Source organism: Anomaloglossus baeobatrachus, chromosome 1 (assembly GCF_048569485.1).
Source record: "Anomaloglossus baeobatrachus isolate aAnoBae1 chromosome 1, aAnoBae1.hap1, whole genome shotgun sequence".
Classification (NCBI taxonomy): domain Eukaryota; kingdom Metazoa; phylum Chordata; class Amphibia; order Anura; family Aromobatidae; genus Anomaloglossus; species Anomaloglossus baeobatrachus.
Genome location: NC_134353.1, coordinates 148,860,435 through 149,004,613, shown reverse-complemented (window position 1 = coordinate 149,004,613; position 144,179 = coordinate 148,860,435).

The window sequence follows — 144,179 nt, the reverse complement described above, 5'->3', positions numbered from 1 at the left end:
TTTTTTTTCACAAGGGTATCAGGAAAAATTGCAACATGAAATGTATTGTGCATTTTCTCCTGAGTACACAGATACCTTATATGTGGTGGAAATCAAATGTTTGGGCGCACAACAGGGCTCAAAAGTCAAGGAGCGTCATTTGACTTTTCAAACGCAAAATTGTCTGGAATCGTTAGTGGATGCCATGTTCTGTTTGGAGACCCCCTGAGGTACCTAAACATTGGAGCACCCCCACAAGTGACCCCATTTTGTAAACTAGACCCCTTATGGAATTTATCTAGATGTTTATTGAACACTTTGAACCCCTGCAGGCTCCACAAAAGTTTAGAATGTTCAGCCTTGAAAATATATATTTTTTTACCACAAAATTGTTATTTCAACCAGGTAGCTTTTTTTTCTACAAGGGTATCAGGAACAAATGCACCATAAAATGTATTGTGAAATTTCTCCTGAGTACACAGATACCTCATATGTGGTGGAAAGTAATTGTTTGGGCACACGGCAGGGCTCAGAAGAGAAGGAGCTCCATTTCACAGCAAAATTGGTTGGAATTATTAGCGGACGCCATGTTGCATTTGGAGACCCCCTGAGATGCCTAAACAATGGAGCTCCCCCACAAGTGACCTCATTTTGGAATCTAGACCCCCCATGGAATAAATATAGATGGGTAATGAGCACTTTGAACCCTCACGTACTTCATACATTGAGCCATAAAAACAAAAAAGTACTTTTTTTGCAACAAAAATGTTATTTTAGGCTCAATTTTTTAATTTTTACAGGGCACTTTGTCCTGAGTATGCTGATAACTCATATGTGGCAGAAAACCACTGTTTGCGTGCACAGCAGAGCTCCAAAGGCAAGGAGCATCATTTGACTTTCTAAATGGAAAATTAGCTGGAATCGTTAGCTGCACCATGTTGCATTGGGAGATCCGCCTGATGTGCCGAAACAGTGGAGCTCCTCCACATGTGACCCCATTTTGGAAACTAGACCCCCCCATGCAAAAAAAAATTAGTTTGGCGAAATAAAAAATGTGGACGTCAGTAAAAAATAATAAAAAATGAGCGCCTACAACTGACACTAAGGCAAGTGCCACACGTGAGAGCGATGCACGAATCTCGCATCGCATCATCCAGCACAGCCGCACACTCTTATCTCGAAGAGAGCAACCATGCCGGATGATGCGATGCGAGACTCGTGCATCACTCTCATATGTGGCACTGGGCTGACCCTTACAATATTCAGTAAAAAATACTGTAGTTGACGATTACTACAGTATAATTTTATTGGCCCTAAACTAAGTTTATTTGTATTTCTTTCTTAGTTTACAGAAAAAAAATCAGGACGCACGCACGGATGTGCTGTGAAAGGGGGGGGGACTAGGTGAGATGTAAAAAAGGATAGATGGAGGATGGGAGAGGGCGCGATGGATGGAGGAGCGGCGGATGGAGGAGCAGTGGATGGAGGAGTGGCAGAGGATGGGAGAGTGCGTGGCGGATGGAGGAGCGGCAGAGGATGGGAGAGTGCGCGGGAAATGGAGGAGCGGCGAAGGATGGAAAAGGGTGCAACGGATGCAGGAGCGGCGGAGAGTGGAAGGGGAGTGGGAGGTGAGATTGGGTATAGCTACCTTACATGATGGATCTAGGCAGCAGGATCTAAGGAGATGGAGGAGGCAGCAGATGGAGGAGGTAGCAGATCCGAGAGGGGGAGAGGTGGGAGAGGGGGAAGCAAATGAAGATGATGGGAGAGTACGGGCAGCAGATCGGGGAGGGGCACAGCGGCTGATGGAGTGCGGCGGCAGATGCAGGAAGGCAGTGGCAAATGCAGGGGGGCAGTGGCAGATGCAGGGGGGTAGTGGCAGATGCAAGGGGGCAGTAGCAGATGCAGGGGTGCAGTGGCTGATGCAGGGGGGCAGTGGCAGATGCAAGGGGGCAGTGGCTGATGGGGAACGGCGCAGGAGCAGATGCAGGGGGAGCGGCGGCAGATGCAGGGGGGTCGACGGCAGATGCAGGGGGGGTTGACGGCAGATGCAGGGGGGGCACAGCAGATGCAGGGGGCCACGGCAGATGCAGGGGGGCAGCAGAAGGAGCAGAGCAGCGGCGATGCAGGGGCGGAGCAGAGCAGGGGCAGAGCAGAGCAGCGGCAAAGCAGATGGAGGGCAGCGGACGATCTGGGGCAGTGGCTGTGGCAGTGGATGATCGGGAACAGCTGTGGATCGGGGGCAGTGACTTACCAATAGTCACCTGCAGGGATCGTTCTCCTCAGCTTCCACAGATGGACAAGCTGAGGAGAGTGATCACCTACAGATCACCGGCCCCAGATCCACGGTGATTTGAGAGATCGGTCACAAGGCCGATCTCTTCAATCAGAGCTGGGGGAGGGTGCAGCAAAGGTCACCAAGCTCGAGCCAATGATCAGTGCTACAGCTGCACTGATCATTGCTGGATTTCAATGTTTCAGCCTCCGTAGGTCCAGGGAGGAGACACCACCCCTCCTGAGGTCAGGTACAGGTCCTCTCCTTCCCGAATCTATAGTTTTTGAGTACCGGATATATTCGTCATGGGTCTTTAAGTACCGGGGCACCATGACGGATGTATCCGTCAAAGCTCATGAAAGGGTTAAAGGGAACCTGTTAGGTCCACAGTGCACTAAGAACCACTAGTAATTCTGGCTGCATATCTAGAATGCCAATCGAAGGCTATGTGCCCTATGTCCCATAGGATAACAAGGGGAGTGTCTGTACATGCTGAAACCTGTGGATTTATCTGGAAAATTCAGAAAATCCGCAGATTTGCCGCAGATAAATCCGCAGGCTTAATCTCCCGTGGGCACATAGCCTAACAGTCCCAGCATATAGTAGCATACATAGCAAGTTATGTTGTCTCATTTAGCATCTTAGCACACCCCTGAGGGCATGCTAATTTGCTTTACAACAGCAAGCATCATGGCAGCACAATATAAAGCTGAGTATGCGTGGCTCTGCACCCGTCAGCTTTCAGCTTCTTTGACGCTGGATGTATGGGGCCCGACTTCAAATAGGCTTAATGCCCATGATCAGAAGTCATCCACACTTTCGGTCATGCATACTACTCAGAAGCCGGGTGTATGTGTCTCAGCTTCAGAGAAGAGTAGTGGGCATGACCGGAAGTGCTAACGACTTCCAATCATGGGCATTGAGCCTCTTTGAAGTCAGGGCCCATGACACTGGCTATTGTACAGTATAATAGTGTTGCGAGCAGGGGGACAGACCGTGGGAGGGGGCTGCTCGAGATGCTCGGATCCGGGGTCGTTGCGGTGGCTTGAGGGGAAGCCGGACCTGGGCCTGAGCACCCGTCTGTCACCTGCAAGTGAAAAAGTGGTATTATATATATAGGGGAGGTTTGTCAGTGACGCCATCTGTGGTATGCAGTGATTTTGGTGGCACCGCCGCTGCCGCTGGAGGTGGTGCCCGAGGCTGATGGAGTGGGGCAGCTGGATGTTATCCCCTCCATGGGTAGGGGAGGTGTTGTCTCAGGACCCCTGTCCGATACAGGTGGGATGCTGTGGCAGAGTGCAATCTGCAGAGTTGGACTGGATGGTGTTGGTGTACTCACAGTTCCTGAAATAACTTGACACAGAGTCCAGATGAACCACACTATACCTTTTTACAAACATAACGGCCAAAAACTAATATAGTGTAGACAACAAAACAACATAGTATAAGGCCAAAATCAATCAGTTTATTGAAAACATTTTTTTATTTAACATGGAGCATAAAAAACATACATAAAAATACAATGCCAACAGGTATTGGGAGGACAGAGGATATTGCACAATTTTGGGGTAGATCAAAAACTATATCCAAGGATTCATAAATATAAAGTGAAAAAGTACTTGTAAACATCCGAGGATAAATATAAATATTCAGCCTGTATTGCAACTTATAAGGTTATAAGGTGCAAAGTGCAAGTTCTAGCAGCAGACAACCAGCAGGGGGAGCCCAAACAATTAGTATATATGGAGATCCTGAGTGAATAAATAGTATAAATATGCAGAGCAAGTTTAAAAAGAATTAGGGCTACTGCAATGTGCAATAAAAATGAGGAAACTAATAACCCTGGGCAAGGCAGGCAAAAGGAGTTAAAGATCTACTGATAAATAAATAAAATCTTACAAGTAGCGCATATTGCCTCTATCTACACACCCAAGCCTCCAACGCACGTTCCGTGACAACTTCTTCAGGGAGCGTGTGTTGGAGGGGTAGGGGGATGGTATATAAGCACATCGGTGGCCAGTGAACGGCGGAACGCAAGTCAGCTGACACGCCGGGTGAGTCATAACGCGGCGCATGCGTCCTCCGCACCAGCCGTAGCAGGGGAAGACATGACAGCGGGCAGTGGCGGAAGAGCGTCGGCAGCCGTCATGGAGACGGCGTCCGAGCTCCAACCCCTGTAGCCGCCGTCATGACAACCCACGACCGTGCTTTGGAGCATGCTCACAGGCTCAAAACTGGGACTTAGTCACTGACATGTAGTAGCCCATATTATAACTATCAGACCGGAAAAAAGAATTATACATATGTTTTTATAAGAAGAGCACAATGAATTATGATGAATTAACATGTATATAGTGCAGAGATATGTTACAAATATATAGTAGTGATAATGGAACATATAAACAGTATATAGAGTGAAGCATACATGGAGTGAAAAATGCATATGCGTGTTAAAAAAATTGTAATATAGATCATATAAATATGAGAGCTTGAGCAAGCACCCATATAAATACAATTGTGCAATATAAGTGAAATAATAAAATATATATATATATATATATACGGTATATATATATATATAAAATATATATAAAAAATACATGAAATGGATTACACAATATAATAATTTATAATGAAAATGTGATAATACATGTAAATTTCATCAATAAAAGACTACAAAGAAAAAAGAATAAAGAATTAAATAATACATACTTAAGAAATATTAATAGAAAATAATGATTAATAAGTAAATAAAGAATAAAAAAGAAATAATAAAAAATAAAAATGAAAAATAAAAAAATTAAAGACGTAAACATAAATTCTTGATCCAGTCAGATATCAAGATATTCTCATCAATAGTCACCCGACAGTAATAAGATGTAAACAGGCCACAACTATGATAAAAGAAGGAAACAGTTAAAATCAAGAATACATACACAATTATATAAGACAACCAACCCTACCCCCCTAAAAAAGTCTGAAAACCTAAATTTATAATAATGACGCAAAACCAAAATTCTCATTAAGACCCCTAGGTGCGATTGTGTTTAGTCTATATATCCACCCACTCTTGACCTGCGATAAGGCTTTGAATAAATTACCACCCCTCTGACCAAGACACACTTGATCAATGGCGATGATGGAAAGTTTACTGGCATCACAATTATGCCAGAATTTGAAATGCCTGGCCAAGGTTTTCAACTGTTCATCAAATTTAGATTTTTTTGCTTTTTCAATATCACGCACGTGTCCCCTTACGCGAAGCTTAAGCTCCCTTGTGGTCATGCCAATATAGACCTTTTTACAGGGACATGTTGCGTGATATACAACACCTTTAGATGAGCAGGTTAGCTGATGTAAAATATTATAAATACGTGTTTGATTACCATTAAGGAATTCCCTACTTTTCTTTAAATTCAAACAGGACCTGCATGCATCACAAGGAAAAAATCCCTTAATTTCTCCAGATTGGCCTATACTCCTGGGCTGGTAATGGCTTCTCACCAGTAGGTCCCTAAGATTGGCACTTCGACGGGCAGTAATCTTAAGTTCAGATTGGAGAATATTCTTCAAAATCGGATCAGTGAATAGCACTCCCCAATGTGTTTTGATGATTTCATTCAGATGGGTCCATTGACTGTTAAATTTACTAATGAGCCTTACCTCACTATTAGAAGACACTATATTAGATGATGGTTTGTAGAGAAGTTCATTCCGGGACACTTGTGTTGCTCTTGAGGCCATTACGTATATTTCGATGGCTATATATCGTCTCTCCCTGAAACGGCTGTATAGATCCCTTGATTGTTTATAGAAGTTATCATTCGTAGAGCAAATTCTTCTTGCTCTTAAAAATTGTCCGATTGGAATGCCTCTGATGGTTCCCTTAGGATGTGATGATTGCGCGTGGAGAAATGCATTCGTAGATGTAGATTTCCTAAAGATGTCAGTTTCAAGAAGGCCATCCGAGGTGGTTTTAATATCAATATCCAGGAAGCTCAACCTAGGGCCATATTGAAAGGTAAGTTTAATATTGAGCTGATTATTGTTTAACCTCAACATCATATTCTCCAGTTGCTTCAGGGACCCCTCCCAAATGAACCATATATCATCAATATACCGTATCCAATGATGGATACGGTCAATCTGGTAAATGGGATTACTCAAGAAGATCTCCCTCTCCCAGGCTCCAAGGAACAGATTTGCATATGAGGCCACACAAGACGCCCCCATTGCAGTCCCCTGGAGCTGGAGATAGACCTGGTCCCTAAACAAAAAGCAATTATGCTTCAAGATTAAGTCCAATAATACCAAGAGCAATTTAATTAACCGTGGTTCGATGTTACTCTTTTTTTAGAAACCAGGATACAGCTTTTAACCCGTCCTCATGCTTAATAGAAGTATATAGACTTTCTACATCAGCCATTACCATCACTATGTTTCCTTGTAGCTGCAGATTGTCAAAATGACTTAGTGCCGAGGTAGTGTCCCTCACATATGACGGTAAAGTTTGAACCAATGGTTTTAAATAAAAATCCACTACCTGACATGCCACTTCGCAAAGGCCATCATTCCCCGACACTATCGGTCTCCCAGGCGGATCTATCTCATTTTTGTGAAGTTTGGGCAACAGATAGAGGGTGGGCAATGTAGGTTTTTTACAGATCATGGCTTCATAAAGCTTTTTTGTAATGATATTATCATTATAAGCCTTATCCAAAATGGCATGTAATTCCAGTTGAAACCTAGGAAGTGGGTTTTGGTTAAGTTTTTTATAACATTTACCATTCAATAGCTGTTTATATGCCTGTTTCTCATAAAGCTTATTACTCCAAATCACTAGATTGCCCCCCTTGTCCGCGGGTTTAAATACCATATCGGACCATGATTTCATCTCGTTTAAAGCAACCATCTCTTGTTCACTCAAATTGGACATTTTACTCCTCTTAAGTTTCTCAATATCCTGGGATACTAGTTTAACAAAAATGTCAACAGCTGGACAGGTATTAAGGTTGGGGAACGTGGAAGATTTACAATAAAGGTGTGTGTGATAATTACTCACATCCTCATCTTCATTGGCTAAACTCTCAAGAACTTTCAATGCTTCCAGCTCCTTTTTTGTCTCAAACGGAGAATTATCCAATTCCAAAGTTCCTTTTTCAAAGTGCCTTTTAAGTATCAGTTTTCGGGCAAACAAGTGTACATCCTTTATGGCTGTGAACTTATCTATATCACAAGTGGGGGAAAAGGTTAATCCCTTTTGTAAAATATTCTCCTGTAAGGGTGATAAAGAATGGTCAGACAGGTTAATTACTTTGGGATGATCATCCCTCTTTTTCTTGCCAAAATTGTATATCCTAGTCTGTATACTCCTTTTCACTTCCTGTCTGGTACGAAAGGAATGTGAATTTGTAGAATCACTCTCCTGAAATGAGGTACTGCTACCAGCCTCCAAAGACATAGAAGAAAAGGAATTGGCGCGAGACATTCTTGGATTCTGGGTAGATTTCCTGTATTGCCAGCGAAATATTCTCTTATTTTCATAATCCTTGAGATCCCTTTGATATTTCTTCAATTTCACGGAGCTAACATCCTGCTCCAATTTGTTTAAATTTTTATCCAGTTCCTTATTGAATTCCTCCAATTGTTCGCTGGTTAGATTTTTTTCAAGGTCCTTATACATGTTGAGTAGAGATGAGCGAACCGGTCGCGGTTCGGCTCGAGGTGGTTCGCCGAACGGAGGTCTCGTTCGAGTTCAGTTCGTCGAACGTTCGACGAACCGAACTCGAACGTATAGGCTATAATGGGAGGCAATCACAAACACATAAAAATGCATTATAAATGTACACAAACAGTTAATAAACATTGCCATAACACTTACCGGTCCTCGCGATCCCTTCTGCACTCTGTCTCCTGCCGCTATTCCATCCGATGATCGCTGAATCCTCCCGGTGACCTGCACTGCCAGCAGAGATGCAGGACCTATCGTGACGTCAAAATAGCCATGTGACCAGTCATGTGGCTATTATCTCATTGGCTACAGACTGGTCACATGACTATGACACGTCATGTAGGACCTGCGAGTGCATCTCTCCGGTACACGGTGCACATATGTGTATCGCCGTGTACCGGCGACATGCTCTAGCACACGGTCGACTCCCCGTTCCGTTAGGGACCGGCTGACACAGCCGGTCATTAACGGAGATCACCGTTGCCATAGCAACGCAGTTAGCGGTGACGTCACCGCTAACCGCGGCTCCGAGAGCACCGTTGCTATGGTAACGCGTCTGTCAGCGTTACCGCTAGCAGCCAGCAGTGATCACTCACGGAGTGAAGGCTGCACGCTGCTGCACGATTGTAGTGAGCATTGTAGTGAGGATGGAGGTTCCCCAGCCCCAAGTGATTAGCTGGTGAATCTCATCCTTCCTCACTACAATCGTCACTACTACTACACTAGAAAGAAAGAAGACAGAAGAGCAGGGTCGTGGAGGGCTGACAGGGGGTAATAAAGATGGAGTCTCTAATGTGTCTGTGTATTTATTTCTATTAAAGTATTTTTCCTCTGTGTGGTGTCTTTTTTTTAACCCTTTATTGGAGATTCTTAATGGCCGGGTCAAACGTGCCTGACATTAAGAATCTCTGGCTTAATACTGGCTAGTAAAACAAAGCCAGTATTAACTCATGATTACCCAACAAGCCACCCGGCTCCAGGGCTGTTGGAAGAGTTGGATACAGCGCCAGATGATGGCGCTTCTATGAGAGCGCCATTTTCTGGGACGGCTGCGGACTGAAATCCGCAGCAGAGGCGCCCACAAACCTCGGGCTAACCTGTGCTGCGTATTCCAATCCCCAGCTGCCTAGTTGTACCCGGCTGGACACAAAAATAGGGCGAAGCCCACGTCATTTGTTTTTTAATTATTTCATGAAATAAGTGAAATAATTAAAAAAAACGGGCTTCCCTATATTTTTGGTTCCCAGCCGGGTACAAATAGGCAACTGGGGGTTGGAGGCAGCCCGTGGCTGCCAGCTGTACCTGGCTAGCATACAAAAATATGGCGAAGCCCACGTCATTTTTTTGGTGGGCAAAAAACTTCTGCATACAGTCCTGGATGGAGTATGCTGAGCCTTGTAGTTCTGCAGCTGCTGTCTGCTCTTCTCCATACAGACAGACAGCAGCTGCAGAACTACAAGGCTCAGCATACTCCATCCAGGACTGTATGCAGAATTTTTTTGCCCCCTGAAAAAATTATGTGGGCTTCGCCATATTTTTGTATGCTAGCCAGGTACAGCAGGCAGGTACGGCTGCCCCCAACCCCCAGTTGCCTATTTGTACCCGTCTGGGAACCAAAAATAAAGGGAAGCCCTTTTTTTATTATTTCATGAATTTCATGAAATAATTAGAAAACAAATGACGTAGGCTTTGCCCCATTTTTGTGTCCAGCCAGGTACAACTAGGCAGCTGGGGATTGGAATCCGCACCACCGGTTGGCCTGAGCTTTCTGGGCCCCACTGCTGCGAATTGCAGTCTGCAGCCACCTCAGAAAATGGCATTTTCATAGAAGCGCCATCTTCTGGCGCTGTATCCAACTCTTCCAGCACCTGCCTGCTATACCTGGCTAGCATACAAAAATATGGCGAAGCTCACGTCCTTTTTTTGTAGTTTTTTGGCAAAAAAAATAAAAAATGCTTCCCTGGATTTTCCATTGCCAGTGAAGGTAACACCAAGCAGTGGGGGTTAGCAGCCAGTAGCTAGCAATACAAAAAATGCAGCGGGAGCCCATATATATTTTTTTTAATTATTTATTTAAATAACTAAAAATAAAATGGGCTTCCCTGTATTTTGATTGCTGGACATCACAGTGCTGTAAAAATAAATCTTTAAAAAAATGACGTAGCGCTCCGCGGTATTTTTGATTCTCAGCGCAGATAAAACAGACAGCTATGGGTTGCCACCCCCATCTGCCTGCCGTTACCTTGGTTGTCAATCAAAATACAGGGAAGCCCATTAATTTTTTCTATTTAAAAAATAGTTAAAAAAAAAAATTACGTTGGGTCCCCCCATTTTTGATAGCCAGCTAGGGTAAAGCAGACGGCTGTAGCCTGAAAACCACAGCTGGCAGCTTTACCGTGGTTGGGGATCCAATGTGGAGGTCCCCTCAGGCTCTTTTTTATAATTATTTTATAAATATTAATAATTACACAATAAAAGTAGGGTCCCCCCCAAATTGGATCACCAGCCAAGGTAAAGTGGACAGCTGTGGTCTGGTATTCTCAGGGTGGGAAGGTCCATAGTTATTGGGCCTTCACAGCCTAAAAATAGCAGGCCGCAGGCACCCCAGACGTGGCGCATCCACTAGATGCGCCAATCCTGGCGCTTCACCCCAGCTCATCCCGTGCCCTGGTGCAGTGGCAAACGGGGTAATAAATCGGGTTGATACTAGCTGTAAAGTCACCTGAGATCAAGCCCAGCAGTTTGTGATGTCATGGCGTCTATTAGATACCCAACATCATAAACTGTCAGTACTAACAAAAACAAAAAATCGACAAAAGAAATTTATTTGAAAAAACAGTCCCCAAAACATTTCCTCTTTCACCAATTTATTGTAAGAAAAAAAATAAAGGGGTCCCACGACGACTCTGGACCGTCTAGAATATGGGGGGGGAGACACTCAGGGAACGTATCCCCCATTTTCTAGGAGTGCGGACCCTTCATGTGAGGAGTGTGGGTGCAATGAATCTGCACTCACTCTCCCCGGGTCCACAGCAGCAGAGTCCATGTCATAATGGTTGCTACCAAAGCTGCAATGCCCTGCTCATGAGGTAAGGGCATGCCTAATCAGGAGAACTACTGTAGAGGAAGCTCTGCTCACTGGTATATAGGTGCTCAGAGGTAATAATAGATAAAATTAGTGAGTAACCTCGGCACTCTAAATCTCCCAGACTAAGTCAGTAAGTCCCAATGGATAGTAATGCAAAATCACTCTTTATTGGTCCGTATTAAGAACATTTTTTTTTCATAAGCATATATGTTTTTGTCCAAAACAAGTTACAAATGACGTTTCGGCCTGAGCCTTCGTCAGATTGGACTTATCTGCATGTAATCATGAAAAATGACAATAATCAGTATCACATAAGAGTGAGAGAACAATAACATAAACTCGAACAATGTAGAGGTACAATTGGGATGCAGCAAAAAAATTGCAACACAGCAAGAAATGAAACACATGATACAAATGTCATAATACAGTACAAGGACAATATAGTAATGACAAATATGGGGTCAGAGTAGGCTTAGACAGCTCTGGTACGAAAGAGATGTCAATCATAAAGTAACATGTGCAGTAGGTGTAGAGCTACAGTATGCATGGCAGAGCTAATGGGTAGACTGACCATAGAAAAAGAACGGAGAAAAAGTGGAGAAAAAGTGGAGAAAGAGTGGAGCATAAGAGGAGAAAAAGTGGAGAAAAGAGTGGAGAAAAAATGGAGAAAAAGTGGAGAAAAAGTGGAGAAAAAGTGGAGCATAAGAGGAGAAAAAGTGGAGAAAAAAGTGGAGAAAAAGTGGAGAAAAAGTGGAGCATAAGAGGAGAAAAAGTGGAGAAAAAAGTGGAGAAAAAGTGGAGAAAAAGTGGAGCATAAGAGGAGAAAAAGTGGAGAAAAAGTGGAGAAAAAGTGGAGAAAAAGTGGAGCATAAGAGGAGAAAAAGTGGAGAAAAAAGTGGAGAAAAAGTGGAGAAAAAGTGGAGAAAAAGTGGAGCATAAGAGGAGAAAAAGTGGAGAAAAAGTGGAGCATAAGAGGAGAAAAAGTGGAGAAAAAAGTGGAGAAAAAGTGGAGAAAAAGTGGAGCATAAGACGAGAAAAAGTGGAGAAAAAGTGGAGAAAAAGTGGAGAAAAAGTGGAGCATAAGAGGAGAAAAAGTGGAGAAAAAAGTGGAGAAAAAGTGGAGAAAAAGTGGAGAAAAAGTGGAGCATAAGAGGAGAAAAAGTGGAGAAAAAGTGGAGCATAAGAGGAGAAAAAGTGGAGAAAAAGTGGAGCATAAGAGGAGAAAAAGTGGAGAAAAAGTGGAGAAAAAGTGGAGCATAAGAGGAGAAAAAGTGGAGAAAAAAGTGGAGAAAAAGTGGAGAAAAAGTGGAGCATAAGAGGAGAAAAAGTGGAGAAAAAGTGGAGCATAAGAGGAGAAAAAGTGGAGAAAAAAGTGGAGAAAAAGTGGAGAAAAAGTGGAGCATGAGAGGAGAAAAAGTGGAGAAAAAGTGGAGCATAAGAGGAGAAAAAGTGGAGAAAAAGTGGAGCATAAGAGGAGAAAAAGTGGAGAAAAAGTGGAGCATAAGAGGAGAAAAAGTGGAGAAAAAGTGGAGAAAAAGTGGAGAAAAAGTGGAACATAAGAGGAGAAAAAGTGGAGATTAAGAGGAGAAAAAGTGGAGAAAAAGTGGAGCATAAGAGGAGAAAAAGTGGAGAAAAAGTGGAGAAAAAGTGGAGCATAAGAGGAGAAAAAGTGGAGAAAAAAGTGGAGAAAAAGTGGAGAAAAAGTGGAGAAAAAGTGGAGAAAAAGTGGAGATTAAGAGGAGAAAAAGTGGAGAAAAAGTGGAGCATAAGAGGAGAAAAAGTGGAGAAAAAAGTGGAGAAAAAGTGGAGCATAAGAGGATAAAAAGTGGAGAAAAAGTGGAGAAAAAAGTGGAGAAAAAAGTGGAGAAAAAGTGGAGCATAAGAGGAGAAAAAGTGGAGAAAAAAGTGGAGAAAAAGTGGAGAAAAAGTGGAGAAAAAGTGGAGCATAAGAGGAGAAAAAGTGGAGAAAAAAGTGGAGAAAAAGTGGAGAAAAAGTGGAGCATAAGAGGAGAAAAAGTGGAGAAAAAGTGGAGCATAAGAGGAGAAAAAGTGGAGAAAAAGTGGAGAAAAAGTGGAGAAAAAGTGGAGAAAAAAATGGAGAAAAAGTGGAGAAAAAGTGGAGAAAAAGTGGAGAATAAGAGGAGAAAAAGTGGAGAAAAAGTGGAGAATAAGAGGAGAAAAAGTGGAGAATAAGTGGAGAAAAAAATGGAGAAAAAGTGGAGAAAAAAATGGAGAAAAAGTGGAACACCCTTTGGTACTTTTCATGTGGCACTAAGGGGTGCTTAGCTTTGTATTTAGCCAAAAAAATGAAAAAAAAATGACGTAGGGTTCCCCCTAGTTTTGTAGCCAGCTAGGGTAAAGCAGACGGCTGCAGCCTGCAGACCACAGCTGGCAACCTCACCTTGGCTGGTAATCCAAAACTGAGGGCACCCCACGCTGTTATTTTAAATTAAATAAATAATTAAAAAAAAAACACGTAGGGGTCCCCCAAAATTGGATCACCAGCCAAGGTAAAGCAGACAGCTGGGGCCTGATATTCTCAGACTAGGGAGGTCCATGGTTATTGGAATCTCCCCAGCCTAAAAATAGCAGGCCGCAGCCGCCCCAGAAGTGGCGCATCCATTAGATGCGCCAATCCTGGTGCTTCGCCCCAGCTCATCCCGCGCCCTGGTGCGGTGGCAAACGGGGTAATATATGGGGTTAATACCAGATGTGTAATGTCACCTGGCATCAAGCCCTGGGGTTGGTGAGGTCAGGCGTCTATCAGATACCCGACATCACCAACCCAGTCAGTAATAAAAAAAAATAGACGACAAACACATTTTTATTTGAAAAAAACACTCCCCAAAACATTCCCTCTTTAACCAATTTATTAGAATGAAAAACAAATCCAGGTCTGGTGTAATCCAAGGGGTTGCCATGACGATCCACACTGTCCCAGTCAATGAAGAGCAGGATGTTCCCCATTGGCTGGGAGAGCAATGCAGTGACCTGAGCTAACATCAATGGGTCAGCCCAGGTCACTGCAGGGCATGACAAGTGCTGCTGTCAGCGAGGTACATTACCTGCGCTGATCTCCAGCACACTGACAGCCCCTGTCACTGAGGTCAATGACCGGCGCCTTCACATCAAGTATCGCGAGAGGTCCGTGACGTCTCGGGTGGGAAGCGAGAGGTGATGTGACAAGCGGCGGCCATGGAGGACAGTGACAGCGCTGAGGTCTGGATGGCGGGACTTCACCACCGCAGGTAAGCCGAGCGGGGGGGGGGGGAGGGGGGGTGCGTGTGTGAGAGTGTGTGTGTGTGTGTGTATATGTATGTATACATGCCGCGGGCAGGAGGGGGCGGAGCGAGCTGAGCGGGAAGTGTGGGCTTCCTGCACGTAACTAAGATAAACATCGGGTTACTAACCAAGCGCTTTGGTTGGATACCCGATGTTTATCTTGGTTACCAGCTTGTGGCAGGCTGCCAGCGATGGCTCCTGCACACTGCAGCTGTAAAAAGCCCTGCTTTTTGCTGCTAGAACCGTTCTCGAACGTTTCTAGAACTATCGAGCTTTTAGCAAAAAGCTCGAGTTCTAGTTCGATCTCGAACAGCCCAAAAATCACTCGAGCCTAGAACTGGAGAACCTCGAACCACGAACCGCGCTCAACTCTAATGTTGAGTAGTTGTTGATCAACCTCCTCAATCAATTTATTTTGCTTTTCATTGATAATCTCAATGAAGGTTAGTGAGCATTGAGTCGCCACCTCTTCCCATCGCTTGATGAGAGCTTCATCATCCAAATCGAAGGATGGATATATTTGCACGCTAAGACCTCTAGGGATAATCCTCTGTAAGAGGCAATTATCCAAAGAGGTTTTAGTCCACCATAAGCGGGTCTTTTTGAAAATTAGGTTGGAATAAGATTTTTTGGTTTCTAAAACGTCATTACGGACTTCTTTAAAAATACCTGAGGCACCATTATTAAATATAGTACTTGCTTTGGATTGCCAGATTTTCTCCCTGGCTTTCAAATCCACATTTGGACAAAAAGGATTTTTATATCTGTTGAAAAAACAGAAAAACTTAGTAACCACACTATACCTTTTTACAAACATAACGGCCAAAAACTAATATAGTGTAGACAACAAAACAACATAGTATAAGGCTAAAATCAATCAGTTTATTGAAAAAAATTTTTTATTTAACATGGAGCATAAAAAATATATATAATTATGTATGAATTCTTGATTTTAACTGTTTCCTTCTTTTATCATAGTTGTGGCCTGTTTACATCTTATTACTGTCGGGTGACTATTGATGAGAATATCTTGATATCTGACTGGATCAAGAATTTATGTTTACTTCTTTAATTTTTTTAATTTTCATTTTTATTTATTATTATTTATTTTTTATTCTTTATTTACTTATTAATCATTATTTTCTATTAATATTTCTTAAGTATTTATTATTTAATTCTTTATTATTTTTTCTTTGTAGTCTTTTATTGATGAAATTTACATGTATTATCACATTTTCATTATAAATTATTATATTGTGTAATCCATTTCATGTATTTTTTATATATATTTTATATATATATATCTTTTTTTTTATTCTTTCACTTATATCGCACAATTGTATTTATATGGGTGCTTGCTCAAGCTCTCATATTTATATGATCTATATTACAATTTTTTTAACACGCGTATGCATTTTTCACTCCATGTATGCTTCACTCTATATACTGTTTATATGTTCCATTATCACTACTATATATTTGTAACATATCTCTGCACTATATACATGTTAATTCATCATAATTCATTGTGCTCTTCTTATAAAAACATATGTATAATTCTTTTTTCCAGTCTGATAGTTATAATATGGGCTAGTACATGTCAGTGACTAAGTCCCAGTTTTGAGCCTGTGCGCATGCTCCAAAGCACAGTCGTGGGTTGTCATGACGGCGGCTACAGGGGTTGGAGCTCGGACGCCGTCTCCATGACGGCTGCCGACGCTCTTCCTCCACTGCCCGCTGTCATGTCTTTCCCTGCTACGGCTGGTGCGGAGGACGCATGCGCCGCGTTATGACTCACTGGCCACCGATGTGCTTATATACCATCCCCCTACCCCTCTAACACACGCTCCCTGAAGAAGTTGTCACGAAACGTGCGTTGGAGGCGTGGGTGTGTGGATAGAGGCAATATGCGCTACTTGTCAGCTTTTATTTATTTATCACTAGATCTTTAACTCCTTTTGCCTGCCTTGCCCAGGGTTATTAGTTTCCTCATTTTTATTGCACATTGCAGTAGCCCTAATTCTTTTTAAACTTGCTCTGCATATTTATACTATTTATTCACTCAGGATCTCCATATATACTAATTGTTTGGGCTCCCACTGCTGGTTGTCTGCTGCTAGAACTTGCACTTTGCACCTTATAAGTTGCAATACAGGCTGATTATTTATATTTATCCTCGGATGTTTACAAGTACTTTTTTACTTTATATTTATGAATCCTTGGATATAGTTTTTGATCTACCCCAAAATTGTGCAATATCCTCTGTCCTACCAATATCTGTTGGCATTGTATTTTTATGTATGTTTTTTATGCTCCATGTTAAATACATTTTTTTTTTCAATAAACTGATTGATTTTGGCCTTATACTATGTTGTTTTGTTAACTACAGAGTCCAGATGGTAAACCAAATCGCCAGCAGCTGGTAGCCTCTGGAGGGGGGGGGGTGTTCGGATACCACACCCCGTTATTGTAGAACAGGAGCCCTTCCACCTGCACTTTGTGTTTAAGTCTTTTACTGTAACCACTCCGTGTGAAACGGGGAAATCCACTCCCGGTTTTACTGTCTTTTGGGAGCTGTGGCCCTCGAGAACTGACCATGGGATCTTAGCAGGCAATTGCGGAGCCCTATCCCCTCGTTGGGCTTTCGTCTCACTCTATCTGGGCCTCCTGTGGGACGAGACTTGAAATCTTGTCCCCAGCTGGTCAATTTGTAAGGGGCTTAAAACTGCTTCTCGCCCTAGTGTCCAGGTACCCTGTCTGTCTCCGGACCGGATTTCCGGTGTCGGTGCCGGCGGGCTACGACCCTGCCCCGGTCCTTTTAAGGTTCCCTGCGACCGGATCTCCATCGCCTGTGGCCCTGTCTACCGACTGCCACCTAGTCAGTTGTCAAGTCGTCCGGTAGCCCAGGAGCTCCAACTCCTGACTACACTGTTCCCCATCTCTCACTCAACTGTCAACTCTCCACTTCAACCGTCACTCTCTGACTGAAACTGGCCCCTCCCATAACACCTCAGAACCCCTATGTGGGCATCGCCATCCGCTTGGACCTGCCCACTGGTGTGTCCCTATTGTCATGGGGGGTGACTAGGGTTTTGATGGCTGGTGTTTGTACCTGGATGGGGATTGTGATGGAGGACCAAAGAGAAGAGAGTCCTGCACCTGGAAGAGGGGTGCAGTCTTCTGTGACACCCTAATTTTGTCAGGGCGTCACAATAGCATGCCTGTAGGAGGGTGACATGTGATCTTCAACCCCCCTGAAGTCACTAGTTGTTCTATTGAAAATGTATATTTTATCTGTTGACTGTGTTGTGCCTTTCACTGTATTATATGTACGTTGCATGTGGGTTATGCAACAGTCCTGTCAGTCCTACCACCAGATGGCACTGGACTCTCTAAGTGCTAGTTCAAATAAAAGCCACAGTGGCAGGATTGCAAGGGTTAATGAAGGAAGTCCGGTCCACAGATTAGGGTAATATAGGAGGTAGGATTTCCTGTTATAATGGGAAGTGTAGAGATGAAGGGAGAGCAAGATATAGAGGGAAAGAGAGGTGTGGTGTAGTGAAAGACAGCAAGAAGCATTGGGTAGGAGGGAGACTGAAGTCGGTGACCTACAGAAGGTTGATATAGAGTGTTGTCCGGGAGATATATCAGCAGTGCCAGTAGGCAGACTGAAGTAGTGCAGGAGAAGATCAGTACCTTATTCTGACATTGCCAGTTCTGGGGTCTTCGGATGTTAAGGTCAGAGTGGCCTATCCTTAGGGGAGATGTTACTTGCCAAAAGACCCAGAGTGGAGGATCTGTATACTCTCGAGAGCCGGTAGGACTTTGCATATAGCCGGTATGGAAAAAGCCGTATTGCAATGTATAACTATGCCTGTAAAGAACGTGGGCCTCTCCATGGGAGAAGATTGTTGGAGTAAAGTTGAAGTGTTTACAGCAACACTGAGTGTCTTTTTGATTCCTCTGGCCAAAGATTTGCAGCCTGTGTACAGAACCTGCAGCTCTAAGGGAACCACACCACATCGACTCCACCACATGCCCCAACCCTGTTTCATGTAGAGTGTTGGGCGGGTGCACGACTACAACCCCAGGCCTCGTCCAATGCTGAACTGACCCTACACATCCACAGGAACGTGACGCCTGCTCGTGCATGGCACTGAACAAATAAAGGATTTGACTTATAAAGAATATATGATGTGTCGGTCTTTTCTTCATTTGGTTTGTGGATGCCTTCCATAGACCCGAGCACCATCTACTTTTGAGTGCCGCCTGGAACTTTTTTCTTATACAAGCATTCAGGGAGCGACGTATGACACAAAGAGAGTGAGTGAAGAGAAGCTGCTGGGGACTCGCCTTTCTGACTTGTCTCAAATGAAACTTGGTCCCTGACAGCTTTTAAAAGTTGTAGCATTTCAGAATCAAATATATTTGGCTGGAATTATTCTGTGAGTGCCTGATACACGCTCCCTGTGAATTGAGCAGCATGTATTTGCTGTCAGGCTCCCTTTAAGGATTCTAAAAAATGTTTTATTAATTATCATTTTAGTGGGTGTCCTAATTCTTTATGGTAACACACAGTAGTGTGCAAAAATTTTAGGTTGGTATGGAAAAAATGCAGCAAAGTAAGAATGCTTTCAATATTACAGATGTTAATATGTTATTTTTATTAATTAACATAATGCAAAATAAATGAACAAAAGACAAATGTAACTTACAGAGAGTAAAATAAGTATTTGATACACTGCCGATTTTGCAAGTTTTCCTACCTAAGAAGACTGGAGAGGTCTATAATTTTTATCGTACGTACACTTCAATTATGATGGACAGAATAAAAAAAAAATCCAGAAAATCACATTGTATGATTTCTAAATAATTAATTTACATTTTATTACGTGAAATAAGTATTTGATACAATAGAAAACAGAACTTAATATTTGGTACAGAAACCTTTGCTTACAGTTACTGAGGTCAGATGTTTCTTGTAGTTCTTGACCAAGTTTGTGCACACTGAATCAGGGATTTTGGCCCTCTCCTCCAAACAGATATTTCAGATTTCAGGGCTGTCGCTGGACAACATTACGTTTCAGCTGTCTCCACAGATTTTCTATTGGACTCAGATCTGAAGACTGGTTAGACTACTCAGGGACCTTGAATGCTTCTGATGGACCAACTCCTTTGTTTTCCTGGCTGTGTGTTTTGGGTCATTGTCATACTAGAAGACCCAGTCATGACCCATGTTCTTACTGAGGGAAGGGGTGGTTGACTAAAATCTCTGGATACATGACCCCATACATCCTCAGTTCAATACGGTGCAGTTGTCCTGTCCCTTTTATAGAAAAGCACCCCAAAGCTCTTAAGGTTGTGCTCATCCTTCTGTTTCCTCCAAACACGGCGAGTGGAGTTGATACCAAAAAGTTCTATTTTGGTCTCATCCAATCATCTGCCTCCTCTTGATCGTCCAGATGGTCATTAGTGAACTTCAAAGGGGCCTGGACATGTGCTGATGTGAGCACAGGGACCTTGTGTGCCCTGCAGGATTTTAATCCATGACGTCATAGTGTGTTACTAACTGTAATCTTTGAGACTGTGGTTCCAGCTGTCTTCAGGTCATTGACCAGGTCTTTCTGTGTAGTTCTAGGCTGATTCCTGATCTTTTTCAGAATCATCCTTAGGCTCTGTGTACACTAGAAAACGGAATTTTCTTAAGAAAATTCCTCACCATCTGAAAGATTACTGCACCTGCGGTAAAAAAACGCAGCAAACCGCACCCAAAAACCGCATGTGGTTTTACCGCGGTTTGCCGCAGTTTTGCCACAAATTTTTCACAGGTTGTTTCCTGTAGTTTTTTACCATTATCTATGGCAAAAACTGCAGGTACCTGCGGAAAATTCAGAAATTCTGCAGCAAAACCTGTAGAGGAAAAAACCATAGTGTGCGCACAGCATTTTTTTTTTACCATAGGTTTTGCTGGGGAATGACTGCAGAAAGGGTTTGAACATTTTCTGCAGCAATTCATGTAGCAAAACCACGGCAAAACCACTGCAAAAACCGCAGTGTGCGCACAAGGCCTTAACCCTCTAGGCAAGATATTGCATGGAGTCCCAGGCCAGGTCATATTGACAGTCATCTTGTGTTTCTTCCATTATCTAATAATTGCGCCAACAGTTGTTGCCTTCTCACCGAGCTGCTTGACTAATGTCAAGCCCATCTCAGCCTTGAGCAGGTCTACAATTTTGTTTTGGTGTCCTCAGACAGCTCTTTGGTCTTGGTCATGGGGTAGAAGTTGGAGTATGATTCATTGATTGAGTGTGTGGACAGGTGACTCTTATATAGGTAACAAGTTCAAACAGGTGCCATTAATCTAGGTAATGAGTGCAGAGTAGGATGACTTCTTAAAGAAAAATAAGAGGTCTGTGAGAGCCAGAATTCTTGCTGCTTGGTAGGTGACCAAATACTTATTTCATGCAATAAAATGCAAATTAGTCATATAAAAATCATACATACATGTGATTTTCTGGATATTTTTTTAGGGGATTCTGTTTGTCACAGTTGAAGTACATATAAACATATTAAATAAGCTGGTCAGCTTACTACTCAATAGGCTCTCAGTAGATTCTTATAGTACCCTAGGTAGACTAGTAAAATTAAAAAAAAAAGTTAAAAAAGTTTTTAAAAATTAAAAAAATATAGAAAAACCTAAAAGTTCAAATCACCCCCCCATTCGCTTCATTGAAAATTAAAAGGCTAAAAAAAGAAATACACACATTTGGTATCGCCGCATTCAGAAATGCCCGATCTATCAAAATATAAAATCAATTAACCTGATCGGTAAATGGAGTAGCAGCAAAATATTTCAAATGCCAAAATTACTTTTTTAGTCGCCACAATTTTTGTGCAAAATGCAATAACAAGCGATCAAAACATAGCATCTGCGCACAATTTGGTACCATTAAAAATGTATGCTTGAGACGCAAAAAATAAGCCATCACTGAACTATAGATCCCGAAAAATAAGAATGCTATGGTTTTCGGAAAATGGCGCAAAAGAATTGCCACTTTTTTTGGACAAAAGTCTGAATTTTTTTAACACATTAGATAACAGTAAACCTATACATGTTTAGTATCTACAAACTTGTATCAACCTGAGGCATCACCCCGACACATATAGTGAACATGGTGAAATAAAATACCCCAAAAAGCAATCAGGCAATCTTATTTTGCAATTTTTCCGCACTTGGAATTTCTTTGCCGTTTTCTAGTACACTATATGGTAAAGCTTATGGTTTTATTTAAAAGTACAACTCATCCTGCAAAATAATAATCCCTTATGTGGCAAGATTGATGGAAAAATGAAAATGTTACAGCTCTCGGAAGAAGGGGAGCAAAAAATAAAAACGGAAAATCGCCCAGGGGTGAAGGGGTTAAACATAACAAAATTTCCTGACATGTTGCAACAATTCTGACTGGGGATTTGGAATATGCACACTTGATTTATTAAAGGACAAAAGGCTCTTGAGCAGTATCAGACAAAAAGTTATTTTTTGTTGCGGAGTGTTGTAAGTGAATGTATAGGACATTCTAAAAATCATGTCCTGTGACATTAAATCGGAAACTATTTGGGCAGGGATATAATAATGTAAAATTCCCCAAGAATAACACTTCTATTAAGGGATCAAAGTACAATATATATGCAGATAATACCCTTTGGGACTTCTATCTCTGGGCTAATAACATTGATTATTGAATGCTAAAACTCTACTCAGGAAGAATGAAACTGATGATGCTGCTATAACAACTCATGGAAAATCCATTTATTGTATGAATTCTCTACCTAGTAGCCCAAAGTAGGGTGGATATTATTGTGCTGTCTTAAATCAATATAACCCTGTGATTTTGTCCAATGAGGATACAAGGGGCTGCTGATAAGTCCTTGGCTTTACACCGAAAAAAAAAAAGATACAAGATAGGATGATGAAACTTTACATTTATTCCCCATACTCTCTACTGATGTCAACACATTTCTTACATCTGTATTCAAATTTCTGTAAGCCTAGCAAAAAGAAGGATTTCAGTTGTGCCTCAAACCAGGCATCCGTAGCAGCCATGGAATCAGAAATGGTGTGAAATTTGTTACCCTTGTGGTGTTACTTCTGGTTTGGAAACAGATGATAGTCGGAGGGAGCTAGATCTGGTGACTAAGGTAGGAGGTCAACCATCTGGAAGCCCAGCTCTGTCAGTTTTGCCATGGCCCCTTGTGCAGTGTGAACGGAGGCGTTGTCTTGCAGGAACAAGATTCCTCTGGACAGTTTGCCACACCTTTTGGCCTTCAGAGCTGCCTTCAATTGGTCCAAAAATTCAATGTAATACCTTGCATTGATGGTGGAACCCTTTTGATGGTAGTCCACTAGCAGCACATTCTCCTTATCCCAGAACACAGACATCATCACCTTAGTGGCTGATTTTTGCAGCCTGAACTTCTTTGGATGAGGAGAACCACTGTGCCTCCACTCTTTTGACTGCTCCTTGTTTTCAGGGTCATACAAATAAATCCAGGTCTCATCCATAGTCACCAGTCCATCCAGGAAGTTCTTATCAGTCCGGAAACGCTAACAAATGGACCAGGAAGTTTTCACTCGCATGCTTCTCTAATCTGTTGTCAGACATTTGGGGGCCCACTTTGCAAATAGCTTCCTCCTGTCCAAATGTTCATGGATAATGACACAAACACGTTCACGGGAAATCCCCATGATGTCTGCTATTGCTTTAGCTGAAATTTATTGATTCTCCAGTATGAGGTTGTGCACTGCATCGATGATCTCCAGAACAGCAACCACTCTCGGTCGTCCAGGACGTTTCTCATCATTGGTGCTGAATTGGCCCATTTTAAATTGCCAGTTATTATCTGTGGAATATGAAGGGCATTGATCTCCAAATGTATGTGACATATCACCATGAATATCCTTCGAGGACTTTCCTTGCAGAAACAAGAATTTTATCACTCCTCTGCTCTCAGTTGCTGTGAATATCGCATTAGACTCCGCCATTTTGTTTTCCCGCGTGCGTAGAACACTGTTGCCATAAGCAAAAAACACAAAATTTTGAAAACATATTTAAGACACACAAGGTTTTCATGTGATGTACCATTCATAACCATAGAAACAAAAAAAGATGCCAAAGACTTATCACTCAGCAGCCCCTTGTATAAGTTGGGCAGAGTTTAATGCTGCTGTCATAATCCCCGAATGATGTATATATGTATATAGAGATTAATGTGCAATAATCTATCACAGTAAGAAATACATTTTGGGATCCTTATTCCTTTTGTTAATTACAGACCAATGTAACATAAGGTGTAATTAAAGAGGAACTAGACTAAAATCCTCTTTTTCGTGTTTTCAAAATATATTTATGCTATATGCCCACAGTGCATTTTATTCAGCACAAAGCTGCTGAAAAAATGTGCTCTCTTTTTTCTTTTTCATTTTTCATGCTTCTTTACATGTTTTATGTCTTGGGCTTTTTGCGTTTTTTTTGTAGTCATGCAACTGCAGGGATTCAGACGCAGTACCCCCGAGGTCGTTGCCGGATCTCTGGCTGATGTTCTATCGCCGCCGCTCCAGTTGGTCACTGGTCTCCGGTGATTTGCCAGCAATCCAGAGTTTCTTCAAGGCGCCGGAGGTCACAACTTAATACATTTTTACGTTCTGGGCTTGTACTGGTGTTGTCCTGGCTCTCATAGACTTGCAATGGGAGCTTGTGATGTAGCTTCTGATTTCCATCCAGTGAGAAATTACTGTTGCAAGATGGTGATGTAGGAGTGGCGTCTGTAAAAGGTGAAGCTATCGGAAGGTGATTATATGACAGGGAGCGGGGGCTAACAATTAAATCGCCACTCCAGTACTGAAAATAAAACAAACGCTGGAATGGTGTTTTAATATTTCGGTCTGTACTAGCCTTCAAGAGGTTAAGCTCTATTCTATAAAAACACATTAATAGGGAGCTCTACTTAATGTTTAATTAAAATCATCAGCGTATAACATCAATGAAAAGTTGTTCTATCCAATTAAACTGTTGCATAATATTATGTAAAGATACATCCAAGGTGATACTTGAAAGCTCAGCTGAATTAAAGAGTAGGAAAAGTGCATTTAATCAGCACTGAAGGCAAAGTCTTCAATAGACAAATACGGGAAATACTTTCAATTGAAATTTGAATCAAGTTTTATGAGGCTTAAAGTGGATTAATGATGCGGCTGAGGCAAAGTTCAGCTTGTAAAATAAACTATCTTGATAATTTGTCACAGAAAGTTATCTCACTTAAGTGGAATAAGATATCTTATGTCACATTGCACAAGTCATTAACAATAACACTATAACCTATGCCATAAACTTTGCTCCATTTGTGTCATTAACTTTCCTCTATTGTGGAGTTTTGTGACATGTTTTGGGTCAGAGTCTTACTTTGTCTTGTGGGACTCTGCAGAATAAATGTATTCCCTTTCCTTTGGGGAGGAGAGGGTTAATGCTAGGTCTACTTTTTTGTACCATGCCTAGGTCATATATACAGTATACCGTCAACATCTACCAGAGGATGCCGGTTATTTCTTATCATTTGGAAGCTTGGCCAGGAGGTGGAGGGAGCTGTGTAACTCTCTCTCTGTTGTGCTTTGGGCTGCAGCATAGGTGTTTGCTGCAGCATTTTCAGGTGTGGTTGTTTATTGTATGTTAGTTTCCCAGTAGTTTCTTTCCTTCCCTCCTTTTGTGTTGTTTTTTCCTCATGTACTTTAGTGGCTCTTTTGTGTGTGGTTTCCGTGTGTACAAGTAGGTTTTGTTGTTGTTACCCCTGTCTGTCCATATTCCTTGGTGGGGTGTTGACTCCTGTTCTTGCCCATTTACCCTGGGTGGTGCGTTGTGGAGGGGGGTCATAACATCAGAGACAAGGACAGGAGATAGGGCCTAGGGTGGTGACCATCGAGGATACCTCCAGGGTTAGGGTGAGCGCAGGAGCGCCAGCTTTAGGGCCAGTATAGGCTCCCGTGGGTTCAACCCAAGTCACTCCGTAACAATTTTTAAGCAAGTTCAGGATAGAATGGAGACAGGTCTGTTCTGCTGTAAACCCAAATTGTACAAAATTATTGTGGTGTTTAGTTAACACAAATGATCAAATATTACAGCAAAATCATAGCAGGGAGGTACAATTCTGGAAAATGCTAGATGGACATATGTTGGAAGTAGGCCACTTGCAGGGCATGATCAGAATTTTGGACCTGTGTAGCTTTTAATTTTATTCATGTACATAGGACAGTTCTTCTTGAATGCTGTAGAAAGTAATGTACACCATTGACTCTCTACTTCCTCTCCTAAGCCACAAACTGCTTTACGCCAATGGCACAGTGTACTAGACTGTTCCTGTGTTTTTATAGAATACTATCAATATAGGTAAGAAAAATTATACAACTTTATTGAGGTTACTAAGGGCTCAAAAAGATGGCATTATTGATGTGCAGCTTTTATAGAAACACTATGATTTTGTAATTGTACAGTACATGGTCAGAAGGAGGATCTATTATTGTTTGGGGGCCACTATTACAATCCAAAAAAGAGTGATGGTATTATTGTCAAGTGACTTTCCAGCATCTTCCAAGATGTCTCATGGCAACAAGAATTCTTCCTAGTGGTCAGTAATGTAAAAGAGATGTCATATTGTATTCTCTTATATCAGTGATGGCGAACCTATGGCACGCATGCCAGCAGGGCACGCAGAAGCCTCTCTGTCGGCACACGTGCTGTTGCCTCATCCTGATGCTTTGAACTGCTGGCGCGATCACGCTAGCAGTTCAAAGTTGTGTTGGAGGAGAGGAGAAATTTCTCCTCGCTCTGACACTCCTCTCCTAGACCCCAGGCCTGTTGCCTAGGAGACATCGGGAGCGTCAGTAAGCGGCGTCAGCGTAATGGCGTCTTGTGGCCGCTAAGGAACTTAGGGCCCAGCGGCGTGCATCAGTGGAGCAGGGGTTGGAAGGTGAGTGTTTGCGTTTGTTTTTTTTTTTATTTTTTTTTAAACTGTGTGCGGCTGTGCCAGGATTAGGGAACCATGCCAGGATGGGGGGACCATGCCAGGATGGAGGTGTGTCGCCTCAGGGCTATGGGGTACTCAGTCCCGGGTGTACGGTGCGCAGGGAAGAACACTCGTTGTCGTGGCCAATAGCCGGTTCCGTGACCCTGGGGGTCGGTCCAATAAAAAAGGGGGTGAAAAAAAAAAGGAAATAAAAATAAAGGAGTTCTCGACTACGCCACTTGAGGTGTGCGGCCAGGTTATTGAGGCCACCGCTGCAGGTGCAGTGCTTTCCCTCACCCTGGATGGGATCCCGACCTCTGTCTCCTTGATACCAACTCACAGGTAACAACAATACCCCATACACTGTACAAGAAATTCTGGTCAGATGATGAACTCACCCCGCCAGATCACGGCCTTACCACCTATGCCATCAATGGGTTACCAGTGACTCAAATCGGGTTCAAGGAGGTGACCATTAAGGTGGGCAGGGCGGAGCACCTCCCAAAGGGACACCCTGACCGAAACCTGAAACCAGGTGACATGGTCTCCTATTGTCGGCATTGTGGGGAGCGGGGCTGGTACGCCCTCGAGGTTAGAAAGCACGTCGTGGAGGGCGAAAGAGTAGTGCCAGCTCCTGCAACTGCCCCCGACTACCTCAGAGAGGAATGGTAGTGGAATCTGGCTACCTCGTTAAATTTTTTTTATATTTTTATGATGTTTCAATGGTTGAAAATATGCATAATCAAAAATGTTCAAAGTATTAATTAACCGAGAAAGTCACCTGATTTTCTCATGATTATAAAGTTAAATATGGACCATGGCTGCAGGACTGGCAGCAGCCAGCACGAACTTGTGCTAGTTGTATATAGTTGCACCTCGTGTGCCTACCAGAGTCATCCCCTGAACCATCAGGGTTTTCAACCTTGTCACCACGGACACTGCAAGAAACTCGGGGTGGTGCGAAACCATGGCTAGCGGTGGCACCAGGGTTCAGGTGTTTTGGGTGGCGGGTTAAAAGGAAAGGGACAATGGGAATGGACTGTCGCAGGAAGGAGCTGCAGCAGAGTAGGATGAGCTACCAGCTACCGCTACAACCGGTAGTGTTCCCAGTTGTTCTCAAGTTAAACTCTGAGAGTTTGTAACTTTTAAAGTGTATTGCCTCCCCTGTGTGGGAAGAGTATTTAACCTGTTATTTTTTCCAGTTCCTGCTTAATAAAACTCTAGGTGCTCTATAGCTTGGGGACGAGCTACGTTAAACCAAGGGGGAATGTAGCGCCCCTCAATGCATCAGGGTGCTACAGGGAACTTAATCCTGAAACCCAGGGTGCAGGGCCTAACCCTCATGGTTCCATGTTCCCAACAACGGTGTCACTAACATTCGCACTATAAATCCCAACCACACCTTACACCATGACCTGTACAGACACACCAGTGGGTTGGTAAAGTTGGAGCATGGCCGCCCACCTAGGGGTCAGGCAGACTGGTGGGAGGGGAGACGAGAGTGTTGAGAGTTGGCCCTCAAAGAGTGAGGAGCTAGGGAGTTGTAGCTCTCAGGGAGGCGACAGGTAGGGTCGCACATGGTGGTCCGGGACCACAGGAGTCGGGGACCGGTGGCAGTGACATTGGAGAGGGTGCGATGGACATAGTCTAGGAGCACTGTCAGCATCAAGACCCCAAAAGAACTGACTGGTACTGAGAACGGCGGGGTACAGGACCCTAGATCAGGGAAAAGCTTCAGGCGCCTTGATATTTAACTTGTGGAGGATAGTCTCTTTATGAACTTTCCCAAGAGCTCAGAGATTGAAGGCATCAGCACATCGTGGAAGATAGGGTTCTCCAAAGCACACAACCCACTAAAATCCCAAGTGCCAGCCATTAAGAGCACACCTGCCATACACACGGGTAGCAGGGCCCTGAAAGCTTCAAGCCAAGGGGCCACAACAGCCAATCAATTTGTGCACTGAGGCAGGGCTCTGGGCTTACTAAGTGACACTGATGGGAGCGGGACCTGGATGAGCTGCCCCACAGAGACTGCGGTACCTAGAGACTTTGGTTTACCATCTGTGTGAGTGTGTGATTATTCCACCTAATCCAGCACCAAGACTACTGCAGTGAGTAGCCTGACCCGTGCATCCTGCTTTCCCAAGGCCGAGCCACCCGATCAGCAAACCTCCTTACCCCCCACTATCCAGGGCCTTCCCTACCTGCGGAGGGACTGACACCTTGCTGCCCCCTTACCATCTGCCCCCGTACTCCCTTCGGGGTAGTGGTGGCGGCACGAACATTTATCCCCTGTAAATTCTCCCTTTACATTTGAGTCTCCGCAAGCCCCTGGGTCCGGAGACCCTCGAGACACAACAACCCCGGATCCGAGCAGTTCAACTGCTGCAGGCGCGGCACACAGGGTCCTACTGGGGCTTGTGGAGTAGTGCAACTTAGGTGTTTTGGACCTTCCGCAAGCAGGGCCAGGCCCCAGCATTGGATGATGAGGGAGAAATGGTAGGGGACAGTCAGTATATGTGTACAGAGGCGAGAAGGAAATGGTCCACACCAGTATTGCAGTTTCAACTTGCCTTTTACTTGTGGATGTTACCTAAACCCGTTGATGCCGGTTACAGGTGTTACAGCTCCCCTTGTTCTCCGTGCCAGCTGTGACCTGGGTTAGCTGTCCTCTGTGCAAACTTGCTTGTATTGGGCTCCCGTGGCCTAGAGCTTCTGGGGAACCCCTCCATTTCAGTCTTGGTCCTATTGCAGGCAGCCTGGACTATTTAAGGGGTTCAATCCTGACGCTTCAGACTCTTTTGGTTGGTGAGGGACCCTGGAGATCCCCTCACCTGGCAGAATTAACAGTTGACCATAAAGTATCCCGCTGTCCTAGGGTCTGCACCCCGCCTTGTGCTGAGTCCTGTGAGCCTTGGTTCAAGACTTCCACAGGCGTCCCGCGATTCCTGGAGTATTACACTTCAACAGGTAACCCACGGTTCCTGGAGTCCTAGTTCCTTACTCCACAGTTCCTCAGTCCTGTTACAGCATTCTGTTGTTACTTCAGGTCTTTTCCCTTCTTTATGTTCTTTCACTCTCAACCCCCTACTTCCACCTCTTCTCTCCTTAACTTCTTCCTCCATACTCCTTCCCGCCAACTTCCCAACTGACCACTTCCCCCTCCCCCTCGCTGGGTCTCTCCCTAAAGATTGGGTGTCAACTATCCAATCAGTGCCCATCCCTTTTACCTGTTGCTAGGCAGTCTTCTAGTCTGGTATTGGGGTTGTGTATGTGGCCTGAGGGTGCTGGTGCATTGACTGGCATGGATATTCCAGGGTTTGGGTTTCCACAGGTTATATTTTGTGGCATCAGGGGTGCTACAGAAGAAACTGCCAGGATGGGGGGGGAGAACATCCCAGGATGGGGGGACCATGCCAGGATGGGGAGAACATGCCAGGATGGGGGGACCATGCCAAGATAAGTAAATATGCCAGGATGCCAGGATGGGGGAACATGCCAGGATGGGGAAACATGCCAGGATAGGGGGACCATGACAGGATGGGGGGACCATGCCAGCTTGGGGGAACATGCCAGGATGGGGGGAATATGCCAGGATGGGGGAAACATGCCAGCATGGAGGGGAACACTTCCAGGATGGGGGGAACATGCCAGGATGGGGAGACATGCCAGGATGAGGGGACCATGTCCGACTTGGGGGGCCATGTCTGGTTGGGGAAACTGTTGCCAGGATGGGGGTACATTTGCCAGGATGGGGAAACATGCCAGGATGGGGAGACATGCCAGGAAAGGGGGACCATGCCAGGATGAGAAGAACTTGCTAGTATGGGAGGAACGTGCTAGGATGGGGAGACATGCCTGGATGGTGGAACATGCCAGAATAGGGGGACCATGCCAGGATGTGGGGACCATGCCAGGAAGGCGAGACATGCCAGGATGGGGGACCATGCCAGGATGGGGGGAACATGCCAGGATTGGGGGACCATTCCAGGATGGGGGAAAAGTTGCCAGGATGGGGGAAAATTTGCCAGGATGGGGGAACATTCCAGGATGGGGGAACATTTGCCAGGATGGGGGAACATACCAGTATGAGAGTACATGCCAGGATAGGGGAACATGCCATGCCAGGGTTCATTTACCAGGATGGGGTACATTTACCAGGAAGGGGTATGTGATGCCCTGGACTAGCCAGGTAGTCACAGTTAGGCCTCCGCACAACACCCTTCCCCTAAAAAGGTTACCAGCAGCCAACCTAAAACCCTGAGTCACACCTCTCAGGTTCTGACGTACACACCAGGTGGGCGGAGCCAGGTGGTTGGCCACGCCCACCAAGGAGTTTGGATGGCCTGGGGCGGGAAAACAGAGAGAGAAGAGAAAGGACAGTGAAAGGGAGAGGAAGGAGAGGAGCAGGGAGAGTAACAGAAGAGGAGAGAACGTCTGTCAGGGGTCAGGGTTGTAGCCCGGACACCCTGTGGCCAGGAGGCAGATGGTGGTGGCAGCCTGCAAGAGCTGGGATTACAGCCGGTGGAACCGTAAGGACCGGGGATGGGTGGTGACCCGCCGGTACCGAACCGGGGAGCCGATAGGAAACCGGAGCACCAGCAGGGGTACTCAGACCCAGTACGAGGCCCAGAAACCACCAGGCTGAGTCAAATTAACTGATTAGGGTCTTCCCTTCCCTAACTGATTCCCTTCCCATCCAAGGCCTGACTGAAGACAACAGCCCCCTCAGAAGCATAGTGAGCCACCGCCAAGGCATAGAGATCCAAAGGGCCAGCGTCTGCAGGCAAAAGGGGTTCCTCAGCACACATCAAGCTGGGGAGCGGACTACCGTCGCTGAAGCGTAGGCAGTTAAATCTACACAAAAAGTTGCAGGAGAAAGGCGGAAACCACCAACCCGAAGAAAGGGGAGGAGCGCAGCCGGCTGCGGGTACCGTCCACTATCTTGTTTGGTTTACCAGAGACTCCAGTGTGTCTGTAATAGTGAGTACACCAGTGCCCTCGGGCCGAGCACCGCACCACATCAACACTGCCCTACACCCGCATCCCCAGGAGCGACCCCTCGGGCCCCGGGGCCCTCACCCCCTACCCACGGAGGGGTTAACACCAAGCTGCATAACACCGTCCCCGGGAGCCTAGTCAATGGCAGCGGTGATGTCCATCCATTCACCACAGCCCCGTGGGTGGCGTCACAAACTCTTAATTCCAAAAAGCACCCCACCTCCGTGCGTAGTGCCAGGTGGTGACCCCCCTTTTTCAGAGAGGCGGCGGGATCCCCGGGTCCGTGAGAAGCTCGAGCCACCCACCAACGAGCACGGATCCACCAGGATGGGGACATTTATCAGGATGGGGAACATTTATCAAGATGGGGTACATTTACCAGGATGGGGGGACATGCCAGGATGGGGGAACATGCCAAGATGGGGTATATTTACCAGGATGGGGCCATGATGGGGACAAATATACCAGAATGTAAGAAATATATATCAGGATGGGGATGTTCAGACTTTGAAATATAGATGTGGATTACAGGGTGGAATCTGTCTGCATTCCATGCTAAAATCTGCCTGTGTAATATTCTGCATTTTGTCCAGAAATATCAATCGAACTGCAGTGTCTGGAAAGGGCAGTGGGAGCTTCAATGTGTGGTAAGCATGCATAAGCTTGATGCCCCTGCTGAGGAGAAGAGAAGACTGTAAAGGTAAGGTTAAAATCAATTATTTACATAATAGGATTGGTTAAATTGCCATGTTGGCACTTAGTAAAAGAAAATTGGGTTTAGGGCTACAGTTTGAGCACTCGGCCTGTGAAAGGTACGCCATGACTGTCTTGTATGTTTTGCACAGCGATTGTGTAGTAAACATACTGATATTATATCGGCACTGCTAGAGATGACGGAATCTTTTGAAATTCCAATTTTCCAGCTTCACCAAATTAAAAAAAAATTAAAACTTTGTGGTGAATTGATTCATTGTGAATCACAAGTACTGTAAACTCTCAAATTGCCCTGAAAAGAGAATTGCAACTTTGATATCTGCTAGGACTGTATCCCACACGTTTCAATTTCTTGAATGCAAACACAGCCATAGTTATATCTCGAAGTGACGTCAACATCTATGGCATTGGGAAAATGCATGGTAACCAGTTATAACTAGTGATGGGTGAGTGTGCTCGACACTGCATCGAGCATCCTGGTGCTTGAGACACTTGGTACTCGATTGAGTATCCTGGCACTCAAGCGCCATGCTCCATTTGCCATCCCGCATATTTTGCAGCTGATTTTCAGCCACTAAACATGTGGGGACTGCCTGCCAATCACAATAATGCCGTAGCCATGTTGGCTATCGACATTACTGTGATTGGCTGTCCGCATAGTGTCATCAGGTCTATATAAGATTCAGTAATGCCGTGCTCTGGGCACTGTATCCGGAAATAATGTATGGAAAGTTTCTGCTGGAGAAGGGACAGTGTGTTATAGCATTACATACCTGCTCTAGCAGTATTAAATCAACAGTCCTTTATAGATTTTATTCTATTCTATAATAACACTGTGCACATACAACCAAAAGTCTTTTTAGAGCTAATGTTAAATAGATTCTATTTTTTAATAATACCCCTCTTAGCAGCGTACATAATTTAAAATACACAAGGTGTGTGATAAGGGACATGGAAGTAGATGTCCCACTGATGGTGGTACATGCAGAGGCTGTGGCTGTGGCCCAAGGCAAACTGATCCTGCTTTGGGAGCACATACAACACATGCATCATCTAGACCTAACTTTATGTCCCACTTTGTGCGGGACACTACTTTTGAAGCCAGAACTGTGTGAGTAGGTGATGGGTTGGATGGCAAATATTGCCTCCAGTCTGTTTCCCAGTGCCAACGTGTCTTCCACACAGTCCAGTCTTACCAGCCTAGAGTCTGGACCACATAATCCTCACCCTTATTCACCCTGAGAGGAGAAAAGTAGCTGGAGAGCGAGAGAGCAAGCTCTAAGGACAGAGGGATCCTGTGGGATGGGCATCCAGAGCTCACAGTACTTTACAAGCACAGGGTGCACATCCCAGAATAGACCGGGACTTCAAGCTATCTGTTAACTCTGCCAGGTGGGTGGGTTTCCAGGACTCATCTACCAACACTAACGTTCGAGGCATCAGCAGCAAAGAGGGGACAAGGAGAAATTCCCTTAAATAGTCCAAGCTGCCTGCGGCAGGATCCAGACACCAGAAAGACCTCCAAGTGCTCCACGCCAGGGAGGACTGACAAATACACTAGAGTGCATCGGAGGGAGAGTGGCACCAGGTCGGCTGGCACAGCTATAAAGGACACGGGCGCAACTGGTATCCAGCACGTCCCCAGGGCGCAAATCCTGTAAGTAAAGACAATCAAACTGCACTCCCTGTCTGGACTGACTTATTGCTGCGCGCCGCCACGTTAACCCTTCACCTACCCCTGAGGAAAAGCCCTGCTTGCCGGGGGCTCCACCATCCATGCTGCCCCCTATCCATCATCCCCAGCCGGAACCCACAGCGGCGTCCCTACCATCCCTGGCCGCAATCCGCGAGAGGTGTAGTCGGACTTTTTATTATTTTCTTTTTCTTTTTTTTTCATTTAAATCTTGTCGACAGTGCCCCCGGATCTGGAACCCCTCGAGCCACGGACCGTTTGGATCCGTGCAGATCGGCTGCCCCGGGGCGCGACATATGCGTTTTTCCCCAAATATTTGAGCAGTCATAGTCAGAAGACGACAATGGTGTGCAATGGCAATTAGTGTCTCAAGTGGTCGTTAATGATGAGACAAAGTTGCCAACAAGTTAACAAGTCGGAAGGAGGACCAGAGTGGGGAAGATGTGGAAGATGAGGTGTTGGATGATGAAGTCATTGAACCAATTTGGTAAGGTGGAATATAGAGTGATGACAGCAGCACAGAGAGGGATGGATCCACAGCACCGCAATAGGCAGGAAGTGGAAGGGGGGTGACCAGCGGGAGAAGGTGGGCAACTGTTACCCAGAGCACCCACAAGTAGCCAGATCCCAGTCTGGTGCTTTTTTAAGGTCAGTGCAGAAGACAAGAAAACAGTCATTTGCAACCTGTACCATACCAAGCTCAGCCAGGGCCTGACCACTACCAGCCTGACATGTCTTGCTGGCTGTATTGCAATTCCTCCTTGTAATTTTTGCTATGCCTCGTACGGACTGCATAGGCTTTCCAAGTTTCTGAGGCAGAATCTTTTTAAAATCATACCAGAATTGAATCCTAGTCCCTCCTCCCCATGTCTTGCTGGCTGTATTGCAATGCCTTCCTGTCATTATAGCTATGCCTTTCACTGAGTGCATAGGCTTTCCCAGTTTCACAGTCATAATCTCTTTAAAATTGTACAAGAATTGAAACACAGTGCCTCCTCTACATCTGTTGCGGGCTGTATTGCAATGCCTCCTTGTCATTTTAGCTAGACATCACACTGACTCACACTTTTCCTGTTTCAGAGTCAGAATATTTTTAAAATTGTACCCCAATTGAATCAGAGTCTCTAATTTAATTCTCTTGTGCATCTATTACAATGCCTCCTTGTCATTTTTGGATAGGCCTTGCACTTGCACTGGCTTTACGAGTCCCACTCCTTAAAAATGTTAAAAAATAATGTTGTCTCAGGCCCCCCTCTTCTTGTCTTCCAGGTGGTATTACAGAGAGAGAGAGGGGAGCCAGCACAATCTGAAAATAACAGATTTATTCCAACTGTACTATAATAAAAAAAAAAATCTTTATTTTTATATAGCGCTAACATATTCCGCAGCGCTTTACATACATCAGGAACATTGTCCCCATTGGGGCTCACAATCTAAATTCCCTATCTGTATGTCTTTGGAGTGTGGGAGGAAACCGGAGTGCCCGGAGGAAACCCACACAAACACAGTGAGAACATACAAACTCCTTGCAGATGTTGTCCTTGGTGGGATTCGAACCCAGGACCCAAGCGCTGCAAGACTGCAGTGCTAATAAAAAATGAGATTTTTAACAAATAATTGATCACTTCTTTGAGCCACCCCTGCCGACACCACGGCAAATCTCAATAAGGGGGTCCTACTCTATATTATGTATTTCATGTGCCATACGGCCTCCTAGATAAAGTTAAAAGCAGAACCATAATGGAGCACACATACCTGTAACCTGTATATAGCCACTTCTATGTTGCAAAAGAGGCAATTGTGGATAAGGAGCAGCCCAGGTGGTCCCAGCATGTGGAGCAAGCTCTACACATACCAGGACTATATCAGAACTGACCTTTCCAGTACCAAACAGCAACTATTGATAAAGCATACCTCACAACCGTCCCGGATACAGCATGGGTTCATGAGGTGTTTTTCAGCAAATTTAACTCTGGCCTGTCTATTTTTGGAATTGATGAATGGTTTGCATCTAGATGTGAACCCTTTGTATTTATTTTCATGGAGTCTTCTCTTTACTGTTGACTTAGAGACAGATACACCTACTTCACTGAGAGTGTTCTGGACTTCAGTTGATGTTGTGAACGGGTTCTTCTTCACCAAAGAAAGTATGCGGCGATCATCCACCACTGTTGTCATCCGTGTACGCCCAGGCCTTTTTGAGTTCCCAAGCTCACCAGTCAATTCCTTTTTTCTCAGAATGTACCCAACTGTTGATTTTGCTACTCCAAGCATGTCTGCTATCTCTCTGATGGATTTTTTCTTTTTTTTCAGCCTCAGGATGTTCTGCTTCACCTCAATTGAGAGTTCCTTAGACCGCATGTTGTCTGGTCACAGCAACAGCTTCCAAATGCAAAACCACACACCTGTAATCAACCCCAGACCTTTTAACTACTTCATTGATTACAGGTTAACGAGGGAGACGCCTTCAGAGTTAATTGCAGCCCTTAGAGTCCCTTGTCCAATTACTTTTGGTTCCTTGAAAAAGAGGAGGCTATGCATTACAGAGCTATGATTCCTAAACCCTTTCTCCGATTTGGATGTGAAAACTCTCATATTGCAGCTGGGAGTGTGCACTTTCAGCCCATATTATATATATAATTGTATTTCTGAACATGTTTTTGTAAACAGCTAAAATAACAAAACTTGTGTCACTGTCCAAATATTTCTGGCCCTGACTGTATAGATATATATTTATATATATATATAGTATATAAAACCCCCATCTTCCCTTGTGATACATACACAGTGGTGTCAGTGTGCACTGTGCGTGGTTAGGTCTGTTAAAGTGATGCCAAGTGATCACATGCCGAGGAGGAGCTGGACAGAGACAAGCGGGGTAGGTGAGTGCGGCTGCTGACGGCTTCCCCATATTATTACCTCCAATGTGTGTATATGTATGATGTATATATCTATGTATGTCAGTGTAGATGACTGTGTATAGATTTGTCTGTTTATATGTATTTTAGGGAATTTGTCTTCAAATATGTACCGTATATGTGCGTATGCCTGTGCCCACGATCAGGACTCACTGTGTCCTGGAGGCAGCGGGTCCTGACCTGAGGGGCTGCACGTTTCCTCCACAGGAGACCACAGCTGCCTGTGCCCACGATCAGGACTCACTGTATCCTGGCGGCAGCGGATCCTGACCTGCGGGGCTGCACGTCTCCTCCGCAGGAGACCACAGCTGCCTGTGCCCACGATCAGGGTTCAGTGCACTGCGGTCTCCTGCTGTGTTCTCCCTACGGAGGATGCATGCAACTGCAGCAAACAATTGATATGCTGCAGTCTGGAAAGACGCTCAGCAGGTCAGTGTTTGCTGCAGAAAAACAAGCACAGTGGGCACGGGATTTCTAGAAATCCCTCCACTGTGCTTGTACTGTATAATGCAGCGTTTTAGACACAGCAAAAACACGCTTCATCCAAAATGCTGCAAATACTGATCGTGGGCACGCAGCCTTAAACAATGTGATCAGCAGTACTGAAAAGGATTGGATTTGGGCATGACAGATTGCAAAATGGGTGTGGTTAGGGGTGTGGCTTAAAATTGCATACTTTGTCCCTCTTTCTCATCTTTAAATGTTGGGAGGTGTGGATAAAGGCAGACCAGACCCAAGTATGGTGCTTAATTAGCAATGCCTGTGGAAAAGGGTAAGGCAACTGAATGTCAACAGCTACCAACAGGAGGAATATATTGCAAACCAAGATCAGGGTTGCATAGTGTCGCGGGCGGAGGGGACGCGCTCGCCACGCTCGGGTCCGGGGCTTCTGCTGCTGCTCGGTGGCTCGAGCGGTGGGCCGGACCCGGGGACTCGAACAGCGCTCCTCGTCCACGAGTGAAAAGGGGGTGGTTTGTTTAGGGAGTTAGTTCGTGACGCCACCCACGGGTCGTGGTGATTATTAGCACCACCGCTGCTGGTGACGGGGATCCCGGGAATGATGGTAGGGAGCAGCTAGGATGTTGTCACCTCCATGGGTAGGGGTTGGTGATCCCGGGGCCCGGTGGTGACACGGGGAGGCTGGATGGCTGGGGGTGCAGGGTTGCAGGGACAGCGCGGTGCGGTGCCGGATGGCACTGGTGTACTCACTCAGACAGTCAATGACAGAGTCTCTGGTAAACCAAATGGCTGGTTGGACGGGTCCCGCAGCCGGCTGCAGTGTTGTGCTCTCCCCAGACGGCTGATGGTGGCTGTCTTTCCCTGCACCTGTTAGAATGTTCTGACTCCTGTGGTTGCCCACCGGTAGTCCGCTCCCCGGCGTATAGGTGCCGTAGGAGCCCGTTTTGCCCGCAGGCGCTGGCCCTTGGATCTCTAGCCTATGGCGGTTGCTGTATATCCTCTCAGTGTGGACTATTGCCTTCTGTCAGGTCTTGGTTGTTGGGAAACCCCTGGGGTTCCTGTCACACTCGGATTTGACTATTGTCGGCAGCTCCAAGCCTGGTCGGGGTCCGATGGCCCTGCCTGTGTGCTTAGCTTCACTCCGCTCCCCGGTTCGGTACCGGCGGGCCAATGCCCGACCCCGGTCCTATGGCTCTGCAGAGATTCACTAACTCCTGCAGCCGGCCACCACCGTCTGCCGACCTTGCTGTTTGTGTCTGGGCCCCTACCCAGACACCGACAGTTTCTGTCTTCTCACTTTCACCTCCAAAACTAATCTGTCTGTTTTCCCACCTCCAGACCTGTGAACTCCTCGGTGGGTGGGGCCAACTGCCTGGCCCCGCCCCACCTGGTGTGGCCAACAGACCCTGGAGGGAGGCAACAAGGATTTTTTGTTTGACTGTTGTAACTGTCTAGGGGAGGGGGTGTGTGTGTTGTTATGTCTGTGACTACCTGGCTAGTTCAGGGCGTCACACATAGCACGTTGGTGATCAGCCACCAGACATTTGTAGCATAACTACGACCAAACAGAGAGAGAGGGGAGCCAGCACGATCTGAATATGGCATGCATCATATAAAAAGTGCAAATTCACAGATTTATTACAACTGTACTATAATACAAAATGAGATTTTTAGCAAATAATTGATCAATTCTTTGAGCCACCACTGCTAATGTAACGGCAAATCTCCATAGGGGGGTCCTACTCTATATTATGTATTTCATGCGCCATGCGGCCTCCTAGATAAAGGTAAAAGCAGAACCATAATGGAGCACACATACCTGTAACCTATATACAGTGCTGGCCAAAAGTATTGGCACCCCTGCAATTCTGTCAGAGAATACTCAGTTTCTTCCTGAAAATGATTGCAATCACAAATTCTTTGTTATTATTATCTTCATTTATTTTGATTGCAATGAAAAAACACAAAAGAAAATGAAACAAAAATAAAATCATTGATCATTTCACACAAAACTTCAAAAATGGGCCAGACAAAAGTATTGGCACCCTTAGCCTAATACTTGGTTGTACAACCTTTAGCCAAAATAACTGCGAACAACCGCTTCCGGTAACCATCAACGAGTTTCTTACAGTGCTCTGCTGGAATTTTAGACCATTCTTCTTTGGCAAACTGCTCCAGGTCCCTGAGATTTTAAGGGTGCCTTCTCCAAACTGCCATTTTGAGATCTCTCCACAGGTGTTCTATGGGTTTCAGGTCTGGACTCATTGCTGGCCACTTTAGTAGTCTCCAGTGCTTTCTCTCAAACCATTTTCTAGTGCTTTTTGAAGTGTGTTTTGGGTCATTGTCCTGCTGGAAGACCCATGACCTCTGAGGGAGACCCAGCTTTCTCACACTAGGCCCCACATTATGCTGCAAAATTTGTTGGTAGTCTTCAGACTTCATAATGCCATTCACACGGTCAAGCAGTCCAGTGCCAGATCCAGCAAAGCAATCCCAAAACATCAGGGAACCTCCGCCATGTTTGACTATAGGGACCGTGTTCTTTTCTTTGAATGCCTCTTTGTTTTTCCTGTAAACTCTATGTTGATGGCTTTTCCTAAAAAGCTCTACTTTTGTCTCATCTGACCAGAGAACATTCTTCCAAAACGTTTTAGGCTTTCTCAGGTAAGTTTTGGCAAACTCCAGCCTGGCTTTTTTATGTCTCGGGGTAAGAAGTGGGGTCTTCCTGGGTATCCTACCATACAGTCCCTTTTCAGTCAGACGCTGACGGATAGTACGGGTTGACACTGTTGTACCCTCGGACTGCAGGGCAGATTGAACTTGTTTGAATGTTAGTCGAGGTTCTTTATCCACCATCCGCACAATCTTGCGTTGAAATCTCTCGTCAATTTTTCTTTTCCTTCCACATCTAGGGAGTAGAGTTGAGCGCGGTTCGTGGTTCGTGGTTCTCCAGTTCGCGGCTCGAGTGATTTTGGGGCATGTTCTAGATCGAACTAGAACTCGAGCTTTTTGCAAAAGCTCGGTAGTTCTAGAAACGTTCGAGAACGGTTCTAGCAGCCAAAAAACAGCTAAATCATAGCTTGGTTTCTGCTGTAATAGTGTAAGTCACTCTGTGAATCAAACTATTATCACATTTCAGTGTATAGTGTGCGTGAACAGCGCCTTCAGATCACTGCTGTTTCTATAATGGCGATCGCCATTTTTTTTTTTTTTTTTTTCTTGTCTTCCTTCCCTAAGCGCGCGCGTCTTGTGGGGCGGGCCAGCATGTCAGCCAATCCCAGACACACACACAGCTAAGTGGACTTTGAGCCAGAGAAGCAACGGCATGTGTGATAGGATCTGCATGTCACATGTCCCTGCATTATAAAACTGGACATTTTCTTCACGGACGCCATTATCTGCCTTCTGCGTCTTTGGTGTCAGACATCACTGTCGCAGCTCCGTCTTCCTGAGTCCTATAGCCGATACAGCTGTATGCGCTGCATACACAGCGTTAGACAGCTTAGGGAGAGCACTTTATAGCAGTCCTTTTAAGGGCTCCAACCGGCAGGGTCAGAGAGCCATAGGTGACAGGTCCTGCAAACAGCAACAGCGTCTGTGTAGCCCAGGTCAGGGATTTCCTACCTGCATTTCACCATTAGGAGGGAATAGAAAGGCAGGCTTCCATTCCTCTACCCAGAGCACCACAATCCTGCCACTGTACCCTCTTGTCCTCTGCACACTCCAACTGATAACTAAGCCATTATACTAGCAAACACTCAGTGTACCTAGTGGCATCCTATACGTGGCTATTGGACTTTGCTATAGTCCCACTAGTGCAAAGACATTAGCAGAGCACATCTGCCTGCATTGCACACTACAACTCATTCTAACCAAGCCATTATACTAGCAAACACTCAGTGTACCTAGTGGCATCCTATACGTGGCTATTGGACTTTGCTATAGTCCCACTAGTGCAAAGACATTTGCATAGCGCGTCTGCCTGCATTGCACACTCAAACTCATTTTAACTAAGCCATTATACTAGCAAACACTCAGTGTACCTAGTGGCATCCTATACGTGGCTATTGGACTTTGCTATAGTCCCACTAGTGCAAAGACATTAGCAGAGCACATCTGCCTGCATTGCACACTACAACTCATTCTAACCAAGCCATTATACTAGCAAACACTCAGTGTACCTAGTGGCATCCTATACGTGGCTATTGGACTTTGCTATAGTCCCACTAGTGCAAAGACATTTGCAGAGCGCGTCTGCCTGCATTGCACACTCCAACTCATTAAAACCAAGCCATTATACTAGCAAACACTCAGTGTACCTAGTGGCATCCTATACGTGGCTATTGGACTTTGCTATAGTCCCACTAGTGCAAAGACATTTGCATAGCGCGTCTGCCTGCATTGCACACTCAAACTCATTTTAACTAAGCCATTATACTAGCAAACACTCAGTGTACCTAGTGGCATCCTATACGTGGCTATTGGACTTTGCTATAGTCCCACTAGTGCAAAGATATTAGCAGAGCACATCTGCCTGCATTGCACACTCCAACTTTTTTAAACTAAGCAATTTTACTAGCAAACACTCAGTGTACCTAGTGGCATCCTAAACGTGGCTATTGGACTTTGCTATAGTCCCACTAGTGCAAAGACATTTGCAGAGCACGTCTGCCTGCATTGCACACTACAACTCATTGTTACTAAGCCATTATACTAGCAAACACTCAGTGTACCTAGTTGTATCCTAAACGTGGCTATTGTACTTTTGTCTATTCACAGTATTGGAACGATATTTGCAGCACGTCTGCCTGCATTGCACACTCTAACTTTTTTAAACTCAGCCATTTATAGTAGCAAACACTCAGTGTACCTAGTTGTATCCTAAACGTGGCTATTGTACTTTTGTCAATTCACAGTATTGGAACGTTATTTGCAGCACGTCTGCCTGCATTGCACACTCAAACTTTTTTAAACTCAGCCATTTATAGTAGCAAACACTCAGTGTACCTAGTTGTATCCTAAACGTGGCTATTGTACTTTTGTCTATTCACAGTATTGGAACGATATTTGCAGCACGTCTGCCTGCATTGCACACTCTAACTTTTTTAAACTCAGCCATTATACTAGCAAACACTCAGTGTACCTAGTTGTATCCTAAACGTGGCTATTTTACTTTTGTCTATTCACAGTATTGGAACGATATTTGCAGCACGTCTGCCTGCATTGCACACTCTAACTTTTTTAAACTCAGCCATTATACTAGCAAACACTCACTGTACCTAGTTGTATCCTAAACGTGGCTATTGTACTTTTGTCAATTCACAGTATTGGAACGTTATTTGCAGCACGTCTGCCTGCATTGCACACTCAAACTTTTTTAAACTCAGCCATTATACTAGCAAACACTCACTGTACCTAGTTGTATCCTAAACGTGGCTATTGTACTTTTGTCAATTCACAGTATTGGAACGTTATTTGCAGCACGTCTGCCTGCATTGCACACTCAAACTTTTTTAAACTCAGCCATTTATAGTAGCAAACACTCAGTGTACCTAGTTGTATCCTAAACGTGGCTATTGTACTTTTGTCTATTCACAGTATTGGAACGTTATTTGCAGCACGTCTGCCTGCATTGCACACTCAAACTTTTTTAAACTCAGCCATTATACTAGCAAACACTCACTGTACCTAGTTGTATCCTAAACGTGGCTATTGTACTTTTGTCTATTCACACTACTGCAAATCTATGTGCAGCACCTCTGCATGACAACCTCGTGCTCTGTTTTTAATAAGCTATAATGATAGCACAAAATACTGCCATTTTGTGGCATCATAGAACTGGCTGTTGTATTCCATTAGTGCCCCACTGGTGACAAGCTATTTCTAGCACCTCTACATCACACCCTCATGCACATTTAGCTACGCTAATGTTATAGCAAACTCATGGAATTCATTGCTGCATTTCATAATTCGGAGGGATAGAAAGTCAGGCTTCCTTTAGCTTTTCCTTCTGTTCATAGACAGCATCTCCAAGACAAATTTCCCCTCCACGTCTAAGTGTGGAGAGGCAGCTAGTGCGCATGCGTGTGCCGATGTACCCCAGCTGCAGCATAATTACAGTGTTTCGCCTAGTGAGTATGCTCAGCCTGACTGTGCCATTCCTGACGCTAAGTCTTCATTTCGGGATACAGCGCATGCTCCCACACTAAGTGTGAAAAGCCTCTTTGCACAGGTGCTTGCATTCTGTGCCGGGTCTAAGTCCTGTTTTGTGCCTAGACACCATGCTAAAGCTGATAGTCTTTTTTCAGAGACTGTATTTCATGCTACTGAGCATGCTCAGGCACTTCCTGCATCAGAGACTAGGTCCGGTAATGAACTCTTTGGCCCTGGCCCTGATGTGGGGGTCCCATATAGACCACAGGGCATCAGGTGTCCTCCCAAATGGCTTGCAGAGGCCCACACCTATGACTTGTCACCGCATTATTGATGGTCAGACGATGACTGGTGAGGTGTTTGGGTCATGGCAGCCATGAGGTCATCATTGAAGTTGCGTTTCCAAATAGGACGCTAGTTATGCCACTCATGACGTGTCACTCTGCTTTTGTCTCCAGGAGGTGCATTGTGGTTCACCCTGGTTTGGGGCGGACCCAGGTTATAAAAGGGGCTGGAGCCAACAAGGAGGTGCGCAGTCTTCTATTATGCTCCGAAAGAGCACACCTCCATGTGTTGAACCCATTGCGGCTTTAGGCCAGAGGTAGGCAGGGATAGGGTGGTGGATGCAGGCCACCACCACAGTTGGTAACGCAGAACGATTAAGACCAGCTCCTGTCCTAACAGTCCTGCTTGTGCAGCCCAGTGGCATTAACAGGCCTGCTGCTGCTGATGCGCCTGCTGTCCACAGGTGTGGCCCCTACGCACACGGTCAGCGTACTCAATGGCCCCTGTGTTGTTAACAGGGAGTTCCTGGGCTGGGTGGGCATGTGGACCCTGTGACGCTAACAGGGCTCACAGTCTCCAGATCCGAATGGCGTCTAACTCGGTTCAGGCTACTATTAGTTTCATAGCCACACAGCTCTGTATCCTCCACCAAACCTTCAAGTTGCCAACCTCTCCTTTTCCAACTGGGAGCACGGTGGACACTGACTGCTGAAGGTGATATATACCTTTCTCTTTCTTTTCTTATTAATTTTTGTTATATAGCGGTCACAGATTATATACCACTTTATCCAAATCTGCCAGTCCCACTGTAACAGATGTTGTTTCTTCAGCAAATGTTACAGTTGTTTAACCACCAAATCCACGGACCAAAATTTTTTTCCCCTTTCCAACACACCTGTTCCCCTTTCCAACAGCATCTGTCCTTTTTCAACTCATTTTGGGATATGACCAAAAGTGCAACTGTGCAGGGACACCGTACTCAACGCCATCTCAGCACAGCAGCCATCCCTCGGTCCCTCCGATGTGGACAAGTAAAAGACCATTTCCTCCTATCCATGACAAAGTGTTGAGATTCACTCTGTGCAGCACTGGTGTTTAGTGGAAAAGTAGATCTAAGATTGCGTACCACATTCTGCAGATACTCCTGTATACGTGCGTCTATTTCTATGGCAGGAATTAGTTCGCCAAATTTTGTCTTGTACCGGGGATCTAACAGTGTGGCAACCCAGTATTCAGGATTACTTCAAATTCATACAATCCGAGGGTCATGTAGGTAGTGCAGCAAGAAGGCGCTCATGTGTCTTGTGCATCCAGGAGGACCAAGTCCTTGGTGTGTTGGTGGCAGAGAGGTGAGAATCGTGCATCCTTCCTCTGCCCTCTACCCACAACCTCGCACAACCGAAATGTGAGCAAGCTCTCACTCATCTGCTGAGTCTTCCATGCCCATCGCCAGTTCGTCCTCCATTTCTTCATGGGCTCCTGCACTTTCATCAACACTTTTTGCTGATACTATGCGCCCTTGTTAATCCCTCTCCCTCACCATGACTGCCGCATAGGTGCCGCTGACCATCTGGACCTCGTAGATCTTGTTATCCCTTCCGCATATGACTCCTCCTGTACTTCCTCCCCTTCCTCTTGTCCCAACACCTGACTCCGAATAATAATTACAGTGTGCTCCATCATGTAGATGACCAGAATTGTCACGCTGAGAATGACATTGCCAGTGCTAAACATCTTCGTCGACATTTCAAAACTGTGTAGCAGGGTGCATAGGTCCTTGATCTGACACCACTCCAGCAGCGTGATCTGCACCACCTCTGGATCAACTTATCCCAGGCTATATGTCTTACCGTATTTCAGCAGGGCTCTGCGGTGCTGCCACACACGCTGCAACATGTGCAGATTCCAATTCCTGCGTGTCGGAACATCGCATTTCCGGCGTTTAACTGCCAGACCCTAAGACTTCCGGAGTGATGAAAGTTGTTGAGCTGCTGTGTGCGCACGATGGAAGTGAGCACATAGCGAGCGTGCCCGCTGCACAAGGCCATGTAGGCCGTGATGGTGTTTTAAAAATTGCTGGAGAATTCGGATCAACACGTGAGCCATAAAAGGCACGTGTGTCACATTGCCCTGAGGATGGCCCGCAGCCAGGTTTGCATCATTGCCGCACACGGCTGTTAAGTCACCAACGGAGTCCGCTCCGTCAATTTGTACTCCGGTCGCCAGGTGACAACGTGTTCCTTTCATGAATAGTGCTGATGATGGGAGAGTAGTCGATGCCAGCGGCGCAGGTGGACGCAGGTTATGCTCACCCACTGGGCTGCATTACCTTGACAGATGCAGAATCTCTGGCTGAATGTAGCTGGTGGGTATCTCACAGATGAAATACCATCATTCAGCTACAACCAATGGGAAGACACCACACCCTTTTTTATGCCCATCCTGTCTGCAGACCACTGCCAGACATAGCTATGAACCTCTGGTTAATTTTACCCCCAGTTCAGTTTTATGATTTTGTGTGCTTGTTACCTGACTACTTTTCCTGCTTGCTGTTTATGTACCTTGTTGGCCGATACGCATTTCACCTCTGCTTGTTTTCTGATTAAGTCCTGGCCGTCCCATTCTGTTCCTGTTCCTCAATTAATGTTTTGACCCTGCCTGACTACTATTCTCTGTAATAGCGGTGTGACTCACATTTCCCATACATTTCAAAGTAAAACTTTGACCGCCTGATGGCATTGAGCTCTGCTGCCAGCATAGTAAGGAGGTGTGTGGTAGTCCTTGTGCGCAGTTGCAAGGAAGGGTGGCCTGACCACACAGGGTTTGCGCAAAGGTAGAGGACCCACACGAGGTTGAAGAGGCAGAAGCAGTGTATTAACTTCTACATACAGAACAAGGATTGAAACAACTCGTGGGGACGGCAAGACTTGTACAGCAGACCCTTCTCCATCTCTCACCATAGTTTGCCAGTGCCCAGTCAGTGACATGTAATGACCCTGTCTATGCTTACTGGTCCAAGTATCTGTGTTGAAATGCACCCTGTCGCACACAGATTTTCTCAAGGAAGTGGTGATGTTGTGTGCGACATGCCGGTGTAGCGCGGGCATGCTTTTCTTGGAGAAGCAGTGGTGATTGGGCATCTGGTACTGGGGCACAGCGACAGACATAAGGTCTGTAAAATCCTGTGTGTCCACTACGCGTAAAGGCAGCATTTCGGTAGCCAACAGCTTACAGAGGGATAGAGTCAACCACTTAGCTTTGTCATGGGTCGCAGTAAGTGGCCTTTTATTTGACCACATCTGAGGGACAGAGATCTGGCTGCTGTCTGTAGACGGTGTTGAGTAGGGTGTCCCTGGAAAAATGCAGGTTTGTGAGAAAAGTGCAGGCGGAGACATGATGTTGGCTTCATCTTGCCTTCAGATCTGTTCATCTTGTATCATTTTTAAAAAACACAGCAAGCAAGGGTTACTCCAAGCGGAGTCTCCCTTTTTTTCCAAAAATTGGGCCCCACACAGACACCTTATCAGTGGCAGCACTTGTGCCCTAGTTGCAAACAGGATGTTTTGATTTGCATCAAGCACATTCCAAATCCACAAGCATTTACTCTCCCCAGGATGACACAGGGGTAGTAAATTCCTTCTGGATCCATGACTTGTTCATTTTGATGAACGTCAGTCTGTCCACATTGTCACTGGACAGACGCGTGCGCTTATCTGTCAGCACACACCCAGCAGCACTGAAGACACGTTCAGAGACAACGCTGGCAGCTGGACACGACAAAATCTTCGAGGCGTAACTGGAGAGCTCTTGACATTTTTCTAGATTTGAAGCACAAAAGGAGCAAGGCTCCATTTGCAAAGTCATTGCATCGATGTTCATTTGGAGATACTCCTGTATCATCCTCTCCATCCGTTGACTATGTGTCAGACTTGTTGTCTCTGGTGGCCTTGCAAAGGAGGGTCTAAAAAAATTATGAAAAGATTCCATAAAATTGCTGTTACCAGCACCAGATACGGTCCTACTGGTACGGGTAGACTGTTGAAGATGACGAGGCCGTCCCATGTTTGTCAAGTTACAACTGGGAGAATCACTCCCTTCACCTGCACGGTTGTTTGGTGGAAAAGCCGAGCTAAGATCGAGTAACAGCTTCTGCTGATACTCCTGCATACGTGCGTCCCTTTCTATGGGTGGAATTATGTCACAAAATTTGGACTTGTCCCGGGGATCTAATAGTGTGGCAAGCCAGTAGTCATCATCACTTCTAATTTTGACAATACGAGGGTCATGTTGGAGGTAGTGCAACAAGAAGGCACTCATGTGTCTTGCGCAGCCATGCGCACCAAGTCCACGCTGTGTTTGTGGCATAGAGGTGCTAACCGTTCTTTCTTCCTCTGTCATCTCCCCCCAACCTCTTTCAACTGAAATTTGACCAAGGTCCCCCTCATCTGCTGAGTCTTCCATGTCCATGGACAGTTCGTCCTCCATATCTTCATGTCCTCCTGCACCTTCCTCAACATCTCACCTGCTACCATGCGCCCTTGTTGATCCCTGTCCCCCATGGTCCCATGCCTGCCGCGTTGGTGATGATGAACGTCTGGACCTTGGTGATGTTGTTGTGTCTTGCGCATATGAATCCTCCTGTAGTTCCTCCCCTTCCTGTTGTCCCACCCCCTGACTACGAATAGTGTTTAGCGTGTGCTCCAGCATGTAAATGACTGTAATCGTCATGCTGATAATGGCATTGTCAGCGCTAAACATATTCGTCGCCATGTCGAAACTGTGCAGAAGGGTGCATAGGTCCTTGATCTGAGATCACTCCATCAGGGTGATCTGCCCCACTTCTGCATCTCGTTGGCCCAGGCTATACATCATGACGTATTGCACCAGGGCTCGCCGGTGCTGCCACAGTCGCTGTAACATGTGGAGAGTTGAATTCCAGCGTGTCGCCACATCGCATTTCAGGCGATGAACCGGCAGGCCGAAAGACTTCTGGAGCGATGCAAGTCGCTCAGGTGCGGCGGTTGAACGGCGGAAGTGAGCACTGCAGACAGTTTCCGTGCCCTGGTCAGAAGGCCATCTAGGCCGGGATAGTGTGTTAAAAATTGCTGGACAACAAGGTTAAACACGTGAGCCATACAAGGCACGTGTGTCACCTTGCCCAGGCGAAGGGCCGCACCCAGGTTTGCAGCATTGTCGCACACGGCCTTACCAGGCTGCAGGTTGAGTGGAGACAACCATTTATCAAAATCAGTCTCCAGAGCTGCCCACAACTCAGTCGCTGTGTGACTCCTATTTCAAAGACATGTCAAGCTAAAGACCGCCTGATGCCGTTGCGCTCTGCTACCAGCATAGTAATGAGGGGTGCGTGATTCCTTCTGCGCAGTGAGAACGCTGGTGGCCTGACCAGGCAGGCTTGGGGCGGAGGTGGAGGACCCAGATGAGGTGGAGGATGCAGAAGCAGTGGCGGAACTTGGACAGACAGAGGATTGACACACAAGTCGTGGGGACGGCAAGACTTGTGCAGCAGGCCCTTCACCATCTATCACCATAGTTACCCAGTGGCCAGTCAGCGACATGTAACGTCCCTGTCCATGCTTACTGGTCCAAGTATCGGTGGTGAAATGCACCCGTTCACACACAGAGTTTCTCAAGGAAGCGGTGATGTTGTGTGCGACATGCTGGTGTAGCGCGGGCACACCTTTCTTAGAGAAGTAGTGGCGACTAGGCATCTGGTACTGGGGCACAGCGACAGACATAAGGTCTCTAAAATCCTGTGTGTCCACTAGGCGGAAAGGCAGCATTTCTGTAGTCAACAGCTTACAGAGGGATAGAGTCAACCTCTTCGCTTTGTCATGGGTCGCAGGAAGTGGCCTTTTATTTGACCACATCTGAGGGACAGAGATCTGGCTGCTGTGTGTAGACGGTGTTGAGTCGGGTGTCCCTGGAAAAATGCAGCTTTGTGAGGAAAGTGCAGGCGGAGACATGATGTTGCCTTCATCCAAAGTTGGTGCTATCGATGTCTGAGAGAGCTGTACACACTCACTTGTTTCCCCTTCCAAACCAACTGACGACCTACCAAGCAAACTGCCTGTTGCGGTTACAGTGGTGGAAGTTGTGGGTGGAAAAACAGGTGTGACAGCTGTCCCCACAGTCCTAGAAGATGACGAGCGCGCGGATGCACTGGAAGGGGCAGGCGGTGGATGGTTCGCTCCGCTAGGCCGCATTGCAGCACGGTGAGCTTCCCATCGGGCCATATGATATTTATTCATGTGACGATTCATGGAAGAAGTTGTCAAACTGCTGAGGTTTTGACCTCTACTAAGAGAACCATGACAAATTTTACAGATCACATAATTTGGGCGATCTTTTTCTATGTCAAAAAAGGACCTGGCTAGGCAAGGCTTAGAGGCCATGCGACCTGTTGATCCACCCCGAATAATGCTCAGAGGCAGAGTGGTGGCTGAGGATGCAGTTGTAGACGTGCTACCAGTGCTCCGACTGTGTCCAGGAAGGCGCCAGGTTACTTCGACGTCGGTTGCATCCTCCTCCACCGCCTCTGTTGACCTCCTCGAGTGTCTGACTGTGGGTTGACAGTAGGTGTGATCTAGAACTTAATCATCAATTGTTGTGTTTGCACTCCCCTACCCCTCAGACCGAGTTTCTTCTTGCCCTGACCGAATATTTAAGTTGTCATCCCAATCGGGTATCTGCGTCTCATCTTCATCAGTATGTTCCTCATTGCCTATAACCACAGTTGTTGGAAAGGCAGCATTTTGGTAGCCAACAGTTTGCATATGATGAAAGTCAACCTCCAAGCCATTTCATGCCCTTCTAAAAGCATGTAAAACACAGCGAGGGGACTCCAACCACAGTCTCCCTCGTTGCCACTAACTGGGCCACACACACCCCACTTGACTGGCATCGGTTGAGCCCCCTTTTGAAAAAGAAAAAGATGCTTTGCATGAAGCACTCTCAAAAATACGCGTGCCTTTCCCGTCCCCTGGCTGACCCAGGGGAAGAAAAGTCCTCTGAGAGCCATGACTTGTTCATCTTGGTTCTTTTAGAGACACAGCGAGGGGACTCCAACCACAGTCTCCCTCGTTGCCACTAACTGGGCCACACACACCCCACTTGACTGGCATCGGTTGACCCCCCCTTTTGACAAAGAAAAAGATGCTTTTCATGAAGCACTCTCAAAAATACGCGTGCCTTTCCCGTCCCCTGGCTGACCCAGGGGAAGAAAAGTCCTCTGAGAGCCATGACTTGTTCATCTTGGTTCTTTTAGAGACACAGCGAGGGGACTCCAACCACAGTCTCCCTCGTTGCCACTAACTGGGCCACACACACCCCACTTGACTGGCATCGGTTGAGCCCCCTTTTGAAAAAGAAAAAGATGCTTTGCATGAAGCACTCTCAAAAATACGCGTGCCTTTCCCGTCCCCTGGCTGACCCAGGGGAAGAAAAGTCCTCTGAGAGCCATGACTTGTTCATCTTGGTTCTTTTAGAGACACAGCGAGGGGACTCCAACCACAGTCTCCCTCGTTGCCACTAACTGGGCCACACACACCCCACTTGACTGGCATCGGTTGACCCCCCCTTTTGACAAAGAAAAAGATGCTTTGCATGAAGCACTCTCAAAAATACGCGTGCCTTTCCCGTCCCCTGGCTGACCCAGGGGAAGAAAAGTCCTCTGAGAGCCATGACTTGTTCATCTTGGTTCTTTTAGAGACACAGCGAGGGGACTCCAACCACAGTCTCCCTCGTTGCCACTAACTGGGCCACACACACCCCACTTGACTGGCATCGGTTGAGCCCCCTTTTGAAAAAGAAAAAGATGCTTTGCATGAAGCACTCTCAAAAATACGCGTGCCTTTCCCGTCCCCTGGCTGACCCAGGGGAAGAAAAGTCCTCTGAGAGCCATGACTTGTTCATCTTGGTTCTTTTAGAGACACAGCGAGGGGACTCCAACCACAGTCTCCCTCGTTGCCACTAACTGGGCCACACACACCCCACTTGACTGGCATCGGTTGACCCCCCCTTTTGACAAAGAAAAAGATGCTTTGCATGAAGCACTCTCAAAAATACGCGTGCCTTTCCCGTCCCCTGGCTGACCCAGGGGAAGAAAAGTCCTCTGAGAGCCATGACTTGTTCATCTTGGTTCTTTTAGAGACACAGCGAGGGGACTCCAACCACAGTCTCCCTCGTTGCCACTAACTGGGCCACACACACCCCACTTGACTGGCATCGGTTGAGCCCCCTTTTGAAAAAGAAAAAGATGCTTTGCATGAAGCACTCTCAAAAATACGCGTGCCTTTCCCGTCCCCTGGCTGACCCAGGGGAAGAAAAGTCCTCTGAGAGCCATGACTTGTTCATCTTGGTTCTTTTAGAGACACAGCGAGGGGACTCCAACCACAGTCTCCCTCGTTGCCACTAACTGGGCCACACACACCCCACTTGACTGGCATCGGTTGAGCCCCCTTTTGAAAAAGAAAAAGATGCTTTGCATGAAGCACTCTCAAAAATACGCGTGCCTTTCCCGTCCCCTGGCTGACCCAGGGGAAGAAAAGTCCTCTGAGAGCCATGACTTGTTCATCTTGGTTCTTTTAGAGACACAGCGAGGGGACTCCAACCACAGTCTCCCTCGTTGCCACTAACTGGGCCACACACACCCCACTTGACTGGCATCGGTTGAGCCCCCTTTTGAAAAAGAAAAAGATGCTTTGCATGAAGCACTCTCAAAAATACGCGTGCCTTTCCCGTCCCCTGGCTGACCCAGGGGAAGAAAAGTCCTCTGAGAGCCATGACTTGTTCATCTTGGTTCTTTTAGAGACACAGCGAGGGGACTCCAACCACAGTCTCCCTCGTTGCCACTAACTGGGCCACACACACCCCACTTGACTGGCATCGGTTGAGCCCCCCTTTTGACAAAGAAAAAGATGCTTTGCATGAAGCACTCTCAAAAATACGCGTGCCTTTCGCCTCCCCTGGCTGACCCAGGGGAAGAAAAGTCCTCTGAGAGCCAGGTCCACATTGTCAGTGGACAGACACGTGTGCTTATCTGCCAGCAGACCCCCAGCAGCACTGAAGACAGGTTCCGAGAGAACGCTGGCTGCAGGACACGACAAGATCCTCAAGGCGTACGTGGCGAGCTCAGGCAATTTATCCAGATTGGAAGCCTAAAATGAGCAGGGCTCAAGTTGCACAATAATGGAATCGATGTTTCTTTGCATATACTCATATATCTGTGTGTCTCCCTCTTTTTCCTTGTCCAGCTGTTTTGTTTTCACATGAGTATATGTCCTTGTCACTTTCCCATGTGTTTGTGTTATGTTGTGAGTTGTTTGTCACCTTTTGGACACCTTTCAGGGTGTTTTCTAGGTGTTTTACTGTGTTTGTGATTGCCTGCCATTGTTTCCTATGGGCTCGAGTTCGGTTCGTCGAACGTTCGACGAGCCGAACTCGAGCCAGACCCCCCGTTCGGCGAACCGCCTCGAGCCGAACCGGGACCGGTTCGCTCATCTCTACTAGGGAGGTTAGCCACAGTGCCATGGGCTTTAAACTTCTTGATGACACTGCGCACCGTAGACACAGGAACTTTCAGGTCTTTGGAGATGGACTTGTAGCCTTGAGATTGCTCATGCTTCCTCACAATTTGGCTTCCCAAGTCCTCAGACAGTTCTTTGGTCTTCTTTCTTTTCTCCATGCTCAATGTGGTACACACAAGGACACAGGACAGAGGTTGAGTCAACTTTAATCCATGTCAACTGGCTGCAAGTGTGATTTATTTATTGCCAACACCTGTTCCGTGCGACAGGTAAGTTACAGGTGCTGTTAATTACACAAATTAGAGAAGCATCACATGATTTTTCAAACAGTGCCAATACTTTTATCCACCCCCTTTTTTATGTTTGGTGTGGAATTATATCCAATTTGGCTTTATGACAATTTTTTTTATTTTTTTCATTGAAGACAAATTAAATGAAGATAATTATACCAAAGAATTTGTGATTGCAATCATTTTCAAGAAGAAACTGAGTATTATCTGACAGAATTGCAGGGGTGACAATACCTCTGGCCAGCACTGTATAGCCGCTTCTATGTTGTAAAAGAGGCTATTGTGGATAAGGAGCAGCCCAAGTCCCAGCATGTGGAGCAAGCTCTACACATACCAGGACTATATCAGAACTGACCTTCCCAGTGCACCCCTTTCCACAGGCATTGCTAATTAAGCACCATACTTGGATCTGGTCCGCCTTTATCAATGGTTGCTGTCTGGCACTGGGAGGGTCAGTTCTGATATAGTCCTGGTGTTACGGTTGCTGCGAGCACTGGAGACTATGTCCAGATTTCTTGCTACTGCACATGTGCGAGCGCTGGAGACTAAGTCCAGATTTCTTGCTACTGCACATGTGCGAGCGCCGGAGACTAAGTCCTATATTGGAGCCATTGCACATGTGCGGGTGACATCATCGCTGACACGAGGTCACATGTCTCTGACACCTTCTATGCCGATTGGTCGCTGGTCATGTGCTTGTGATGCCTTGCTCGGTGATAGGCCAGCATGACGTCACTCCTGTCGTTCTGGCAGCGGATTGGCTCTGGTGTCCTCCATCTTGGATGAGGCACAGAGTCTATATAAGACCCTGACACATGCCGCATGGCGCTCAGTTCTCTTGGTTCATGCATAAGAGTAGACGCTCTGTGTGCGTTCCTCTAGGCATTCCTCTGTCTATGCTAGGTGAGCGCTACCGGCAGGGTAGCGTTCTTATACCTTACAGCTTCGGCTGCTGTCCATATCCTTACCTCTTAGGGGAGCGGACATAGGCAGGTGCCTGAGGCACATGGTCTGGCTGGGCCTTTGTGGTTCGACTCGTAGGTGGACGTTGCCGCTAGGGTAACGTTCCTTATACTGCGTCTGGCAGTTGTTCGTATCCTCGCACACTAGGGGAGCGAACAGAGGTAGGAGCTTTGTGCGGCTTACGCTGCTGTTCGTCTCTTTTGCACCACTAGAAGAGCGGACCTAGGCAGGTGCCATATCTAGTGGTTCATGTCCTCGCACACTAGTGGAGCGAACGCAGGTAGGAGCTTTGTGCGGCTTACGCTGCTGTTCGTCTCTTTTGCACCACTAGAAGAGCGGACCTAGGTAGGTGCCATTTCGCACACATTGCCTTTGTCTCTGTGGTTATTAACAGAGATCATTCCACACACCCTCCAAGTAAGGGAGGAATTGCTTTACTTACTTATTATATCCTTCTGTGAGTTAACAGAGGTATTGCACTCTGCCATAGTCTGCAGCAGAGTCTTTGCACGGTGGACCCTGACTGTCTGATACTCCTTTAGGTTATTATCAGACAGCCCCCCGTAACATTAGGACTGAGCCAAGGGTCTGGCAGTTATGGCAGAATATCAGCAGTTACACCGTTACATACAAGTACTTGAGTCACGGCTCAAGAGTATAGAGGATAAACCTCAGACCATGGTGACATCTGCACATGATCCTCGACTTGCTCTGCCAAACAGATATTCTGGCGATGCCAGATCATGTCGTGGTTTCATTAGTCAGTGTCAGATACACCTAGAGGTCAACTCTTCTCGCTTCTCTACGGAGAGGTCCAGAGTAGGCTTTATCATCTCCTTACTTCAGGACAAAGCCTTAGAATGGGCGACTCCCCTATGGGAGCGCTCTGATGTGGTTACTCTTAGACATCAAGACTTTCTTGATGCTCTTAAGGCGGTATTCATGGGTCCGCAGGTTACCCATGATGCGTCCCTGAGACTGTTAGATCTATCTCAGGGTTCGTTATCCACTAGTTCTTATGCCATTGCTTTTAGAACTCTGGTGGCAGAACTAGATTGGCCAGAGAAGGTGTTGATTCCTATCTTCTGGAGAGGGTTGGCAGGCTATGTCAAGGATGCTCTTGCTACTCGTGAGGTCCCTGCTTTTCTGGAGGACTTGATCACAGTAGCAACGAGGATCGATGTACGCCATAAGGAACGTAGACTCGAGGTCTCTTCCTCACGCCCTAAGCATCGGGCTATTCCAGTTGTTGAGGGTCCGCTACCATCTTCCTCAGCATCTGAAACATCTCCCACTCATATGGAGTTAGGTCATACGTCTTCCAGACTACGCAAGTCTGGTCCTCCTATATGTTACGTATGTCATCAGGCTGGGCACTATGCCAACAAGTGTCCTAGTCGTCAGGGAAACTCCCTGGCCTAGTAACCATTAGAGGGGGGTTACTAGAGACGTCTTCTGCACCCTCTAAGTGTTGTATCCCAGGTCAGCTCTCGTTATCTGAGAATACATGGCCTATTATGGCTTTTGTGGATTCCGGAGCTGACGGGACTTTTGTGTCCTCAGGATTTGTAAAGGGACACAATATTCCCTCTATCATGTTAGAGGCGCCTATTCCTGTCCGTGTTGTTAATGGAACTATGTTGTCTGACTCCATTACATTGAGGACAGTTCCCTTGCGCCTTTCCCTGTCTCAGGGTCACATAGAGGAGATTTCTTTTCTTGTTTTGCCTGAGGGTATAGACGACGTCCTTCTGGGTCTCCCATGGCTTCGGACTCATGCTCCTCACATTGACTGGGAGTCTGACAGCATTATTAGTTGGGGTTCGAAATGTCAGTCCCGATGTCTTCCCTTACCACCTAAGGTCATTGCGGTTGCATCTACTGATCTCTCTCCCATACCTACACCCTATCTGGATTTCGCTGACGTGTTCTCCAAACAGGGTGCTGAGGTTCTTCCACCCCATAGGCCGTATGACTGTGCCATAGACCTTATCCCAGGTTCGGTTCCACCTAAAGGCAGGGTTTACCCCCTGTCGATACCTGAGTCGGAGGCCATGTCGACCTATATAAGAGAGAGTTTAGAGAAGGGGTTCATTCGTAAGTCTGTCTCTCCCGCGGGAGCTGGGTTTTACTTTGTTCGGAAGAAAGAGGGTGATTTGCGTCCCTGCATAGATTACAGGGGTCTCAACGCAATCACAATAAAGAACAAATACCCATTACCTTTAATTTCGGAGCTCTTTGACAGACTGAGAGGAGCTCAAGTTTTTACAAAGTTGGATCTGCGGGGTGCGTATAACTTGGTACGAATTCGAAAGGGTGACGAATGGAAGACCGCTTTTAACACCCGAGACGGTCACTATGAATACCTCGTCATGCCTCTTGGGTTATGTAATGCACCCGCAGTATTTCAGGACTTCGTAAACGATGTGTTCAGGGATTTACTGTTATCCTCAGTAGTGGTGTATCTAGACGACATCCTGATTTTTTCTCCTGATCTGGAGACTCATCGTGAGGATGTCGTTCGTGTCCTTTCCCGTTTAAGGGAGCACTCATTGTTTGCTAAACTCGAGAAATGTGTATTCGAGCAGTCCTCATTGCCTTTTTTGGGTTACATTATCTCACAAGAGGGCCTGGCTATGGATCCTGCGAAGCTCTCTGCTGTCCTGCAATGGTCCGAACCTCATTCCTTGAAGGCGGTGCAACCATTCTTAGGATTCATAAATTATTACAGGCAGTTCATACCCCATTTTTCTACTTTGGTGGCCCCTTTGGTGGCCTTGACTAAGAAAGGTGCTAATCCCAAAGCCTGGTCTACTGAGACATCTCAGGCTTTTGAGGCAGTAAAAAGACACTTTTCAACTGCTCCCGTTCTTCAAAGACCCGATGAGAGTAAGCCCTTCCTCTTAGAGGTTGATGCCTCTTCAGTGGGTGCTGGTGCGGTCTTGTATCAAAAGAACGGTGCAGGTAGAAAAAGGCCGTGTTTCTTCTTTGCGAAAACCTTTTCACCGGCAGAGAGAAACTATACCATTGGGGATAGGGAACTGCTCGCCTTGAGATTAGCCTTGGAGGAGTGGCGTCACTTGCTGGAAGGAGCGAAACATCCTTTCCAGGTCTATACAGACCATAAGAATCTGACGTACTTACAAACCGCTCAGCGTCTGAATCCTCGCCAAGCCCGCTGGTCCTTGTTTTTCTCCCGCTTTCACTTCTCCATCAACTATCTGTCTGGGAGTAAGAATAACAAGGCAGACGCCCTGTCTCGCTCTATGCTTTCTATCCAGGAAGATATTGACGAACCTCGTCTTATCCTTCCCTCCAGGGTTTTTCATACGCTCTCCCCTGTGACGTTAGACCAAATCCCACCGGGCAAGACCTTTGTTCCGCCTGATCGACAGAATGATATACTGTCATGGGCCCACACCTCAAAGGTGGGTGGGCATTTTGGTATTAGGCGGACACGAGAGTTACTGGAGAGGTGGTATTGGTGGCCACACTTAGCCAGCCACGTCAAGAGATATGTCGGTTCCTGCTACTCGTGTGCTCGCAACCGTCCATTACAGCAGAGACCGGCTGGGCTCTTGCATCCTTTACCAGTGCCAGATAGACCATGGGAGGTGGTAGGCATGGGCTTTGTGGGTGATCTTCCATGTTCACAGGGACATAGATTTGTGTGGGTCATTACGGACCATTTCTCCCGGATGGTTCATCTCGTACCGTTATTGAGAATCCCATCTTCCAGGGTACTAGCCAAACTATTCCTCAAGCATGTCTTTAGGCTTCACGGGATGCCAGATCGTATCATTTGTGATAGAGGCCCTCAATTTACTTTCCGTTTCTGGCGAGATCTTTGTAGCCTTCTGCAAATTGAGTTGAATCTCTCTTCGGCATACCATCCGGAGACCAATGGTTTGGTTGAGCGTACCAATCAATCTATGATTATATACCTTCGACACTTTGTTGCTGAGAACCACGATAACTGGTCCTCCCTCCTACCCTGGGCCGAATTTGCCCTTAACAATTCGCTGGCTGAGGCCACTGGGCAGACACCGTTCGTACTCAATAATGCGCAACACCCTAGGGTACCGGTACCGTTTCCCGCTGCTGCACCTCCTCCTCTTGTGGCCGACTGGGCAACTAATGCCAGAGAGGTTTGGGATCGGACTCAAGAGTCGATCCAAGCAGCTAAGGACCGTATGAAGACGGTGTCCGATCGGTTTCGTCGCCCGGCTCCTGTCTTTTCTCCAGGGGACTTTGTGTGGCTCTCTGCAAAACACGTGAGACTTAGAGTGAGCTCTGTCAAGTTTTCTCCTCGCTTCCTGGGTCCTTATGAGGTTCTTCGACAGGTAAATCCTGTAGTATACCAATTGAAGTTACCCGTCCATCTTAGGATTCATGACAAATTCCATGTCTCACTGCTAAAGCCAGCTATTTTACCTCACGCTCGTGAAGTGCACTCTCCTGCCTCTGATTCCTCTCGCTCTAGCTATGAGGTACGAGCCATAGTTAATTCTAAGATGGTTAGAGGGCGCAGGTTCTTCTTGATAGATTGGAAGGGTTACGGCCCGGAACATCGCTCTTGGGAGCCTGAGGAGGCTGTCCATGCTCCCGACTTAGTTGCCGATTAACTGCGTCGCCGGGAGGGGGGCCCTTGAGGGGGAGGTACTGTTACGGTTGCTGCGAGCACTGGAGACTATGTCCAGATTTCTTGCTACTGCACATGTGCGAGCGCTGGAGACTAAGTCCAGATTTCTTGCTACTGCACATGTGCGAGCGCTGGAGACCAAGTCCAGATTTCTTGCTACTGCACATGTGCGAGCGCCGGAGACTAAGTCCTATATTGGAGCCATTGCACATGTGCGGGTGACATCATCGCTGACACGAGGTCACATGTCTCTGACACCTTCTATGCCGATTGGTCGCTGGTCATGTGCTTGTGATGCCTTGCTCGGTGATAGGCCAGCATGACGTCACTCCTGTCGTTCTGGCAGCGGATTGGCTCTGGTGTCCTCCATCTTGGATGAGGCACAGAGTCTATATAAGACCCTGACACATGCCGCATGGCGCTCAGTCCTCTTGGTTCATGCATAAGAGTAGACGCTCTGTGTGCATTCCTCTAGGCATTCCTCTGTCTATGCTAGGTGAGCGCTACCGGCAGGGTAGCGTTCTTATACCTTACAGCTTCGGCTGCTGTCCGTATCCTTACCTCTTAGGGGAGCGGACATAGGCAGGTGCCTGAGGCACATGGTCTGGCTGGGCCTTGTAGTTCGATTCGTAGGTGGACGTTGCCGCTAGGGTAACGTTCCTTATACTGCGTCTGGCAGTTGTTCGTATCCTCGCACACTAGGGGAGCGAACAGAGGTAGGAGCTTTGTGCGGCTTACGCTGCTGTTCGTCTCTTTTGCACCACTAGAAGAGCGGACCTAGGCAGGTGCCATATCTAGTGGTTCGTGTCCTCGCACACTAGTGGAGCGAACGCAGGTAGGAGCTTTGTGCGGCTTACGCTGCTGTTCGTCTCTTTTGCACCACTAGAAGAGCGGACCTAGGTAGGTGCCATTTCGCACACATTGCCTTTGTCTCTGTGGTTATTAACAGAGATCATTCCACACACCCTCCAAGTAAGGGAGGAATTGCTTTACTTACTTATTATATCCTTCTGTGAGTTAACAGAGGTATTGCACTCTGCCATAGTCTGCAGCAGAGTCTTTGCACGGTGGACCCTGACTGTCTGATACTCCTTTAGGTTATTATCAGACAGCCCCCCGTAACACCTGGTATGTGTAGAGCTTGCTCCACATGCTGGGACCTGGGCTGGCCTCTTTCCACAATTGCCTCTTTTGCAACATAGATGCAGCTATATACAGGTTACAGGTATGTGTGCTTCATTATGGTTCTGCTTTTAACTTTATCTAGGAGGCTGCATGGCACATGAAATACATAATATAGAGTAGGACTCCCCTATTGAGATTTGCCGTGATGTGGCAGGGGTGGCTCAAAGAAATGATGAATTATTTGCTAAAAAATTATTTTTTTTTATTATAGTACAGTTGGAATAAATCTGTGAATTTGCACTTTTTATATGATGCATGCTAATTTCAGATTGTGCTGGCTCCCTTTTCCCAGGTGGTATTGTCGCGGGCGGAGGAGGGGACGCCGCGCTCTCCCACTGCTGCTCGGGTCCGGCTGCCGCGGCTGCTGCGACCTGCTGCTGCTCGGTGGCTCGAGCGATGGGCCGGATCCCGGGGACTCTAGCGGCGCTCCTCGCCCATGAGTGAAAGGGGATTTTGGGTGTGGGGATTGGTTATTGTCCGTGACGCCACCCACGGTTGTGGTGATTTGTTGACACCACCGCTGCTCTGTATGGGGATCCCGGGAAGGATGGTATGGAGCAGCCAGTTGTTGTGTTGCCCCTCCGTGGGTAGGGGTTGGTGATCCCGGGGCCCAGTGATTAGGTGGGTGATGCAGGGCTTGGTGGGCGTAGGGACGCGGGGGCAGCGCTGTGGCTTGCGGCACTGTGGTACTCACTCAGCCTGAGACGTTGACACAGTTTTCGGTAAAACACACGGCTGGAAAGACGGTTCCCACGGACGGCTGCACTTGCTTTCCCCAGTAGGTGACGGTGACGGTCCCTCTGTCCTGCACCTAAGTTTGTGATGGTTGCGATGAGTTCCCACCGGTAACCCGCTCCCCGGCTTGGATATGGGCCGGAGGAGCCCTACTTTGCCCGCAGGCGCTGGCCCTGAGAAACTGGTGCCCTGGCGGTGGCGGTGTCTCTCTGTAACGGTCGGACTGTTGCCTTCAATCGGGACTTGGTTGTTTGGAGACAGACGTCCCCTTCACTGACGGATTTGGCAAATTATGGCGACTCCTAGCCTTGCCGGGATCCGAAAGGCCCCTGCCCTGGTGCTGACTGTTCTTCGTATACTGCTCCAGACCGCCGGGCCACTACCCGTCCGCGGTCCTTCCAGCAACCTCCGAGCTGTCCCCCTCCAGAATATCACCGCCATCTGCTGACCTTGCTGTCGATGTCCGGGGCACAGAGCCGGACCAACTTCAAGCTTTACTACTGTCACTTTTCTGTCACTTCAGCTTTTCTCTTTAGCTTTACTACTACTTCCTTCTACTTTCAACTCCTCCACTCAACTCTACTCTCACTGTTTACTCCTCCACTTCCCTAACTGAACTCCACTCTTTACTCCTTCCACTTCCTCCTCCAAACTCTATCTGCCTGGTTCTTCCCGCCTCCAGAGCTGTGAACTCCTCGGTGGGCAGAGCCAACCGCCTGGCCCACCCCCTGGTGTGAACATCAGCCCCTGGAGGAAGGCAACAAGGATTTTAGGTTAGCCTTGATGTTCCTAACTGGGGTGTAGGGTGTGGTGGTGTTATGACCTGTGACCCCTGGCTTGCCCAGGGCGTCACATTCCCCCTTAGCAAAATGCAGACCGTCCGCGGGCTGCCTGTCCAACACTGGTTTTATTTTCTGGAAAATATGTAAAAAGGGTAAACGGTAACATATAAATCATAACATCATCCCACAACGGGAGGCACATTTCTTAAACGTTGCAAAACGGTTTACGGTTACGGTCTCCGCTCTCTCCCACCCAAGCAACCTGGCCCTGATGCTGCCCCTAAAACCCAGGCAGCACCCCTTGACCCAAGTCCAGCACAAGTTACCCGAGCGGGATCTGTCCTTCCCCTCCAGAGGGTAGCCACCGGTTCCTGTGGTGGCTGGGCCCCAGCCTGCTCTGCTGAGGGCCCTCCCTCCAACCTGCCTCTCCGGAGGCGGCAACTGCGGAAACGGTAACGGTAAAACAACTTATTTACAAGCCACTAGCGTCTGTGGTTGCCCTGCAAGTTCACGGGCTTGTCCATGGAAAGTCCTCCATGCAACTTTTTGAAACGGTCCCCACGGGGACAACGGTGCCGGCAACGGCCAGTTTTCTAATCACAGTAGAATCAGGTGACTCCATCAGTTGATCACTTTCATTTGCAAACTTTTTCAAACAAACAACTCAGTGGTGGTCCCAACGGGGACTGGACAACGGTGCTCCGCTGCCCTTACTCCTGATATCCGGCTTCATCCGAGGGAGGGGGTGCAGAACTCACTCGGCTCTCCTGGCTGCCCCTCAGTTTTGCATCTAGGGCGAACCACCCCCTCTCTCCACAGTGCCGGGTATACTGTACAATGTCACCCGGCATCAGATTACGGCCGGGGTGCTCCTCGGGCAGGTGGGCATTCACATCCCGCCGGGCTACAAACACCTCGGCCTCCAGGCCTGGTTCATATATAAACCCATAGCCCCGGCGGACATCAAACCGCCTCACCTGTCCTTCATACAGCGGGCCCTGGACATGGAATGCGGCCTGGCGGAGATTCTCCTTCTCCCTAATTGCTCGGGCCACCAGCTCGGCCTTCTTCCTCTCTCTCTCACCGATCTCCAGGCCCAGCGGTACCGGCTCCCTGTCCCAATACGGCGCTGCTGCGAGCTCCGGCACACGGGTCAGGCCCCACGGGACATTCTGGACGTTGTCCACTGTCAGAGATCTGGGCGGCAAGTCCCGCGGCGTCTTGGCCTTAGGCGCCACCTTGCAGCGACAACCCGGCGCTACCTCAGCCGAGGTGTGGGGGATGGGCACAGGGGCTTTCCGCAGCTGGGCCTCCGGCTCGGAACGGTCCATCAGCTCCGGCTCGGGGATTTTCTCTGGAGACGCCTCCGGTGCGGTTTTCGGAGCCTTCCAAGGCAGCACCTCCGGTCGACTACGGGCTCCGGCTACAGGTCGGCCCGCCTGGGCGCGGATGCTGGGTATTGCTACCGGTTGCGGTGGTAGCAGGCCTAGTGGCGGGGTCACAGCTTCCGAGACGGGTGGCGAGGGAGGCAGCGGGGGGAGAGGGCTTGGACCGGGTCACGCAGCCGCGATGACCGGCCCTTCCAGGGCATCGGGGCGTGGGTCACTCACCCTCCCTTCTTCCTCCTCCTCCTCGCGTCTCCGCACGGCTGCTATAACGTCCGCCATGTCGGTCTCCCACTCCTCCATGAGGAGCTGCATCCTGACCTGCAGCCGTTGGTAGAGCTGCGCGATCTGGATCTCCACTCACGCCGCGGTTCCAGGCGCGGGGGCTACGGTGTCGCGGGACGGCATCCACATGCTGCTGGCGGCTTTTCCCAGGAACAAGATGTCTGCAGAGTCCTGGCGTCCCTGCTTTTATAGCTGCTCTCACATGCAGCCAGCCGCCATCGCGTCCCCCTTAGCTTCTTTCCGGCCCCTCCTCTATCGGGGCGGGGTTTTGGCCTTCGCGCCTCTGCTACTCGAGAAGACGCTAGAGCGGGAACTTTTCGCGCCAAAGATGGCGACTTCTGAAATTTTTCATCCGGATACCTCCGGCGGTCATAAGGCGCACCTCTACCCAACGGCAGAGCGGTAAGATCCTGTTCGTGACGCCAAGTTGTCGCGGGCGGAGGAGGGGACGCCGCGCTCTCCCACTGCTGCTCGGGTCCGGCTGCCGCGGTTGCTGCAGCCTGCTGCTGCTCGGTGGCTCGAGCGATGGGCCGGATCCCGGGGACTCCAGCGGCGCTCCTCGCCTGTGAGTGAAAGGGGATTTTGGGTGTGGGGATTGGTTATTGTCCGTGACGCCACCCACGGTTGTGGTGATTTGTTGACACCACCGCTGCTCTGTATGGGGATGCCGGGAAGGATGGTATGGAGCAGCCAGTTGTTGTGTTGCCCCTCCGTGGGTAGGGGTTGGTGATCCCGGGGCCCAGTGATTAGGTGGGTGATGCAGGGCTTGGTGGGCGTAGGGACGCGGGGGCAGCGCTGTGCCTTGCAGCACTGTGGTACTCACTCAGCCTGAGACGTTGACACAGTTTTCGGTAAAACACACGGCTGGAAAGACGGTTCCCACGGACGGCTGCACTTGCTTTCCCCAGTAGGTGACGGTGACGGTCCTTCTGTCCTGCACCTAAGTTTGTGATGGTTGCGATGGGTTCCCACCGGTAACCCGCTCCCCACCTTGGATATGGGCCGGAGGAGCCCTACTTTGCCCGCAGGTGCTGGCCCTGAGAAACTGGTGCCCTGGCGGTGGCGGTGTCTCTCTGTAACGGTCGGACTGTTGCCTTCAATCGGGACTTGGTTGTTTGGAGACAGACGTCCCCTTCACTGACGGAATTGGCAAATTATGGCAACTCCTAGCCTTGCCGGGATCCGAAAGGCCCCTGCCCTGGTGCTGACTGTTCTTCGTATACTGCTCCAGACCGCCGGGCCACTACCCATCCGCGGTCCTTCCAGCAACCTCCGAGCAGTCACCCTCCAGACTATCACCGCCGTCTGCTGACCTTGCTGTCACTGTCCGGGGCACAGAGCCGGACCAACTTCAGGCTTTACTACTGTCACTTTTCTATCACTTCAGCTTTTCTCTTTAGCTTTACTACTACTTCCTTCTACTTTCAACTCCTCCACTCAACTCTACTCTCACTGTTTACTCCTCCACTTCCCTAACCGAACTCCACTCTTTACTCCTTCCACTTCCTCCTCCAAACTCTATCTGCCTGGTTCTTCCCGCCTCCAGGGCTGTGAACTCCTCGGTGGGCGGAGCCAACCGCCTGGCCCACCCCCTGGTGTGAACATCAGCCCCTGGAGGAAGGCAACAAGGATTTTAGGTTAGCCTTGATGTTCCTAACTGGGGTGTAGGGTGTGGTGGTGTTATGACCTGTGACCCCTGGCTTGCCCAGGTCGTCACAGTATTACAGTCTATCCTTCTAATTTGTGGCAACCCTTGCTCTTAGTGCATAGGCTTTACAAGTGAAAGAGTCCCACTACCTAGCAATTTAAACAGAATATGTATGAAGACCTCTTTTATGTCTAATACAGGGTGTATCTGTGATACTGTGATACTTCTAGCTTTGAAGTATTTCAGAGTTCTCCTTCCTAAACTAAACAGGAAATATCTGACAATATTACACACACCACATGCCCAGATAAGGTATTAAAATAACATTTACTTGTTAGGGTATGTGCGCATGTCTGCGTTCTGCCGTGCCAAATCTTCCACAGCGTTCGTGCATTTCAGAACGTAGCGGAAAAGTTGCATTCTGGATGCATTGTTGAATGCAGAATTCATGCGTTCTGGATGCTTGCTCTGCCATAGACAGAGTGGGAAAAGCCTCCGGAACGCACAAAAGAAGTGACATGTTGCTTTTTTGAACGCAGCATTTTGGATCACAATTTCAGCATCCGAAACGCTGCGCTCTCAAAAGCAACGTGCAGTTGGATTATGCACAATCTTCATAGATTGTGCTAGATACGCAGGACGCATGCAGTTATGCTGCAGTTCTAAACGCAGCGTAAAAGCATACAACACACAGACGTGCGCACACAGCCATAACCTCTTAACGACCGCCGATACGCCTTTTAACGGCGACAAATTAGGGTACTTCTTCCAAACCGCCGCTTTTTAACGGCGGTCGGAAAAAAGGGTCTAGCGCCCCCCAGAGTCAGAAAATTTCCGGGGTCTCAGCTGCCGGGGGTAGCTGAGACCCTGGAGATCATGATTCTGGCCGGTTTTTCCGGTCCCCGCTCACCTGATGACCGGTATACACCGTATACCGATGATCAGGTTACAGTAAATGACAGCGCCGGTAAAAAGTCATTTATCTCCCATCTGGCATAAACAAACATGTCAGATGGGAGATAAATCTCTTTCCCGGTTCCCTCCGGTCCCCTCGGTATCCCCAAAGTGCCCCCTCCGGCCCCCAACCCCCTCCCGAAAATCCAAGATGGCCGCGCGCACCGGCGAGCACAGCAGCGCGCCGGCCGCATTTACACTGTTCCTATGGTTTCTGTCGTATGTGCACACACATGGGACACACATGCGACAGAAACCTGCTCCCTAGGCCCTGCCGGGTCCCCCCCTATCCCCCCCGGTGTTCCCCGGTGTCATACATACCTGTCGGAGCGCTGATCCCCCGCGGCCACCTCCTCCGGCTCCTTCTCAGCAGACGCCGGTCACATGTGCAGAGCGCGGCTGTCAGCTTCCTGTGTTCAGGACGCTGGCTGCTGCTGCTGCTCGGCACACTGCAGCTGTGACCCGGGGAGGGTGGGTGCAGATTCTTTGCACCCACTCTCCTCAAATGGAGGGTCTGCCCTCCTAGAAAATAGGGGATACGTTCCCTGAACGTGTCCCCCATATTCTAGAAGGTCCAGAGTCGACGTGGGACGTCCAAATGGATTACAGTGGATTTTTTTTTTCTTTTCTTTTCAATAAATTGGTCAATCAGGGAATGTTTTGGGGAGTGTTTTTTCAAATAAATTTTTTTTTGTTGTCAATTTTTTTTTTTATTACTGTCAATTAGTTATGTTGGGTATCTGATAGACGCCGTGACATAACTAATTGCTTTGCTTGATGCCAGGTGACATTACACATCTGGTATCAACCCCATTTATTACCCCGTTTGCCAACGCACCAGGGCGCGGGATGAGCTGGGGCGAAGCGCCAGAATTGGCGCATCTAATGGATGCGCCACTTCTGGGGCGGCTGCGGCCTGCTATTTTTAGGCTGGGAAGAGTCCAATAACCATGGCTCTTCCCACCCTGAGAATACCAGACCCCAGCTGTCAGCTTCACCTTGGCTGGTGATCTAATTTGGGGGGACCCTATGTTTGGTTTTTTTTTTAATTATTTATTTATAAATAATTAAAAAAAAAAACAGCTTGGGGAGCCCTCCAAATTGATCACCAGACAAGATGAAGCTGTCAGCTGTGGTTTGCAGGCTACAGCTGTCTGCTTTACCCTAGCTGGCTATCAAAAATAGGGGGGACCCCACGTCATTTATTTTAATTATTTTTTTTTTCTTTTTGGGCTAAATACAAGGCTAGGCACCCTTTAGTGCCACATGAAAGGCACTAGAGGGCGCCAGCTTAGAATATGCAGGGGGGTGGGACGTTATATATGTTTGACATCTATCCATTCATCCATTGTAGCATTTTAGGCTATGTGCCCACAATCAGGGTTTGCAGCGTTTTGGGCGCAGATTGTTTTCCCTGCGTCCATAACGCTGCGTTGTGCAGTAGAAGCACAGTTGAAGGATTTTTAGAAATCCCGTGCCCACTGTGCTTCTTTTCTCCGCAGCATAAACCGACCTGTGGCGCAGCTTCCCGAGCCTCAGCATGTCAATTTATGCTGCGGAGATGAGTGTGCTCTGCAGGTAGCATAGAGCTCCACAGCAGCCTGAACCCAAATCGTGGGCATGGGCAGCTGCGCTCTCCCGTGGACAACACTCACATCTCTGTAGGAAGGCTGACACTGTGTACTGGACGCCGTGTCGCTGGATCATGGCCACATAGCCTAAAAGAGAGAAATTTGTTGCTACAGCGACATTTTTGTGAAGTACCTGTGGATTCAAAATGCTTACTATACTCCTTAATAAAATCCTTGAGGGGTCCAGTTTCCAAAATGGAGTCACTTGTGGGGGGTTTCTAATGTATAGGTACCCAACAGGCCTTGCTAATGTGACAGGGTGCGCGCAATTTATTTCAACTTTTCCAAAATTCAAATGGTGCTCCTTCCATTCCAAGCCCTGCCATATATCCAAACAGAGGTTTTTGGCCACATATGGGGTATCCCTGCGATCACAAGAAATTGGATAACAACCTGTGTGGTCCACGTTTTGTTGTTGCCTCTTGAAAAAGTGAGAAATGTGATGCTAAAGAAACATTTTTGTGAAAAAAATGAAAATTTTCAATATGGCAACCTAAGCTTATCAAATTCTGTGAAGTATTCGTGGATTCAAAATGTTCAATATACACCTAGATAAAATCCTTGAGGTTTCTTGATTCCAGAATGGGGTCACTTGTGGGGGGCCTCCACTGTTTAGGCACTTTAGGGGCTTTCCAAATGCGACATAGCGTCCACTAATTATTCCAGCCAAATGTTCAGTCAAATTGCACTCCTTCCCTTCCAAGACCTGCCGTGTGCCCAAACAGTTGATTTCCACCACATATAAGATATCACCAAACTCAGGAGAAATTGCAGAATACATTTCATGGTGATTTTTTTCCTGTTACCCTTGTGAAAAAAAAAGCTACCTGGTTGAAGTAACAATTTTGTGGTAAAATTTTATTTTTTTATTTTCATGGCTCAACGTTATAAACTTCTGTGAAGCACCTGGGGGTTCAGGGTACTCACCAAACATCTAGATAAATTCCTTGAGAGGCCTAGTTTCCAATATGGGGTCACTTGTGGTGTTTTTCTGCTGTTTACGTACCTTAGGGGTCCTCCAAATGCAACATGGTGCCCGCAATCTTTTTCAGCCAAATTTCCTTTCCAAAATTCAAATATTGCTCCTTTCGTTCCAAGCCCTCCCATTTGTCCAAACAAAGGTTTCAGACCACATGTGAGGTATCACCGCGCTCATAAAAAAGTGGGTAACAAACATTTGGGTCAAATTTTTGGAATTACCTCTTGAAAAAGTGAGAGAATTGATGCTAAAGCAACATTTTTGAGAAAAAAATTACAGTTTTCAATATGACAAAGTAACGTTATCAAAATCTGTGAAGTACCTGTGTGTCCAAAATGCTCAGTATACCCCTCGATAGAAGCCTTAAGGGGTCTAGTTTCCAAAATGGGGTCACTTGAGGGGGGTTCCTGCTGTTTAGGTACCTTAGGGGATCTGTAAAAGCAACATGGTGCCCGCAATCTGTTTCAGCCAACTTTGCTTTCCAAAATTCAAATATTGCTCCTTTCATTCTGAGCTCTCCCATTTACCCAAACAAAGGTTTCTGACCACATGTGGGGTATCGGCGCGCTCATAAGAAAGTGGGTAACAAAGTGTGAGGTCCAATTTTTGGTGTTACCTCTTGAAAAAGTAAGAAAATTAGTGCTAAAGTAACATTTTTAGGTAAAATGTTAATTTTTATTTTTTTCATTCCATATTACTTTAGTTCCTGTGAAGCACCTGAAGGGTTAATAAACTTCTTGAATGTGGTTTTGAGTACCTTGAGGGGTGCAGGTTTTAGAATGGTGTCACTTTTGGGTATTTCTGTCACCCAGGCCTCTCAAAGTCACATCAAATGGGATGTGGTCCCTAAAAAATTGGTTTTGTAAATTTTGTTGAAAAAATGGGAAATTGCTGATGAACTTTGAACCCTTCTAACTTCCTAACCCCAAAAAATTTTGTTTCAAAAATTGCGCTGATCTAAAGTAGACAAGTGGGAAATGTTATTTATTAACTATTTTGTGTGACATAACTCTCCGGTTTATGGGCATAAAAATTAAAAGTTTGAAACTTGCAAAATTTTTAATTTTTTTGTCAAATTTCAGATTTTTTCACAAATAAAATAAAAAAATATCATCCTAAATTTACCTCTAACATGAAGCCCAATATGTCACGAAAAAACAATCTCAGAATCACCGGGATCCATTGAAGCGTTCCAGAGTTATAACCTTATAAAGTGACACTGGTCAAAATTGCAAAAAATGGCCCGGGCATTAAGTACAAATCTGGCTTCGTCCTTAAGGGGTTAATGTCTTTTTCATCCTTGAAAGAAAAGAGAAAGTACAAAAATGCAGCAAAAATTTTACTTGTGAACAGAGCATAAGGGTTGGAGAATCCATTTTACCCTCGGTTTTGTATGCTTTATTGTCAGTCTGTAAAAGTGGCAGAATACTCTGTCAACATTATTACCAGCAGCAAAGCAAGCTGGGAGTCAAAGATGCATCAGGTATCTTCCACATTCTCTTCCCATTCCATTTTTATGCCCCCTCCCCCCAGATATACTGGGAGGGTTGTCCAGAAAAATGTTTGCATATCCCATTGACTTCAATTAGACTCATCACTCGAGAAGTCAAAGTTTTTCTTTGAAACACCACAGGGCTTCATATTTAAACATACATGAGATAATACAGCCATTGTCTGATACGTGGTGACCACAGATAGGGCAGGTTGTCAGGTTCATTGGTGACTTATAGGCTGGGTGCCACCAATAGTGAAGAAATCTATTTACAATATTCAAAAAGAATAACAGAGAAAGAAAAGGCACAAAAGAGCCTATGATATTGTAATTTCTTTAGAGCTTCAAGTATTTACTACCACAGATATGTAAAAAGCGGTTCTTTTCAAATAAATAATCAAAAAAGCAAATCTTCCATTTGTAATGTATTCTGAATAAAACATAATTAAAATTTAATCAAAGGAAACACTTTTGACATCACAATTTACACATAAAATTAAGATGAGCATTTGGTGTTAAATAAGCATGGAGCCAGGTGAAAGATTGTAAAATAACAACATATGTAAAAAAGATATGTGAAATAAAAAACCATGGCATACAAACAAGTTGCAATAGCAAAAGAAAGTCCTAAGGAGAGGCTCACAGTACCAGTAAGGGATTAAAATATGTGAGTTGCCAGATAGTAAGAAAAGGAGAACATTTGAAATTTATTTAATACCTAGGACGATCCATAAATTATAAACATATATAACTACTAGCTGTACTACCCGGCAGTTAACAAAATAGACTGTATTAACAAAAATGTATTCTGCACACAAAAACCACAAAACAAATAGATATAAATTAGTTTAATTAATTAGCACCTCTCCCCTGAAGAAGATAAGAAAATCCTATTTGAAACGTACATTGGATAGGGGAATGACATGGTATTGTTTGTCATATTTTGTCTCTGATTTTATTCCATTTTAACTTATGAATGAACTGTCATCTGTGTCATAATAAACTTTATTACCTTGTTCTTGCACTTTAAAAGCTTTTGTTCTCCTCTATGTTCTGTCTCTTACCCTGTCTATGTCTGTTTCTTACCCTGTCTGTGTCTACCTCTTTCCCTGTCTGTGTCTGTCTCTTTCCCTGGCTGCATTGTAACACACCAACATTCCATATAAGGGCGTGGCTGCACATTCTTCTGAAGTTCTGGCTGCACTGTGGCTCCCAGCTCCATTTGCTTTAACGGAGGCAGCTTTTTTGGTGAATAAATGTAAAGTGCAGGGTTAAAATTTCCCCTCAAAACATAGCCTATGACGCTCTCGGGGTCCAGAAGTGTGAGTTTGCAAAATTTTGTGGCTGTAGCTGCAAAGGTGCAGATGCCAATACCGGACATACACACACACACATACACACACACACACACACACACACACATACACACATTCAGCTTTATATATCATACTAGCTGTACTACCCGGCTTCGCCCGGGTTAATAACTGCTGTTAACAAAATAGAATGTATTAACAAAAATGTATTGTGCACACAAAAACCACAAAACAAATAAATAGAAATGTAATTATTAAATTGTTGCCTATATTAACCAATCAGAGCTCAGATTAACTATAGCAAAATAGAAGCTAAACTGTGATTGGTTGCTATTGGCAGCCTGATAAATCTCCAGGCAACAGAAAGCCCTCCCCCCTGACAGTATATATTAGCTCACACATACACATATAGACAGGTCATGTGACTGACAGCTGCCGTATTTCCTATATGGTACATTTGTTGTTCTTGTAGTTTAACAGCATATTAATCAGATATTTATTTTTGAAGGATAATACCAGACTTGTGTGTGTTTTAGGGTGATTATGTGGCGGGGTTGGTGTATGTGTTGTGAGATGTGTGCTGAGGGTGGTATATGTGTTCAAGCACGTGGTAGTGTGTGGCGCATTGTGTGTGTGTGTGTTCATATCCCCGAGTGTGGTGAGTATCCCATGTCGGGGCCCCACCTTAGCAACTGTACGGTATATACCCTTTGGCGCCATTGCTCTCATTCTTTAAGTCCTCCTTGTTCAAATCTGGCAGCTGTCAATTTGCCCCCAACACTTTTCGTTTCACTTTTTCCCCATTATGTACATAGGGGCAAAATTGATTGGTAAATTGGAACGCACAGGGTTAAAATTTCGCCTCACAACATAGCACCCGGCGCTGCCCGGGATAGTAACTGTTTCTCTGTTTCTCTCCCATTGTCTGTCTGTCTCCCCCTCTGTATATATCTCTCTGTCTCTCTCTCTATCTCTTTGTCTGTCTGTCTCTGTCTCTTTCTCCATCTGTCTCAATCTCTTCCCCTGTCTGTCTATCTATCTCTTTCCCTGTCTGTTTATCTATCTCTGTCACTTTCCCTGTCTGTCTCTTTCCCTGTCTGCCTCTTTCCCTCTCTTTCCCTGTCTGTTTCTTTACCTCACTTTCACTGTCTGTCTCTTTCCCTCTCTTTCCCTGTCTGTCTCTTTCCCTGTCAGTCTGTTTCTTTGTCTGTGTCTGTTTCTTACCCTGTCTATGGTTGTTTCTTACCCTGTCTGTGTCTGCCTCTTTCCCTGTCTGTGTCTGTCTCTTTCCCTGGCTGCATTGTGACATGCCAACATTCCATATAAGGGCGTGGCTGCACATTCTTCTGACGTTTTGGCTGCACTGTGGCTCCCAGCTCCATTTGCTTTAATGGAGGCAGGTTTTTTGGTGAATAACTGTAAAGAGTGGGGTTAAAATTTCCCCTCAAAACATAGCCTATGACGCTCTCGGTGTCCAGACGTGTGAGTGTGCAAAATTTTGTGGCTGTAGCTGTGACGGTGCAGATGCCAATCCCGGACATACACACATACACACATACATACACACATTCAGCTTTATATATTATATATATATATATATATACATATATATATATATATATATATATATATACATACATATACAGTGTATATCAGAAAACATACTCTACCGCCTAATTAGTCCAGTGAGATTACCATAAAGAGAACTTGCCTTTCAGCATTTTCGTATAAGTAGTGATATTTCAAGGACAGCTTGATAGATCAGCTAATTCAGGGATCTTAAATTCTCACATCATGTGCATTATACATTTTTATATTGACTGCGTAAATACCTTAGAGGAATATTACACTTTGAAGTAATGTTAATATCACATATTATACAGTGCATATTTTGATCAATTTTGTAGCTACATTGACATTTGTTTAATGTGAATGATTTATGGTTTTATATTTAAGTAAACTAGTCTTCATATAACAGGGAGCCATGGCACAGCTTATACTATAGTGTGTATATTAAAGCACAAAAATGCATCTCAATAAAACTAGTTATGAATGGTAATGGCAGAGCTGCTTGTTACTCGATCGACTCGATCGCATTATGGTGGCAATATTATGCTGAGTATAGACAAGGGAGAGAGTAAAGTGGGATCTCCCAGCAGCACAGAACATTTCAGGGGGGGAGTGTACCTACCTCAGTCACAGACTGAGAGTTTCATAGTGGAAGAAGGAGGGTCTCCCTGCAGCACAGAGTAATTCAGCAGAGGAACATCACAGTCGTATTGGAGGTCAGAGGCACAGAATATTTCAAGAAAGCAGTAAGCTGATGTGTAAGTCCGTTATCCTGTGAATGATGCAGGGTCCCCTCGCAGAACAGAGGATTTCAGAATAAAAATGGTGTGATATTGTGGTAGGTCACAAACTGGAGCGTGCAGGTTCTACCCGCAGCACAGAGTATTTCAGGGGTATGATAATTTTGTGGCTGGTCACAGACTGAATTACACGGTGGAAATTGTATTCCATCAGCAGAGTATTTTAAGGAAATTAATGTTGAGGGCAGTGTTTCAGGAACTATCTACAGTATCTCTCTATCTCTCTCCCTCTCTCTCCCTCCTTCTCTCTCTCTCTCCATCTCTCTTTCTCTCTCACACATTGCAATTCTTTGCATCCAAGACGGACCATCCTAAAACATAGACATTTCCATCCTCCACAGCAAAATGCCCTTGCTGTGGAGGATGGAGATTTGTATGTGGTAGGATGATACCTCTTAAAATGTATATATATATATATATATATATATATATATATATATGTATATGTATATACACATTTTATTATGTTAATGACCATGGACTTATATAGGAGTATTAGTTGATTACGGCTTATGATTGACCCTTGATATATAGCATATGTTTCCTATGACATATGGATGTTATAAGACAATTATGATATGCCTGTATGCAAATAATAAAATTCAATTCAAACAAATAAAAAAAAGTTTTTATTCTTAAATACATTTTTTTGTGTGATGCCTCGCCTGTTACAATCCACCTTTTTTTATTCAACGTATTTACTTTCATTAGCTCCATACCTCTTAGGCTATGTGCGCACTAGAGATGTGAAGTTTCTCAAGAAAATTTCTTGAGAAACTTCTGGGAGTGAAAGATTTCCGGACCTCCGGAAAAAATCCGCACCAAATCCGCATGCGGATTTGCCGCGGATTTGCCGCGGATTTGCCGCGGATTAGCCGCGGAATTGCCGCGATTTTCCCGCGGGTGGTTCCCTGCGGATTTCTGCAGGCTGTACTGCCGAAATCCGCAGGGTACCTGCGGAAATAATGGACATGTTCATTTTCTCAAGAAAGTTTCTCGAGAAATTCTTCTCGCGGAAATTTCTTGAGAAAAATCCGCACCAGTGCGCACAGCTATTTTTTTTTTCCATAGAATTTGCTGGGAAATGTCTGCACAAAGATTGCAGACATTTCTCAAGAAATTTCCGCGGCAAATCCGCGGGTAAATCCGCGGGTGAAAAGCTCTAGTGCGCACATAGCCTTAGGCCGGTTTCACACATCCGGTTTTTTGCCGTTTTGCCGGATGCGGCGCTCTCCCGTACAGTTAATACAGTACAATGACAGCGCAACAAGCGCCGGTCACATGCTGTCATGTGACCGGCGCATGTGACCCGGAAGTTACAGCGCTGTCATTGTACTGTATTAACTGTACGGGAGAGCGCCGGATCCGGCAAAACGGCAAAAAGCCGGATGTGTGAAACCGGCCTTAGGGTATTGATGCTGGCAGTCAGGGCAGCAGCCCACCTTATGCTGATTATCCATTGAAATCACCTGTGCGACTGGACCGGTGGCTGGAGCTGGCAGGGTGTGGGTAAAAACCTCATATCTGTCATATTGAAGAGTCTCCTTGAACTGTAGCTCTCTAGCTTCACAAGATTTGTCAATGCGGACGGCACTGATGATCATGGTGTTACCATACCTGCGTTTTTCAGTTGAATTAGAGGTCTGGAGCTCTGATTATTTGCTCCATTGTGCGAGGCTGGAGGTTGCTTTTGGAAGGAGAGAGGGTTCTTGAACCACCTATACTCTGGGATTGAGGATCTCAGCCATGAAGCTTGATGGAGATTGTGGGTGGTTGTACATGCTGTTACCCTGCGTTTTGCCTGATCAGCACAACACAAGTGGATGAGTGAAACACCTTTCACCTTCTCTATTTTATTTATTTTTAGCAATTCCACACATGGAGTGCATTTTCTATATTTTTGTATTTACATTACTCGAGATGAGCACTCGAGCATTACAAAATCCTTGACTCGAGCATTTTAGTGCTTGGCCATCACTAGTCATGACAATTACAATATTCTCATGTATTATGACACTACCCTGCCACAAGTAGCAGACAGCTAGCAGAGTTTGAACAACACTTGTCAACTGTCAAACACCCCTCAGAAAACAGAAGAGTTGGCAAATCTTCCAGATACTTTCTCAGCATCTTGAGTATACTAAAAATCAGTGCTTTAAGATTTCTTGGATGCTTAAAGGGGTTATACGGCTTATTTTGAGTTTTTTTCATTATTACCCTATTGGGCTACATTGGGGCAGGTAAGTATATAGTGACCACTTACCTGCCCTGCTGTCAGCCCCTCTCCCCCGGCTCAGAGTGGTCATGTGACCGCTCCTGCCACGATTTTGCTGCTTCTGGTCATTTCATGTCAACATGGGCAGGACCATGTTGACATGCAAATCTGGAACAGCATGTTGTAGCCCTGCTGGGCTGTACAGTGCATGAGTCCACGCCCCCCTTCCCTGCTCCCTCCCACACATTCCCCCGCACCCCTTACTCTCCCCGCAACCTCCCACACACTTCGTAGTCTCCCTCCCCCGCCTCCTGTGCCCAGCTACGTGCGCCCTGAATTCCAGCCGATTCAGTGTCCAGTTCAATAAGGCAAGGAATAAGAAAGTTGCCCACTTGCTTTCAGATACGCTATCAGCGCTCTGTCCCCAGCGCTTTATCATGTTTACTGCCTGACGCCCTGGGAACTGTCTCCACCCATCCCCCGTGCGCGCTGTCTGTGTCATCATGTATCATCTGTGTTTGTGCATCAGTCTGTGTCCCGTGCCATCCCCGCGGCTGCTCGCACTGCAACGTGTCAGTGTTTGCCCCCCTCTGCAGTGTCAGTAGCTTCTCACACCGCCGCAGGGATGCCAGCGCTGCTGTCGGGAGGTTAGATGACAAAATTACCTGCTGTGACGATCTCCTCCTCTGCCGACATCACCGCTGTCACTGCCTTCTATGCCCGCGCGTTGTCACATCACGTCTCGCGGGCGACCCGAGACTGTCACTAGCAGTGATGTCACGGGCTCTCGTGATACTGCTCAGAACACGGCGGGCATAGAAGTCAGTGACAGCGCTGACGTCAGGAGAGCAGGAGATCGTCACTGCAGGTAATGATCTCATCTAACCTCCTGAAGTCAACGCTCCTCATCCACTGCAGTGTCCTGGGCTGACCTATTGATGTTAGCTCAGGTCACTGCACTGCTCTCCCAGCCAATGGGGAACATTGTGTTCTTCATTGACTGGGAGTCTCATTGACTATGGTATGGATCACCGTGGGACCCCCTTATTGGATTGTGCTGGACCCGGATTTGATTGTTCTTTTCAATAAATTGGTGAAAGAGGGAATGTTTTGGGTTGTGTTTTTTCAAATAAAACTTTTTTGTTTTCTATTTTTTTTTTCTTACTGACTGGGTTCATGATGTCGGGTATCTGATAGACGCGTGACATCACCAACCCCAGGGCCTGATGCCAGGTGACATTACACATCTGGCATAAACCCCATATATTACCCCGTTTGCCACCGCACCAGGGCAATGGGATGAGTTGGGGCAAAGCGCCAGGATTGGCACATCCAATGGATGTGCCATTTCTGGGGCAGCTGTAGCCTGCTTTTTTTAGGTTGGGGAGTGTCCAATACGGTGGACCTCCCTAGTCTGAGAATACCAGACCACAGCTGTCCGCTTTACCTTGGCTGGTGATCCAATTTGGGGGGGACCCCTTGTTTTTTGTTTTAAATTATTTATTTAATTTTAAATAACAGCATGGGGTGCGCTCTGTTTTGGATTACCAGCCAAGGTAAAGCTGCCAGCTGTGGTTTGCAGGCTGCAGCCGTCTGCTTTACCCTAGCTGGCTACAAAAGATAGGGGGGACCCCACGTCATTTTTTTTTTTAATTATTTATTTATTTTTTGGCTAAATACAAGGCTAAGCACCCTTTAGTGCCACATGAAAGTCACTAAATGGTGCCAGCTTAGAATATGCAGAGGGGGTAAGACATTATATAGGTCTTTCTCATCTATTATCTATCTATTCCTCTATCTATCCCTTCATTCATTCATTCATTCATCCATCTCTCTATTTATCCCTCTAGCTATCTGTCTCTCTATCTATCCCTCTATCTATCTAGCTGCTTCCATTTTTTTTGCAGTACGCAAAAAATAGGAAGGCACGTGGATGACACACGGACCATATACTGAACGGAATGGATGCCACACAGATGCCAGCTCTGCCCAACACTATGTGAACACACATATTTCTACCCATTTAAGTATAAAATTTGACAAATAATAATTTGTAATAATATTATAATAATATTTATTCATTTATATAGCGCTATTAATTCCACAGCGCTTTACATACATTGGCAACACTGTCCCCATTGGGGCTCAGAATCTAAATCCCCTATCAGTATGTTTTTTGGAGTGTGGGAGGAAACCGGAGAACCCGGAGGAAACCCACGCAAACACAGGGGGAACATACAAACTCCTTGCAGATGGTGTCCTTAGTGGGACTAGAACCCAGGACCCCAGAGCTGCAAGGCTGCAGTGCTAACCACTGAGCTAATTTATTCACCTTTCATCATTTCCCTGCTGCTCCATTTTCTGCAGCGTGCGTCCTGAAGCTCAGTAAAGATGGTGCGATATAGTGACATCATGCACACAGTGCCGACTCTCAGAGCTCACATAAACAGGGTGAAAGATGGAACAGGGAGCTTATGATTCCTTCTTGTTTTCAACTGTATGTGCATCCAGAATGTTGATACCATTGAAAGAGTGATGCTGTGAGGGACGGGTAGCTATTACCAGTGCGGAAATGAAAGCCACCTCACGGACCTGCATCATGCTAGTAGTGACATAGGCATGCTGCGATGTTTGACAGCATGACCAAAATGTCATATAGCCCAAGGAAAAAATAGTGGTCAAGGTTTTTCACAAAAATCTGCAGTAATTATGTTTTATTGCAGATTATTATTATTATTTATTATTATCGCACTATTTCTTGCTTGCTGCTACACAGTGCACATAAGTGAATCCCACATCACATGCAGCAGACACAGTTGTCGACAGTCAGAATGAATGGTCATGTGACCACTCGTATGCAATCTGCATATTCCACATTCTGAGCCCAATGTGTCACTTCATATAGTGACACATAGAGGGATAAGCGTGGACAAGCTATGTGAAAATATATATATATATATATATGTATACACATAACTATATGACACAAAACACGCACACACACACATGTACCATACATATGTGTCGCCCGGGGACAAGGGGTACTCATATCCGGGCCACGGGGTCACTTCTGTGGGTATCACGGTGGCGTGACCCGGTCTGTGATCCCAGGCTCCACAGTAAGAAGGGGATTAGGTAAGGGAGATTGTCTGTGACTCCACCCTGGGAGCGGCCGGTGCCGCATCTGGGAAAGACTTTCAGTCGGGTGTCGCCTCTGTTGCGGCCGGGCAGACTGCCGGAGCCGACGTCATCACCGTTGCTGCCGGGCGGACTGCCGGAGCCGGGTGAGATGTCATCGGGGTTGCGGCTATTGCTTGTCCAGGAACGGAATTAGGCAAAGTCCTGGCTTCCCTGCCTTTACAGTCCTGGTCACATGAACTGCAGTTCCTTCCTACTGCTCCCCCTTGGTACTCGGGAGCAGTCCTTCTAGCAACTTTTTAAAGTTTTCCTTTCGCTTCCGGTCCTCCGGAACATCATAGTATCATATCATAGTATCATAGTTTTTAAGGTTGAAGGGAGACTCTAAGGGGCACTTTGCACACTACGACATCGCAGGCCGATGCTGCGATGTCTAGTGCGATAGTGCCCGCCCCCGTCGCAGCAGCGATATGTGGTGATAGCTGGCGTAGCGAAAGTTATCGCTACGCCAGCTTCACACACACACTCACCTGCCGTGCGACGTCCCTGTGGCCGGCGACCCGCCTCCTTGTTAAGGGGGCGGGTCGTGCGGCGTCACTGCGACGTCACACGGCAGGCGGCCAATCAGAGCGGAGGGGCGGAGATGAGCAGGATGTAAACATCCTGCCCACCTCCTTCCTTCCGCATATCCTACGGAAGCCGCAGTGAGGCCGGTAGGAGACGTTCCTCGCTCCTGCGACTTCACACACAGCGATGTGTGCTGCCGCAGGAGCGAGGAACAACATCGGACCGTCGCGTCAGCGTAATCATGGATTACGCCGACGCTGCACCGATGATACGATTACGACGCTTTTGCGCTCGTTAATCGTATCATCCAGCCTTTACACACTGCGATGTCGCATGCGATGCCGGAAGTGCGTCATTTTCAATTTGACCCCACCGACATCGCACCTGCGATGTCGCAGTGTGCAAAGTGCCCCTTAGTCCATCTAGTTCAACCCGTAGCCTAACATGTTGATCCAGAGGAAGGCAAAAAAAACCCCAATGTGGCAAACAAGTTCCAATGGGGAAAAAATTTCCTTCCTGACTCCACATCCGGGAATCAGACTAGTTCCCTGGATCAACACCCTGTCATAAAATCTAATATACATAACTGGTAATATTAAATTTTTCAAGAAAGGCATCCAGGCTCTGCTTAAATGTTAGTACTGAATCACTCATTACAACATCATGCGGCAGAGAGTTCCATAGTCTCACTGCTCGTACAGTAAAGAATCCTCGTCTGTGATTATGATTAAACCTTCTTTCCTCAAGACGTAGCGGATGCCCCCGTGTTCCAGTCGCAGGCCTAGGTGTAAAAAGATCTTTGGAAAGGTCTCTGTACTGTCCCCTCATATATTTATACATTGTGATTAGATCCCCCCTAAGCCTTCGTTTTTCCAAACTAAATAACCCCAAGTTTAATAACCTGTCTTGGTATTGCAGCCCACCCATTCCTCTAATAATCTTGGTCGCTCTTCTCTGCACCCTCTCCAGTTCAGCTATGTCCTTCTTATATATCGGTGACCAGAATTGTACACAGTATTCTAAGTGCGGTCGCACTAGTGACTTGTACAGAGGTAGAAGTATATTTTTTTCATGAACACTTATACCTCTTTTAATACATCCCATTATTTTATTAGCCCTGGCAGCAGCTGCCTGACACTGTCCACTAAAGTGAAGTTTACCATCCACCCATACACCCAAGTCTTTTTCTGTGTCTGTTTTACCCAGTGTTCTACAATTAAGTACATAATCATAAATGTTATTTCCTCTACCCAAGTGCATGACCTTACATTTATCTACATTAAACTTCAATTGCCACTTCTCAGCCCAATCCTCCAATTTACATAAATCTCCCTGTAATATAAAATTATCCTCCTCTGTATTGATTACCCTGCAGAGTTTAGTATCATCTGCAAATATTGAAATTCTACTCCACATGCCCCCAACAAGGTCATTTATAAATATGTTGAAAAGAAGCGGGCCCAATACTGACCCCTGTGGTACCCCACTATGAACTGAGACCCAGTCCGAGTACGTACCATTAATAACCACCCTTTGTTTCCTATCACTGAGCCAGTTTTTAACCCAGTTACACATATTTTCCCCTATCCCCATTATTCTCATTTTATGTACCAACCTTTTGTGTGGCACCGTATCAAAAGCTTTTGAAAAGTCCATATACACAACATCCACTGCATTTCCCTGGTCCAGGCTTGAACTTACCTCTTCATAGAAGCTGATCAAATTAGTTTGACAGGATCAATCCTTCATAAACCCATGTTGATACTCACTTCTGCCCGTGTTCTCAGGGGGCGGAGCCTCTTTTTCGCGCCCACCGCTCGGGGAAGAAGGCGCTGGGCGGGAGATTTTCGTGCCCAAAATGGTGGCAAAGATGGCGACTGTCAAAAATTTTGCAGCGGAGCACCGCTGACAGTCCAGAACAAGGCGCACTTCCTCCAGGTAAGTGGATGGGTAAGGATCCTGTTCGTGACGCCAAAATGTGTCAACCGGGGACAAGGGGTACTCAGATCCGGGCCACGGGGTCACTTCTGTGGGTATCACGGTGGCGTGCCCGGTCTGTGATCCCAGGCTTCACAGTAAAAAGGGGATTAGGTAAGGGAGATTGTCCGTGACGCCACCCGTGGTGTGCGGTGAGGTAACGGAGCACCGCCGCTGCCGGTTAATGGATCCCGGGGATGGTGGTGGGCAGCAAGGTGGTGATTTCCCTCCACGGGTTGGGTGTTGGTGTCCCGGGACCCCGGTGAGGTGGTGCAGGGAGGAGATGGAGACGGTCTGAGAGCTGTGCGTCCGGTTGGACTGGGGGATGTTGTTACTCACAGTTCGCTTTGCAAGAAAATTCACAGGAGGAGGGGATGCTGCGCTCACCCACTGCTCGGGTCCGGCTACTGCTGCTGCTGCTGCTCGGTGGTGGCTCGAGCGGTGGGCCAGATCCCGGGGACTCGAGCAGCGTTCCTCGCCCGTGAGTGAAAGGGGGTGGTTTGCGTTTAGGGATATTGTCCGTGACACCACCCACGGTTGTGGTGAGGTTGTGACACCACCGCTGCTGTGGACGGGGATCCCGGGAGCGGTGACAGGGAGCAGCTTGGATGTTGGTTCTCCCCTCCGTGGGTAGGGGGGTTGGTTGTCCCGGGGCCCGATGAGGGGTAGGGATGGATGGCAGGCGGGTTACGGGGCCTGGTGAGGTGCAGGGTCGCGGGGGCAGCGCTGTGCCGCACGGCAAGGTGGTACTCACTCAGCCAGTAATTCACACGGAGTCTCTAGTCAAACAAACGGCTGGATGGACGGGTCCCACAGACGGCTGCGGTTGTTCTCTTCCCGGTAGGTTTGTGGTAACTGCCTTTCCCTGCACCTGTGTTGTGTGTACGGTTCCAATGGCTTCCCACCGGTAACCCGCTCCCCAGCTTGGCTGGATGCTGAAGGAGCCCCTTTTTTGCCCGCAGGCTCTGGCCCTGGGAACTGTAGCCTTGGCGGTGACTGTGTTTCCCTTTACGGTGTGAGCTGTTGCCTTCAATCGGGTCTTGACTGCTGGGAAACCCCGGAGGTTCCCTTCGCTAACGGATTTGACCAATTTCACGGTGACTCCTAGCCTGGTCGGGGTCCGTAAGCCCTGCCAGATGGTGCTGGCTTCTCTTTGCTCTCCGGTCCGGTACCGCCGGGCCACCGCCCATCCACGGTCCGTACGGTTCGCTCCAATTGGCCTCTCCTGCAGACAGTCACCACCGTCTGCCAACCTTGCTGTTCCGTCCGGGCCACACACCCGGACACGGTCAGTCTCCTCTACTACCACTTTGCTTCACTCCTCCTCAACTCCTCACCAAAACTAAACTAAAACTCAACTCAACTGACTCCTTTTCCCGCCTCCAGGACTGTGAACTCCTCGGTGGGCGGGACCAACCGCCTGGCCCACCCCCTGGTGTGGACATCAGCCCCTGGAGGGAGGCAACAAGGATTTTTGTGTTTGACTTCGGTGTGCCTAACCGGGGTGTGGGGTGTGTTGGTGTAGTTCTGTGACGACCTGGCTTGTTCAGAGTGCCACATATGCATTTATCTATAAGGGGTGAGGAACATGTAGCATCTCTGTGTGTCACCATTGTGCATGTGAGGTGATTGCTGTGTCACAGATGAGAGAAGCAGGATCTCTGCTCTGTCACTTATGCTGAGAAGTCAGGTGCTGGGCAGAATACTGACAGCCAATGAGTGTGCAGAGGGTGGGTAGGGGGCGGGGCTGGACAGTGAGGCCGGGCAGGGGGCGGGGCTGGACAGTGAGGCCGGGCAGGGGGTGAGGCTGGACAGTGAGGCCGGGCAGGGGGCGGGGCTGGACAGTGAGGCGGGGCAGGGGGCGGGGCTGGACAGTGAGGCTGGGCGGTGCCAGCTCTGACTGAGGTTTGGCAACCAAGAATACAGGAAGTTGTCATGTTTGCTTGTGCTGAATGTAAACAAAGATCTGCAGAGAATAAAGGGGGAATTCAAGAGGAACAAAAGTCAGAAAACAAAAAATAACAATGTAGGGGTGATTTATATGACAATACAGCACAGATTTTTTTTTTGGAGTGTATGTCGGATAACCCTTTAGTAGTAAGATGGAGCCCCAGTGTCCTACATTCAAAGGGGTCAGGTTATAGAGGGGCATGAAAGGTGTGTGTCTATGAAAATGTGCATAGTAATGGAATGATAATAATAACTTTCTATCAACCAACAACAAAAGTTAACCACAATCAATACGCACAATTAAAAATAAGTGAATCTTTTAAAATTCAAATCTGCTGAATTTTCCTCCAAAATTTGATTTGCAACAAATAAATGAATGAAAATCTCAATAATGGAAAGAAGGCAATTGTGTGGAAAATACATGTGACAATGAAGAGAAAAAGAACCCCGAAAACCCAGGCAACAGAGAGAGGAGACATAGAGAAGCAGGACCCCACTGATCATCAGACCTTACACTCTACAGGTGAGAGAGTACCCTGCTGATCATAAGAGCTTACACTCTAAAGCCTGCTTTACACGAGACGATAGATTGTGTGATAGCACAATCGATCGTACCCGCCCCTGTCGTTTTTGCGTCACGGGCAATTAGTTGCCCATAGCGCACAAACTCGTTTAACCCCCGTCACACGTACTTACCTTCCGGACGACCTCGCTGTGGGCGACGAAAGTCCACTTCCTGGAGTAGGAGGGACGTTCGGCATCACAGCGACATCACACGGCAGCCAGCCAATAGAAGCGGAGGGGCGGAGATGAGCGGGATGTAAACATCCCGCCCACCTCCTTCCTTCCATTAAGCCGTCGTGTGCCGCGGGAGGCAGGTAAAGCTGTTGTCCATCGTTCCCGTGGTGTCACACGGAGCAACGTGTGATGCCACGGAAACGATGAACAACCGCCGCCATTTCAATTAAACAATTATATGAAACTTAGCGACGAGTACACGACTCACAATTTGTGAGCGATACTGCGTCGCTAGGAGGTGTCACACAAGACGACGTTGTGCGGTATGCCGGATGTGCGTCACGAAAACCGTGACCCCGACGACATATCGCACAATCTATTGTCTCGTGTAAAGCCCGCTTAAGGCCCCTTTCAGACGTCCATGTTTCAGGTACATGTGACATCCATTTTTAACACGGATGCCACAAGTACCTATGTTATCCTCTGGAGTTACTCACACGGCCATGTTTTCATACAGACCATGTGACGCCACGTGGCCCCGCATGCACACACGGAGACATGTCAGTTTTTTCTCCGGTAGCACGGGTGTCACATGGATTGCACATTGATGTAATCCGTGAGACATCAATGTGACACATACCGGAGAAAACACGGGACTTTGAAATAAAAAGATTTTCTATATTCACCTGTATCCAGCGCTGTTTCCTTTGGTTTTTTCTGCCTCCTGCTTCTGACCCCCGCTTATTATATTCATTGATTATTCACTCCACTGAGGAGCTGTAAGCTAGAGTATCACTGGGGACCACATCGCCGGTGACAGTGTGTGTCCAGTGACGTCCAGGAGATCATTGGAATTCCCAATGAACTCTGATGAACCCGTGAAGTCACCGTGGTGACACCCGCTATATCGCGGATGTCGCGGGGGCGTCATCCACAGGTCATCAGAGTTCATTGGTAACTCCAATGACCTTCTGGACGTCACTGCACACACTGCTTGCTGGATACTCCTCTGTCACCGGCAATGCTGTCCCCGATGCTGTCCCCAGCGATGCTCTGGCTTCCAGGTTCTCAGTGCATTGAATAATCAATGAATATAATGAGCGGGGGTCAGAAACAGGAGGCAGCAGAGTCGAAGAAAAACAGCACTGGATACAGGTAAATATGGTGAATATATAAAATCTTTTCATTTCAAAGACCCGTGTTTTCTCCAGTACATGTCACACAGATGTCACACGTATGCAAACACAGATGTCAAATGTGTGACACATGTGTGACAAACGTGTAACACACGTATGGCCATGCCGATGCATGTGGTTTGTACTTGGTTAAACACAGACGTCTGAAAGGGGCCTAAAGGAGAGAAAAAGAGAGGACCCTATCAACCATAATAGCTTACATCATACAAACTTTATCATACAAACTCTGCTCCACTTGGAACCGTTGATCTCTGATGGCCCATGTATTGGCCACCACTGTACAAAGTAAGTTGAACTGTAAGATATAGCTTCAGGGAATTATGGGGAGCCCTGCGCGCCAAAACAAAATGAAGTTAGCTTGATTTCTGATGCTTCATCAGAAATTGTGCCTGGGAATTTTATATTTTTAATTTTTTTGCAAACCGCAAATTGAATCCCAAAATGTTTGCATTCGAGTGAAACCACTAATTTTAGGAACTTCCACTTGAAATTGATTCTTTGCAAATTTATCTGATCATTTCTACATACCTCATGTACTTTCTATAGACAAATCTTAGCAGCAGATCAATAGTGCTTATAATACAGAAGCTTATTATTGCCTGTGGAGATATTTTTTTCCAGATGGAGGTAATGCTTCTTTTTTTTTTGATGTTTTTCTCATAAAAGATCCTCAATGGCCATTGTCAGGCTATAAAAATATTCTGCCTTTTCTTCACTTCAGGGCTTCCTTTTTTTGAACTAGTACCCCAAACTCAATGCATTTTTCAGATGAGGCCAAACTAATGGTTTGTAAAGTATATTTCCCCGTATGTCGAGTCCATGTCTCTTTTAATACATAATAATTAGTGATGAGCAAAGATCCTTGTTTCTTATGCTCAGACGCCATGCTTGAGTCCCTGTGTGCCACCACCACATCAGCAGCCAGGCTGCTCAGATCCGGATCCACAGTGGCTCGAGGGGCGTCCGGACCCGGGGGTCGTGCGGCCACTCAAATTAAGAGGGTATTTACAGGGGATGGTGTATCTAAAGTTCATGACACCACACGTGGTGTGTGGTAAGGTGGAGTACTACCGCTGCAGCTGGGAGTACCCGGAGGCAATGGAGTGGGAAGCCAGGTGTTAACCCCTCCACGGGTAGGGAGGAATGCCCCGGGACTCAGTGATAGCGACGGGGATGTGCCGTTGGGGAGGTAAGGGTCTCTTGTGTACTCACTCAGTCCATAAAGATGACACCGACAACTTAGTAAACCAAAGTTCTGGACACCGCTGCCGCTGAGGGGAGCACGTTTGGGTCCCGTTCCTGCTGGGGTTGCCTGATGATCTGTGACCTTTCCCTTGGCACCTTGTTCTCTTCTTAGTTGGCCCCTATAGCTTGAAACTAGTCGGGTCCCGCTCCCCAGTGTGGCTAACTGAGGGAATTTGCGCTCAGGGTTCACGCTTGGGATTTCCTGGACCGTTTTAGTGGGAAGTCCTATCCCCCTCGTTGCACTAGTACCCCGATTTTGGAGCGGGTGGAGAGCGGATCTTGAAGGCTCCATTCTCGTCAGGTAAATTGTCAGGTTGCCTGAAGCTACTCCCTGACATAGGGTCCACGTACCCCGTCGTGCCCTGGTCCCAGCCCGGTGATGGTACAAGGCTGCCGGCTGTCATCCACGACAATACCGTGCTCCTTGTCACAATCCCCTGTGACCGGTGGTCCAGCTCCTACCAGGCCCAGACCAACGTCTGCTACCTAGTACTTCCAAGGAGCCCAGCTCCTGACCTCCTCTCTCCTTCACTTCCAACACTACACTGGCCTACTCCTGACACTCCTGACCTCCCCTTAACCAACCCCCAAGTGGGTGACCCTATTCCACTCAGGCCATCCACTGGTGGGTGTGGTGCAGAGTGTTCCTAGGATTTTGATTAGCTGGATTTTGCAACACCATGTTGCTGATTAAGTGCTTATCTTCTAACATTTTCTATATGAAAAATAATAAACTTTGGAAAATAACAAACGAAACACTGATACCTAGCAATTTCTGTTACAACATTAAACACTACTGGTACCATCGTTAAACTACCGGGTCCTGTAGCCACGCTTCCTTGCAATTACGTACTATTGACGCCAGCACAGACTCTTCTTCTGGCATCTTGTGTTTGGTCACCTCAAGGGCATACCAGGCCCATTCTCCACAATGCCGGGTGTAGGTGACCATATCTTCCAGCTGTAAATTTCGCTCGGGGTGTCCCCTGGGGAGGTGCTGCACCACGTCCCGTTGTGACACAAACACCCTAGCTGTGAGGCCTGCCTCCCGAATGAACCACCATCCCTGTACGGGGTCAAAACGGTCCACCAGACTATGGCACCGTGGCCCTCGGACTCGTGAACCAGTGCTCCTCCCTTGCTCCTTCTCCTCTCGGTTGCGGCTGGCAAGTTACCGTCGTCACCAGTTTCATGTCATTATCTCCGCTTGTAATTTCGGATGGTGTCATTCCCAATAGGGGGCGTCAGCATCCAGCCTCGACTCCCCAGCTGGCTCTGGTTTCAGATGCACTCTTGCGGCCCTAACAGCTGTTGGTATGCCGAGCGGCGGTGGAACTGGCAGCTCTCCAGGCTCCACTTCCGCCTTGGTAAACAGAAGAACCGACTACTCTGCAGCCGAGGTTGCAGAGTCCGGGTGCTCTGCCTCTGAGGACGGGCCTGGTGATGCGGCCGGGTCTGGTCTGGCCGGTGTTGGGGTGACCGCTGTAGTGAGCGGGCCGAGGGACAGAACTGAGGTTCCCGCAGCTGGAGCTTCATACAAAGAAGCTGAAGGTTCCGCTGCCGGGGTGGAAGTAGGCAGCTCGGCGTCTGCAGAGGGCGGAGTTGGTGGCGGTGGAGTCCTCACCGGGAGCGGGGGTGGTCCGGATCCCACAGCCGCATTGGCCGGATTAGGGTAATCAACAGGGACTGGGTAACCGCTTACCCTCTCTTCACGTGGGATCTCAATCTCACAGGCTCGCACCACCATTGCCGGGCTCCTCATCTCTTCCCTCCAGTGGTCCAGTATAAACAGGAACTGCATCCACATTCTCCTGCACAGCTGCTCCGTCTCTTCTTCGATCCAGGTTGCGCTCCCGGGAACAGCACGTTCCGGTGACCAGCTCCGCTCTGCTCCGCCATCTTGCCTCTGCGCTGTCCAGGAATGTTATGGCAGAGTCCTGGAGTCCCTGCTTATCTTCCGCTGTAGTTACATGCCGTCACGCCCCGTCTGTCTTCACTCAGCACTCTTCTCGATGCTGTAGCCCTCCGGGAACTTCCAGTTCCGGCCTCACACTCAGGACGAAGGGCGGAGCTTCTGCTTTGCGCACTTTCGCGGTGAAGATGGTGTTTTGGCGTGAAAAGATGGCGGAATTGGGGGGAAACAGGATCTTAACTTGCAGATTTCTGTCTTCAAGGCGCACGTCACCCAGGTAAGTGGGTCCTGCTCATATCCTGTTTGTGACACCAGGAATTTTGTGGTGTGCCGCCCCCACGTCAGCAGCCGGGCTGCTTGGATCCGGATCCGCGGTGGTTCGAGGGGCGTCTGGACCCGGTGGTCGTGCGGCCACTTAAATTAAGGGGATATTTACAGGGGATGGTGTATCTAAAGTTCATGACGCCACCTGTGGTGTGTGCTAAGGTGGAGTACCACTGCTGCAGCTGGGAGTACCCGGTGGTGATGGAGTGGACAGCAAGGTGTTAACCTCTCCATGAGTAGGGGGGAATGCCCCGGGACTTGGTGATATCGACGGAGATGTGCCGTTGGGGAGGTAAGGGTCTCTTGCGTACTCACTCAGTCCATAAAGATGACACTGACAACTTGGTAAACCAAAGTTCTGGACTCCGCTGCCACTGAGGGGGGAGCACGTTTGGGTCCCGTTCCTGCTGGTGTTGCCTGATGATCTGTGACCTTTCCCTTGGCACCTTGTTCTCTTCTTAGTTGGCCCCTATAGCTTGAAACTAGTCAGGTCCCGCTCCCCAGTGTGGATAACTGAGGGAGCTTGCTCTCAGGGCTCACGCTTGGGATTTCCTGGACCGTTTTAGTGGGAAGTCCTATCCCCCTCGTTGCGCTAGTACCCCGATTTTGGAGCGGGTGGAGAGCGGATCTTGAAGGCTCCATTCTCGTCAGGTAAATTGTCAGGTTGCCTGAAGCTACTCCCTGACATAAGGTCCACGTACCCCGTCATGCCCTGGTCCCAGCCCGGTGATGGCACAAGGCCGCCGGCTGTCCTCCACGACAATACCGTGCCCCTTGTCATGATCCCCTGCGACCGGGGGTCCAGCTTCTACCAGGCCCAGACCAACGTCTGCTACCTAGTACTCCCAAGGAGCACAGCTCCTGACTTCCTCTCTCCTTCACTTCCAACACTACAGTCATGGCCAAATGTTTTGAGAATGACACCAAAATTATATTTTTACATGATCTGTTGCCCTCTGGTTTTTAATTGTGTTTGTCTGATATTTACATCACATACAGAAATATAATTGCAATCATATTATGAGTACCAAAAGGTTATATTGACAGTTAGAATGAGTTAATGCAGCAAGTCAATATTTGCAGTGTTGACCCTTCTTCTTCAGGACCTCTGCAATTCTCCCTGGCATGCTCTCAATCAACATCTGGACCAAATCCTGACTGATAGCTCTCCATTCTTGCATAAGCAATGCTTGCATTTTGCCAGAATTTGTTGGTTTTTGTTTGTCCACCTGTCTCTTGATGATTGCCCACAAGTTCTCAATGGGATTAAGATCTGGGGAGTTTCCAGGCCATGGACCCAAAATCTCTATGTTTTGTTCCATGAGCCATTTAGTGATCACCGTTGCTTTATGGCAAGGTGCTCCATCATGCTGGAAAAGGCATTGTTGGGTGCCAAACTGCTCTTGGACAGTTGGGAGAAGTTGCTCTTGGAGGACATTCTGGTACCATTCTTTATTCATGGATGTGTTTTTAGGCAAAACTGTAGGTGAGCCGATTCCCTTGGCTGAGAAGCAACCCCACACATGAATCGTTTCAGGATGCTTAACAGTTGGCATGAGACAAGACTGGTGGTAGCGCTCAACTCTTCTTCTCCTAATAAGCTGTTTTCCAGATGTCCCAAACAATCGAAAAGGGGATTCATCTGAGAAAATGACTTTACCCCAGTCCTCAGCAGTCCACTCCCTGTACCTTTTGCAGAATATCAGTCTGTCCCTGATGTTTTTATGGAGAGAAGTGGCTTCTTTGCTGTCCTCCTTGAAACCAGGCCTTGCTCAAGCAGTCTCCGCCTCACAGTGCGTGCAGAAGCACTCACACCAGCCTGCTGTCATTGCTGAGCTAGCTCGGCACTGCTGGTAGTCCGATCCCACAGCTGAAACAGTTTTAAGATACGGTCCTGGCATTTGCTGGTCCTTCTTGGGCGCCCTGGAGCCTTTTTGGCAACAATGGAAGCTCTCTCCTTGAAGTTCTTGATGATGCGATAGATTGTTGACTGAGGTGCAATCTTTGTAGCTGCGATACTCTTCCCTGTTAGGCCATTTTTGTGCAGAGCAATGATGGCTGCACGTGTTTCTTTAGAGATAACCATGGTTAACTGAAGAGAAACAATGATACCAAGCACCATCCTCCTTTTAAAGTGTCCAGTGGTGTCATTCTTACTTAATCATGACTTATTGATCGCCAGCCCTTTCCTCATCAACACCCACACCTGTGTTAATGGAACAATCACTAAAACAATGTTAGATGCTCCTTTTAAGGCAGGAATGCAATGATGTTGAAATGTGTTTTGGGGGTTAAAGTTCATTTTCTTAGCCAATATTGACTTTGCAAGTAATTGCTGTTAAGCTGATCACTCTTTATGACATTCTGGAGTATATGCAAATTGCCATTAGAAAAACTTAAGCAGTAGACTTTGTAAAAATTAATATTTGTAGCATTCTCAAAACTTTTGGCCATGACTGTACACTGGCCCACTCCTGACACTTCTGACCTCCCCTTAACCAACCCCCAAGTGGGTGACCCTATTCCACTCAGGCCGTCCACTGGTGTGTCTTGTGGGTGTGGTGCAGAGTGTTCCTAGGATTTTGATTAGCTGGCTCTGACAACACCATAGGTTATTGACCCGTAATCAAGGAGGAGGTGGATATTGCACAGAAGGGCAGATTGCACAATACCCTGTGACGACCTGATAGGTCAGAGCGTCACACCTGCATGTTTCATGGCTGTTTTTCAGCCACTTAACATGCAAGGAATGCCTGCCAATCATAGTAATGCCATAGCCATGTTGTTTATTGGCCAGCCGCATCACGTGATTTGGTCTATACAGTTAGGTCCAGAAATATTTGGACAGTGACACAATTTTCGCGAGTTGGGCTCTGCATGCCACCACATTGGATTTGAAATGAAACCTCTACAACAGAATTCAAGTGCAGATTGTAACGTTTAATTTGAAGGTTTGAACAAAAATATCTGATAGAAATTGTAGGAATTGTACACATTTCTTTACAAACACTCCACATTTTAGGAGGTCAAAAGTAATTGGACAAATAAACCAAACCCAAACAAAATATTTTTATTTTCAATATTTTGTTGCGAATCCTTTGGAGGCAATCACTGCCTTAAGTCTGGAACCCATGGACATCACCAAACGCTGGGTTTCCTCCTTCTTAATGCTTTGCCAGGCCTTTACAGCCGCAGCCTTCAGGTCTTGCTTGGTTGTGGGTCTTTCCGTCTTAAGTCTGGATTTGAGCAAGTGAAATGCATGCTCAATTGGGTTAAGATCTGGTGATTGACTTGGCCATTGCAGAATGTTCCACTTTTTTGCACTCATGAACTCCTGGGTAGCTTTGGCTGTATGCTTGGGGTCATTGTCCATCTGTACTATGAAGCGCCGTTCGATCAACTTTGCGGCATTTGGCTGAATCTGGGCTGAAAGTATATCCCGGTACACTTCAGAATTCATCCGGCTACTCTTGTCTGCTGTTATGTCATCAATAAACACAAGTGACCCAGTGCCATTGAAAGCCATGCATGCCCATGCCATCACGTTGCCTCCACCATGTTTTACAGAGGATGTGGTGTGCCTTGGATCATGTGCTGTTCCCTTTCTTCTCCAAACTTTTTTCTTCCCATCATTCTGGTACAGGTTGCTCTTTGTCTTATCTGTCCATAGAATACTTTTCCAGAACTGAGCTGGCTTCATGAGGTGTTTTTCAGCAAATTTAACTCTGGCCTGTCTATTTTTGGAATTGATGAATGGTTTGCATCTAGATGTGAACCCTTTGTATTTACTTTCATGGAGTCTTCTCTTTACTGTTGACTTAGAGACAGATACACCTACTTCACTGAGAGTGTTCTGGACTTCAGTTGATGTTGTGAACGGGTTCTTCTTCACCAAAGAAAGTATGCGGCGATCATCCACCACTGTTGTCATCCATGGACGCCCAGGCCTTTTTGAGTTCCCAAGCTTACCAGTCAATTCCTTTTTTCTCAGAATGTACCCGACTGTTGATTTTGCTACTCCAAGCATGTCTGCTATATCTCTGATGGATTTTTTCTTTTTTTTCAGCCTCAGGATGTTCTGCTTCACCTCAATTGAGAGTTCCTTAGACCGCATGTTGTCTGGTCACAGCAACAGCTTCCAAATGCAAAACCACACACCTGTAATCAACCCCAGACCTTTTAACTACTTCATTGATTACAGGTTAATGAGGGAGACGCCTTCAGAGTTAATTGCAGCCCTTAGAGTCCCTTGTCCAATTACTTTTGGTCCCTTGAAAAAGAGGAGGCTATGCATTACAGAGCTATGATTCCTAAACCCTTTCTCCGATTTGGATGTGAAAACTCTCATATTGCAGCTGGGAGTGTGCACTTTCAGCCCATATTATATATATAATTGTATTTCTGAACATGTTTTTGTAAACAGCTAAAATAAAACTTGTGTCACTGTCCAAATATTTCTGGACCTAACTGTATATGACCCGGTGACACCATGCTCGGTGCACTGAACCCAGGAAATAGTGTAGCCAGCCCTCTAGCAGGAGAACGGATAGTGTTTTAACCCCTTTACCCTTGACCGATTTTCCGTTTTTGGCTTTACATTTTGCTCTTGTTCTTCCAAGAGCCATAACGTTTTTATTTTTTGTCAATCTTACCATATGAGGGCTTGTGTTTTGCAGGATGAGTTGTCCTTTTAAAGGAAACCATAAGTTTTACCATATCATGTACTGGAAAATGGTAAAAATAATTCCAAGTGCAGAAAAAATTGCAAAAAGAGTGTGATTCCATGATTGTTTTTGAGATATTTTATTCACTGTATTCACTATATGGAAAACTGATGTGTTGGGGTGATGCCTCAGGTCGGTACAAGTTCATAGACACCAAAAATATATAGGTTTACTTTATCTAAGGGGAAAAAAAAAACCCAGAAGTTTGTCCAAAAAAGTGGTGACCCGTAGTGTTCTCATTTTTCAGGATTTATGGCTCACTGATGACTTTTTTTGCGTCTCGAGCTGACGTTTTTAATTGTACCATTTTTGCATGGATGGTACATTTTGATCGTCTGTTATTGCATTTTGCGCAAAAATTGTGATGACCGAAAAACTTAATTTTGGCGTTTGGATTGTTTTTCTCCCCTACGCCGTTTACCAATCAGATTAATTAATTTTATATTTTTATAGATCGGGCATTTCTGAACATGGCGATACCAATTATATGTATATTTTTTTATTTTTTTAACCCTTTAATTTTTAATGAATGGGGGGGATTTGAACTTTTAGGTTTTCTTATTGTTTTCTTAATTTTTTAAATCTTTTTTTATTTTTTTATTTTTATTTTACTAGTCCCCCTAGAGGCTATAAGGATCAGCAGTTTGATCGCTCATTAATTTCTGCTGATCACAGCTACACAGTTGAGAACAGCAGAAACACTCACCTCTTGTTACTGACAGCAGCCGGCTGAGTGAAACAGGAAGTGACGCATACTAGCTACAGGAGTCATCACATGACCCTGTGCTACCATGACAACTATTGGCTCACAGTGAACCTCATCACTGTGACGCCGATGGAACCAGGTGAGTCAAATTTTACTGCGATCAGCATTTAAATGGTGCTGTGACATTTTCACAGGGGTTGACATTTTAAGGGATTAACAGGCATGGGCATAATGTGAATCCACTCATGCCTGCCAGGCACACAAGTCATCTGTACATACAGTTAGGTCCAGAAATATTTGGACAGTGACACAAGTTTTGTTATTTTAGCTGTTTACAAAAACATGTTCAGAAATACAATTATGTATATAATATGGGCTGAAAGTGCACACTCCCAGCTGCAATATGAGAGTTTTCACATCCAAATCAGAGAAAGGGTTTAGGAATCATAGCTCTGTAATACATAGCCTCCTCTTTTTCAAGGGACCAAAAGTAATTGGACAAGGGACTCTAAGGGCTGCAATTAACTCTGAAGGCGTCTCCCTCGTTAACCTGTAATCAATGAAGTAGTTAAAAGGTCTGGGGTTGATTACAGGTGTGTGGTTTTGCATTTGGAAGCTGTTGCTGTGACCAGACAACATGCGGTCTAAGGAACTCTCAATTGAGGTGAAGCAGAACATCCTGAGGCTGAAAAAAAAAGAAAAAATCCATCAGAGAGATAGCAGACATGCTTGGAGTAGCAAAATCAACAGTCGGGTACATTCTGAGAAAAAAGGAATTGACTGGTGAGCTTGGGAACTCAAAAAGGCCTGGGCGTCCCCGGATGACAACAGTGGTGGATGATCGCCGCATACTTTCTTTGGTGAAGAAGAACCCGTTCACAACATGAACTGAAGTCCAGAACACTCTCAGTGAAGTAGGTGTATCTGTCTCTAAGTCAACAGTAAAGAGAAGACTCCATGAAAGTAAATACAAAGGGTTCACATCTAGATGCAAACCCTTCATCAATTCCAAAAATAGACAGGCCAGAGTTAAATTTGCAGAAAAACACCTCATGAAGCCAGCTCAGTTCTGGAAAAGTATTCTATGGACAGATGAGACAAAGATCAACCTGTACCAGAATGATGGGAAAAAAAAGTTTGGAGAAGAAAGGGAACGGCACATGATCCAAGGCACACCACATACTCTGTAAAACATGGTGGAGGCAACGTGATGGCATGGGCATGCATGGCTTTCAATGGCACTGGGTCACTTGTGTTTATTGATGACATAACAGCAGACAAGAGTAGCCAGATGAATTTTGAAGTGTACAGGGATATACTTTCAGCCCAGATTCAGCCAAATGCCGCAAAGTTGATCGGACGGCGCTTCATAGTACAGATGGACAATGACCCCAAGCATACAGCCAAAGCTACCCAGGAGTTCATGAGTGCAAAAAAGTGGAACATTCTGCAATGGCCAAGTCAATCACCAGATCTTAACCCAATTGAGCATGCATTTCACTTGCTCAAATCCAGACTTAAGACGGAAAGACCCACAAACAAGCAAGACCTGAAGGCTGCGGCTGTAAAGGCCTGGCAAAGCATTAAGAAGGAGGAAACCCAGCGTTTGGTGATGTCCATGGGTTCCAGACTTAAGGCAGTGATTGCCTCCAAAGGATTCGCAACAAAATATTGAAAATAAAAATATTTTGTTTGGGTTTGGTTTATTTGTCCAATTACTTTTGACCTACTAAAATGTGGAGTGTTTGTAAAGAAATGTGTACAATTCCTACAATTTCTATCAGATATTTTTGTTCAAACCTTCAAATTAAACGTTACAATCTGCACTTGAATTCTGTTGTAGAGGTTTCATTTCAAATCCAATGTGGTGGCATGCAGAGCCCAACTCGCGAAAATTGTGTCACTGTCCAAATATTTCTGGACCTAACTGTATCAGCTGACATGTGCATGGATACCCGCTGGCTGCCGGCAGCAGCCGGTGGGCATTACACTATGGTAGTTTAGGACGTAATATTACTGCCCGCGGTCATTAAGGAGTTAATATGATTCTAGCCTTACATTGCTTGCTGCTGCAGCTTAAAACATCTATTATATTCTTGAAAAATACCGCTCTTACCTGCATTTAGTGTAGGGTAAACTGTTGGAGAAGGGATAGTGTATTAGAGTCAGTTAGGCATGGATTATAGCTTAAGGCTAAGACTGCACTTTGCGTTTCCACCTGCGTTTCAGGTGCTTTTTAGGTCCATTTTTAGGTGCACCTTTTTCATGCCAAAAGGCATGCGTTTTGATTTTACAGCAAAGTCTATGGAAAATGGGGATTTCTAGACCGCACTTTGCATTTTAAAATGATGCGTTTAATTTGCATATTTTGTGGCAAAAACCATGCGTTCAAAGAAGCAGCATGTCAATTGTTTTTGCCATTTTGGGTGCATTTTGCTAACATTGAAGTCAATGAGAAATGGCAAAAACCAAGAAACTTCAAATTTTCTGCGTTTTACCTGCTTTTTAGGTGCTGAAAACATGCGTTTTTTACTTCAAAAACTCATGCTTTTCTGACATTAAAATAATGGAATAATATGTCCCTTTACACACACACACATAGCCCGACAATGAAATTAAAGAAAAATTTGATTTTATTGCTATTTAACATTAAATATTATAAAACCGCTATAATTTCATGAAATATAAATATTTTCTTTATTAATTCAAAAAATATGGTTTTTTTTTCTCTTTTTTCATGATGTTTGACTATTTAATCTTTATTTAGCAGTGTCTTGATGTTCAAAACGCATCTGTCGAAACACAGGTGAAAAAGCATGTAAAAAGCGCTGAAAACGCATCTTAAACGCGGTAAATACGCATGCGTTTTCAGCGCTAAAGTTTTGAAAAAGGCAACTTTGGTCAAATCAATTAAGCCCAAAACATGCGTTTAGAACTGCAAGTAGTAGAACGCAAAGTGCCTATTCTCTAATAATACTGGTCTTAGCTACTATTAGGCTATGTGCGCACTTTGCGTCGTCCTACTTGCGTTTCAAAACGCATATTTTTGCCCAAAATGGCTTTTGCCTTTTTGGATTTTTGCCACAACATGCATCCCAAACGCATCAGTTTGCCTTACGTTTCCGAAGCTTGTAACTTACGTTTTACTTGCGTTTATATGTACTTTCCAGCGTTTCCGAAATTTCATTCATGCTGTGTTTGTCACATATTTACCATTGTAAATAAAGTTGATTGTTGTATTAGTTCTATTTAGTATAAAAAAAAGGATCTATAGAGATCTACTGATGTCATTTGCGACTTGGATCCTGAAATCAGCTTTTCTTGGTTTATGTGATTCCATTTGAAGATGCCTAATTCGTCGACGCATTTACGTTTGAGGAGGTCGCAAAGGCATCGCTTGTTGCTAATATTGATGTTATTAAATCGTAGAAGAAGACTACAGGTTTGTTTTTTCTTTTTTGTTTTTTTTTTCTTTGTAAATTTTAAATTATAGATAATTTTTCTTAATTATTTTAGAACCCTCAACAGCAGACGACAAGAGGAATGTGGGTACATCCCCTGTTACAGGATCGCGATGTCAAAGGCCATTTTGCTCTCTTATATGTGGATCTACGAAAGTATATATTTCTTGAATTATATGTTTTTAATTTTATTAAGCCAAATTTAGAATGCCTTTAAACTTGCGATCTCTATTTTTTCTTTTTTTTTTTTTTTTTTTTTTTTTGGAAAATATCAAAAATTAATTATTTCATCCTTAGATTTGATGATAAATTCATCGCATTTTGCCGGCTGCCACAACAAGGCTTTGATGAATTGCTAACCTTATTAAGACCGAAAATTACCCATGCAGACACATATATGCGTCAAGCAATATCTGCAGAACAGAGACTTCTTGTTACATTGAGGTATTTTTGTTTTACAATTTTTTTTAAAAAAATAAGCCTTGAAAAAAATATAAAATAAATTAAAATATTTATCTTACATTACAGATTCCTTGCCACAGGTGAAAATTTTTCATCACTCCATTTACAATTCCGACTAGGCAAAACCACAATTTCCGAAATAATCAAAGAAACTTGTCAAGCAATATGGGAAACCCTTCAACCTATTGTCATGAATACCCATACTGAAGAAAGCTTAATGAAGATAGCTGATGATTTTTTTCAAATAGCAAATTTTCCACATTGTATTGGAGCAATTGATGGCAAGCACATCAGAATCCAACAGCCGTTCAGGTTCTAATTTTTTTAACTATAAAAAATATTTTTCCATTGTTTTAATGGCAGTGGCCGACGCAAAATATAATTTCGTCGCAATTGATGTTGGTGCCCATGGAAGTACTGGTGATTCACGTGTACTACAAAATTCACAAATAGGACTTCAATTCATTAACAACTCTGAATTCATACCTGCACCTGAACCAATACCTGGGTCTGATATACCTTTTCCTTATGTTTTTGTTGCGGATGAAGCTTTTCCCCTTTTACAAAATCTACTGCGACCATTTCCCAGAAGAGGATTAGATGTTCCCCGTCGCATCTTCAATTACAGATTAAGCCGGGCAAGGAGATATGTTGAATGCACATTTGGCATAATGAGTAGCCAATGGCGAATTCTACATACACCCATACAATTAAATGTTTCAACAGTTGATATTGTTATTAAAACTTGTTGTGTGCTACATAACTTTTTGCGTAAATACAGATTTGAAATTAACGAGGATGAAATTCCATTAAACTTCCATCCATGTCCTTCAATATCTGGCCGCTTAAATAATTTAGGTATATCTGTGAGAGACCAATTCACAGATTATTTCATGAGTGATGTTGGTGCCTTACCTTGGCAATACCGTTCTGTCGGAGTTGAGCCTCCAAATTATAATTAACAAAAAATAATTTCACTGCACTAATTGTGTCAATTTTGATTTTATTTTGTTTTTTTTTTCAAAATCAAATTATGTTGCAAGACATTCGTTACAATTTCTGTATTAAAAAAAATTTGTTAAGGATATTTAATTTTCTATTTTAAGGAAAATGTCTAATTTCAAAAACCCTTTCAAAACCCAAAAAATGTATTTTTTTTGATAAATAAAAAACATTATTTCCATGCAAATAAATTTGTCAATATAATTTGTCATAAACAATAATCTCTTAATGAATTAACAACCATAAGGAAAAAAAAATCATGGCTGAGAAAATAATTCATTTGTGAAAAAGCCAGACATTTGTTCGTTTTGTCTATTTCGATAACTATTTGTAGCTTGATAATTTTCCGGAATGGAATGAGCAAAATCTTTGCTTAGTTTCATAGGGTTATAAGGTTGGTTACTTTGTGCAGAATATGATTCTTGACAATCTGGATAAAAACCAACTCTTTGTTTGTTTGTTTGAAAATGAGGTTGAGACTGACTTGAAATTATTGGATTATTTTTTTGCTCAAAAGAATTTTCACAAAGATGAACTATTTCCCCACCTGATGGAAATTTACCATCATCCTCAAAACAGGCCAATAATCCACAGATGGCAGTCATACATGCCGATGTTTTTTTTTTTTCTGTTAATTTTCTTAAACGGCAAGCAACACTAATTGCAAAATTGTCAAACTCGTCATCTTGGGTTGCTGTCTTTAAAATTTCTATAGTTTGATTTGTTAAATGATCTTGGTTGATTTCTTTGGCGCATGGTATATTTTTTTTTTTTCCTTTTTGATTTTTGAAATCTCACAGGTTGTTGATCTTGATTTGGATTTGAAACAGATGGTTCTAATGGGCTTGGTTCAACATCAGACTCCAGATTTGTTGCCTCCTGATTATTTTCTGCCTCAATGGCTGGTTGGATTTGTGCATTTTTTTCAGGATTAGTATTATCTTTTAATACATCAACGCTCTTTCTTTGCGCAATATTTCTGTCGGTCCTTTTTTTAAAAGAAATAAAAAATTTATTTTTAGTTTTATTAAATATCATGATATTATATTTTTTTTTTTTTTTGGCCATAAAAAAAAAAAAAATTACACTTACGTTCTTAAAACATGGCCGGTACTCAAGAATTTCAACTCATTGTAATAAATAAAATTAGGTTTCACTGGAGATGATCCACTTTTGCCAGGGTCAAATCTGATTTTATTAAATCTGTCACGGACAGATCGCCATCGCTTCCGTACATCATTTTCTGTAGTTTGTAAGATTTTAAAAAGAAATTATGTTTTAAAAGATTTGTTTTAAAAAAAGAAATATTAAATAGAAAATTAAGAAAAGTTAACAAAATAACATACCAATCTTAGTCTGGAGGATTTGATCGGCCTCATGCCATTGCGGATATAATTCTTTACATATTATTATCTAGCATTCTTCTCGTTTGTTTTTTATCATGTACTCGGGCGACGTGGGATCCCATAAGCAGGGCATTCATTCAACTTGATTATGAAATTTTAAGTTTTAAAAATAAGATAATTTTTAAAGTAATTTTTTTATCAAAAAAAAAAAAATACTTTACAAAAAAAATTGACATATTTGTAAAAAAGACAAAAATATATAAAATGAGAGACAAAAAACTTACCATACTAATAAGTTTGGAGACATCCAATTTCAATCTCTTATACCAAGACATGTTGGATAATTTTGTCTGCTTTGCTTGAGACCACAATGATTAAGATCAGTGCAGCAATATTGTTCCCACATGGGTCTATTTATTGTTAAGCGAATGTGACGTTAATTTAACTCTTTTGTGAGGTCATTTGAAAATTTACATAGTTGCGTTCGGAAACATCAAAACGCATTACAAATGCAATTCAAACGCATATGAGACGGATGAATTTTTGAGTTGAGTTCAATTCCGACGTTTCTCATTGACTTCAATGTGTTGAAAACGTAACTAAAAAGGCAAAAACAATTGACAGGGTCCTTTTCTGAACGCATGGTTTTTGACCAAACTTATGCAAATTTGGAGATGCGTTTAGAAACGCTAAGTACGGACACGAAATCAGCAATTCTCATTGTCTTTAATGGAAAATCAAAACGCATGCATTTGGGCACAAAAACGTTGCAGTTCAAAACTGATCCTAAACGTACCTGAAGCGCAGGTGAAAACGGAAAGTGCGCACATAGCCTTAGGCTATGTGTCCACGTTGCTTTTTACCTGCTTTTTACTTGCTCTTTTGCTGCTTTTTCAACTGCAGCGTTTAATGCCAAAATGGTTGTGTTCTGCTTTTTAAGCAAAGTCTATGGGAATTTGGTTTTCTTGTGCCCACTATGCAGTTCAAACTGCAGCCTTTTTGTGGCAGAAATTTGGGCAAAAACTCTGCTTTGCAGTTCAAAACTCAAATGGCAAAAACAATTGACATGTCAATTGTTTTTGCCATTTGGGTTATGCACTGCAAAGCAGAGTTTTTGCCCAAATTTCTGCCACAAAAAGGCTGCAGTTTGAACTGCATAGTGGGCACAAGAAAACCAAATTCCCATAGACTTTGCTTAAAAAGCAGAACACATCCATTTTGGCATTAAACGCTGCAGTTGAAAAAGCAGCAAAAAAGCAGGTAAAAAGCAACGTGGACACATAGCCTTAATGTAGGGAGAGCTGATGGAGAAGGGATTGCGTATTAGGCTATGTGTCCACGTTGCTTTTTACCTGCTTTTTACCTGCTTTTTTGCTGCTTTTTCAACTGCAGCATTTAATGCCAAAATGGATGTGTTCTGCTTTTCAAGCAAAGTCTATGGGAATTTGGGTTTCTTGTGACCACTATGCAGTTCAAACTGCAGTCTTTTTCAGGCAGAAATTTGGGCAAAAACTCAGCTTTGCAGTGCAAAACCCAAATGGCAAAAACAATTGACATGTCAATTGTTTTTGCCATTTGCGTTTTGAACTGCAAAGCAGAGTTTTTGCCCAAATTTCTGCCTGAAAAAGGTTGCAGTTTGAACTGCATAGTGGGCACAAGAAACCCAAATTCCCATAGAATTTGCTTGAAAAGCAGAACACATCCATTTTGGCATTAAACGCTGCAGTTGAAAAAGCAGCAAAAAAGCAGGTAAAAAGCAACGTGGACACATAGCCTTACAGGCATCTAGGTATTGATTATTGCTATACATTCCTTGCTGCTGTTACATTAACCCAAAAGTCCTCTTCAGGGCTAATTCTAATCTATTCTATGCTATAATAATACTGCTCTTAGCGGCAATTAGTGTAGGGAGAGCTGCTGGAGATGGAATAGAGTATTTTAGGCCTATAGGCAGAGATTCTAGGCTTACAGACCCTGATGCTGGTACTTTAACCCAAAAGTTTTTTTCAGGGCAAATTCACATCTATTCTATTCTCTAATAATGTTTAAAGCTAAAAATAACAATATTCAATAACATCAAACCTTATTTTTGAGATAACAATAAAAAACTTTATATGCATATCTCTCAATACACACGTTTGTTTGCGCAGGTAGAATATTAATATTGGTTCAATATTAAAACCCCTGGCAAAAATTATGGCGTCACCTGGCTCTGAGGATGTTCATTCAGTTTATTTTTGTTTAAAAAAGCAGATCACAGACATGGCATCAAACTAAAGTCATTTGAAATGGCAACTTTCTGGCTTTAAGAAACACTAAAAAAATCACGGAAACATTATGTGCTAGCCAGTAACGGTTACTTTTCAAGACCAAATAGCGGGAAAAAATTATGGAATCAGTCAATTATGATGAAAAAAATTATGGAATCACCCTGATTCCAAAACTAACACCTGCATCAAATAAGATCTGCTCGTTAGTCTGCATCTAAAAAGGAGTAATCACACACATCTGGCTGGACCACTCACAGTTCCTATAGAGTGACCTCTGGATGAATCTCTAATTAGTGTTCTCCTTGCTTGGCATAACAGTTTAGGTGAACATCCCTGTCTTGGTAGGTTTACAGTTGTGCAATACTTTATATTTTAATAGATCAGACATTTATTAATGCAACAATATCAAATATGTGTATTTTTACTGTTTTATTTTCAATGGGCAGAAGAGGATTTGAACCTTAGTGTTTTTTAATATTATTTTCATATTTTTAAAAACTTTTTACCCCCCACTTTTTCTTGTATTTACTAGTCACCTTAGGGGTCTTGAAGTTGCAATCATCTGATAGCTTTTGTTATACAGAGCAGCCAGTGTTCACAGATGAATTATAATGACAGACACAGGGGTTATTAGCTGCCATGACAACCCATAGGCGCCCTACGATCCCACCACAGACACTCCAATGGGACTGGGAATGACACACACCCCTGTCAGAATGTGTTAAGTTCCGCTCTCAGACATTAACAGCAGCATTTAACTGGTTAACAGTCACAGGCAGATCTCCAGCCCACCCACTTCTGCTAGAGGCACATAATGGCTGCCATGTATGGGTAAAGATTAGAGTTGAGCTATGTTCGAGGTTCGAGGTTCGCCAATTTCATGTTCGAGTGATTTTGGGGGTGCTCAAGATCGAACTCGAACGCAAGCTTTATGCTAAAAGCTCGATAGCTCGAGTTACGTTCGAGAACGGTTTGATCAGCAAAAAGTGCTAGTTACTAGCTGGCTTTTCACTGTAATAGTGTGAGTCACACTATTATCTAATTTCAGCGTATAGTGTGCGGGGGCGGCGCGTTTAGATCAGCGCTGCTGGCCATTTTTTTTTTCCCTAAGCGCGCGTGGAGTGGGGCGGGCCAGCATGTCAGCCAATCCCAGACACACACACAGCTAAGTGGTCTTTTTTGCAAGACAAGCAAGGGCATGTGTCATAGGCTGTCCATGTTTCTGCGTGTAGGTGACAGTCACCGCTCACGCAGCTCCTGTCGCCGCTCTGGCTGTGTACGCTATACATACAGCGCTCTACAGATTAGGGACAGAAGTTTATTTCAGCCCTTTTCAGGGCTCATTTCCCGGGGCTGAGAGACATAGGTGAAAGTCAGGTCCGTGGAAACACTGTATACAGCTTCAGATAACAGCGTCTGTGTACCTAAGCTCAGGAAATTCCTTGCTGCATTTCACCATTAGGAGGGATAGAAAGTGAGGCTTCCTTTCCTGTCCACTAACCCAGAGAACCCGGCCACTGTACCCACCTGCCCACTTTTGCCATGCTATTTTTATAGCAAACAGTGCTGAAACTTAGTGGCATCCAAAAAGTGTCTGCTATACTCCATTGTTCTCCCACTGGTGCCAAGCATTTTCCAGCACCTCTGCATTCAACCCTCATGCACATTTTGCTACGCTATTTTTATAGCAAACAGTGCTGAACATAAGTGGCATCCAAAAAGTGGCTGCTATACTCCATTGTTGTCCCACTGGTGTCAAGCAATTTCCAGCACCTCAAATTTCAACCCTCATGCACATTTTGCTACGCTATTTTTATAGCAAACAGTGCTGAACATAAGTGGCATCCAAAAAGTGGCTGCTATACTCCATTGTTGTCCCACTGGTGCCAAGCATTTTCCAGCACCTCTGCATCAAACCCCCATGCACATTTTGCTACGCTATTTTTATAGAAAACAGTGCTGAACATAAGTGGCATCCAAAAAGTTGCTGCTATACTCCATTGTTGTCCCACTGGTGCCAAGCAATTTCCAGCACCTCTGCATTCAACCCTTATGCACATTTTGCTACACTATTTTTACAGCAAACAGTGCTGAACATAAGTGGAAACCAAAAAGTGGCTGCTATTCTAATTTTGTGTCCCACTTGTACCAAGCATTTTCCAGCACCTCTGCATTCAACCATCAGGCACATTTTGCTACTCTATTTTTATAGCAAACAGTGCTGAACATAAGTGGCATCCAAAGAGTGGCTGCTATACTAATTTTGTGTCCCACTTGTGCCAAGCAAGTCCCAGCACCTCTGCATTCTACCCTCATGCACATTTTGCTACGCTATTTTTATAGCAAACAGTGCTGCCAATTTTAGGGCCATAGTTGCATTGTCAGGGATAGTCAGTGTTGGTTCTTCAGCTGTCAATAAAGCAAGACCACCTCTGCAATATACACCACCTCTCACTTTTTGCTACCACATTTTAAGTGGCTAATCTTGTCGCTAACAAAATGAGTGGCAAAAGGACAGATGCTGGTGGAAAGGGGAACAGGCGTGTTGGAAAAGGAAAAAAATTTGTGTCCGTGGGGAAGGTGTCAAAGCTACATTAACATCTGCTGAAGATAAGCCATCTTCCAGCAAAAGTAAGATGTCTACTACTTTCCGTGGACAATCCGATGTGCTCCTTTTTTTACGGACTAGAACAACTGTAAGAAAGGTAGATGATGCACAAAAAACGAACATGCTTGAATGGATCTCAAGTGCTCCAACAAGAGCCCTCTCCGCCACCTCAACTACCACATAAAAAAACCCCCAGTCCTCTGACTTGTCATCCCAATCACACTTGCTTTCTCCCAGCAATCAAGTCTCCACCCGCCCTGCACAGTATGGTGTAACAGAGATGGCTGAGTCTGCAGAGCTGTTCAGTCACACTATAGCCTGTGAATCAGAGGTCTGCTCCCAAGCTATAGTGAGTACAGACCAGGAAATGGTCTGCAGTGATGCCCAGAAGCTTTGTGACTCAGATTCAGGCCATGATGACCAACTTTCTGAGCATAATGTAGACCCTCATTCCCAAACTGTAACACCTGTTGGTGTAGACAATGAGGAACATACTGATGACAATGAGACGTAGATACCAGAATGGGATGACAACTTAAATATTTGGTCAGGGCAGGAAGAGGCTAGGTCTGAGGGCGAGGGGAGTGCAAACACAACGCTTGATGATGAAGTTCTAGATCCCACTTACTGTCAACCCACAGTCAGGCACTTGAGGAGGTCAACAGAGGCGCCGGAGGTGGATGCAACTGACGACGAAGTTACCTTGCGCCTTCCTGGACAGAGTCGGAGTACTGGTTGCACGTCTACAACTGCATCATCAGCCACCACTCTGCCTCTGAGCACAAGTCAGGGTGGCTCTGCAGGTCGCATGTCCTCTAAGCCTTGCCTAGCCTGGTCCTTTTTTGACCTTGCAAAGGATCTCCCAAATCATGTGATCTTAAAATTTGTCGGAAATCTATAAGTAGAGGCAAAAAGCTTACCAGTTTGACAGCTTCTTCCATGAATCGTCACATGAATACCAAGCATAATTCCCAGTGGGAAGCTCACTGTGCTGCAATGCGGCCTAGCGTAGCGAGCCAACCACAGCCTGCCCCTTCCAGTGCATACGCACGCTCTTCATCTTCTATGACTGTGGGGACAGCTGTCACACCTGGTTTTCCACGCACACCTTCCACCACTGTAAACGCAACAGGCAGTTTGCTTGTTAGGTTGTCAGTTGTTTTGGAAGGGGAAACAAGTGCATGTGTACAGCTCTCTCAGACATCGATAGCACCAACGTTGGATGAAGGCAACATCATGTCTACCCCTGCACTTTCCTAACAAACCTGCATTTTTCCAGGAACACCCTACTCAAAACCGTCTACACACAGCAGCCAGATCTCTGTCCCTCAGATGTGGACAAATAAAAGGCCATTTCCTCTGACCCATGACAAAGCTAAGAGGTTGACTTTATCCCTCTGTAAGTTCTTGGCTACCGAAATGCTGCCTTTCCGCCTGGTGGACACACAGGATTTTTGAGACCTTATGTCCGTCGCTGTGCCCCAGTACCAGATGCCCAGTCGCCACTACTTCTCTAAGAAAGGTGTGCCCGCGCTACACCAGCATGTCGCACACAACATCACCGCTTCCTTGAGAAACTCTGTGTGAGAACGGGTGCATTTCACCACCGACACTTGGACCAGTAAGCATTGACAGGGGCATTACATGTCGCTGACTGGACACTGGGTAACTATGGTGATAGATAGAGAAGGGTCTGCTGAACAAGTCTTGCTGTCCCCACGACTTGTGCGTCAATCCTCTGTATGTATAAGTTCCTCCAACGCTTCTGCCTCCTCAACCTCGTCTGGGTACTCCACCTTCATCCCAAGCCTGCCTGGTCAGACCACCAGCGTTGTAACTGCACACAAGGAATCACGCACACCTCCTTACTATGCTGGCAGCAGAGCGCAACGGCATCAGGCGGTCTTTACCTTGAAATGTCTTGGAAATAAGAGTCAAACAGCGGCTGAGTTGTGGTCAGCTCTGCTGTCCGAGTTTCATAAATGGTTGTCTCCACTCAACCTGCAGCCAGGTAAGACCGTATGCGACAATGCTGTAAACCTGGGTGCTGCCCTTCGCCTGGGCAAGGTGACACAAGTGCCTTGTATGGCTCACGTGTTGAACCTTGTTGTCCAGCAATTTTTAACACACTATCCTCGCCTAGATGGCCTTCTGCACAGGGCACGAAAACTGTCTGCTCACTTCCGCCATTCAACCGCCGCAGCTGAACGACTTGCATCGCTCCAGAAGTCTTTCAGCCTACCGGTTCATCGCCTCCAATGCAATGTGCCAAAACGCTGGAATTCGACTCTCCACATGTTACAGCGACTGTGGCAGCACTGGTGCAATACGTCATAATGTATAGCCTGGGCCAACGAGATGCAGAGGTGGGGCAGATCACCCTGATGGAGTGGTCTCAGATCAAGGACCTATGCACCATTCTGCACAGTTTTGACATGGCGACGAATATGTTTAGCGCTGACAATGACATTATCAGCATGGCAATTCCAGTCATTTTCATGCTGGAGCACACGCTAAACACTATTCGGAGTCAGGGGGTGGTTCAACAGGAAGGGGAGGAAGTACATGAGGATTCATATGCGCAAGGGATAACAACATCACCAAGGTCCAGACGTTCATCATCACCAAGGCGGCAGGCATGGGACGATGGGGGAGAGGGATTAACAAGGGCGCATGGTAGCAGGCAAAATGTTGAGGAAGGTGCAGGAGAACATGAAGAAATGGAGGACGAACTGTCCATGGACATGGAAGACTCAGCAGATGAGGGAGACCTTGGTCATATTTCAGTTGAAAGAGGTTGGGGGGAGATGTCAGAGGAAGAAAGAACGGTTAGCACCTCTATGCCACAAACACAGCAAGGACTTGGTCCGCATGGATGCGCAAGACACATGAGCACCTTCTTGCTGCATTACCTACAACATGACCCTCGGATTGTCAAAATTAGAAGTGATGATGACTACTGGGTTGCCACACTATTAGATCACTGGTACAAGTCCAAATTTTGTGACATAGTTCCAGCAATGGAAAGGGACGCACGTATGCAGGAATATCAGCAGAAGCTGTTACTCAATCTTAGCTCGGCTTTTCCACCAAACGCCAGTGGTGCACGGAGTGAATCTCCCAGTTGTCACTTGCTAAGCATGGGACTGTCTCGTCATTATCAGTCAAACCGTACCAGCAACACTGTTTCTGGTGCTGGTACCAGCAATTTTATGGAATGGTTTCATAATTTTAGACCATCCAATGCAAGGCCACAAGAGAAGAAGTCTGACACATAGTCAACGGCTGGAGAAGATGATACAGGAGTATCTCCAAATGAACATCGATGTCATGACTTTGCAACTGGAGCCTTGCTCATTTTGGGCTTCAAATCTTGAAAAATGGCCTGAGCTAGGCACTTACGTCTTGGATATATTGTCGTGTCCAGCTGCCAGCATTGTCTCTGAACATGTCTTCAGTGCTGCTAGGTGTGTGCTGACAGACAAGCGCACGCGTCTGTCCAGTGACAATGTGGACAGACTAACGTTCATCAAAATGAACAAGTCATGGATCCGCAAGGACTTTACTACCCCTGTGTCATCCTGGGGACAGTTAAGGCTGGCATATTTTTGAATGTGCTTGATGCAAATGTACCTGTGAAGTGTACAACTGGAGCACAAGTGCTGCCACTGAAGTGGTGTCTGTGGGGCCCAATTTTTGGAAAAAAGGGAGTCCCCTTGCTGGAGTCCCCTTGCTGTGTTTTACATGATTTTAGAAGGGCATGCCATGCCTATATCTGTGTCTCCTCCTCTTTTTCCTCGTCCAGCTGTTAAGTTTTCGCATGGGTATTTGTCCTTGTCACTTTCCCATGTGTTTGTGTTGTCTTGGGAGTTGTTTCGCACCTTTTGGACAACTTTGAGGGTGTTTTCAAGGTGTTTTTAGGTGTTTGTGATTGCCTGCCATTGTTTTCAATGGGGTTCGAGAGGTTCTTCGAACGGCTCATCGAACAGCTCGTCGAACGGGGCACCGTTCGACAAACCGAACCGAACTCGAACTCTAGGGGGGTGGCTCATCTCTAGTAAAAATGCAAGCTCGGCGTGCAAGCCTGCTTCAAAGCAAGTGTCATGACACATGACATACCAGTATCTCATATGTCATGGAGGGGTTAAATTATATAGAAAGCCATGTATCATTTCCTTTACACTTCCCACTTACTTGCCAATTTTTGTTGGTATATGTACTAAATCCTAATAAAATACATTTAAGATTGTGGTTGTAGCATGAAAGCAAATAGAAAAGCTGCTATACATTATATATATATATGTGTGTGTGTGTGTGTGTGTATATATATATATATATATATATATATATATATATGTGGCACTCCTGAGGCTTTAGTCGCCACAGGGTACTTCCCCTCACTTGAGGTGCGGTACTTATCCCGGGTAAGGAGAGGTTAGTCGCTAGTGTTTCTCACATTCAAAAAACACACATGGGATGTTGGCCTGGGGTAGATAGAGGGGTGGCTATCACCAGACATGGTTACTAGGACAACCACCTGGGGGGCGTGCACCACTTGGGGAAAAGGAAAGGACCATCTTCACACATAGTCAGATTGCCCCGGGCACAGCTTGGGGTGAGGAGCACAACCAGGACTTCGGTCCTCTCTTCTTTACCTCACACTTCTGAGAGTGCCAAAGGACCCGCAGCTTAGAGCAGGTAGCTCAGCCCGGGTTCTCTACAGCTACACGGGATTTCAGGGTCTGTGGAGAGTGCAGGAAACACCCACAGCCCATTCCACATTCCACATACACCGGAATTGGAGGGATCCCGACTAGAAAGGACAGTGGAACACTGGTGGTGACCTCGAACTACTCAGGATCAGCTGGAGCCCAGCACAGCGGTGATCAGTACTCCAGGAGCGGCAACCGGGTTATCTAAAGAACTGTGAGTAAAACACCTGGAACTGCAGAGACTGTGTCCGCCTCTCTTTCCCGGCGTCATCTTCCTGTGTTTCGGCGCCAATGACCTCCGTCCTCCATCAACCTCCCCGGGGGCAACTCCACCTGTGGGGAGCAGAACTATCTTGGCTGCTATAACCATCCTCCCCAGAGGACAGTGACAGCAGCGCTGGCTAATTCCATACCGCAGGTGGTGTCACGAGACAAATCCACAACTAACCCAATCATCCCATCCACCATCCATCCTCTATTTCACCCTCCTAACCCCTTTTATTGTACACCTCGGGGCCAAGAAGCCGGGCAAGGGCCACTCGTGACATCCAATCAGAACAGCAATATTATGCATCAGGGTCACCATATGCGAAAAAAAAAAAAATTAAAATTTAACTTTTAATTAATTCATTCATAAAAATGAGGATAATCCTCACTATTAAAAGGACAAACAATACAAATAAGGTTTGGCCCCTCCTACTTTTTCAAGGGTTCAATGCAAACCATAAATAAGCTAGTACCGCTATACAAGGTGGAACTTATCTCACCCATAAACCAGGTGCCAGTTTCAGAAAAGTCCACTGATAAATAAAGAAATGGATTTATCTCACCAAATTCTTATATACCACATATTAGATTCAAATGGGTTCAGGCATCCTCTTGGCGGAACCTCATGATTATGAAAATGTACCTCCCAACGCGTTTCGTTAGAAAAGCAAACTCATCAGGGGAGCTTATAATTATGGCAATTTCATCTCAGGTCTCATTAAAAATGAGCCCAAAATATCCATCATATGCTGAAACAAAAACATATACAAAATAGCAATAAGTATCAGCATGTCAATAGTTAATCACACACTCATATGTGGAGAAACTCACCAATAAACATAGACTCAATAGGGAGTCATGTAAGCGGTAATTCCAATTCAGGTCCCATAAGCCATGGACCTCACTCCTAATGACATGCTGAAATACATTTATAAATAAATAAACACCAGCATGTCAGGACGATTCATTCCATGACAGCATATAACCATAGCAGGGGGGCTCACCACGTGGCAGGAGCGGCCGTGCTTATCGCTCTAACAAGAGAGCCACCGCAGACTGTCGGGGTTTAAATGTTCCCACCCTGCAATAGCATGTGACGTGGTTTCCGCCCATCCTGGTCACATGACCGCAGACGAGCACACCACGTCATGATGTTTACACCGTAGCCGTGGTAATGTGCACCTCCCTTCAGCAAGTCATGTGACATCACGTCACACAAACAGAGAAGACAGCCCGATATTATACTACAGGCACACAGCATCATTCCGGTTTGTATGCAGCATCACAGAATCGTCCAATCCTCCAAAGATGATCCACAAGTAATCACTAGGATGGTATTGTTTGTACAGAAAAGAAACTGCTCATAACTCGGTGATTAAACCCACTTATTTTAAATAGTCAGCTTCACCAGTGTATATCACAAGCAGTGTAAAGGTGATTGCATACCATACTCAACAGATCACAGCCATATCACCACAATAAATCAAAGACATACTCATGGAGAGCAATAGCCCCACTTTGGGAGTATGTCACCCAGAAATATGGGGACCTCAAAATAGTTCAAAATCAATATTACGCTCAAGGGTCAAAATAGCAAAGGGGCTCAGATATCAAATTAATAATCAGATTAAAAACCACCTACTGAAAGGCTTGCAATTAATTATGTCCATATCGATCACAGCAAACCTCTAATACCTACAAGGCTCATCAGGAGAGCCATGGAATAATACAATTAAAGACTAGAAATAGAAACCACCACATAGAGACTAACCTTACCCTAATAAAACTGACTTTCAGGGATAGCCCTACCTATCACGTGGGGGTCGGCGCCATATGATAGAACGATGTGTGGGCGCCCCCACTCGGCCGACGTCTCACCCTCCTAACTGAGATCCCCCTAAAACACCACTAAATAAAGGGTGCAAAAGAGAGTTCCTCATTTAAACCATTAGGATGAAGTGTCTTCAACCAGAAAATCCATCTGGATTCCTGTTGTAAAAGTCTCTTGTCCCAGTCCCCTCCTCTAGGCAGAGGCTTGATGTGATCGATACCCTGAAATTTCAAAACAGTGGAATCTCCATTATGTACTTTATTGATGTGCCTCGCCAATGATGTATCATTATTAAGTCTAATATCCCTCAAATGTTCTCCAATCCGTCGTCTCAATTGCCTGCAAGTTTTGCCTACATACTCCATACTGCATATACAGGTCGCCTTATAAATCACACCTCGTGTTCTACAATTAATAAACGACCGGATGTCATACTCATTCTTGGTTACTTGACTGTGGAATTTTTTCCCCACTGTGATGGAATTACAGGCAATACATCCGTTACATCTATAACAACCCTTCAACGTTGGTATAGCCTTGGGTGGTGCTAAATGTGGTTTTATTGAAACAAAAGAAAAGTCTGTCCCAACGTTTCGGTCCTGATAGGACCTTATTCAAGGGTTCTATCTGACTAAAACATTAGAATCAATAATCAAATTGCACCAAAAGGAACCGTATAAGGTCTTCATAGACAGGAAGAGATAAGCATATGCTCTGTGAGCATGTAATGAGATATCAAAATCGCTGATTGGATTGTGCCAGAAGGAGCCGTATAATGATGTCCTGCTCATATACAGTAAGGTGTCTCTGATGGGGTTAGTGCTATGTGGTCATATAGTATATCATGTCCAGAAAAGTGGGTATGACCTGTCACAACTGGGTAGAATGGACAAATGCAGCCTATTATTCGGTAATGCACTTAGGATAATGCCCTGAGGCACCACATGTCAGGTGCACTAGAAGGAAGGAGCCCTCTGACCCGGTTACATCATGTAAGGAACAGTTCTATGTAGTGTAAGATATTCCCTGGGAAATTTCTTAAGAAGGAGAGGTCAGGAGACAGCTGTAGAACATTGGATGGTGCCTGTGTCCGTGTAGAGAGGATCCTGGCTGGCATGGATCACCTTACTGTATATGAGCAGGACGTTATTATACGGGTCCTTCTGGCACAATCCAATCAGCAATTTTGATATCTCATTACATGCTCACAGAGCATATGCTTATCTCTTCCTGTCTATGACGACCTTTTACGATTCCTTTTGGTGCAATTTGATTATTGATTCTAATGTTTTAGTCTGATAGAACCCTTGAATAAGGTCCTATCAGGACCGAAACGTTGGGGCAGACTTTTCTTTTGTTTCAATAAAACCACATTCAGCACCACCCAAGGTCTTTTTGCCAAATTCTTTTCATGGTGTGCTGGAGCTACCTTTTTGATTTAGTGGATATATTTCTCCAGAGCACCCAACTACATAGTGAGCCAGGTTTACTCTACTATTGACCTGTGAATGGGGCCTAAGGCTATGTGCGCACAGTGTATTTTTCGCGGCGTTTTTGCGCGTTTTTCGGGTGCGTTTTTGGCCTCAAAACTACATGACTTTGCTTCCCCAGCAAAGTCTATGAGTTTTCATTTTTGCTGTCCGCACACATCTGTTTTTTTTCAGCTGCGTTTTTGTGGTGCCACAAAAACGCAGCATGTCAATTATTCCCGCGTTTTTCACTGCGCTTTTCATCCATTGAGTTCAATGGGATGTTGAAAGACGCAATGAGAAACGCAAATAGCTGCGTTTTGGTGCGTTTCTAAGACCAAAAATGCAGCTATAAACGCAGGAGGTGGGTAGTAAAGTGACGTGTACAGGAAGAGGATTCCTTCTGTCAGTATATACAGAAGCGTGAATCCTCCCGGTACCGTCACCGCCGCGTCCATCTCCCGTCCTGTGCATGTCTGCTGCCGTGCGGTGTCATGTACAGGCAGGAGGTGGAAGCGGCTGCGAAAACAAAAGTTAACAGTAGAAAAAAAAAAAAAAAGTTATACTCACCTGTCTGCAGACTCCCGGTGCCATGCCCGCTCCCATCTCCTCTCACGGTATCGCCACCCCCGCTCCGGCTGTGTGCAGACGGCCGGGAAACCTCCGATGGATGCAGGACCTGGCGATGGATCACCTGATGCAGTCACCTGACGCATCAGCTGATCGTAAGTATCGCGGTGACGCGGGCGCCCGGCCGGTATCAGCGGATGCGTCAGGAGACTTCATCCCTGATTACCAGCAGCTGCTGCAGCGATCGGACGGGATCAGACTCCCGCCCCATCGCTCCAGGAGCTGCCGGTAATCAGCACATAAGTGAGTATTATTTTTTTTTTTTTTTTTGCACCGATGCATCAGCTGATTGTATAATCGGCTTTTATACAATCAGCTGCTGTGTCATGTGATTCAGGCACTTGATCCTGACACATCATCTGATCGCTTTGCCTTCCAGCAAACCGATCAGATGATATTGGATCCGGATTGGACGGCGCGGGACCCTGACCCAGGATTACTGCGGAGGGGTTTTTTTTATTTCAATAAAGATGGAGTCACTAATTGTGTTGTGTTTTATTTCTAATAAAAATATTTTTCTGTGTGTTGTGTATTTTTTTATCTTTACTAGAAATTCATGGTGGCCATGTCTAATATTGGCGTAACACCATGAATTTCAGGCTTAGGGCCAGCTATACAGCTAGCCCTAACCCCATTATTACCCAGCGAGCCACCCGGCATCAGGGCAGCTGGAAGAGTTGGATACAGCGCCAGAAGATGGCGCTTCTATGAAAGCGCCATTTTCTGGGGTGGCTGCGGGACTGCAATTCACAGCGGGGGTGCCCAGAAAGAATGGGCACCCTGCACTGTGGATTCCAATCCCCAGCTGCCTAGTTGTACCCGGCTGGACTCAAAAATTGGGCGAAGCTCACGTAATTTTTTTTCTAAAATTATTTCATGAAATTCATGAAATAATTTAAAAAAAAAGGGCTTCCCTATATTTTTGGTTCCCAGCCGGGTACAAATAGGCAGCTGGGGGTTGGGGCAGCCCGTACCTGCCTGCTGTACCCGGCTATCATACAAAAATATGGCGAAGCCCACGTCATTTTTTTTTAAATTATTTCATAAAATTCATGAAATAATTTAAAAAAAAGGGCTTCCCTATATTTTTGGTTCCCAGCCGGGTACAAATAGGCAGCTGGGGGTTGGGGGCAGCCCGTACCTGCCTGCTGTACCCGGCTAGCATACAAAAATATGGCGAAGCCCACGTCATTTTTTTTGTTTGGGGGGGCAAAGAAATCCTGCATACAGTCCTGGAAGGAGGATGCTGAGCCTTGTAGTTCGACAGCTGCTGTCTGCTCTCCTGCATACACTATTGGATGGAGGATGCTGAGCCTTGTAGGTCTGCTCCCCCTGACTCTCCCTCAAGCAGTCAGTCCTGGATGGAGCATGCTGAGCTTTGTAGTTCTGCAGCTGTCTGCTCTTCTGCATACACTAGTGGAGAATGAAGAACACATTGAAGAAGGAAATGACATCAGACCTTTTTTTTTTGTTCACTGATAAAAAACGCAGCAAAACGCAGAGATCAAAAACGCAGCAAAACGCAGTCAAAAACGCACCAAATCGCGGCAAAAACGCATGCGTTTTTTCGACGCAGGTGCGTTTTTGTGCGTTTTTAGCGGCCAAAAACGCACAAAAACGCAGCGTCAAAAAGACGCAGTGTGCGAACCTAGCCTAAAGGTGAGTCCCTTATTCTGTGTCAACAATAATTAGCATTGAATTTGGCACACAAAGAGGTAATAGTTGGAAACAGGAGATTTCTCTTATCTCTGCCATTAGAGTTTTATCTTTAGGCTACAGTCTTTTTCTGACTCTTCATTGTTTTGGCAGAGCTACTGCCTAGTACTCAAGATGACCATATGCCTAAACATAACATTTAAATGGATGGTTACAAGTAACAATGGGAAAAGACAGAATCTCTCTTTTATATGCATGTAGATTTACAATTATATAAGTAAAAACAGCCAAAAGGGTAAACAAACAAACAGTCTGTAGATATAACTAATAGGATTCAATAAAAGGTAAAGTTCTTATAGCCCCAGATATGTTATTTCAGCTTTCAAGATGATAATTGATAGATTTAATAATAAATATATTCTTAATGGGCATATTTGCTCGTAAGATTGTAACATATGAGCAAAGTCAATAAATTTGCTGCGAGGGTCATAGAAAGTAACAACTCTCTGCTCGAGTCTTTCATCCCACATTAGCATGTTGAAGTAATTTGCAGAATTCACTTCATTTAATTTCTGTTTCATTAAAAAATTACAATCATGGAAGATGGGATTTAATAAGTAACCAAAGGCAATGTCATTCCCACTCTGCTAACAACATGAAACATTCCTTTAAGCTCAACATTTCCTTTTCATCTTAGCCCTTACTTGTTTGCATTTATTTATACCTCAATGTGGTATTGCATTTTTTTTTTAATTTTGCAGACATACTTGAATTATTTGAATGTATAAATATTAATGTTTAATTTTTGAGTCGTCTTTAGGAAATTTTTATCAAAGAAAAATAGCAGACTCATCCTGTATGTAACCCGAATACATTATTTGTTCAATATTTTTACTGTTAACACATCAAGATTTACAATTAAAAATGCAGTTTATTTCAAGAACAAAACTTGATGAAAACATTTCTGTGCCAAAAACTAAGCATGATTGAATGTTCTCAGTGAGAGGAACAAAATTATAATCTTGTGATACCTTTTACCAAGGTACCAAAACCTTTTCATTTGTAACTAAAAACTAAGCACAAATGCAATTGTTCACTTATCTCACTGACAGCACTCGGAGGTGTAAAGGTGGTGTCACACACAGCAACGGCGACAGCGACGTCGCTGCTATGTCACCATTTTCTGTGACGTAGTAGTGACGTCCCGTCGCTGTGTGTGACATCCAGCAATGAGCTGGCCCCTGCTGTGAGGTCGCCGCTCGTTGCTGAATGTCCTGCTTCATTTTTTGCTCGTCGCTGTCCCGCTGTGAAGCACACATTGCTGTGTGTGACAGCGAGAGAGTGACGAACTGAAGCGAGCAGGGAGCAGGAGCCGGCTTCTGGCAACCTGCGGTAAGCTGTAACCACGGTAAACATCGGGTAACCAAGAAGCCCTTTCCTTGGTTATCCGATATTTACATTAGTAACTAGCACCGCCGCTCTCACGCTGCCAGTGCTTCCTCCCTGCTCCCTGCACTCCTAGCCAGAGTACACATCGGGTTAATTACCCGATGTGTACTCCAGCTTCGTGAGCAGGGAGCCGGCAATGGCAGTGTGAGAGCACACCGCTTAGCGCTGGCTCCCTGCCCACGTAGCCGGAGCCGGAGTAGACATCGGGTAATTAACCCGATGTGTACCCTGGCTAGGAGTGCAGGGAGCCAGCGCTAAGCGGTGTGCGCTGGTAACCAAAGTAAATATCGGGTAATGGTTACCCGATATTTACCTTAGTTACCAAGTGCAGCATGGCTTCCACAGCGACGCGTGTCGTTATGATCGCTGCTGTGTCTGCTGTGTTTTACAGCTAAGCAGCGATCATAACAGCGACTTACTAGGTCACTGTTGCGTCACAGATAATGGTGACGTAACAGCGACGTCGTTGTCGCTGTCGCTATGTGTGAACCCAGCTTAAGGTGTTTGGCAGGTGAAAGAGGGTTGGAGAGTGGGGGAGTAAAGATTTGGATAATTCACACATCACAGGAGGAACAGGGTGAAGAACATCCAGGAGCAGTAATCAGCAGCAGTTAAGATCAGTGGTACTACTGCAGCGACGACAGGCATCACAAGTCCCAGCAGGAAGACAGCAGTTCAGCACAATGACTGCTTTGCACACTTTTCCAGAGGGAATACAGAGTGGTCATCTAAAGGTTACTCACAGTAATTGGTTGATCATCATCACTGTCTGAATGCACTAGTCACCTTGGTAGGTACTGCCACCAGCAGCCTATGATTGATGCTGTCTCTGCGCCGATCACTATGTCACATTAAGTTTTACAATATTTTTTAGTAAAATAGCTGTGTTGAATATTGATTGGCAATTTCCAGCAATCGTCATAATGGAGGGAAGGAGGCAGCAACCCCTCTGGCAACGAGTTAAGAGGCCCCTCTGTCTGGGCAGTGGCCTTCTTAACTCGGTCACTTTGTCTTTAGTCTGGTTTTCCTGCATGATGTACTTGTACGTCATATGTCGGCAAAACTTTTACTACTATGTTCAGATACAACATGTTGGAAAGGGGTTCAAGACAGATTTATTGGCAATTTATTTATAATGAAATGTTTGTTTTTATTTTCATAGATTTTTAAAAAAAATTGTATTCAAACACAAACAGTGATTTATTTTGTTTTGCCTAGATATAGGATCTCATCAAAGCCTTCAAGCTGTTGTTGACATTTTCAGCCTTTGTTCGAGATCTTTTCAAGACACCTCATGTTAGAAGCAACAAACATTAATGCCAAACTAAATTATTGTCACACACTAGTGACATCGTACTCTAGTGATTGTAATATTAAAAACTGCCAGTGTAAATTCCATTTTATGGTGATGAAATTTGCTAATACCCTACAATGCATTTCTACATTTTAGTAATAAGCTATTAAAAATATTAGTTTAAAGTTGTAACTTGTGTCGGTCTTCTAGTTTTCTTCTGGATTTCGGATATTTGCCAACTCCTTTTAGATGTACAGGATGTTTTTCAGTGTCAGATATCTACCATGTGTGACCATACCCTAGCAGTATTACTTTACATTTAAGTCGAAACTTCAAAATATGACAATGTATTTAAATAATCATTATGGCAGGAATGGTATTTAAACCATCCAAAGACATGCCTCTGGCATAATATCTAGGTATTTTCTTCAACTGTATTAACTAGAAGGACAAACCATGTGAAATTATATTCTAACACAAGGTTGACCGGGGAATCTTGCCCAAGATGAAACAGATGAATAGAATGTTTCTCTATTGAACAGGATAGTTTTATGAAAGAATACAATATATACCATTTCTTCTTTTGTGGAAGTCAGACTCTGAATTCATATTCAATACTAAAGTGGCAGATTCTTATTCTTGAAAGCCATTGAGCAGAAATAGTCTATTGTGCAACACAACTACATTCCAATATAAGGTTTATAAGAAGTAGAAATGTGGAGTATCTTAAGATTACTTAATGTAACATTTTGCATGAAGTAGAATCTCTGAAAACCTTGACTGATTGCTGCCTAATTAATGTTAAAATTCATAAATTGAATAAACACATTAAAATCTTAAAAAGATGAATTAAACACATTAATTTGAATGATTATCAAAGAGTTCAAGCTTTAATAAATGAGCATATAAATTAAAAAGAAAACCTCAGCCAGCAATAAACAAATTGTAAATTAATCCACTGATTAAAATATTGTTTTGCATTTAAGTTTTTTATTCTGCTGAAATAAAAAGGAATTTTAAAAGGATGAGTTAGAATAGAAAGCTTTTACTTCTTTTTATACCTTACAAAATAAGTAGGCACAAAATACATACAGGTTTATTCTTGAGAGTAATATACAATATGAAATTGCATAAGTGTAAGTTTGATTCTTATAGGAAGGACAGAATGAAGAGGAGAAAGCAAATAAATATTTAATATCAGATTAGTGTTGCATTCCTATCTCTAGCTTCTAAAATTAATTTCAAAACTATTACATTGAAAGGAGATCTGTCACCAGGAAGCTCTACTTTGCGGTACTGGTGTCTTTTTTCAAATAAAAAAAGCAACAAATGAACGCTTCAATATATCTCACAATCCGTCGTTGGCGTCAAGTTGTAAGTGACGCACATCCGGCATCGTTTGTAAGGTATTTGCGTGTGACATCTACATGCGATCAGGATTGAACACAAAACCGTTGATCGCAAACACATCGTATCTTTGTCTAGAATTGAACGTTTGTTGCACGAACCTAGTCAATTGAAATGTGTGACATCCCTCATACGATATTGATTTCTGAGGCTATGTGTGCAGGTGTGCGCTCTGCACCGCAGTTTAAAAAAGGTCCGCTTCAGAGCACAGCTGAAAAGCTGCGTTCTGAAGCGCCTCACAATGTCTGTCATTCACTAATCTCTGTCAGTCGGTCACTATCCATGTCAGTCTATCCCTCTTATCCCCTTTCTCATACTCTCCGATCCCCAATCACCTGTCACTCAGCGTGGGGGCGTGTCTCACTGCAACCAATCATAGGCGCCGGTGGGCGGGGAAAGCAGGGAATACGAGATTGTTTAATGAGCGGCCGGCTTTTTCAAAATAGTAAAAGCCGCCGAAGCAGTGTGAATGCCGTGCAGCGCCGCGCCGGTGATCGGGGATCGGTGAGTATATGAGAGAGGGCTGCTCAATTCAGTTACTCAGGAGTTTAGCGGTCAACGGTGAGTCCTTCACAGGTGACCGCTAATCAGGACGCGACACAGACAGAGCCGCAGCATGACAATGAAGTCGGGTTAAGTTAACCTGAGTTCATTCTGATCGTGCGGCTCTGTCTGTGTCTGCTGTCATCTGCCATTCAGCTCTGCTACATGGCTGTCTGTGTCTGCTGTCAGTGGCCATGTAGCAGAGCTGAATGGCAGATGACATAGTAAAAACACATCCCTACACATTACACATGCTTGGCAAGTCAATAAATAAAAAAAAAAAAAAAAAAAAAAAGGTGCCCAATGCATACGTCACAGAACACATGATCTAAAGGATCGCACACAAAATTGATCAATTTAACATAGACTACTAACGCTCGTGTGACAGCAAATGAATGACCTACGTGCAATCTCATAAGATCCCGTATGCAACCTGGGCGTGTCACATCGCAAATGCGATTGTACAACTAATTGCAACGTGTAAAGCAGGCTTAACATACAGATATTTAAAGCCCAAAATGGGTGGAGTAGAGTGTACAAGACAAAATGGTGGACTGTGAGGGAGGTATAGGCAGAGGTGTTATGGTGGATTGAGAAATTGGTCAAAAACACCAGAAAGGTCCACCTTCGTAACAGCTGACAGACTCTCACTCATCTCAATTGTAGCGGGTAATAAAGTGGAGGTTCTGTGGCTGGAGAACTGTGTAAGAACACTTTCGATGGTGACGGAGAAGGATGAAGCAGTTGATTCAGCAGCTGGTGGTTGGGTATGCCCGCTAGGCTGTGTTTTAGCGCAGTAAGTTTTCTGGAGTAATACATGTTAGTAGAGCATGTGCTAGTTCATGCATGTAGTAGTCAAATTATTGGAATTTTTGCTGAATTGTTGTTTACAAACTTGGCAGATAATGAAAATTGGGTCATCCTTCGTGGTCGCAAAAAAGACTCAGGCTTGGCAACCCTTCCTGTGAACTGCAGACCCGTGATCGCTACTGGCCACAGTCAATGTTGTGGCTGAGGATGCAATGCTTGTTGTGGTTGCATCACTACGTGTTTGTGCAGGTATCAGCTATATAACCTCCTTGTCTCCTCCTCCTCCTGCTCCACCTTCTCTTATGAGCTACTCAGCTGTGTGCCTCTGGGTTCACACCAAGTGGGATCTCTAACCTTATCATCATCATCATCCCTGTCGTCCCATTCATCACCCTGAGAATCCCCTCCTCTTCCTGCCCTGAAAACACATTACAGTACGCGTGCACCTCAGGTATTTGGGTCTCATAATCATCACCTCCACCCCCGGGCCTTAACATTTGGTGACGAGGGTCTGGATTCTGCTCGGATCCTACTTCATCTGACCCCGGATCCAACTGACAAAGATTTTGGGCATCGGTACAGATCCTTTCCTCCACTTGAGTCTCGGAATCTTTGGAGGCGACCTTTGATGCCCATGGAATAGAGTGTGTGAAAAGCTCTGCAGACTCGCTCATATGTGTTTCCTCACAATTAGTTGGGCAGTTGGACAGTTGTGACATGGGGGGAAACAAGGGTAATTGGGATGCTACTTCTGAGCAATGCTCAGTGTGTGAAGTTGAGGTGGAAGAAGAGGAGGCGAGACCATTTGATGCAGCGTTTGCCATGTACTGTAGCACATGCTCTTTCTGGCCCCCATCTACAAGTTGTACAGCTGTGTAGCTGCTAAAGAAAGGGAGTGGAGTAGCCCATTCAGTAACAAGAGTATTCAGTTGTCTTTGGATAGGACAAGCTGGTGTTAGTTCAGTAGAGCTTTCAGAAACTTTAGCACCTACCCCACGTATACCTTGAACCCCACGTTTATTCCCCCTTCCACCACAACCTTGGGATTTCTCATTCATGTTTGATATACCCTTTCCTTCTTTTAAACAGCTGTTTCACAACCCTAGTTCCATACCTGTCAGTCACCTATTACTAAACTAATAATCACTATTTAGGTGATTAAATTACAATTTTCTCCTGGTGCACAGATTTTGAAGAATTTAGATGTAGAACTAGCAATTTGGAGCTGGAACACAAATGTGGCCCTATTTAAAAGCACAAACTAGATTACTGCAACTCTTTATTGATTGGTCTCCCTCGGACCAAACTCTCCCCTCTCCAATCCATCTTGAATGCAGCTGCCAGGGTCATATTCCTGTCCAGCCGCTTCACCGATGCCTCCACCTTGTGCCAGTCACTACACCGGCTACCTATCAGCTACAGAATACAATACAAACGCCTATCCCTCACCCACAAAGCTCTCCACAGCTATGCACCACCATATATCTCATCCCTCATCTCTGTCTATCATCCTACCCGCCACCTTCATTCCGAAAATGATCTTAGACTAACATCCTCCATAATACGAACCTCACACCTCCGTCTCCAAGACTTTTCTCGTGCCGCGCCAGTTTTCTGGAATGCACTACCCCAAAGAATGCGACTAATATCCAGCCCCCAAGTTTTTAAGCGTACATTAAAAACACATCTCTTCAGACAAGCTTATCATAATAACTTACTAACCTAACTGTCCCCCGTCCCACATTCTAAATTCTACTCATAACCTTCTCTCTCCTATTTCTGTCCTCACATCCTACATACAGCCAATAGCACGTAAGGGCACCCAAAAGGTCACTGTCTAAAGACCAGACCAATCATCTTTATATGTAACCAATAAACTAGCATAACGATGGCCGGCCAGATCTACAAGTGTGTTTCACCTTTTGTGTCCCCCTTCTTCCCCATAGATTGTAAGCTTTCGAGCAGGGCCCTCATTCCTACTGTAGCTGTTGAATTATGTGTCATTTTGTTTTGTATTTGTCTATACAACCCCCACCGGATTGTAAACTGCTGCGGAATATGTTGGCGCTATATAAATAAACTTTATTATTATTATTATTATTATTATTATTATTACTATTAACCACAACTTGGAGCTACTATGGTTAAACCCCTCGCTAAGCTAACTGTCCAGCAGCAGTGGCGGCAGTACTGTCTCTAAGGTTTAGTAAAAGCTAAAAGTTAACAATGTTTTGAACTTTCGACTTTCAGGCTCCACATCTAACAATTCACTACACTTTTGAGCGTTAGACTACCTTAATTTTGTAGACAATCATCTTGGCTATCTCATAAATAAATTTGACATGCAACTATTTAGCAAATGATACGTTATGCAGATTTTTGTCATACAAATTACAACCTGTTCTCACATTCCATAATAGCTCAGTGTTTTATTCCCAAGTGAAAGGTCACTGGCTCGAATTGAGGAGCAGCCATGAAAAAGATTTCCCAAAAGAAGAGAAACAACATCATCCAGCTCATAGCAGTCTCTCGGCCAAGAACATTGCCATACTGCATCATGCGAGTTCAATAACTGTTTTGGAGAATATGAAATCAAGTCCGTTCATCCATTCAGAAGCCAAGAGGTGAATGTCCATGCAACATATTGGAGTCAACAAGTTGACTCATCAGAAGGTCTATCAGTTCTGATGGGATAACACGGCAGTGGAGGCAGCTCGTTTGCTTTGTAATAATGATATCACAGACGTCCACAATGCAAGTATCTTGCAATGTATATTACACAAGTCTCGAATGGTGGCTCAAAAGAGAGTGAAGAAGCCTCAATATCAATATCGTCATAAAAAGAGTCTACTCGAATTTGTAAAGAAGTGCAAAAAGGTGACAGTAGATGGTTGAATATGAGCAATGAGACAAAAGTCAGTAGACTAAGCTCTGAGGGGTGCAAATGGTCTGGAAGAAACACGGGAAAAAGGGCTAACATAGAGAAATTGAAGGAATTGTCAAGTTCAGTAGAGGAAACCTGATGATATGGGGTTGCTTCACAACCAAAGGCAATGCAGACTCAACCTGGACTGATGGGGGTTTCAAAGCTCAGCTATATGTGAGTATCCTACAATATGAGTTACTTTTTACACTTGATTACTATGTGTATGAAAAGGATAAAATTGTTCCAGCAGGAAAACGATGTGAAGCATATGTCGACAATGGTGAAGAAATGGTTCAATGATAGTGAAGAAGATGCTGAATTGGCCACCACAGTCCTCAGACCTCAACACAATTGAACACGTGGTCGAGTTGAGGAAATAGCTGTATACATACATAAGTGAGATAACCAGTATGCATCAATATTGGGAACATGTAGAAGAGACCTGTGATCAAGAAATACTTGAATCTGATGAAGAGCATGCTCAGAAGGATTCAGGCAGTGTTGAAAGCCAAAGGTGGATTTAGAAAATGATAACAAAATAATAACAATTAAAATTTAGATTTTTAGGAGCAAAACAGTAACAATGCAGTGACACGACAAGACTATGCATAACTAACCATATACTAAATAGTTGCAAGTCAAATATATATATGAGATAGCCAAGATGATTGCCTATAAAATTAAGGTAGTCTCATTCTCCAATACATAAACTAAATATCTCTCTTTTGCAGTAATGCAGTACCATATTTTCCCTTATGCATTTTTGGCTTTTCAGTGTGCAGCTGTATGCATTTTATATTATTATTATTATTATTATTATTATTATTATTATTATTATTATTATAGCGCCATCAATTCCATGGCGCTTTACATGTGAAAGGGGTGTACATAATAGGGACAAGTATAATAATCATAAACAATACAAGATACAGACAGGTACAGGAGGATAGAGGTCACTGCGCGCGGGGGCTCACAGTCTACAAGGGATAGCTGAGGATACGGTAGGTTAGGGTAGAGTTGACTGTGTGGCGCTGTATCAGGGTTAAGGCAGGTTGTGGGCTTGTCAGAAGAGGTAGGTCTTCAGGTTCCTTTTGAAGCTTGTCAAGGTAGGCGAGAGTCTGATGTGTTGAGGCAGAGCATTCCAGAGTATGGGGGAGGCACAGGAGAAATCTTGGATGCGATGGTGGGAAGAGGAGGTGAGAGGGGAGTAGAGAAGTAGGTCTTGTGAGGATCGAAGGTTACGTGCAGGTAAGTACTGGGAGACTAGGTCAGAGATGTAGGGAGGAGACAGGTTGTGGATGGCTTTGTATGTCATGGTTAGTGTTTTGAACTGGAGTCGTTGGGCAATGGGAAGCCAGTGAAGGGATTGGCAGAGAGGAGAGGTCGGGGAGTAGCGGGGGGGACAGGTGGATGAGCCGGGCAGCATAGTTTAGAATAGTTTGTAGGGGTGTGAGACTGTTAGAAGGGAGGCCACAGAGCAGGAGGTTGCAATAATCCAGGCGGGAGATAATAAGGGCATGTACTAGGGTTTTTGCAGATTCTTGGGAAAGGAATGTACGGATCCGGGAAATATTTTTGAGTTGGAGGCGGCAGGAAGTGAAAAGGGCTTGGATGTGTGGCTTAAAGAGAGATCAGAGTCTATTATTACTCCCAGGCAGCGAGCACGTGGCACTGGGGAAAGTGAGCAGCCATTGATATTGATGGATATGTCAGGTGGGGGGGTTGAGTGTTTATAGTTACTATGTTTTTTCAGTTAGCCCCTGTTCACATTTGTTGTATATGCTGGTCAGTTTTTTGGATATTTGTAGTGAGTCTTTTTGACTGAGCACTCCACCCTAAGACCTGGCTGTGTTCATAACCATTATAGCAGGAGCCTAGCTGCCCATACATGGAGGTTTGAAGTTCAAATAGTGGCATTTTGCCTAGACATGGATGTTTTTAACCTAGATAGTGGCATTTAAGGTAGGCTCCTGGATTGCAGAGATTACCTTGCCGTGGGTGTCCGGGCTTAAGGGTACTTTACACGTTGCGACATCACTAGCGATGTGGAGCGCAATAGCACCCGCCCCCGTCGTATGTGCGACATTTGGTGATCGCTGCCGTAGCGAACATTATCGCTACGGCAGTGTCACACGCACATAACTGTGCAGCGAAGTCGCTGTGACCGCCAAACAATCCCTCCTTCAAGGGTGAGGTGCGTTCGGTGTCACAGCGACGTCACCGCGTTGAACTTGTCACTAAGCGACCATCCAATAGAAGCGGAGGGGCAGAGATGAGCGGGACGTAACATCCCGCCCGCCTCCTTCCTTCCGCATTGCCGGTGGATGCAGGTAAGGAGATGTTTGTTGTTCCTGCGGTTTCACACATAGCCATGTGTGCTGCCGCAGGAACGACAAACAACATCATACCTGCAGCAGCAATGATATTAAGGAAAGGAGTGACGTGTCAACGATCACCGTTTTTGGACGATTTTGCGATCGTTGATCGTCGCTCCTTAGTGTCACATGCTGCGATGTCGCTACCGGCACCGGATGTGCGTCACTTACGACGTGACCCCGATGATATATCGGTAGCGATGACGCAGCGTGTAAAGCACCCTTAACATGCATTGGCCAATACTTAAACTAAATATCTCTCTTTTGCAGTAATGCAGTACCATATTTTCCCTTTTACATTTTTGGCTTTTTAGTGTGCAGCTGTATGCATTTTATCATTCTCCAAGATGTCATGGATGGTGAGTTATGGCTCCTTAAAGTAAAACATTTCAAAACATTGTTACCCTTTTGCTTGTCACTGTACAATCTACACAGAAGGCTTTGGTGTATGTGGGGTTAGAGTCATCAGCTCTACTACATGCTATATCTAGAAATTCTGATTGTTTCACAAAACACCCAGTAAACTAAGTAATAGATTGCTGGAATCAGGGTCTCCGTCATGCACTGTCCGGACCTGCACACGCAAATTACTACTACAGCATTGGACTCTGTTCACATTGCAGAGTTTAACAAGCAACCTGGTCTCTGTTAAGTAGAGTTGAGCGCGGTTCGTGGTTCGTGGTTCTCCAGTTCACGGTTCGAGTGATTTTGGGGACTGTTCTAGATCGAACTAGAACTCGAGCTTTTTGCTAAAGCTCGATAGTTCTAGTTACATTCGAGAACGGTTCTAGCAGCAAAAAGCCAAGCTAATTACTAGCTGGTTTTCCGCTGTAATAGTGTAAGTCACTCTGTGACTCACACTATTATGAAATTTCAGTGTGTAGTGTGCGGGAACAGCGCATTCAGATCACTGCTGCTGGGATAATGGCGATCGCCATTATCTGCCTTCTGCGTCTGGGTGTCAGTCACCGCTGGCGTAGCTCCTTTATCCGATACTGCTGTGTACGCTCTACACACAGCGCTATACAGAATAGGGATAGAAGTTTCTATTAGCCCTTGTAAGGGCTAATACCAGCAGGCTCAGAGCCATAGGTGACAGTCAGGTCCGTGCTGCCAAGCAAGGTACAACACATGTGCGATCTACACTCCTTTCCATTTGTGGAACTCAATAATTAACTGCAGGTAGTACAGCCAATCTTTCATGAAGGTGCAGGCATGGATATAATGTTGCCTTCATCCAATGGTGGTTCTCTCGATGTCTGACAGCTCAACAATACCATCTGTTTCCACTTCCAAAACAAGTGACGACCTGGCAATCACACTCCCGCTTACGGGTAAAGGGGTGGAAGTTCATTGTGAAAAAGCATGTGTGACTGCTGTCCCCACAGTCACAGAAGATGAAGAGCACGCAGATGCACTTGATGGGGCAGGCGGTGGTTGCACAGCCCCGCTAGGCCGCATTGTAGCACAGTGAAATTCCCTTTGCGACTTATGCTTCATTTTAAGTCTTGTATTTGGTGGGATCGACAGTATGCAGCAAAACCACGCAACATGAAAAGCACTGTTTGCAGTTGGGTTCATAAATGATTCTTTCACTTTCCCAAAACAAACAATAAGAACCATGCATTAAATTGAAATAATAGAACAATCTAATCAGTGGCCTACTGCTTGCTAAGCCCTCTGCGTAGCAGCAGTAATTGTGTGTTTGTGCGTGTGTGTGTGTGTGTGTGTGTGTGCAAAGACAACTAACTAGTGGCGCATCACAAGAGCTTCCCAGTTATCTACCTAAACATAGACAAAACACATCACCCACCCTGAATACCCTTGTTAGCTGAAGCCTCACAGATAAGGCAGATGATAACAGTGTGAATGCAAACCACACAGCTCTGCAACACAGTCATGTAAATACTGAAAAGCAACATTCAATGCAAACATGTGTTGCTGTCCCTCTATGATTTAAACTGTACGTGACAATTTGACAGTGCAGAGGCAGCAAGTATGATTGTCTATATAGTCGTCCTACCCAGAACAGATATGTGTTTTCATAATAAAACAAAGTGTTGCATGCACGCATTACTGTCTGGGCACAGCCTACCATACCCGGGTAATGTGATGTCCAGTTGCCATAAATACAGACTTTACGCTCCTATCATGGTTAACAGTATAGACAGCACCGGAAGAATGTTGGTCTGTGGCACAGGATGCTGCTCACTGGCGTACGGTACTCCTCACAAAACTCCAAAATGACTCCCCTCACAATTGAACGAAGTGTTTCCGCGGTTGCTCCTTCCTGTGTGCCGATTTACCCCAGCCGCAGCCTAAAGGCTACTTTACACACTGCGATATCGGTCCCGATATCGCTAGTGTGGGTACCCGCCCCCATCTGTTGCGCGACATGGGCATATCGCTGCCCATGCCGCACAACAACGCCCAGAGCCGTCACACATACTTACCTGTCCGGCGATGTCGCTGTGACCGGCGAACCGCCTCCTTTCTAAGGGGGCGGTCCGTGCGGCGTCACAGCGACGTCACTGAAGCGTCACTGAACCGCCGCCCAATAGCAGCGGAGGGGCGGAGATGAGCGGGACGTAACATCCCGCCCGCCTCCTTCCTTCTGCATAGCAGCCGGGAGGCAGGTAAGGGGAGCTTCCTCGTTCCTGCGGCGTCACACGCAGCGATGTGTGCTGCCGCAGGAACGAGGAACAACTTCGTTACTGCTGCAGTAACGATTTTTAAGAATGGACCCCCATGTCGCCGATTAGCGATTTTGCACGTTTTTGCAACGATGCAAAATCGCTTATCGGTGTCACACGCAACGGCATCGCTAATGCGGCCGGATGTGCGTCACAAATTCCGTGACCCCAACGACTCCGCATTAGCGATGTCGCAGCGTGTAAAGCCCCCTTTACTCCAGTGTTTCGCCAACTGAGTATGCTCTGCCTGACTGTGTCATTCCTGAGGCAAAGTCTTAATTTTGGGCTACAGCGCATGCTCGTTTGGACTGTGCCTGAGTCATTCTGTGACCTTCGGCTCAACACACTTAAACAGGGCCCTGGTGCTTGACTCACTCTCGGGAGGCCACTAAAACTAACTGCACCCAACATCAGCCCCAGGTGTCCCCTTACACTGCAGTGGCGGTCCCCACTGACCGCAAAACCGAGAGTGGCGTCACGAAAATACATATAAAGAAGCAACCTAAGTGTGACCAGACTCATACTCCACGTGGAGTCCCTGAAGGTAATTCACCAACACAACACCTGTGGGACTTCACACTGACTGAGAAAAGCCTCTTTGCACAGGTACTTGCACTCCGTGCCGGGTCTAAGTCCTGTGTTGTGCCTAGACAGCATGCTGAAGCGGATAGTCTTTTTTTCAGAAACTGTATTTCATGCATGCTCAGGCACTTACTGAATCAGAGGCTAGGTCGGGTAATGAACTCCTTGGCCCTGCCCCTGATGTGGGGAGCCCATATAGACCACAGGGCATCAGGTGTCCTGACAATTTGGACAGGCCACTCCCAACAGGCTTGCAGAGGGCCGCCCCTATGACTTGTCACCTCATTGTTGTTGGTCAGACGATGACTGTTGAGGTGTTTTGGTTGTGGCAGCCATGAGGTCATCATTCAAGCTTTAGGCCAGAGGTAGGCAGGGATAGGTCATCGATGCAGGCCGCCACCACAGTTGGTAAGGCAGAACGTTTAAGAACAGCTCCTGTCCTACCAGTCCTGGTAGTGCAGCCCAGTGGCATAAACAGGCCTGCTGCTGCTGATGCACCTGCTGTCCACAGGTGTGTCCCCTACGCACACGGACTGTGTAACCAATGGCCCCTGTGTTGTTAACAGGGAGTTCCGGGGCTGGGTGGTCGTGTGGACCCTGTCATGCTAACAGGGCTCCAAGTCTCCAGATCCGAGTTGCGTCTAACTCGGTTCAGGCTACTATTTGTTTGAGAGTCAACCTGCTCTGTATCCTCAACCTAACCTTCCAGTTGCCAACCTCTCCTTTTCCATCTGTGAGCACGGTGGACACCGAATGGCGATTGGGATATCTACCGTTCTCTTTCTTTTCTTCTTAATATTTTTGATATAGCGGTAACATAGTATATACCACCTTATCCAAATCTGCCAGTCCCACCATACCAGATGTTGTTTCTTCAGCAAATGTTAATGTTGCTTAACCACCAAACCCACGGACACAAACTTTTTTACCCTTTCCAACACACCTGTTCCCCTTTCCACCAGCATCTGTCCTTTTTCAACTCAGTTTGTATATGACCAAAAATGCAACTCTGCAGAGCCACCGTACTCGACGCTGTCTCAGCACAGCAGCCAGCCCTCGGTCCCTCAGATGTGGACAAGTAAGACCATTTCCTTCTATCGATGAAAAAGCATTGAGATTCACTCTGTGCACCACTGGTGTTTAGTGGAAAAGCAGATGTAAGATTGCGTACCACCTTCTGCTGATACTCCTGTATACGTGCGTCCCTTTCTATGGCAGGAGTTTTTTCTCAAAATTTTGTGTTGTACCGGGGATCTAACAGTGTGGCAACCCAGTAGTCAGCATGACTTGGAATTTTTACAATCCGAGGGTCATGTTGTAGGTAGTGCAGCAAGAAGGTGCTCATGTGTCTTAAGCATCCAGGAGGACCAAGTCCTTGGTGTGTTGGTGGCGGAGAGGTGAGAATCGTGCCTCCTTCCTCTGCCCTCTCCCCACAACCTCGCACAACCAAAATGTGAGCAAACTCTCACTAATCTGCTGAGTCTTCCATGCCCATCGCCAGTTCGTCCTCCATTTCTTCCTGGGCTCCTGCACCTTACTCAACTGTTTTGCTGATACTATGCTCCCTTGATAATCCCTCTCCCCAACCGTACCATGACTGCCGCCAAGGTGCCGCTGACTGTCTGGACCTTGTAGATCTTGTTATCCCTTCTGCATATGACTCCTCCAGTACTTCCTCCCTTCCTCTTGGACCAACACCTGACTCCGAATAATACTTACAGTGTGTTCCATCATGTAGATGACCAGAATTGTCACGCTGAGAATGTCATCGCCAGTGTTAAACATCTGCGTCGACATTTGTAAACTGTGTAGAACGGTGCATGTGTCCTTGATCTGACACCACTCCAGCAGCGTGATCTGCACCACCTCTGGATCAAGTTAGCCCAGGGTATACGTCATAACATATTTCAGCTGGGCTCTGCGGTGCTGCCACAGACGCTGCAACATGTGCAGATTAAAATTCCTGTTGGAACATCGCATTTCAGACTTAAGACTTCAGGAGCGATGAAAGTTGTTGAGCTACTGGGTGCGAACGATGGAAGTGAGGCCGGGATGTTGTTTTAAAAATTGCTGGAGAATCAGATTAAACACGTGAGCCATACAAGTCAGGTGTGTCACATGGGCCTGACGAAGGCACGCTGCTATGTTTGCATCATTGCCGCACACGGCTGTTAAGACACCACCGTAGTCCGCTATGTCAATTTGTACTCCTGTCGCAAAGTGACAACGTGTTCCTTTCGTGCATAGTGCTGATGATGGGAGAGGAGTCGACGCCTGCGGCGCAGGTGGACGCACGTTATGCTCACCCACTGGGATGCGTTACCTTGACAGATGCAGAACCACAAGCTGAATGCAGGTGGTGGGTATCTCACAGATAAAGTACCATCATTCAGCTACAACCAATGGGAAGACACAACACCCTTTTTTAGACCCCTCCTGTCTGAAGACCACTGCCATACATAGCTATGAACCTCTGGTTACTGTTACCCCCAGATTAGTTTTATGAGTTTGTGTGCTTGTTACCTGACTACTTTTCCTGCTTGCTGTTTAGGTACCTCATTGGTCGATTTGCATTTCACCTCTGCTTGTTTTCTGATTAAGTCCTGTCCCTCACATTCTGTTCCTCTTCCTCAATTAATATTTTGACCCTGCATGACTACTATTCTCTGGAACTGCAGCCTTCCACAGGTATTGATCAACTTGGGCCCTGTGTCATTCAACATCACTGTATAGGAATTAAAGGGTTTCAGGGTTCTGGGGGTCCAGCTTGGTGAGTGGGTTCCCTATAGCCTATCCTTTACAGCCCGTCTGAGTGTGTCGATCCAGGCAGGCATTACACCGTGCCCTCGACAGAAGGACATGTAGGCCGGGATAGTGTTTTAAAAATTGCTGGAGATTCGGATTCAACACGTGAGCCATACAAGGCACGTGTGTCACATTGCCCTGAAGAAGGGCCGCAGACTGTTTAGCATCATTGTCGCACCCGGCATTCCCTGGCTGCTGGTTGAGTGGAGACAACCATTGATGAAACTCGGTCTCACTCTACAGAGCAAACCGTCCACAACTCCTCAGCGGTGTCTCACATTTCCCCTACATTTCAAAGTAAACATTTGACCGCTTGATGGCCTTGAGCTCTGCTGCCAGCATAGTAAGGAGGTGTGTGGGAATCCTTGGGCGCAGTTACAAGGAAAGGTGGCCTGACCAAACAGGGTTTGGGCTGAGGTGCAGGAACAACACGAGGTTGATGAGGCAGAAGCAGTGGAGGAACTTGTACATACAGAGGAAGGATTTAAACACACAACTCGTGGGGACGGAAAGACTTGTACAGCAGACACTTCTCCATCTATCACCATAGTTACCCAGTGCCCAGTCAGCGACATGTAACACCCCTGTCCATGCTTACTGTTCCAAGTATCTGTGGTGAAATGCCCCCTGTCACACACAGAGTTTCTCAAGGAAGCGGTGATGTTGTGTGCGACCTGCTGTGTTAGTGCAGGCACCCCTTTCTTGGAGAAGGAGTGGCAAATGGCCATCGGCTCTTGGGGCACTGCAATGGGCATAAGGTCTCAAAAATCCTCGGTGACAAAAGGGTGTAAAGGCAGCCTTTCTGTAGCCAACAAGTTTGAGATGCCGAAACAAAACCTCTTAGGCATGTAATGCACTTCGAAAATCATGTAAAAAACAGCGAGGGGACTCCAACCAGAGTCTCCCTCGTTGCCACTAATTGGGCCACACACACCCCACTTGACTGTCATCAGTTGATCCCCCTTTTCAAAATGAAAAAGATGCTTTGCATGAAGCACTCTCAAAAATACGCGTGCCTTTCGCGTCCCCCGGCTGACTCAGGGGAAGAAAAGTCCTCTGAGAGCCATGACTTGTTCATCTTGGTTCTTTTAGAAACACAGCAAGGGGACTCCAACCACAGTCTCCCTCGTTTCCACTAATTGGGCCACACACACCCCACTTGACTGGCATCAGTTGATCCCCCTTTCCAAAATGAAAAAGATGCTTTGCATGAAGCACTCTCAAAAATACGCATGCCTTTCGCCTCCTCTGGCTGACCCAGGGGAAGAAAAGTCCTCTGAGAGCCATGTCCACATTGTCAGTGGACAGACGCGTGTGCTTATCTGCCAGCAGACCCCCAGCAGCACTGAAGACAGGTTCCGAGAGAACGCTGGCTGCAGGACACGACAAGATCCCCAAGGCGTATGTGGCAAGCTCAGGCATTTTATCCAGATTGGAAGCCTATAATGAGCAGGGCTCAAGTTGCACAGTAATGGCATCGATGTGTCCTTGCATATACTCATATATCTGTGTCTCCTCTTCTTTTTCCTTGTCCAGCTCTTTTGTTTTCGCATGAGTATATGTCCTTGTCACTTTCCCATGTGTTTGTGTTGTGTTGTGAGTTGTTTGTCACCTTTTGGACACCTTTGAGGGTGTTTTCTAGGTGTTTTTATGTGTTTGTGATTGCCTGCCATTGTTTCCTATGCGGTTCGAGTGGTTCGCCGAACCGGTTCGCTGAACCGAACTCGAACGAGACCTCCATTCGGCGAACCGAACTCGAGCCGAACCGCGACCGGTTCGCTCATCTCTACTGTTAAGTGCTCAGCTCAGCTGGGCGTCAGCTAAGTTGTGTCACTGCTCCTAGCTGTGTAGAGGAGTTAATCCTTTTTGGAGCAGTGTGCAACTCTTCTGAGAGCCAGGTTGCTGATTACCATCCACAGCTGGTCTCTTCCTATTTAAGGCTGGGGAGTGTTGTAGGAGACCGTTGAAGATAGCTTCAGCGATCCTCGTCTCAGTGGTTGTCCAGTGCATGGGAAACTACAGTTGCTTTTTTGCTTGGTGTGAGCGTTCCCCTGTTGTGAGTTTATTGCCTACCCTTTTCTTTATTTCCCTGTACACATATTGTCTCTCCTTTGTGTTTGAATGCAGTGTGTACAAGGTTTAATTTCCCTTGTCCATGTCTTTTTTGTGGGGTTTGGTTACTGGGTTTCTGGCCCACTCCCAGGGTGGGAGGAGTAAGGTCAGGGCTCGGAATCAGGAATCATGGTCACACTGGGGGCTCGGACCTGGCTACCATCAAGCTTACATCTGAGATAAAGGGCAGGGTTTCGAGTCTGAGGGCCAGTTTAGGAACCCCTGGTTTGTCAGTACACACCCTATGACAGTCTATTTTGCTACATTACACTGTTCCAAGATGAAGTAGCAAAACTTGCTTACAAATTTGCTTTAAAAATTTATTTTTCTTTACAACCAGCATGATTTAGTTAAAAAACAATCAAAAGCATTCTTGCCTCTTGGACTCTGATCTTTGTTCCCACTGCTGCATGAATTACTTAATTTTACCATTGCAGCCAATCACTGAGCTTTGTGGCAAATGTGGATAGCACAAGACTGCTTACTCCAGGGAATGGTTTCAGTGCTGTTGTCAGGATTTCATTGTGTTCTCAACAATGAAGTTCAGAGCAGTGGTGGAGAGCAGTTGACCAATAAGCCATGTTTAGGCTATGTGCACACACTGCGTTTTTTTGACGCTGCGTTTTTGTGCGTTTTTGGCCGCTAAAAACGCACCTGTGTCGAAAAAACGCGGCAAAAAACGCACGCGTTTTGCCGCGATTTGGTGCGTTTTTTTGCTGCGTTTTGCTGCGTTTTTGCTCACTGCGTCCTTATGCGTTTTTTATCAGTGAACAAAAAAAAAAAGGTCTGATGTCATTTCCTTCTTCAATGTGTTCTTCATTCTCCACTAGTGTATACAGAAGAGCAGACAGCTGCAGAACTACAAGGCTCAGCATCCTCCATCCAATAGTGTATGCAGGAGAGCAGACAGCAGCTGTCGAACTACAAGGCTCAGCATCCTCCTTCCAGGACTGTATGCAGGATTTCTTTGCCTCCCCAAACAAAAAAAATTACGTGGGCTTCGCCATATTTTTGTATGCTAGCCAGGTACAGCAGGCAGGTACGGGCTGCCCCCAACCCCCAGCTGCCTATTTGTACCCGGCTGGGAACCAAAAATATAGGGAAGCCCTTTTTTTTTAAATTATTTCATGAATTTCATGAAATAATTTAAAAAAAAAATGATGTGAGCTTCGCCCAATTTTTGAGTCCAGCCGGGTACAACTAGGCAGCTGGGGATTGGAATCCACAGTGAAGGGTGCCCAAGCTTTCTGGGCACCCCCGCTGTGAATTGCAGTCCCGCAGCCACCCCAGAAAATGGCGCTTTCATAGAAGCGCCATCTTCTGGCGCTGTATCCAACTCTTCTAGCTGCCCTGATGCCGGGTGGCTAGCTAGGTAATAATGGAGTTATGGCTAGCTGTATATTATCAGCTGGCCCTAAGTCCGAAATTCATGGTGTCACGTCAATATTAGACATGGCCACCATGAATTTCTAGTAAAGATAAAAAAAAAAACACAACACACAGAAAAATATTTTTATTAGAAATAAAACACAACACAATTAGTGACTCCATCTTTATTGAAATAAAGCACCCCCCCTCCGCAGTAATCCTGGGTTAGGGTCCTGCGCCGTTCAATCAGGATCCAATATCATCTGATCGGTTTGCTGAAAGGCAAAGCGATCAGATGATGTGTCAGGAACAAGTGCCTGAATCCCATCACACATCAGCTGATTGTATAAAAGCCGGTTATACAATCAGCTGATGCATCGGTGCAAAAAAAAAAAAAATAATACTCACTTATGTGCTGATTACCGGCAGCTCCTGCAGCGATGGGGCGGGAGTCTGATCCCGTCCGATCGCTGCAGCAGCGGCCGGTAATCAGGGATGAAGTCTCCTGACGGCAGGATCAGCTGATACCGGCCGGGCGCCCGCGTCACCGCGATACTTACGATCACCTGATGCGTCAGGTGACTGCATCAGGTGATCCATCGCCAGGTCCTGCATCCATCGGAGATGTCCCGGCTGTCTACACACAGCCGGAGCGGGGGCGGCGATACCGTGAGAGGAGATGGGAGCGGGCATGGCACCGGGAGGCTGCAGACAGGTGAGTATAACTTTTTTTTTTCTACTGTTAACTTTTGTTTTCGCAGCCGCTTCCACCTCCTGCCCGAACATGGCGCCGCACGGCAGCATACATGCACAGGACGGGAGATGGAAGCGACGGTGACGGTACCGGGAGGATTCACGCTTCTGTATATACTGACAGAAGGAATCCTCTTCCTGTACACGTCACTTTACTACCCACCTCCTGCGTTTATAGCTGCGTTTTTGGTCTTAGAAACGCACCAAAACGCAGCTATTTGCGTTTCTCATTGCGTCTTTCAACATCCCATTGAACTCAATGGATGAAAAGCGCAGTGAAAAACGCGGGAATAATTGACATGCTGCGTTTTTGTGGCACCACAAAAACGCAGCTGAAAAAAAACAGATGTGTGGGGACAGCAAAAATGAAAACTCATAGACTTTGCTGGGGAAGCAAAGTCCTGCAGTTTTGAGGCCAAAAACGCACCCGAAAAACGTGCAAAAACGCCGAGAAAAACGCACTGTGTGCACATAGCCTTACTGTACCCGATGGGGACTATCTGGTTTCCATCATGAGACCTGACATTCTACTGGATGAACATTGCTTCTTTTGAAGCCTCTAGCTCAAATGGGAATAAAATTTAAATATTTTTTGAGTGAGCAATATACAAACTCCATGACAATGTTTTATTGGCTTGAATCAAGCCTAAGTCCTCAGTGCTGCACGGTAACAGTGCACTACTACTGAGTAGAGTTGAGCGCGGTTCGTGGTTCGTGGTTCTCCAGTTCGCGGCTCGAGTGATTTTGGGGCATGTTCTAGATCGAACTAGAACTCGAGCTTTTTGCAAAAGCTCGGTAGTTCTAGAAACGTTCGAGAACGGTTCTAGCAGCCAAAAAACAGCTAAATCATAGCTTGGTTTCTGCTGTAATAGTGTAAGTCACTCTGTGAATCAAACTATTATCACATTTCAGTGTATAGTGTGCGTGAACAGCGCCTTCAGATCACTGCTGTTTCTATAATGGCGATCGCCATTTTTTTTTTTTTTTTTTCTTGTCTTCCTTCCCTAAGCGCGCGCGTCTTGTGGGGCGGGCCAGCATGTCAGCCAATCCCAGACACACACACAGCTAAGTGGACTTTGAGCCAGAGAAGCAACGGCATGTGTGATAGGATCTGCATGTCACATGTCCCTGCATTATAAAACCGGACATTTTCTTCACGGACGCCATTATCTGCCTTCTGCGTCTTTGGTGTCAGACATCACTGTCGCAGCTCCGTCTTCCTGAGTCCTATAGCCGATACAGCTGTATGCGCTGCATACACAGCGTTAGACAGCTTAGGGAGAGCACTTTATAGCAGTCCTTTTAAGGGCTCCAACCGGCAGGGTCAGAGAGCCATAGGTGACAGGTCCTGCAAACAGCAACAGCGTCTGTGTAGCCCAGGTCAGGGATTTCCTACCTGCATTTCACCATTAGGAGGGAATAGAAAGGCAGTCTTCCATTCCTCTACCCAGAGCACCACAATCCTGCCACTGTACCCTCTTGTCCTCTGCACACTCCAACTGATAACTAAGCCATTATACTAGCAAACACTCAGTGTACCTAGTGGCATCCTATACGTGGCTATTGGACTTTGCTATAGTCCCACTAGTGCAAAGACATTTGCAGAGCGCGTCTGCCTGCATTGCACACTACAACTCATTCTAACCAAGCCATTATACTAGCAAACACTCAGTGTACCTAGTGGCATCCTATACGTGGCTATTGGACTTTGCTATAGTCCCACTAGTGCAAAGACATTTGCAGAGCGCGTCTGCCTGCGTTGCACACTACAACTCATTCTAACCAAGCCATTATACTAGCAAACACTCAGTGTACCTAGTGGCATCCTATACGTGGCTATTGGACTTTGCTATAGTCCCACTAGTGCAAAGACATTTGCAGAGCGCGTCTGCCTGCGTTGCACACTACAACTCATTCTAACCAAGCCATTATACTAGCAAACACTCAGTGTACCTAGTGGCATCCTATACGTGGCTATTGGACTTTGCTATAGTCCCACTAGTGCAAAGACATTTGCAGAGCGCGTCTGCCTGCGTTGCACACTACAACTCATTCTAACCAAGCCATTATACTAGCAAACACTCAGTGTACCTAGTGGCATCCTATACGTGGCTATTGGACTTTGCTATAGTCCCACTAGTGCAAAGACATTTGCAGAGCGCGTCTGCCTGCGTTGCACACTACAACTCATTCTAACCAAGCCATTATACTAGCAAACACTCAGTGTACCTAGTGGCATCCTATACGTGGCTATTGGACTTTGCTATAGTCCCACTAGTGCAAAGACATTTGCAGAGCGCGTCTGCCTGCGTTGCACACTACAACTCATTCTAACCAAGCCATTATACTAGCAAACACTCAGTGTACCTAGTGGCATCCTATACGTGGCTATTGGACTTTGCTATAGTCCCACTAGTGCAAAGACATTTGCAGAGCGCGTCTGCCTGCGTTGCACACTACAACTCATTCTAACCAAGCCATTATACTAGCAAACACTCAGTGTACCTAGTGGCATCCTATACGTGGCTATTGGACTTTGCTATAGTCCCACTAGTGCAAAGACATTTGCAGAGCGCGTCTGCCTGCGTTGCACACTACAACTCATTCTAACCAAGCCATTATACTAGCAAACACTCAGTGTACCTAGTGGCATCCTATACGTGGCTATTGGACTTTGCTATAGTCCCACTAGTGCAAAGACATTTGCAGAGCGCGTCTGCCTGCGTTGCACACTACAACTCATTCTAACCAAGCCATTATACTAGCAAACACTCAGTGTACCTAGTGGCATCCTATACGTGGCTATTGGACTTTGCTATAGTCCCACTAGTGCAAAGACATTTGCAGAGCGCGTCTGCCTGCGTTGCACACTACAACTCATTCTAACCAAGCCATTATACTAGCAAACACTCAGTGTACCTAGTGGCATCCTATACGTGGCTATTGGACTTTGCTATAGTCCCACTAGTGCAAAGACATTTGCAGAGCGCGTCTGCCTGCGTTGCACACTACAACTCATTCTAACCAAGCCATTATACTAGCAAACACTCAGTGTACCTAGTGGCATCCTATACGTGGCTATTGGACTTTGCTATAGTCCCACTAGTGCAAAGACATTTGCAGAGCGCGTCTGCCTGCGTTGCACACTACAACTCATTCTAACCAAGCCATTATACTAGCAAACACTCAGTGTACCTAGTGGCATCCTATACGTGGCTATTGGACTTTGCTATAGTCCCACTAGTGCAAAGACATTTGCAGAGCGCGTCTGCCTGCGTTGCACACTACAACTCATTCTAACCAAGCCATTATACTAGCAAACACTCAGTGTACCTAGTGGCATCCTATACGTGGCTATTGGACTTTGCTATAGTCCCACTAGTGCAAAGACATTTGCAGAGCGCGTCTGCCTGCGTTGCACACTACAACTCATTCTAACCAAGCCATTATACTAGCAAACACTCAGTGTACCTAGTGGCATCCTATACGTGGCTATTGGACTTTGCTATAGTCCCACTAGTGCAAAGACATTTGCAGAGCGCGTCTGCCTGCGTTGCACACTACAACTCATTCTAACCAAGCCATTATACTAGCAAACACTCAGTGTACCTAGTGGCATCCTATACGTGGCTATTGGACTTTGCTATAGTCCCACTAGTGCAAAGACATTTGCAGAGCGCGTCTGCCTGCGTTGCACACTACAACTCATTCTAACCAAGCCATTATACTAGCAAACACTCAGTGTACCTAGTGGCATCCTATACGTGGCTATTGGACTTTGCTATAGTCCCACTAGTGCAAAGACATTTGCAGAGCGCGTCTGCCTGCGTTGCACACTACAACTCATTCTAACCAAGCCATTATACTAGCAAACACTCAGTGTACCTAGTGGCATCCTATACGTGGCTATTGGACTTTGCTATAGTCCCACTAGTGCAAAGACATTTGCAGAGCGCGTCTGCCTGCGTTGCACACTACAACTCATTCTAACCAAGCCATTATACTAGCAAACACTCAGTGTACCTAGTGGCATCCTATACGTGGCTATTGGACTTTGCTATAGTCCCACTAGTGCAAAGACATTTGCAGAGCGCGTCTGCCTGCGTTGCACACTACAACTCATTCTAACCAAGCCATTATACTAGCAAACACTCAGTGTACCTAGTGGCATCCTATACGTGGCTATTGGACTTTGCTATAGTCCCACTAGTGCAAAGACATTTGCAGAGCGCGTCTGCCTGCGTTGCACACTACAACTCATTCTAACCAAGCCATTATACTAGCAAACACTCAGTGTACCTAGTGGCATCCTATACGTGGCTATTGGACTTTGCTATAGTCCCACTAGTGCAAAGACATTTGCAGCACGTCTGCCTGCGTTGCACACTCCAACTAATTATAACTAAGTTGCATTGTCAGGGATATTTATTCTTTATTATTCTGCTGTTAATAAAGCTAGACCACCACTGCAATCTTCACCACCTCTCAATTTTTACTACCACATTTTCAGTCCACAATCTTGTCGCAATCAACATGAGTGGCAAAATGACAGATGCTGGTGGAAAGGGGAAGAGGCGTGGTGGAAAAGGCAAAAAAGGTTTTGTCCGTGGGGAAGGTGGCAAAGCTCCATTATCATCTGCTGAAGATAGACCATCTACCAGCAAAAGTAAGATGTCTACTACTTACCGTGGACAATCCGATGTGCTCCCTTTGTTACGGACACGAACAACAGGAACAAAGGTAGATGATGGGCAAAAAAGGAAAATGCTTGAATGGATCTCAAGTGGTCCAACAAGTGCCCTCTCTGCCACTTCAAGTACCGCATCCAAAAAACACCAGTCCTCTGAGTTGTCATCCCAATCAAACTTGCTTTCTCCCAGCTCTGAAGTCTCCATCAGCCCTGCACAGTATGGTGGAACTGAGATGGCTGAGTCTGCAGAGCTGTTCAGTCACACTATAGCCTGGGAATCAGAGGTCTGCTCCCAAGCTACAGTGAGTACAGAACAGGAAATGGTCTGCAGTGATGCCCAGAACCTTTGTGACTCAGATTCAGGCCGTGAGGACCAAGTTTCTGAGCATAATGTTGACCCTTTGTCACAAACTGTAACACCTGTGGTTATAGACAATGAGGAACATACTGATGAAGATGAGACGCAGATACCCGATTGGGATGACAACTTAAATATTCCGTCAGGGCAAGAAGAGGCTCGGTCTGAGGGGGAGGGGAGTGCAAACACAACAATTGATGATGACGTTCTAGATCCCACCTACTGTCAACCCCCAGTCAGGCACTCGAGGAGGTCAACAGAGGCGGTGGAGGAGGATGCAACCGACGACGAAGTTACCTTGCGCCTTCCTGGACAGAGTCGGAGCACTGGTAGCACGTCTACAACTGCATCCTCAGCCACCACTCTGCCTATGAGCATTATTCGGGGTGGATCAACAGGTCGCATGGCCTCTAAGCCTTGCCTAGCCTGGTCCTTTTTTCACATCGAAAAAGATCGCCCAACTCATGTGATATGTAACATTTGTCATGATTCTGTTAGTAGAGGTCAAAACCTCAGCAGTTTGACAACTTCTTCCATGAATCGTCACATGACTAAATATCATAAGTCCCGGTGGGAAGCTCACCGTGCTGCAATGCGGCCTAGTGGAGCGAACCATCCACCGCCCGCCCCTTCCACTGCATCCGCGCGCTCTTCATCTTCTAGGACTGTGGGGACAGCTGCCACACCTGTTTTTCCACGCAAAACTTCCACCACTGTAACCGCAACAGGCAGTTTGCTTGTAAGGTCGTCAGTTGGTTTGGAAGGGGAAACAAGTGAGTGTGTACAGCTCTCTCAGACATCGATAGCACCAACGTTGGATGAAGGCAACATCATGTCTCCGCCTGCACTTTCCTCACAAACCTGCATTTTTCAAGGGACACCCTACTCAACACCGTCTACACACAGCAGCCAGATCTCTGTCCCTCAGATGTGGTCAAATAAAAGGCCACTTCCTCCGACCCATGACAAAGCTAAGAGATTGACTCTATCCCTCTGTAAGCTGTTGGCTACCGAAATGCTGCCTTTCCGCCTAGTGGACACACAGGATTTTAGAGACCTTATGTCTGTCGCTGTGCCCCAGTACCAGATGCCTAGTCGCCACTACTTCTCTAAGAAAGGTGTGCCCGCGCTACACCAGCATGTCGCACACAACATCACCGCTTCCTTGAGAAACTCTGTGTGTGAACGGGTGCATTTCACCACCGATACTTGGACCAGTAAGCATGGACAGGGACGTTACATGTCGCTGACTGGGCACTGGGTAACTATGGTGATAGATGGTGAAGGGTCTGCTGCACAAGTCTTGCCGTCCCCACGACTTGTGTGTCAATCCTCTGTCTGTCCAAGTTCCGCCACTGCTTCTGCATCCTCCACCTCATCTGGGTCCTCCACCTCCGCCCCAAGCCTGCCTGGTCAGGCCACCAGCGTTCTCACTGCGCAGAAGGAATCACGCACCCCTCATTACTATGCTGGCAGCAGAGCGCAACGGCATCAGGCGGTCTTTAGCTTGACATGTCTTGGTAATAAGAGTCACACAGCTGAGGAGTTGTGGTCAGCTTTGCGGTCCGAGTTTAATAAATGGTTGTCTCCACTCAAACTGCAGCCTGGTAAGGCCGTGTGCGACAATGCTGCAAACCTGGGTGCGGCACTTCGCCTGGGCAAGGTGACACACGTACCTTGTATGGCTCACGTGTTGAACCTTGTCGTGCAGCAATTTTTAACACACTATCCCGGCCTAGATGGCCTTCTGAACAGGGCACGAAAACTGTCAGCTCACT